The sequence below is a fragment of the Salmo salar genome, chromosome ssa06, assembly GCF_905237065.1.
Source record: "Salmo salar chromosome ssa06, Ssal_v3.1, whole genome shotgun sequence".
NCBI classification, from domain to species: domain Eukaryota; kingdom Metazoa; phylum Chordata; class Actinopteri; order Salmoniformes; family Salmonidae; genus Salmo; species Salmo salar.
Genome location: NC_059447.1, coordinates 78,224,683 through 78,368,861, shown reverse-complemented (window position 1 = coordinate 78,368,861; position 144,179 = coordinate 78,224,683). Strand labels below are relative to the sequence as shown.

General features: G+C 42.3%; 4 protein-coding genes and 1 pseudogene across 5 annotated transcripts; 2 read left to right on the top strand and 3 right to left on the bottom strand.

Moving 5' to 3' along the window:
- Window positions 1–52,732: 52,732 nt before the first annotated feature.
- LOC106608112 (alpha-1-antitrypsin homolog) lies at window positions 52,733–55,410 on the bottom strand. Its single transcript, XM_014205830.2, has 5 exons — window positions 55,304–55,410; window positions 54,546–55,224; window positions 54,005–54,275; window positions 53,475–53,622; window positions 52,733–53,285 (listed from the first exon to the last, which is right to left on the bottom strand). Exons 2-5 carry the CDS (start codon window positions 55,213–55,215, stop codon window positions 53,094–53,096), a joined length of 1,281 nt encoding a protein of 426 aa, XP_014061305.1. The 5' UTR covers window positions 55,216–55,224; window positions 55,304–55,410; the 3' UTR covers window positions 52,733–53,093.
- A 28,289-nt stretch (window positions 55,411–83,699) lies between these two features.
- Window positions 83,700–85,573, top strand: glrx5 (glutaredoxin 5 homolog (S. cerevisiae)). The gene is given in 2 exon segments (NM_001141232.1): window positions 83,700–84,077; window positions 84,626–85,573. Coding segments are annotated over 2 exon segments (474 nt in total). The 5' UTR covers window positions 83,700–83,776; the 3' UTR covers window positions 84,799–85,573.
- Window positions 85,574–89,496: 3,923 nt separating this feature from the next.
- Window positions 89,497–97,787, bottom strand: LOC106608100 (integrator complex subunit 9-like; annotated as a pseudogene).
- A 2,300-nt stretch (window positions 97,788–100,087) lies between these two features.
- On the top strand, window positions 100,088–117,080 carry LOC106608114 (platelet-activating factor acetylhydrolase). Of its 2 annotated transcripts, none has more exons than XM_014205833.2 (11): window positions 100,088–100,383; window positions 100,994–101,121; window positions 101,227–101,377; window positions 101,540–101,633; window positions 101,744–101,812; window positions 107,232–107,406; window positions 107,797–107,910; window positions 112,323–112,414; window positions 114,072–114,248; window positions 115,918–116,066; window positions 116,238–117,080. In XM_014205833.2, exons 2-11 carry the CDS (start codon window positions 101,026–101,028, stop codon window positions 116,327–116,329), a joined length of 1,209 nt encoding a protein of 402 aa, XP_014061308.1. In that variant the 5' UTR covers window positions 100,088–100,383; window positions 100,994–101,025; the 3' UTR covers window positions 116,330–117,080. The 2 variants fall into 2 exon arrangements, with proteins under 2 accessions (XP_014061308.1, XP_014061307.1); XM_014205832.2 differs by having other exon boundaries at window positions 100,095–100,493.
- Window positions 117,081–117,232: 152 nt separating this feature from the next.
- tdrd6a (tudor domain containing 6a) lies at window positions 117,233–143,930 on the bottom strand. The gene is made up of 17 exons (XM_014205831.2): window positions 143,537–143,930; window positions 138,076–138,123; window positions 131,864–137,841; window positions 131,529–131,656; window positions 131,322–131,402; window positions 131,140–131,185; window positions 130,938–131,005; window positions 130,622–130,676; window positions 130,284–130,366; window positions 130,128–130,197; window positions 129,940–130,019; window positions 129,756–129,804; window positions 129,601–129,677; window positions 121,613–121,646; window positions 121,411–121,487; window positions 120,699–120,750; window positions 117,233–118,119 (listed from the first exon to the last, which is right to left on the bottom strand). Exons 3-17 carry the CDS (start codon window positions 137,757–137,759, stop codon window positions 118,001–118,003), a joined length of 6,915 nt encoding a protein of 2,304 aa, XP_014061306.2. The 5' UTR covers window positions 137,760–137,841; window positions 138,076–138,123; window positions 143,537–143,930; the 3' UTR covers window positions 117,233–118,000.
- Window positions 143,931–144,179: the final 249 nt, after the last annotated feature.

Below are 144,179 nucleotides of genomic sequence, written 5' to 3'. Positions count from 1 at the left end.
CAGATTGGAAAAGAAAGTAGTGAAGTATGATTCATTTGGGAGGGAAGGGTACATAGTTTACTGTTATTGTTCCTAACAACATAAATAGATGACAAATGTTCAGTTTGCTTCAGTCTCATTGCCAAGTGCCTTCTTCGTCTATTCACATTCTCAGTCATTCAGTCTAGCTTTTAGAGCCTTAGAACTAGTCACCATCTTATACTCAGTTATATAAATGTGGGGAGTTCTCTCCGCCCATTTCCAGTATAGTTAGACTTTTGTTTCAACTCTAGACTGGATATTTCTCTCTCTAATAAAGGAAGGTTAGGTTTTTAACTCTGACGTGACGAGAAGGAAGTATATTCCTCTAATGCAACACTTTGTTACTTCCCACAATGTATGTGGTTCTACCCTGGTTGTGCATTAAGCTGTAAGAGATTCTTAACTACAGGATTGGTGGGTCCCTATCGGGACGGTTGAGCTAACGTAGGCTAATGCGATTAGCATGAGGTTGTAAGTAACAAGAACATTTCCCAGGACATAGACATATTTGAAATTGGCATGGACAAAATGGCACCGGAAGAAATGGCAGCAGTTTTACGGGCGCCCAACCAATTGTGCTATTATGTATTTTTTTCGCGTTATTTGTAACTTATTTTGTACATATTGTTTCTGCAACTGTATCTTAAGACAAAAAAGAGCTTCTGGATATCAGGACAGTGATCACTCACCTCGGATTAGACTAAAAAAAAATCTTCCACAAGCAAGACAAACAAGACATCCCCATTATTTGCAAGAGGAAGCAACGCAGGTACAGAGGACAAAGAGCCGGATGCCTGGTCAGGACCCGGAAAAGGCGAGTGGGAAAGCTGCCGTTCGGTCAATACTACTCGCTGACGTGCAATCATTGGACAATAAACTAGACGAGGTACGGAAACAAATATCCTACCAATGGGACATCAAAAACTGTAATATCCTGTGTTTCACGGAATCGTGGCTGAATGACGACATGGATATTCAGCTAGCAGAATATACGCTGCACCGGCAAGATAGAACAGCACACTCCGTTAAGACGAGGGGGGGGGCGGTCTGTGCATATTTGTAAACAACAGCTGGTGCACGAAATCTAAGGAAGTCTCTAGATTTTGCTCACCTGAAGTAGAGTGTATTGTGAAAAATTGCAGGCCACACTACTTGCCTAGAGCTGTCAGCTATACTTTTCGTGGCTGTTTATTTACCGCCACAGAAAGATGCTGGCACTAAGACCGCACTCAGTCAGCTGTATAAGGAAATAAGCAAACAGGAAACCACTCACCCAGAGGTGGCGCTCCTAGTGGCCGGAGACTTTAATGCAGGGAAACTTAAATCAGTTCTACCAAATTTCCATCAACATGTTAAATGTGCAACCAGAGGGAAAACATTTTTAGATCACCTGTACTCCACATAAAGAGAAGCGTACAAAGCTCTCCCTCGCCCTCCATTTGGTAAATCCAACCACAACTCTATCCTCTTGATTCCTGCTAACAAGCAAAAATTAAAGCAGGAAGCACCAGTGACTCGGTCTATAAAAAGTGACACGAGCCTACCAGACGAGCTAAACCACTTCTATGCTCGCTTCGAGGCAAGCAACACTGAGGCATGCATGAGAGCATCAGCTGTTCTGGACGACTGTGTGATCACACTCTCTGTAGCCGACGTGAGTAAGACCTTTAAACAGGTCAACATACTCAAGGCTGCGGGGCCAGACGGATTACCAGGATGTGTGCTCCGGGCATGTGCTGACCAACTGGCAGGTGTCTTCACTGACATTTTCAACATGTCCCTGAATGAGTCTGTAATACCAACATCTTACAAGCAGACCACCATAGTCCCTGTGCCCAAGAACAAAAAGGCAACCTGCCTAACCTGCCTCAGCGTTCAACACCATAGTACCCTCAAAGCTCATCACTAAGCTAAGGATCCTGGGACTAAACACCTCCCTCTGCAACTGGATCCTGGACTTCCTGACGGGCCGCCCCCAGGTGATGAGGGTAGGTAGCAACACATCTGCCATGCTGATCCTCAACACTGGAGCTCCCCGGGGGTGCGTGCTCAGTCCCCTCCTGTACTCCCTGTTCACTCACGACTGCATGGCCAGGCACGACTCCAACACCATCCCTAAGTTTGCAGAGCCGTGGTGACGTGCAGTAGGTCGCCTATCTGGGCTCGGGGGGATGCATTGAGTACGAACCTCCAGTCGTGGAACCGTTGAGCCCGATGGACCAGGCTGTACCCGTAGCGGCTGAGTATCTCCCGTTTGAGTCCGTCGTAGTTAGCCGCCTGTTTGTCGTTCAGGTCCCAATACGCCTTTTGGGCTTTCCCAGAGAGGAACGGGGCCAGCAGAATTTCCCACTTCGGCCTTGGCCATCCTTCCCGTAGCGCTGTCCGTTCAAACGTACATAGGTATGTTTCGATGTCATCGACTTCCGTTAACTTCATTAAAAACTGGTTGGGATGTGATTCAGGAGACGCTCCTCCTTGCAGCTTCCTGATTTCCTCAACGAGGCGGACGTTTTGTAGTTGCTGTTCCTCCAGCATTCGTTCCTGAACTGCCTGTTGTGCTTGTTGGGCTGAGCTATCAACTCGTCCATGCTGAGTAAACGTCAACCCTGATCTGACCATGTTATCAGAGTGCCTGCATTCTCCACCACTTGTGGCAGACCAGGGGGTTTGGTCAAAACTTTTACACAGATCAGACACGGACAGAGTAGGATTAGCTCGGTTTCAAGGGTGTTTATTTAAATAATACATAAAAAAAGAAAAGGATAGGTTTCCCCCATGAGACCCTCTCCGGGATACTGGTCTTGCTGAATTCTGTCGGGATCAAAACTGCACTCACTCCTGTTACCTCTACACCTGCATTGCTTGCTGTTTGGGGTTTTAGGCTGGGTTTCTGTACAGCACTTTGAGATATCAGCTGATGTAAGAAGTGCTATATAAATACATTTGATTTGATTTATACGGGAGTTCTTTCTTCCACCACTCTCCCTGTGTGCTTCCCTTCTGGCAACTTTATGGGCCTTGCACATCTGGTGAGCAATCAGCCCTTGATTACTCCCCAACTCCCAATCAGCCTCAATTAGTCCTGGCCGGAGAACCCGTCGAGACATGGCACATCCAGCAGATGGAGTCATCGCCTCGTGATGTATACACTGTCTGTCACAGGCCTCGACGAGTCTCCCCCTGCTGGCTGACCTGCTGTACGCCACAGCCCACACACACATAACACGTGCAAACTGACGCAACACACAAACTCGCACACACTTTCACACTCACCACATAGGCTGCTTCTGCTGACTACTATCTATCCTTTTGGCTAGCCCCTTTACTCCTACCTCAATGACCTCATACCTCTGCACATTGACTCGGTACTGGTACTCCCTGTTTATGCTCAGTTATTTCCACTCGTTATTCACTGTGTATTTAATCCTTGTGTCACTATTTCTATTTTATTTCTATCTTCATCTTTAACTCTGCATTGTTGAAAAAAACTGCAAGTAAGCATTTCACTGTTAAACCTGTTGTTTATGAAGCATGTGACAAATACAATTTGATTTGATATGATATGATTAACATCTCCAGCAACACACACCAAGTCACTGGCAGACTAAACGGTAAAATTAAATATAAATAGCCTACATTTGGAATCATTCGAGCAACTTCAATCAAATGTATTTATAAAGACCTTTGTACATCAGTCACAAAGTGCTATACAGAAACCCAGCCTAAAACCCCAAACAGCAGGCAATGCAGACGTAGAATCTACGTAGTGGCTAGGAAAATCTCCCTAGAAAATCTCCCTAGAAAGGCATAGTTGTCTTTGTATCAAAGATAAAGGTCAACGCAGCCACTGCTAGCTAGCCAACTCTACCAGCTAGCAGTACTGTATCATTTTTAGTCAATAAGATTTTTGCAACGTAAGCTTAACTTTCTGAACTTTCGAGTTGTGTACTCCACTTGTGTAGCTAGCAGGACTGACTTTGTGTTAGCTAGCCAACGTTTAATTACTTCTGCATTATGAAAGGAACTAGACACGGACACGAATGATCCATTGGTAGTTTGTTGTAACCAAGTATTGGTGCTAACCGTGTGTTATTGGATGCTAGTTAGCTACAGCGTCATAGGATACAATGCACTGGGTGGGTTTCACGGAAGAATACTGTACCAAGTTATCTAGCTGAATAAACTAAGTTTGAGCCTATTCCTGGAAACATTGAACCACTGTAGTTTACATCAATTATAATTTCTAAAGTTGAAGTTGGAAAAGTTATATTTGAGTGTTTATTAATCTCCCAGAGGCCCACTTTCAGGTCACACAGACATAATAAAGTTATACGAACCCTCTATTCTGTTGCATAAAACAACCATTTGATGCAATTACACCATTATAACATAATCTTGCAATTTTGATTTCACAACATACCCAAATCTAACTGCTTGTAGCTCAGGACCTGAAGCAAGGATATGCATATTCTTGATACCATTTGAAAGGAAACACTTTGAAGTTTGTGGAAATGTTAAATTAATGTAGGACAATATAACACAATAGATCTAGTAAAAGATAATACAAAGATAAAAAAAAAACTGTTTAAAAAATATATATATTTTCTTTGAAATGCAAGAGAAAGATCACAATACATTATTCCAGTTAAGGCACAATTTAGACTTTGGCCACTAGATGGAAGCCGTGTATGTGCAAAGTTTTAGACTGATCCAATGACCTGTTGCATTTCTGTTCAAAATGTTGTATCAAGTCTGCCCAAATGTGCCTAATTGGTTTACTGATACATTTTCAAGTTCATAACTGTACACTCTCCTCAAATAATAGCATGGTATTCGTTCACTGTAATATCTATTGTAAATTGGACAGTGCAGTTAGATTAACAAGAATTGACCATATATGCATATTCTAGTTTCTGGGCAGGAGTAGTAACCAGATTAAATCGGGTACGTTTTTTATCCGGCCGTGTCAATACTGCCCCCTAGCCCTAACAGGTTAAACACTGACAGGAGATTTACGATATCTTTGGGTGATACCGCATTCTAGAGCACGAGTTAATGTTTCTGTACTGGGGTACCTGGGGAGAGATGGCTCCAGTATGGAGTTGGGGGGTCAGACCCTGGTCTCTACACAATGAGGATAGTTTTCACAGCAGATACTGTCTGCTGTGAATTATACGTATCTTTCATACAAATCTTAATCTTGTAACCCATTCCATACATCTGTTGTGTGTCGTAGACTGAAGGAGGACGGACTTTGCTATAAAATGCTGTGGCTCAAACCAGCTTGTTGAGTTCTCAGTGATCACCTCCAGGGGTGATTACCGACCAGCTCCATTACTGCAGTAATTAAATAATAAAGTTTTATTGTTTTGAAGAAATCTAAAAGTCTCTCCTTGTGATTACAATAATTCCACCACAATGTCATTTCAGGCAAAAATTGAACAAAAAGTCCGATCCTTAGGGATAGGCGTCCCGTCAACGGGACAGCTGTAAATCATGCAGCGCCTTGTGTCACGATTGTAGATTTTAGAGAAACAACAAATGTCGATACATATAAGTGTCTTATATTGGCTGAAAGCTTAAAATCTTGTTAAAATAACTGCACTAGCCAATTTAGAGTAGCTATTTCTGTGAAAAAAAATGCCATGCTATTGTTTGAGGAGAGCTTCTAACAACAAAACACTTTTCACCGCAACAGGTTTGATAAATTCACCTCTGAAGGTGAAATGTGTACTTACATTCTGAAATATTGCTCTGATTTATCATCCAAAGGGTCCCAGAGATAACATGAAGTGGCGTTTTGTTAGATAAAATCCTTTTTCATATCCTAAAATGGTCCATATAGCTGCACGATCGATTTTGCATTTCCACTCGTTCAATTTGCAAAGAAAGGAATCATCTGTGAAAATCTAACCCTAAACGTTGTTTCAACCAGTCAAATCACATTCATATTTATTCCTCAGAGATCCTAGAACGTAACCAGACCCAATTTAACACCCAATTTGGTCAGAGAGCGACGCCTTTATTTGTCACAAAATGTAGCTGCTAACCTTGTGTGACAGCATGTAACGGCCGTCGTTGAAGAGAGAAGGGGACCAAGGCGCAGCGGGTTGCGTGCTCATCATTATTTTATTTATATTAAAGTGAACACGAAAACAATAAACAAAGAACGACAGACCGACAGTTTCACAGGCTAATAATAACAGCAGTGCAAAATACAACTACCCACAAAGAGGTATGACTCCCAATCAGGAACAACGATGTACAGCTGTTCCTGATTGAGAGCCACACCAGGCCAACAAAGAAATACAAAACCTAGAAAACCTAGAAACCCAAAACAAGAACATACACCAAAAACCCCGGAACACATAAATACAATACCCCTCTACATACACCTAACCCCCGAACCATATAAAACAAATACCCTCTGCCACGTCCTGACCAAACTACTATAACCAATAACCCCTATACTGGTCAGGACGTGACAGTACCCCCCCAAAGGTGCAGACCCCGGATGCACCTCACAACAAAAACCCCCAAAATAAACCCCTAACTAAAGGGAGAGAAGGGAGGGTGGCTGCCGTCACCGACGGCTCCTGTGCTACACCCCCCCCCCTCCCCAAACCTCCTACAATGGAGGTGGCTCCGGCTCAGGCCTCAGTCCCCTACCTGACCCATCCACCCCCACTGAAATCCTCTGCCTGAGGCCATTCACTGATGACCCTGGGCTGTAGGACAACTCTGGGAGCTCCGGGCTGTAGGACGACTCACTCGGTGCCGGACTGTAGGCAGACTCACTCGGTGCCGGACTGTAGGCAGACTCACTCGGTGCCGGACTGTAGGCGGACTGGACACTGTTGCCGGACACTCTGGACTGGACACTGTTGCCGGACACTCTGGACTGGACACTGTTGCCGGACACTCTGGACTGGACACTGTTGCCGGACACTCTGGACTGGACACTGTTGCCGGACACTCTGGACTGGACACTGTTGCCGGATACTCTGGACTGGACACTGTCGTCGGAAGCTCGAGACTGAGCTGACGTACTGGAAGCCTAATGTGTGGGGCTGGTAGTGGAGCTACCAGACTGGAGACACGCACTTTAAGGCTAGTATGAGGAGCGGCTGAATAGGACTGGGCTGACGTACTGGAGGCCTGGTGCGTGGTGCTGGTACTGGATATACCGGGCCGTGGAGATGCACTGGCGGTCTCGATCGCACCTCCTGCACAACCCGTCCTGGCTGGATGGAACTAGTAGCCCTGTACGAGCGGAGTGCTGGTACAGGGCGAACTGGGCTGTGCAGGGGCCTGATGGTTGCCATGCGTAGAGCGGGCATAGGGTAGCCTGGACCTAGGAGGCACACCGGTGACCAGATGCGCTGCGCAGGCATCCTCCTACCAGGCTGGATACCCACTCTAGCACGGCACTTGCGAGGGGCTGGGATCACTCGCACCGGACTGTGCGTGCGTATGGGCGAGATCGTGCGTACTTCAGCATACCTCGGCGCTCTCCACTCCATATGTTCCCCATAATAACCACGGGGAGCTGGCTTAGGGCTCACCCTTGGCCCAGCCAAACTGCCCGTGTGCCCCCCCCCAAAAAAACCATATAAAACAAATACCCTCTGCCACGTCCTGACCAAACTACCATAACCAATAACCCCTATACTGGTCAGGACGTGACACAGCAAGCCTTTTCCTTTTGGAAAAAAATTATAAGAATATGGAGAGTTATGAAATCTGGGTGTTTTGCAAATGTTGAACTTATAATATGGCTACTAATACTGGAAAAGCTAAATCAAAGTCCAAGTATACATATTTGACGATATTCTTGCAGAAAAATGCAATGTGAATGTAAATGTCTCCTTCACGATTTGCCCAAATGTACCTGGGTGACTTCACACTAAATGTCATGTAGTTTGCTCATACTTCAAGTTATCCGTCTGAAACTTTGCACATACACTGCTGCCATCTTGTGGAGATGACTTTTCTGTTGCATTTCAAAGATGGTGGTAGAAAACAAATAAAAACGATTGTTTTTTTCTTGGTATTTGCTTCTTCCAGATCTAATGTGTTATATTCTCCTACATTCAATTCACATTTCTACAAACTTCAAAGTGTTTCCTTTCAAATGGTACCAGGAAAATGCATATCCTTGCTTCAGGGCCTGAGCTACAGGCAGTTAGATTTGGGCATGTCATTTTAGGGGAAAATTTTAAAAACGGGGGCTATCCCTAAGAAGATTTAAGAGGTTTTAAGGCCAGGTAGTCACTATCATTGCTGTCACACTACATTTCAGAATAAACCATAGTCCCCACAGTCATTGTCTATCTCAGAGTCATATCTTGACTACAAAAGCTGTCGATTAGCCCGTCCCATATGCCCACAGTCAGTAATATGGGAAACCTATATTAGCCAGCCTATCCTAGGGACTACAGGGACGCTAACCTGTATTAGCCAGCCTATCCTAGGGACTACAGGGATGGTAACCTGTATTAACAGCCTGATCATGTCTTATAACTCTCCTGGTCACATCATTACACATGATAATCCAGTCTGCTGATTCTTAATGAGATAGCGTTGATCCTGCAGCTTCTAGCCTTTAAACCTCTTCCACCCCAGGCTCAGTAGACAACCAGTTCAGTGATGCATACAAACACACACACACACACACACACACACACACACACACACACACACACACACACACACACACACACACACACACACACACACACACACACACCTGCTGCTCAGTGTGACACGCACACAACGCACCCACACACAGGCACACAGACAGACCGACCTCTGCTCAGTGTGAGAGAGAGAGAGTCAGTGTGTCGTGTCAGATAGAAGTGGACTTCGTTCTTCTCTTCTTCAGAGTCATCAGGGCTGCTGTGACTCCTCTCTCCTCCTCTAGATGAAAGTAATGCTCCTCGACCGTGCTGCAATCAATGGGAGCTCTCTATGCTGCTCTGCTCTGCTCTACGCTGCTCTGATCTACGCTGCTATACTTTCGTGCACTGCCTCAGAGGGGATTTAAAGGTGGGAGGGTTGGAGGGTTGTCTTCAGGGGAGCATTTGACACACCACAGGATGCACACTCTTAGAAAGAAAGGAGCTAAATATAAACATCAATGTAAAAGGGTTCTTCGGCTATCCCCATAGGACAGTGGTTGCCACAATTGAAGTAATCCTGTACCCCTTCAAACATTTAACCTCCAGCTGCGTACCCCCTCTAGCACCAGGGTCAGCACGCTCTCAAATGTTGTTTTTTGGCATCATTGTAAGCCTGCCACACACACACTATACGATACATTTACCCAGCTTGTGGGAAGTGACAAAGAGCACTTATAGTACCAGGACACAAATAATAATATAATAATAATAAATAATTTTGTTCTTTATTTAGCCATCTTACATATTAAACATGTGTTCATCAAAAATTGTGAATAACTCACCACAGGTTAATGAGAAGGGTGTGCTTGAAAAGATGCACATAACTCTGCAATGTTGGGTTGTATTGGAGAGAGTCTCAGTCTTAAATCATTTCCCACACGCAGTCTGTGCCTGTAATTAGTTTTCATGCTAGTGAGGGCCGAGAATCCACTCTCACATAGGTACGTGGTTGCAAAGGGCATTAGTGTCTTAACAGCGCGATTTACCAAGGCAAGAAACTCTGAGCACAGCCCTATCCATAAATCTGGCAGAGGCTTCTGATTAAATTCAATTTTCACAGAACCGCTTGTTGCAATTTTGATGGTGCTCTCTTGTTCAGATATCAGTAAGTGGACTGGAGGCAGGGCATGAAAGGGATAACGAGTCCAGTTGTTTGTGTCGTCCATTTCAGGAAAGTACCTGAGTAATTGCACACCCAACTCACTCAGGTGCTTCGTTATATCACATTTGACATTGTCTGTAAGCTTGAGTTCATTTGCACACAAAAAATCATACAATGATGTAAAGACCTGTGTGTTGTCCTTGGTAATGTAGACAGAGAAGAGCTCCAATTTCCAATCATAGCCTCAATTTTGTCCCACAGCTTGAATATAGTTGCGGAGAGTCCCTGTAATCATAGATTCAGATCATCCAGGAGAGAAAAAACATCACCCAGATAGGCCAGTCCTGTGAGAAACTCGTCATCATGCAAGCGGTCAGACAAGTGAAAATTGTGGTCAGTAAAGAAAACTTTAAGCTAGTCTGTCAGCTCAAAAAAATGTGTCAATACTTTGCCCCTTGATAACTAGCGCACCTCTGTATGTTGTAAAAGCGTTACATGGTCGCTGCCCATATCATTGCATAATGCAGAAAATACACGACAGTTCAGGGGCCTTGCTTTAACAAAGTTAACCATTTTCACTGTATTGTCCAAAACGTCTTTCAAGCAGTCATGCATTCCCTTGGCAGTAAGAGCCTCTCGTTAATGCTGCAGTGTACCAAAGTGGTGTCGGGAGCAACTGCTTGCACGCGCGTTACCACTCCACTATGTCTCCCTGTCATGGCTTTTGCGCCATCAGTACAGATACCAACACATCTTGACCACCAAAGTCCATTAGATGTCACAAAGATGTCCAGTACTTAAAAAATATCCTCTGATGTTGTCATGGTTTAGAGTGGTTTGCAGAAGATGATGTAAAGGACATATACCAGGAGCTGTGCTGGCCCCTTCTTATTAATGGTATCTGTTGCCTTTATCCATGTCTTACTACTTATTTGACATTGTGTTGTTATTTCGCTGAACACTAGATGGTTTAATTTTATTTTTGGCAGTGAAACGAGGCTACTCATATAGCCCCGTTGGAAATGTATAGCCCCATTGGAAAATATAAATGTACTGTTCGAAAATGTGAAGATGTTTATCACATTTTTATTTGGCGTACCCCCGACGGCATTGCACGTACCACCGTTTGGGGACACCTGCCGTAGGAGAACCCTTTGAAGACCACTTTTTGGTTCCAGGTAGAACTGTTTTGGGTTTCAAGTAGAACCCTATCCACAGAGGGTTCTACATGGAATCTAAAAGGGTTCTACCTGGAACCAAAAAGGGTTCTATTATGGGGACAGCTGAAGAACCCTTTTGGAACCCTGTTTTCTAAGAGTGTCAAAAATTATACATGCATAACATAAAATACATTATGTTAAAAGTGCCTGCAGGGGCTGGACAATACAGAGCCCAGAGAGAGATTGTTCGTCTTCTAAAGGTTGGAGAGGCTCAAGACTCACTTCGATGTTCACTTACCACACTTTTTAATTGTTTTTGTATCCTCTCTTCATGGTATCCGATGTATGTGACATCCAAAACTATGAAGACATATCTCAGCCATGTCATTCAAGATTGATGTCGAAATTGGACGTTTGTCAATGTCCTGAGCATGTCGGGAAATGCCTTCAAAACTGGCCACTAGGGGTAACAGTGAGCGCTTTCACCATCAAGTAGGCTTGGATTTTGCTTGGGTGTTTTAGATAGGGGGTGATGGATACGAGTAATCCCATGACTCTGGATTAGAAAGTTGCGTGTTTGAAACCCGCAGTCGTGGGCACAGTTTTTTTTGTTTAACCCTTAAACTTTCGGAATGAGTGCCTAAACATAATCCCTTGTTGGATATCCTACAACCATTACAGGAGGAAAACTACTGTTACTGTTTTCTACCCCCTTTCTCCATTTCCACCACAAAATCTCTCCCTCTCTCTCTATCATATGAAACATGGCCTCGCTCTCTCTCTCTTTCTCTCTCCCTCCTTTTCTCACTTCTGTGGTGGGATCTACATAATCACAGACAGATTCGTTTTGGGAAAGGGCTGAGGGGCAATTGACAGTAGCTGCTAACTCAATACAACTCAGCTGCTACTGCAGCACATACACATATTTGGATTCATTAAAGTAGAACATAACACATTTCCTAATTTAAACTGAGAAAGAGAGTAAATGGAGAGGAAACAGTGCAGGATCATACTAATGAAAATAGTTTAGTAGACTGTGCTTACTGTTGTCAAACAACCTAGTCTGTGACATCACTGTCGGCAATCAAATGATCAGCAATGGTAACAAAACACTACACTGATTGCATGTGTTTGATGTCCGTCTATTTATCACTCCCAAGATAAATAGCGTGCGTGAGTGGGTGCATGGATGCGTGTGTGTCCTCCTTAATAACCAGCGTGTCTGAGGGCAGACGCGCTGTGTGTTACCAACACACACACCGTGCACAGCCCTGTGTGTGACAAACACACACACCGTGCACAGCCCTGTGTATGACCAACCAGGTCACCCGTGATACAAGTCAGTATTAGACTTTTATCCATGTCTGGGGATATCGGGAGATTACGTGGTAACCAGCCACTAGGGGCAACAGTGAGCACAGTAACCTTCAAGTTGGTTTCGGTTTTGCTAGGGTGTTGTGGATGGCAGATAGGCATAAGCATTTGCCTCTGATAGCAAAGGTTGTAAGCTTGAATCCAGTGATAAAGATTTTTTTGAGATTTTTGTTTTAAACCTATCCCAAACAACCCTTACCATAACAATTTAGACTTAATGCCTAACCTTAAGAATTTGGAGTTAATTCCTGAACTTAACCCGAACCTTAAAAATGTGGAGTCAATGCCTAAACTTAGATTTGACGTTTGGAACAACTTCGAAATTTGATGTTTGAGAAACATGTATGAAGGTCTAATTCTGAGTAGGTGGGTGGGTGGTGTGTGTGTCTTGGCCTTCTACATCATCCGATATAACACATGCTGGCACCAAGCTATGTCACCACTCCCCATGTCCCTCCAGCCACAAGCCACCATCCCAAACATAGAAAATTACCAGACATGGAAAGAAATTTGTCATGTGCAGCGAGACCGCGATATCCAAGACATCCAAGACATCCAAGACATGGAAATGTAGTTGACAAAAGGTTTGAACTTGCCGCGGCGTAATCAGTAACTCTGACGCTTCGCTGTCTCCATTCTACAATCATGAGAAATGTTTAGCCAGGCAGGCATGTTCCAGAATGCTTAACTCATGGGGTAAGAGCCATGTCATGGAGAGATCAGTAGACAACGACTGGTTTGAGCAATAAGCTGTGCTGGGCAGATCATGAAAACTGCATTTCAATCAGCGCATTAATCGATTTCTTGGGGGGTTTCAGAGGAGGGTGGAGAGGGGAAAAGGGAGACGGGAGACGTAATTTAACATTGGACCCTGTGAGACAGCTCGGAAGGGAACAAGTGTGTGTGTGTGTGTGTGTGTGTGTGTGTGTGTGTGTGTGTGTGTGTGTGTGTGTGTGTGTGTGTGTGTGTGTGGCGAAAGAGTTGGGAGGACAAATTAAACAAGCTTTCAATCACAGCCATGCTGCCTACACCCCGAAAGGAGGGTGGAGAAGGAGATGTATGTGTGTGTGTGTAAGTGAAGGTTCAGTCACAACTCATTAGTCACAGAAGTCAGGTATTTAGACAGCAGGTGGGCTACATGTGGCTCAGTTCAAATCTAAGACTGTCAGGTACCAATCAGGTTGGAGGCTTTGGTGTCAGTTAGCTACATCACATATGGGTATCATCTAAATATTCTTGTAAATGGGATCGGGATATCGGTTATCCCCATCCCATTTACAAGAATTCCATTGCGACTTAGGCTATCGTCTTGTCAGCCTACATTCATTTCAAATGATGGTTATGTTTGGGTATCAAATACATCCACTGTAATGTGCTATAACTTAATGTTTTTCCCTTCTAGGTTTTCCTTTTCTAATAGAATGATTAACGACACCTAGTTAAAGATTTTCAGCAAAACTACAGTGCATTTGGAAAGTATTTCGACCCCCTGACTTTTTCCACATTTTGTTACGTTACATCCTTATTCTAAAATTGATTAAATAGTTTCAGGTCTCTCCAGAGATGTTTGATCGGGATCAAGTCCAGGCTCTGGCTGGTCCACTCAAGGATATTCAGAGACTTGTCCCAAAGCCACTCCTGCGTTGTCTTGGCTATGTGCTTAGGGTCGTTGTCCTGTTGGAAGGTGAACCTTCGCCCCAGTCTGAGGTCCTGAGTGCTCTGAAGCAGGTTCTCATCAAGGATCGCTCTGTACATCTGTCTCTCAATCCTGACTAGTCTTCCAGTCCCTGCCACTGAAAAACATCCCCACAGCATGATGCTGCCACCAACATGCTCCACCGAAGGGATGGTGCCAGGTTTCGTCCAGACGTGACGCTTGGCATTCAGGCCAAAGAGTTCAATCTTGGTTTCATCAGACCAGAGAATCTTGATTCTCTTGGTCTGAGAGTGATTTAGGTGCCTTTTGGCAAACTCCAAGCAGGCTGTCATGTGCCTTTTACGGAGGAGTGGCTTCCGTCTGGCCACTACCATAAGGCCTGATTGGTGGAGTGCTGCAGAGATGGTTGTCCTTCTGGAAGGTTCTCCCATCTCCACAGAGGAACTCTGGAGGTCTGTCAGCATGACCATTGGGTTCTTGGTCACCTCCCTGACCAAGGCCCTTCTCCCCCAATTTCTAAGTTTGGCTGGGTGGCCAACTCTAGGTAGAGTCTTGGTGCTTCCAAACTTCTTCCGTTTAAGAATGATGAAGGCCACTGTGTTCTTGGGGACCTTCAATGCTTTCTAAATCTTTTGCTTCACATCCCCAGATCTGTGCCTTGACAAAACCCTGTCTCGGCGCTCTTACGGACAATTCCTTCAACCTCATGGCTTGATTTTTGCTCTGACATGCATTGTCAACTGTGGTACCTTGTATAGACAGGTGTGTGCCTTCCCAAATCATGTCCAATCGATTAAATTTACCACAGGTGGACTCCAATCAAGTTGATCAATGGAAACAGGATGCACCTGAGCTCAGTTCCAAGTCTCATAGCAAAGGAAAGGAAAGGGAAAGGGGGATGCCTAGTCAGTTTTGAAAGATATTTCATTATTATTTATTTTTTTACATTTGCAATAGATTGTAAAAACCTGTTTCCGCTTCTTCATTATGCGGTATTGTGTGTAGATTGCTGAGGAACTTTTTTTTATTTAATCCATTGTAGAACAAGGCTGTAACTTAACAAAATGTGGAAAAAGTCAAGGGGTTTGAATACTTTCCAAATGCACTGTACATGGGCAACACATACTGTACTAAGACAGAAAGACGCTTTTTTGCACGCTTGGATGCTTTCTCAGGTGAGTTTGATTAGTCTTTGCTGTCAGTGCATGTATTGGTCGAAATTATCATTTTATTTAGAGATGACCTATCAGATCTCAGAATTCTTGCCAATCAGATTTCGGGGAGGGGGGGGGGGCACTGGTCCTTAAGCATGTTTGTATCAATAGGCACAAACCTGTGTTAAGTTTGACTGAATGTGGTTGGCTATCTGGGAAAGGTTGTTGATTTGGGTGCTATAATCGGGCACCATCTTTTTTTCAAATGTTAAAACGTAATTTTTTTAACATTTTATCATCTAGTAATCATGTCTTTAGTTCCTCTGCATTTAGCCAAACATGGACTTAATAATTGTTTTTATTTTAGCTGACACAAGCTTACATTCCTACTGTAAAACAGGCCTAAAATGATTTCCTCCTAAATGGCTAGTCAATTGAATCACTTAAAAATGCAGCCTAAACTCCAGGCATTCAATAATGCATTAAACAATGTTTCTGCTCATTTACTAAATTGATTACATCTCATTAGCTATGTAAACAAAAGCTGTTTTCAGTGCTAAAATAAGTTGCAATATGCCCAATAAATCAAAATAGGATTTATTTCCTCAGGAATAATTTATTTAATTCTAGACTGAAAACGTATTGTTTCTCCAGAGTTTTACAAGCAGTTTTGTTAAGTGTAGGTAGTTTAAATAGCAACCTCTGTTTAAGCTGTCACAGCTGGAGACCGTGACTGCTTAAATTGGAATGACCTCTGACCCTGGTAAAGGGACATAACAAATAGCATAGTGTGTGTGTGTGTGTGTGTGTGTATGTGGGTGAGAGACAGAGACAGAGAGAGAGTGAGTGAGTGAGTGAGTGTGTGTGTACAATAACCAGCCTTTTCCCTCCATCTTCTAAACACAGCTTCCTCTAGCCGCAGATTTACTTCCCTTTGAAATCCATAATGGTCTAAAAGTGGCCTTTTATCATAATTGCTTTTTTAAGTGTTTTTTTTACATGACCTCTGGTCTACCCAGCACATAGAGTTCCTTTGAAAAACTCCCTTTAATTACATTATGACTGCATAATTTACTGGCAGGACCAAGTTGACATTTTTAAAACATGAAAATATCTGCTAAATTGGGATAATTTCTGCCTGTCGTCTTCTGGATAAGTGGCAGAGAGTCCCTGCGGTCAGGTAGGGGCAAGCGACCTTTAGGGACTAGTCTGAAACTGTATCGTCTACATCCACATCCACCAGACGAGAACACTGTTGTAGCTTATCAGTGTGGCTGTGTGGTTCTTTATGCTACTCTGGACCTTACTTACAGAGCTGGACCTGCTGGGAGATGGAGGATTTGATTAAGAATAATTAATTTAGACATGTCTCTCTGAGTATGTGTACACACCTGCCGAACCCTGCTGAGGGAGGCACTATCCAGAGGAGGCTGCAGCCCCGGCTCTCCATGACCGAGTGGGGGCTCTCTCAGTAAGAAGAGATAGAGGCAGCAGAGGCCTAATCCGCCCAGTGTGCCATTAGCAACTCATTACTGTGCTAAATGATAGATCATTTCCAAATGATCTCTGCCGTATACCTTAACAATTAACTCACAGGCAATTAAAGACCTTAGGGCCCTCCGATAGATCAGAGTTATTAAACTGCAGCATATTGGACCAATAAAAATCAAGGTTTCCAGCAGAGTGCTCAGAGAGACTCCCTCCTGGAGAATACATGTTGTAAGAGGGTTTTCTTTGAATAATTAGATTCAATTCAGTATTCATATGTAGTATATATAGACCTTCTGAGTGTGGTTTAATTGTACAAAGATGTGGCAAAATTGTATAGTTTTTTGTACAAAGACGTGGCAAAATGTTTATAGTTTGAGAAAACATAAAAATATTCCCTGAGGTGCATAGTGCGCCAACGGGCCGCCTGCCTCTTTCTGTGGTGTTACCTTCCCCAGCAACAAAACCCAAAATGTCGCTCAAACAGAAGAGGGAACTAACAAAGAGTCACTGACCAACAACCAAACAAAATAGGTGGGGTTTTAGGAGTGGTTCTGAAAGACACTCAAGGGGTGGACACTGAAAGTTGCCAAGCAATAACAACTGGAACCTAAAAGACACATCATGAGCACCCACTAAGAGCGAAACAAAATAAAAACCCACACCAAACTTAAAGACAGGAAGCAAACCAAAAAGGTGGACCAAAACAAAATCAGACAAAGGAATGTTTCTCCATAAATAAACTAGGGCGTGCTAACTAAAAGTGTTGACCCTCCACATCTGTCAAGACAACTGGAATACTGGGCCAGCCACTCTTAAATAGCACCTGGGCCAGCACCTTCCCACTAACGAGATGGCAACGAGCACAGGTGTAACACATACTGACTAACGAGGTGACACCAATCAGTGCGCCCTATGTGTTAACGTGCTTTACATGCTGAAGTCCAACCTAAAAAACATAAATAGAAATACTAAAGCCTATAACGGCGGTTATAATTATTTGACACCATAAACCGATGGTAAAAACCCGACTTCTCAACACAGAGGTTGGGCATTACATCAGCATACTAATTATTTAGCAATCTCGGGAGAAAATAGAAAGTCTAAGTGGCACAGTAATATCGCTATCACTTATATTCATTAATTTCAACACGGGCTACGAGGATTGAGAATCCACTTCCGGAACCTGTCGTCTGAGCCCTATAGGCGGTGGATTCTGCCCCGGTCACTCCGCAGCCACTCCCATAATAGGAACTTCCTAGTTTGCATCTTGATTGTTGTGGTCAGATTTGTATTTTTTTTACTAGTAAACTGTTTATAGTTTAAAAGCCTGGTTTTCTCATCTCCATACAAGCGAGAACATTTTCAAAGACTTGTCCAATAAATAATTTTGTATTGATTGTCAAGAGAAGTTCCCTCTGTGGACTATTCTAAGGACCAAAGTTTGGAAGGCTTTTTCTGAGGCCTATTTTTGGGGTCTACTTTATAAGGCCTACTTTCTTTTGTGGACTTCTTAGTAAAGTAAAATTCAGTGTATGTGTAAATGTATGTGGTAAATAAAAGTGATTCTGTCATTGGAGGACAGAGACATTGTTGCTCAACTAAAACGTAACCTTGCATTTTAATTTGTGATTAAGAGACTGAGTTAGATCAAATTTAATTGATTTTGGGGAATTTTGATTTGATTTGCAATGCCAGCGGATTCCTTTCTGAATACACATCAGTCAATCTTTACCTGACATTCGTGCCCTCCCTTGTTTTTCTATTAGCAGTGTTGGGTTTAGCCTAGTGCTAACTGACCGTTACAAGATAGATCATCTCTAAAAACCCAAAACTAAAATCTTGTGTAGTTGCGTCAGATGCTCGATTAAGTTCTGGGTGAAGACGTGTTCGAAAAGATACGCCACGTTATAAAGTGGAGCAGATGCAGGGCGGTAGCTCCACCCCCTTCTCTTTGCAAGTTTTAAAACCAGCAAGTCTATGAACCAAACGTACCATCCCCTTCCAAAATTTGAAAGAGGTGAAAACTTCCTAATTTGTCCTAATGGTCATTAACAAAAATTCTGTGCACCGGGATACATTTCCTCATTAGTGGTTGCATCCAAAAACAGTCTGTTGACAGATGTTACTATACCAGTCATCTTACATGTATTTCTTCACAGAGATTTTAAAATATTCCTAGTCATTCAGCATTAGGCATGTAGACATTAAATATACAGTGCATTCGGAAAGTATGCAGACCCAAGCACCTTTTCCACATTTTGTGACGTTAAAGCCTTATTACATTTTTTTTATTAAATACATTTTTTCACTCATCAATCTACACACAATACCCCATAATGACAAAGCGAAAACATTTTTTCTTTGAAAATTTTACAAATATATAAAAACTAAACATAAATAACTTATTTACATACAGTTGAAGTCGGAAGTTTACATACACCTTAGCCAAATACGTTTAAACTCAGTTCTTCACAATTCCTGACATTTAATCCTAGTAAAAATTCCCTGTCTTAGGTCAGTTAGGATCACCACTTTATTTTAAGAATGTGAAATGTCAGAGTAATAGTAGAGTGAATTTATTTAAATTTTTATTTCTTTCATCACATTCCCAGTGTGACAGAAGATTACATACACTCAATTAGTATTTGGTAGTATTGCCTTTAAATTGTTTAACTTGGGTCAAATGTTTTGGGTAGCCTACAACAAGCTTCCCACAATAAGTTGGGTGAATTTTGGCCCATTCCTCCTGACAGAGCTGGTGTAACTGAGTCAGGTTTCTAGGCCTCCTAGCTCGCACACGCTTTTTCAGTTCTGCCCACAAATGTTCTATAGGTTTGAGGTCAGGGCTTTGTGATGGCCACTCCAACACCTTGACTTTGTTGTCCTTAAGCCATTTTGCCACAACTTTGGAAGTATGCTTGGGGTCGATGTCCATTTGGAAGACCCATTTGGGACCAAGCTTTAACTTCCTGACTGATGTCTTGAGATGTTGCTTCAATATATCCACATCATTTTCCTGCCTCATGATGCCATCTATTTTGTGAAGTGCACCAGTCCCTCATGCAGCAAAGCACCCCCACAACATGATGCTGCCACCCCAGTGCTTCACGGTTGGGATGGTTTTCTTCGGCTTGCAAGCCTCCCTATTTATCCTCCAAACATAATGATGGTCATTATGGCCAAACAGTTCTATTTTGTTTCATCAGACCAGAGGACATTTCTTCAAAATGTATGATCTTTGTCTCTATGTGCAGTTGCAAACTGTAGTCTTGCTTTTTTATTGCAATTTTGGAGCAGTGGCTTCTTCCTTGCTGAGCGTCCTTTCAGGTTATGTCGATGTAGGACTCATTTTACTGTGGATATAGATACTTTTGTACCTGTTTCCTCCAGCATCTTCACAAGGTCCTTTGCTGTTGTTCTGGGATTGATTTGCACTTTTCGCAACAAAGTACGTTCATCTCTAGGAGACAGAACGCGTCTCCTTCCTGAGCGGTAGGGCGGCTGAGTGGTCCCATGATGTTTATACTTGCGTACTATTGTTTGTACAGATGAACGTGGTACCTTCAGGTGTTTGGAAATTGCTCCCAAGGATGAACCAGACTTGTGGAGGTCCACATTTTTTTTCTGAGGTCTTGACTGATTTCTTTTGATTTTCCCATGATGTTAAGCAAAGAGGCACTGAGTTTGAAGGTAAGTGTTGAAATACATCCAGAGGTACACCTCCAATTGAATCAAGTGATGTCAATTAGCCTATCAGAAGCTTCTAAAGCCATGACATAATTTTCTGGAATTTTCCAAGCTGTTTAAAGGCACAGTCAACTTAATGTATGTAAGCTTCTGACCCACTGGAATTGTGATACAGTGAATTATAAGTGAAATAATCTGTCTGTAAGCAATTGTTGGAAAAATGACTTGTGTCATGCACAAAGTAGATGTCCTAACCGACTTGCCAAAACTATAGTTTTTTAACAAGAAATGTATGGAGTTGTTGAAAAACAAGTTTTAATGACTCCAACCTAAGTGTATGTAAACTTCCAACTTCAACTGTAAGTATTCAGACCCTTTGCTATGACACTCGAAATGGAGCTCAGTTGCATCCTGTTTCCATTGATTATCCTTGAGATGTTTCTACAACTTGATTGGAGTGCACCTGTGGTAAATTAAATTGATTGGACATGATTTGGAAAGGCACACACCTGTCTATATAAGATCCCACAGTTGACAGTGCATGTCAGAACAAAACCAAGTCATGAGGTTGAAGGAATTGCCTATAGAGCTCTGAGACAGGATTGTGTTGAGGCACAGATCTGGGGAAGGGTACCAAAGAACACATTGGCCTCCATTCTAAATGGAAGAAGTTTGGAACCACCAAGACTCTCCCTAGAGCTGGCCGCCCGGCCAAACTGAGCAATGGGGGAGAAGGGCCTTGGTCAGGTGACCAAGAACCTGATGGTCACTCTGACAGAGCTCCAGAGTTCCTCTGTGGAGATGGGAGAACCTTCCAGAAGGACAACCATCTCTTCAGCACTCTACCAATCAGGCCTTTATGGTAGAGTGGCCAGACGGAAGCAACTCCTCAGTAAAAGGCACATGACAGCCCGCTTGGAGTTTGCCAAAAGGCACCTAACGACTCTCAGACCATGAGAAACAAGATTCTCTGATCTGATGAAACCAAGTTGATCTCTTTGGCCTGAATGCCAAGCGTTACATCTGGAGCAAACCTGGCACCATCCCTACACAGAAGCATGTTGGTGGCAGCTTCATGATGTGGCGGATGTTTTATGCAGCAGGGACTGGGAGACTATTCAGGGTTGAGGCAAAGATGATCGGAGTAAAGTACAGAGAGATCCTTGATGAAAACCTGCTCCAGAGAGCTCAGGACCTCAGACTGGGGCAAAGTTTCAGCTTTAACAAGATAACGACCCTAAGCACACAGCCAAGACAACACAGTAGTGGCTTCGGGACAAGTCTCTGAATATCCATGAGTGGCCCAGCCAGAGCCTGGACTTGAACCCAATCGACCATCTCTGGAGAGACGTGAAAATAGTTGTGCAGCGACGTTCCCCAACCAACCTGACAGAGCTTGAGAGGATCTGCAAAGAAGAATGGGAGCAACTCCCCAAATACAGGTATGCCAAGCTTGTAGCGTCATACCCAAGAAGACTCGGTGCAGTATTCACTGCCAAAGGTGATTCAACAAAGTACTGAGTAAAGGGTCTGAATACTTATGTAAATGAGATTTCAGTTTTTTATTCTTAATAAATTATCAAAACATTCTAAAAACCTGTTTTTGCTTTGTTATTATGGGGTATTGTGTGTAGATTGATGAGGGGGGAAACAATTTAATACCTTTTAGAATAAGGCCGTAACTTAACAAAATGATGAAGAATTCAAGGGGTCTGAATACTTTTCAAATGCACTGTATGCTTTTAATCATTAAGGACTGGAGCTAAGCACATGCAAAGTCCTAGAGGAAATCCTGGTTCCGTCTCCTTTCCACCAGACACTGGGAGATTAATTCACCTTTCAGCAGAACAATAATTTAAAACACAAGGCCAATTCTAAGCTGGATTTGCTTACCAAGAACACAGTGAATGTTCCTGAGTGGCTGAGTTACAGTTTTGACTTAAATCTATTTAAAAATCTATGACAAGACCTTAAACTGATAGTATTGCAATGATCAACAACCAATTTGACTGAGCTTGAAGAATTTTGAAGATAATAATGGCCAATGTTGCACACTCCAGGTGTGGAAAACTCTTAGAGACTTACCCAGAATGACTCACAGCTATAATCACTGCCAAAGGTGCTTCTACAAAATATTGAGTCAGGGGTGTGAATACTTATGTAAATTAAGATTTTCTGTATTTCATTTTCAAAAAATGTGCTAATATTTCAAAAAACATGTTTTTTCATTATAGGGTATTTTGTGCTGTAACACAACAAAATGAGGAATAAGTTAAGGTGTATGAATACTTTCTGGAGGCAGTGTATATTGAAAACCTCACCTTGCATCGATCAAGGTTCAAAATGGCCACCAGATTGAAAATGTTCTCAACATGCCACTGTTAAGGACACCCCCAAGTGTTACTAAATTTATTTCAAAGTGTCACACACCGCTCCTAAAAAAACTTTCAGGCAGCTATCAAATTAGTGATTCATATCTTCAGTGTCTGTGTTCCTGTTCCGTTGTGACAGGCTGAAATTGCTTTATTATTCTCTTCGAGCCCTGACGGATCCCCAGCAGCCTCCAAACTCATCTGGGATTGCTGACTTCTGTCTGAGAGGAAATAAAGTGTTGGGGATTCAACAACGATGGCGGCGATGGTTGGTGACACGTTCTGACAGAGGACAGGGAAGGAGAGGGAGAGAGGGAAGGAGAGAGCGAGAAGGAGAGCGAGAAGGAGAGCGAGAAGGAGAGCAGGAAGGAAAGAGAAGGAGAGAGAGCGAGAAGGAGAGAGAGAAGGAGAGCGGGAAGGAGCGAGAAGGAGAGAAAGTGGAGAGAGAGCGAAGGGGAGAGAGAGAGGGAAGGAGAGACAGAGGCCCAGTGGTGAAAGAAAGGAAAGACATCTGTGTCAGTAGAAGCAGCTTTCTCTTCAATAAAAAGGCTGCAAATGTAGGTTTTTGAACCGGGAACCTACCTCGCAGCTGGTGGTTTTTAAGACCCTCCTTTTGAGTTTTGAAGCATGGCACCACTCAGACACTCACTCTCCACCTCGATGTGTTCCAGTGGGAGCCTGCAGGGAGCCACACAGGACAACCAACAGGACGGTAATACCCCACTGGGCACTGACTTCAGTTCAACTTGTAGTTTTGATTTGCATTTGGTTGAGTTGTCAACTGATATGAGTTCAATGTGAATTTTAAAACAAAAAGTCATCATGTCATTGGATTTTGATTAAATATTGAGTGAAAAAAAGTATGAAATTCCCTTACGTTGATGACTTTTTGCAAAGCCAATCAGTTTTCCAAGCTGATTCAACGTCATTACATTGAAATTAAGAGGAAACAGCGTCTGTTCAACCAGTTATTGCCCAGTGTGCCAATTCTCAGTGTCTCATACCACGTTCAGTGGTGCGTGCTCAGTCCCCTCCTGTACTCTCTGTTCACTCATGACTGCATGGCCAAGCACGAATCCACACCATCATTAAGTTTGCCGATGACACAACAGCGGTAGGCCTGATCACCAACAATGACGAGACAGCCTATAGGGAGGAGGTCAGAGACCTGGCAGTGTGGTGCCAGGACAACAACCTCTCCTTCAACGTGATCAAGACAAAGGAGATGATTGTAGACTACAGGAAAAGGAGGACCGAGCACGCCCCCATTCTCATCAACGGGGCTGTAGTGGAGCTGGTTGAGAGCGTCAAGTTCCTTGGTGTCCACATCACCAAGAAACTAACATGGTCCAAGCACACCAAGACATTCGTGAAGAGGGCACGACAAAACCTATTCCCCCTTAGGAGACTCAAAACGTTCTACGGATGCACCATCAAGAGCTTCCTGACTGCCTGGTACGGCAACTGCTCGGCCTCTGACCGCAAGGCACTACAGAGGGTAGTGCGTATGGCCCAGTACATCACTGGGGCTAAGCTTCCTGCCATCCAGGACCTCTATACCAGGCGGTGTCAGAGGAAGGCCCTAAAAATTGTCAAAGATTCCAGACACCCTAGTCAATGTTCTCTCTGCTACCGCACGGAAAGCGGTACCGGAGCGCCAAGTCTAGGTCCAAGAGGCCTCTAAACAGCTTCTACCCCCAAGCCCTAAGACTCCTGAACATCTAATCAAATGGCTACCCAGACTATTTGCATTGACCCCCTCTTCTATGCCGCTGCTTCTCTCTGTTATTATCTATGCATAGTCACTTTAATAACTCTACCTACATGTACATATTACCTCAATTACCTCAACTAACCGGTGCCCCCGCACATTGACTCTGTACTGGTACCCCCTGTATATAGTCTCGCTATTGTTATTTTACCGCTGCACTTTAACAACTTGTTGCTTTTATTTCTTATTCTTATTCATATTTTTTAAACTGCATTGTTGGTTAGGTGCTTGTAAGAAAGCATTTCACTGTAAGGTCTACACCTGTTGTATTCTGCGAATGTGACTAATAAAATTTGATTTGATTTGTAGTTTGAAGAAGATATCAAGGCAGTATACTACAATACACAGAGAGAAACCATGTTAATGTTTCACAAGCTGTAGTAGGTCTACTGTTTAAGACTTCTGGTCATTCTCATACCCCGGCCTGAGACAGGGAGCCTAATAACTGTGCAGTCACAATGGGTTGAGTCCTGACTTGAGATAAGCACACAATACTGACGTCAATGCATGACTGTGACGCCGGAGTTTACATAGCGTATGGTGATGCACCTATCTCAAGTTACGACCGGCACAATACAAGACACGGTTTGGAGTCTGTACTTGTCTCTTTTTCTTCTCAAGTTCAAACAGGGAGCCCAGTTCCACTAACAGCTGCTAATTACATTGATGTGGGATCCCAGGGTGAGCTTGTTAATCAAACCCACCATTGTTTCTTCTCTATTCTGGCAGAGCTTCACATCCTCCCTGGATGACACAGCAGCTAACAGTTAACATCACACCGACACAATTATCGCTAGAATATTCTCCTCCACTCACTCACACACACACCATCGTCTGATGACGCATAGAAACTGAGACGCACCGTGTAGAACATCTCCAAGCACTGACCATTTTATGGCCCTCTCTTCTTTAGTATTATTGGCATTGTCTTTTCATTCTCCGGTTCTGTTAAGAGTTTATCTGGATTTGGTGGGTACAGTATTGTACCATGTTCTTGGAGAAAAATAACTCTGTGGGCTAGGAGGATTGTATGTTGTCCCCAGGTCCTGGTAACCATGGGAACAGTGCCAATGTTAAGACAGACAGTAGGCCTATTCACCTCTCTTAATTATTATTTTCTACAGATAATGATTTAGTCTGGGTAAGTTTCAGTATCTGGTCAAGGTTAGAACAAAGAGTAAAAAATGTATGTATATGTTTTTAAAATGAGTAAAGACGCAATACAATCACTGCCATCATCAATGATTTCAAAAAGTACATCACTAATCTTTGATATCACCCGGAACCGTAACATTCAAATATTCCTGCTATAAAATAATGTCACCCTCAAACTTTTGGTAGATAATACTATGGAGCAGAAGCTTTCCTTTTTGAATCAGATGTTCCTTCCTTCTCTGAACAATAAGAAAGAAATAACAATAAAAAATACTCAAAGCTGTCAGCCGACAAAGTTTGGCATCAAACAGAACCCATAATGCCGGTGGCAATCACGCAGTGGGAGCGCCTCTAGAGAGGGTGTATCAGTCTGATCTGACACAGGGACTTAATACGCCATTCATCCTCTCTGATCCTCTTCTCTCTGCTCTGTAGTCCCAAGGCTCCCATAGACAACACACATCAGGGACATTTTGTCACAGTAGAACAAAGACAGACAAAAGCATACTTTTTTTAAATTCTGTGTGTCTTTTAGATTAATGCTGTAACATACTTTGATTGTGGTTTTATTGACTTTCCTGTATTGTGGAGGATATTGGAAAGTAGGAACTGTTCAGTGTGTGTGGGGAAACGACAGGCGAGGAAGGTACTCAGGGACAATGAATGGCTTTATGTTTGCACCAGTAATGAATAGAACATCATTTTTTTATTTAACCAGGCAAGTCAGTTATGACGGCCTACCCCGGCCAAACCCTCCCCTAACCTGGACAACACTGGGCCAATTGTGTGCAGCCCTATGTGACTCCCAATCATGGCTGGTTGTGATACAGCCCGGGATCGAACCAGGGTCTGTAGTGACTCATCTTGCACTGAGATGCAGTGCCTTAGACCACTGCGAAACTTGGGAGCCTATCATAAGATGGAATAGTACTTTATTATATACAGTGAGGGAAAAAAGTATTTGATCCCCTGCTGATTTTGTATGTTTGCCCACTGACAAAGAAATGATCAGTCTATAATTTTAATGGTAGGTTTATTTGAACAGTGAGAGACAGAATAACAACAACAAAAATCCAGAAAAACGCATGTCAAAAATGTTATAAATTGATTTGCATTTTAATGAGGGAAATAAGTATTTGACCCCTCTGCAAAACATGACTTAGTACTTGGTGGTGTCATGACTGTCCTGATCAGGTCAGGTTACAGGAGACCACAACCCTACAGAGTATCTCTCAACCCCCAACAGAGGAGGAGAGATCTAGGGGTCTGAAGATGTGGGGGTTTTATGACCCCTCACGCCCATGATAGTCTTAGGCCACAGAGAAATTCCTTTGTCCTCACTATGGAGAACTGGCCTCAGAACATTAAACATGCAATAAAGGGACTTTGGAACAATGGTTTCCGTCAGCCACAATGGTGTCCATGACGATAGATGGAATATGAAAATGTATGTAATGTTTGTATTGTTATTAAAGAGATGACGTTATTACGAAAACACTGTACCTTTAAGAGTTTTCCATGTATATGCCTGATGTTTATACATTGTACGTTGTGTGGAAAATATCCAAATCAAAGAGAATGTTTTGGTAAAGATGAGATGTGAAGTTAGTTGTCTAAAATTGGATTTGAGTCAAATCTAGGCCTTGTCCCTTAACTTGGTACGCCCAGAGAATTGCCCTAAAGGCGGTTACGCCCACTTCTGACTAAAGTGACCCCAGGCTGCAGCCAAGGTCTGAATGGTCAATGAACCCCAAAACGCAACACAAGGTTGAAGACAAAGAAATCTTTTTCTACCCAAGCTACGGATGAGTAGCTGTGTCTAAGCGGGTGAATTCAAGCCGAACCACCTAGCCTCCACTGTTCATCGAATCGTGGTATTTACGTTGTTTCATTCCTACGCTGTGAGCTCTGAGCTACAGAGCTGTCTGTCCTCAGACGACACTATCAGAGAAAGGGGGAGAAATCAGACCTCTAAGCCAAGAAGGACACTGACATCGTGAGGACAACCAGAGAGTTGCGCCGGAGAAGTGCGTCGTTGAGAAGCCTAAACGACCCACGCGGAGCTTCCCATCTGAGACCTCCAACACGTAATTACATCATTATATTCTGACCCATAAGAGCGGAAGTTCGGGGCAAGGCTAGGTTTTAAATAAGCATAGCTGACAAATGAACCCAAATGTATATTTCTCTCTTGTACTTTCTTTGTTTCTCTCTCTTTTAAATCCCCATTTTGGGTACCACGCGCCATAGTGTGTTGGCCCGTTATACTAAGTCATTGGTGTAGCCCGGGTTCGTGCAGATTCCCGGACTAAGCGACGTTCAGAAATGAGACTAGAGGAAATTGATTAATTAGCAACTGTTGTAAAATTGATATTCTAATATTCTTTGAGTTAATTTGGGAAATAGAAACTCATAAAAACAAATTTCCCATGGTGCCCCAGGGTTAATAATTGCTTGATTAATTGCTTGACTCATTTAATCACGCAATTATAAACCGTTAATCATTCGATGAGCAACAGTCGTCACATTAACTAATACAACGTCACGACAGTGGCAAAACCATTGTTGGCAATCACAGAGGTCAGACGTTTCTTGTAGTTGGCCACCAGGTTTGCACTCATCTCAGGAGGGATTTTGTCCCACTCCTCTTTGCAGATCTTCTCCAAATCATTAAGGTTTCGAGGCTGACGTTTGGCAACTCGAACCTTCAGCTCCCTCCACAGATTTTCTATGGGATTAAGGTCTGGAGACTGGCTAGGCCACTCCAGGACCTTAATGTGCTTCTTCTTGAGCCACTCCTTTGTTGCCTTGGCTGTGTGTTTTGGGTCATTGTCATGCTGGAATACCCATCCACGACCCATTTTCAATGCCCTGGCTGAGGGAAGGAGGTTCTCACCCAAGATTTGACGGTACATGGCCCCGTCCATTGTCCCTTTGATGCGGTGAAGTTGTCATGTTCATTTAGCAGAAAAACACCCCCAAAGCATAATGTTTCCACCTCCATGTTTGACGGTGGGGATGGTGTTCTTGGGGTCATAGGCAGCATTCCTCCTCCTCCGAACACGGCAAGTTGTGTTGATGCCAAAGAGCTCCATTTTGGTCTCATCTGACCACAACACTTTCACCCAGTTGTCCTCTGAATCATTCAGATGTTCATTGGCAAACTTCAGACGGGCTTGTATATGTGCTTTCTTGAGCAGGGGGACCTTGCGGGCGCTGCAGGATTTCAGTCCTTCACAGCGTAGTGTGTTACCAATTGTTTTCTTGGTGACTATGGTCCCAGCTGCCTTGAGATCATTGACAAGATCCTCCCGTGTAGTTCTGGGCTGATTCCTCACCGTTCTCATGATCATTGCAACTCCACGAGGTGAGATCTTGCATGGAGCCCCAGGCCGAGCGAGATTGACAGTTCTTTTGTGTTTCTTACATTTGCGAATAATCGCACCAACTGTTGTCACCTTCTCACCAAGCTGCTTGGCGATGGTATTGTAGCCCATTCCAGACTTGTGTAGGTCTACAATCTTGTCCCTGACATCCTTGGAGAGCTCTTTGGTCTTGGCCATGGTGGAGAGTTTGGAATCTGATTGATTAATTGCTTCTGTGGACAGGTGTCTTTTATACAGGTAACAAACTGAGATTAGGAGCACTCCTTTTAAGAGTGTGCTCCTAATCTCAGCTCGTTACCTGTATAAAAGACACCTGGGAGCCAGAAATCTTTCTGATTGAGAGGGGGTCAAATACTTATTTCCCTCATTAAAATGTAAATCAATTTATACAATTTTTGACATGCATTTTTCTGGATTTTTTTGTTGTTATTCTGTCTCTCACTGTTCAAATAAACCTACCATTAAAATTATAGACTGATCATTTCTTTGTCAGTGGGCAAATGTACAAAATCAGCAGGGGATCAAATACTTTTTTCCCTCACTAAATATCTACATTGTATATATATATATATATATATATATATATATATATATATATATATATATATATATATGTATATTTTATATTTGAGATAGACAACACACAACAGGGACATTTTGTCACAGTAGAACATATATATATATATATATATATATATATATATATATATATATATATATATATATATATATATAAAGAGAGAAAGAGACATATCTCCATGTTTTTGTCTGTCTGTTCTACTGTGACAAAATGTCCCTGTTGTGTGTTGTCTATCTCAAATATAAAATATATTTTGATTTGTGTAACACTTTGTTGTTATTTCATAGTTTTGATGTCTTCACTATTATTCTACAATGTAGAAAATAGTAAAAATAAAGAAAAACCCCATGAATGAGTAGGTGTGTCCAAACTTTTGAAAGGTACTATATATAAATATATATTCACTGCTCAAAAAAAATAAATGGAACACTTAAACAACACAATGTAACTCCAAGTCAATCTCACTTCTGTGAAATCAAACTGAACACTTAGGAAGCAACACTGATTGACAATAAATTTCACATGCTGTTGTGCAAATGGAATAGACAACAGGTGGAAATTATAGGCAATTAGCAAGACACCCCCAATAAGGGAGTGGTTCTGCAGGTGGGGACCACAGACCACTTCTCAGTTCCTATGCTTCCTGGCTGATGTTTTGGTCACTTTTGAATGCTGGCGGTGCTTTCACTCTAGTGGTAGCATGAGACGGAGTCTACAACCCACACAAGTGGCTCAGGTAGTGCAGCTCATCCAGGATGGCACATCAATGCGAGCTGTGGCAAGAAGGTTTGCTGTGTCTGTCAGCGTAGTGTCCAGAGCATGGAGGCGCTACCAGGAGACAGGCCAGTACATCAGGAGACGTGGAGGAGGCCGTAGGAGGGCAACAACCCAGCAGCAGGACCGCTACCTCCGCCTTTGTGCAAGGAGGAGCAGGAGAAGCACTGCCAGAGCCCTGCAAAATGACCTCCAGCTGGCCACAAATGTGCATGTGTCTGCTCAAACGGTCAGAAACAGACTCCATGAGGGTGGTATGAGGGCCCGACGTCCACAGGTGGGGGTTGTGCTTACAGCCCAACACCGTGCAGGACGTTTGGCATTTGCCAGAGAACTCCAAGATTGGCAAATTCGCCACTGGCGCCCTGTGTTCACACTGAGCACATGTGACAGACATGACAGAGTCTGGAGACGCCGTGGAGAACGTTCTGCTGCCTGCAACATCCTCCAGCGTGACCATTTTGGCGGTGGGTCAGTCATGGTGTGGGGTGGCATTTCTTTGGGTTGATAAATTGGATTTCCATTGATTATTTTTGTGAGATTTTGTTGTCAGCACATTCAACTATGTAAAGAAAAAAGTATTTAATAAGATTATTTCTTTCATTCAGATCTAGGATGTGTTGTTTAAGTGTTCCCTTTATTTTCTTGAGCAGTATATATATACATGCATATAGTGTATTGGAAAGTATTCAGATCCCTTGACTTTTTCCACAGTTTGTTACGTTACAGCCTTATTCTAAAATGAATAAAATTGTTTTTCCCCCTCATCAATCTACACACAATACCCCTCAAAGACAAAGCAAAAACTCTTTCTTCGAAATTTTAGCAAATTTACAAAAAATAAATACAATAAAAATACAAAACTGAAATCTCATTTACATAAGTATTCAGACCCTTTACTCTGTACTTTGTTGAAGAACCTTTGGCAGCGATTACAGCCTTGAGTCTTCATGGATATGACACTACAAGCTTGACATACCTGTATTTGGGGAGTTTCTCCCATTGTTCTTGGCAGATCCTCTCCAGCTCTGTCAGGTTGGATGGGGAACATCGCTCCACAGCTATTTTCAGGTCTCTTCAGAGATGTTCGATGGGGTTCAAGTCTGGGCTTTGGCTGGGCCACTCAAAGACATTCAGAGACTTGTCCCAAAGCCACTCCATGCGTTGTCTTGGCTGTGTGCTTAGGGTTCATCCCAGTCTGAGGTCCTGAGCACTCTGGAGCAGGTTTTCATCAAGGAACTCTCTGTACTTTGCTCCATTCATCTTTCCCTTGATCCTGACTAGTCTCCCAGTCCCTGCCACTGAAAAACTTTCCAAATCGTGTCCAATCAATTGAATTTACCACAGGCGGACTCCAATCAAGTTGTAGAAACATCTCAAGGATGATCAATGGAAACAGGATGAACTTGAGCTCAATTACGAGTCTCATAGCAAAGGGTCTGAATACTTATGCAAATAAGGTATTTCAGTTTTTCATTTTAATACATTTACATTTTTTTTTATAAAAAGCTGTTTTTGCTTTGTCATTATTGGGTTTTGTGTGTAGACTGATGAGGAAAACAATAGTGAGTTTAATTCATTCTAGAATAAGGCTGTAACTTAACAAAATGTGGAAAAAGTCAAGGAGTCTGAATTATTTCTAGATGCACTGTATGTATATACATACTTGAGAAAAACAAAAGGTCAGCATCAGTGCAATGCCCAGGAGCAATTTGGGGATTAAATGCCAACACCAAAATGTTCCAGTCTTTCCTTTTCTGATTGTCAAATCAAGTCAAATCAAATGTTATTTGTCACATGCGCCAAATACAACAGGTGTAGACCTTACAGTGAAATGCTTACTTACAAGCCCTTAACCAACAATGCAGTTTTAAGAAAATCCCCCCCCCAAAAAAAAGTAAGAATAAGAACAACAAGTAATTAAAGAGCAACAGTAAATATCAATAGCGGGGCTATATACAGGGAGTACTGGTACAGAGTCAATGTGATGGGGCACCGGTGTCGAGGTAATTGAGGTAATATGTACATGTAGGTAGAGATATTAAAGTGACTATGCATAGATAATAACAGAGTAGTAGCAGCAGCGTAGAAGGGGGGGGGGGGTCAATGCAAATAGTCTGGGTAGACATTTGATTAGCTGTTAAGGAGTCTTATGGCTTGGGGGTAGAAGCTGTTAAGAAGCCTCTTGGACCTAGACTTGGCTCTCCGGTACCGCGTGCCGTGCAGTAGCAGAGAGAACAGTCTATGACTAGGATGGCTGAAATCTTTGACAATGTTTAGGGCCTTCCTCTGACACCGCCTGGTATAGAGGTCCTGGATGGCAGGAAGCTTGGCCCCAGTGATGTACTGGGCTGTACGCGCTACCCTCTGTAGTGCCTTGCGGTCGGAGGCCGAGCAGTTGCCATACCAGGCAGTGATGCAACCGGTCAGGATGCACACTTTGATGGCTCAAAAGTGTGTAATTGTCATAGATACTGTATATGGTATGACCAACCAGGCACTGCCTGTACTAGCTTCCACTGTAGAACAACATGCCATTATATCAGATTATCACAGTCAATTTGATTCAAGTCTGACCTGAAAACTATCATAGTGCTTTGCATGTAGAACAATCATCCAATCTACGATGTGTTTACAGTAGCTGTGAATTCTAATTTAAAGTTAAAGCAATTGCATTGATATCTATGCCTACACTGATGAAATTATACCAAACACTTACAGTAGGGAGCACTGACGAGGAGCTCAAACCAAACATTCACCTGTAGTAGTAGAGGAGAAGACGAAGAGAGCGGTACTTTGTTTGCTTTGATGATCACATTTCTCCAGGATATGAATTATGAATCAAATCTCCCAAAGTGTAATTGAAAGTGAGTGGAAGCGTTTGAACTGCTCCACCGCTCCCCACTCCCTCACACAGTCCTGATACAGCTTTTCATCTAGAAGTGTGTCACCTCCTTCAGGAAAGGAGGGAAGGATGACATTTCTTCCACTTCTTCTTCCAACACAGATCATCTGCGTATTCCAGAAAAATATCTATCTCTAACCTCGACTCATGAGATCCTGCCTGTGTCATATATTTAATTAATGACCCAAACCAGGGTTCACACACTGGCATGGAAGGTGGGTGACAGTTTTGAAAGAGGAGATTTTCATAATTTATTGATGGCAGATTTGCAGTGTAACAACTTGAGGCTTTTATTTTAAAAAACGAGTGAAGATAAAGGAGCAGTGTGATTGAAGAACAATCAGAGAGAGAGAAATATACCGGTATGTAAAATGAATATTTCATCCTGTTAGCTGAGAAACAAAATATCTTCTTCTAAGCCTTGACAGTTGGCAGATGTCACAGACATCTTTCTTTTCCCTTTCCCCATGTCCCCTTCCCTGACTAGCCATTCGACATGCTCCCTCTCAGTTGCATTACAATCAGTTTGTGCTGTAGACAAGAATAGCCAACTCCTATGAACATTTACAGGATTCACAGATCTGGGACCAGGCAAGTAGCATATATTCATTTCAACATAATATATCATAGTAAAAATCATCTCCCTTTTCCTTCATAAGCATTATGCAGATCTTCATAATAGCCTGATAATGAGGTGCTATGAAGCCCCACAGTCAGAAGTATCTTTTTAACAAGCAGATGATGCATAGATGGCTGGCCTATATCAGATTGCTCTCCTTTCAGAACAAATGTGGCTGCAACTAAATTACTGATTTATGGAATAATGGTAAATATGCTAAATATATTTATTTACAGATGCAAGGCGATCATTAGCATGTGAAAATAATTTAGTGGACCCTAGTTACGATGTATTAAATTACAGTGGGACAGAGAGAGAGATACACCCCTTACAGCAGTAGTAGCAGTAAATTGCACAATAATATTGTATAAGAATTACATAAATCAATCGTGTACAGTTGATTGAAGATAGAGGCACAGGCCCAGCATCCATTAATTCCTCAGTAGCTAAGTGATCAATGCTTTGTCACAGTAGCATACCTGGAAACACACTTGATGTCCATTTGGCAACATGATGATCTGTAGAGGATTAATGTCATTAGGAGGAGACATAATAAATGATGCATTGATCCACTCTCTGAAGACACAGCCCAGTCTTCCTCCCTAGTCTTAGTGTGATTGGACAAAGCGTTCATCTTGATTATTGTCCACCCTAACCCACAGGAACAAGCTAAGTAACGTCCATTTATCATGTCATAGCCATTGTAAATCAGACCTGCTTTAGTTGGTCTCAAGTATAAATTTCTTCTTCTTCTAATATTAAGATGAGTTATGCACTCATGTCGAACAATCAGATTTTCAGCAATGTGTTACCATTCAATTCAATGCACATTTTATTAGTCACATGCGCCGAATACAACTGGTGTAGACCTTACAGTGAAATGCTTACTTACAAGCCCCTAACCAACAATGCAGTTTAAAAAATAAGAATATGAATAAGAAATAAAAGGAACAAGTACTTGAAGAGCAGCAGCAAAATAACAATAGCGAGACTATATACAGGGGGGTACCGGTACAGTGTCAATGTGCGGGGGCTCTGGTTAGTCGAGGTAATTGAGGTAATATGTACATGTATTAAAGTGACAATGCATAGATAATACCTGTTGGTATGTTTAAATTTTTTTATGTTCTCATAAATGTGTGGTAACTGTTTTTTCTGACATGTTACTGGAGATATGTCCAGGGTGTAATACCAGCATACAGCCCAGTGTTTTCCTCAACAATGACAGCTGATGGGTTATCAAACTGTCACAATCTGTGGACCGAGGTGGGAGGAATCAACTGTATGTTGGAAACTGGGGTTAGCAGTTTGACTCCTCTGGGAATATGAAGTGATGGGAGAAATATAATGACGCATGCAATCACTGTTATATAGGAGGAGGAACCAGGAACAAGGCCATCTCTGTCTCATAGGAAGAGTAATCAGGAACCAGGCCATAACTGTCTTATAGGAAGAGGAACCAGGAACCAGGCCATCACTGACAGGGACAAATCGGTTTTATGTTTCCGAGGGAGGGAGGGAAGGAGTGTATTCTGTAACACAATGGTGTGTCTGTCCAAACAGATTATGTCTAATCCCTTTTGTCAACAGCAGCATCGACAGCAAACACAGATTTATTTTGGGTCATGTCATCGTCTCAACCTTGTTCACAATATTTCTACACAGAGATGCTTCTCAGAATAGCACCACCAGATTTAAAATTCCTCTTGTTATAGACTACAACTCTGATCTACTGTTACTCCTGTTAGCTATAGACTACAACTATGACCTACTATTCCTCTTGTTAGTTATAGACTACAACTATGACCTACTATTCCTCTTGTTATAGACTACAACTATGATCTACTGATCCTCATGTTATAGACTATAACTATGATCTACTGTTCCGCATTTTGTAGACTACAACTATGATCTACTGTTAGTCCTGTTATAGACTACAACTATGATCTATTGTTACTCCTGTTAGTTATAGACTATAACTATGATCTACTGTTCCTCATTTTGTAGACTACAACTATGATCTACTGTTCCTCCTGTTAATTATAGACTGCAACTATGATCTACTGTTCCTCCTGTTAGTTATAGACTACAACTATGACCTACTATTCCTCTTGTTATAGACTACAACTATGATCTACTGTTCCTCCTGTTAGTTATAGACTACAACTATGACCTACTATTCCTCTTGTTATAGACTACAACTATGATCTACTGTTCCTCCTGTTAGTTATAGACTACAACTATGATCTACTGATCCTCTTGTTATAGACTATAACTATGATCTACTGTTCCTCATTTTGTAGACTACAACTATGATCTACTGTTCCTCCTCTTAGTTATAGACTGCAACTATGATCTACTGTTACTCTTGTTATAGACTACAACTATGATCTACTGTTACTCTTGTTATAGACTACAACTATGATCTACTGTACCTCTTGTTATAGACTACAACTATGATCTACTGTACCTCTTGTTATAGACTACAACTATGATCTACTGTTCCTCCTCTTAGTTATAGACTGCAACTATGATCTACTGTTACTCTTGTTATAGACTACAACTATGATCTACTGTACCTCTTGTTATAGACTACAACTATGATCTACTGTTCCTCCTCTTAGTTATAGACTGCAACTATGATCTACTGTTACTCTTGTTATAGACTACAACTTTGATCTACTGTTCCTCCTGTTAGTTATAGACTACAACTATGACCTACTATTCCTCTTGTTATAGACTACAACTTTGACCTACTATTCCTCTTGTTATAGACTACAACTATGATCTACTATTCCTCCTGTTAGTTATAGACTACAACTATGATCTACTGTTCTTCCTGTTAGTTATAGACTACAACTATGACCTACTATTCCTCTTGTTATAGACTACAACTATGATCTACTGATCCTCTTGTTATAGACTATAACTATGATCTACTGTTCCTCATTTTGTAGACTACAACTATGATCTACTGTTCCTCCTGTTAGTTATAGACTGCAACTATGATCTACTGTTACTCTTGTTATAGACTACAACTATGATCTACTGTTACTCTTGTTATAGACTACAACTATGATCTACTGTTCCTCCTGTTAGTTATAGACTACAACTTTGACCTACTATTCCTCTTGTTATAGACTACAACTATGATCTACTGTTCCTCCTGTTAGTTATAAACTACAACTATGATCTACTGTACCTCTTGTTATAGAGTACAACTATGATCTACTGTTCCTCCTGTTAGTTATAGACTGCAACTATGATCTACTGTTACTCTTGTTATAGACTACAACTATGACCTACTGTACCTCTTGTTATAGACTACAACTATGATCTACTGTACCTCTTGTTATAGACTACAACTATGATCTACTGTTCCTCCTCTTAGTTATAGACTGCAACTATGATCTACTGTTACTCTTGTTATAGACTACAACTATGATCTACTGTACCTCTTGTTATAGACTACAACTATGATCTACTGTTCCTCCTCTTAGTTATAGACTGCAACTATGATCTACTGTTACTCTTGTTATAGACTACAACTTTGATCTACTGTTCCTCCTGTTAGTTATAGACTACAACTATGATCTACTGTTCTTCCTGTTAGTTATAGACTGCAACTATGACCTACTATTCCTCTTGTTATAGACTACAACTCTGATCTACTGTTCCTCCTGTTAGTTATAGACTACAACTATGATCTACTGTTACTCCTGTTAGTTATAGACTACAACTATGCAAATACAATACAAATGCCAAAGTATTGTTTAACAACATGATAATACAATGTTGCTACTCGATTAATTTGACTTAATTAGACTGCATGTTACTGTTTAGGGTAACGAATTTGACGGCAGACCCGACTGGGACTCGAACCCTGAGTCTAGTGACTGTCAACACAACACCATTACGCCAAGAGATCCGAACTTCTTGAAGTGGTCGCAAGGTGTTGATTTAAGATGACTGTAGGTTATTGAAATCATGACTTGAGGTAACATAGCCTTCTATTTACAAATTCATGGCTTTTGAAGGCTTTATGGATTCAATCCGTATCTCAGAAGTATTGTGGAAGATCCACATTAAAATGTAAAGGTCATTTCCGATTGAGCCGACATATGCAGCATTTACGGTGACTGCAGTCTCCACGAACGTGGGAACATTGCCTTCAAATTCATATCAAGCAATAATACGGATCTTCCACAATACTTCTGCAATACGGATTAAATCCAGCCCTTTGAATTTAAATATTATATTATTAAAAAGAAGGAGGAGATGGACGTTTGGAATATGACAAACTCACGACAGCAAGTGTTATGGATGTATAATAGTGCCAGATGCCATGACAACAGTAATATGCCCATCAGTTAGTCATTCTGCCTCTGGTGTTGTATCAAATATCCTATTAATACTTTCCCATTCAGAGGATGCTTAGCTATTTACCTCTATATATAGCCAGAAGGAGAACGACCACCCTGGGGCGGTTTATCACAGTGCACACAGTGCCAAGAGGGATGTCAAGGATGTGACACACTGTTGTGGCTTGACATTTGCTGCCTGCTGAGCCATAGTTAACATATGTTTTGATACACTACATGGCCAAAAGTATGTGGACACTCGTCAAACATCTCATTCCAAAATCATGAGAATTATTATGGAGCTGGTCTCCCCTTTGATGCTATAGCAGACTCCACTCTTCTGGTAAGGCTTTCCACTAGATGTTGACTTTGATGCAGGGTGTTACGTCCTGACCATAGAAAGATGTGATTTTCTATGGTAGAGTAGGTCAGGGCGTGACGGGGGGGGGGGGTTCTAGTTTAGTTTTTCTATGTTGTCATGTTCTAGTTTTGTATTTCTATGTTGGGTTTTGTTTGGGATGATCTCCAATTAGAGGCAGCTGGTACTCGTTGTCTCTAATTGGAGATCATACTTAAGTAGGGGGTTTTTCTACCCGGGCTTGTGGGAGATTGTTTTTGAGTAGTGTATGTTTCACCTCTGCGTCACGGTTTGTTGTTTTGTTCTTTAGTTTATGTTTATGTATTGCATAGTTTCACAGTGTAAATAACATGTGGAACGACACACATGCTGCACTTTGGTCCGCTTCTTCAACCTATGACAACCGTGACACAGGGACTTGCTTTACTTCAGCCACAAGAGCATTAGTGAGGTCGGGCACTGATGTTGGGCGATTAGGCCTGGCTCGCAGTCGGCATTGCAATTCATCACAAAGGTGTTCGTTGAGGTCAGGGCTTTGTGCAGGCCAGTCAAGTTCTTCCACGTCGAACTTGACAAACTATTTCTGTATGGACCTTGCTTTGTACACAGGGGCATTGTCACGCTGAAACAGGCAAGGGCCTTCCCCAAACTGTTGCCACAAAAAAATTTAATGTATACTGTAGTGGTAAGATTTCCCTTCACTGGAACTAAGGGGCCTAGCTCGAACCATGTACACGTTTCCACTGCTCCAGAGTTCAATGGCGGCAAGCTTTACACCACTTTACATCACAAACTGACGCTTGGCATTGCGCATGGTGATCTTAGGCTTGTGTGCGGCTGCTCGACCATGGAAACCCATTTCATGAAGCTACTGACAAACAGTCCCTTTGCGGACTTTGCTTCCAGATGCAGTTTGGAACTCGGTAGTTAGTGTTGCAACCGAGGACAGACGGTTTTAATACACTACGCGCTTCAGCACTCGGCGGTCCCGTTCTGTGAGCTTGTGTGGCCTACCACTATGCGGCTAAGCCATTGTTGAGCCTAGACATTTCCACTTCACAATAACAGCACTTACAGTTGACCGGGGGCAGCTCTAGCAAGGCAGAAATTTCACAAACTGACTTGTTGGAAAGGTGGTATCCTATGACGGCGCCATGTTTAAAGTTGCTGAGCTCTTGAGTAAGGCCTTTCTACAACCAATTTTTGTCTACATTTGACCATGTACTGTATGTTCATGTGAGCTTAGAGCTTCATAGTTCTTCTTTCCATGAACAACCGTAAGGAAGTCTACACAATACAACAGTAGATAAAGTTTACTCTTGGTTTCTCCGTTTTTTTCTTTGATGGCATAGAAGTCATTCTCTTTCTGTCAATAATCTGCACTTCACTTATGTTCTGGATTTGTTGTTGTTGCTTTGATGCTGTTATAAGATAGCAACACAGTTCATCCATGCTGTAACTACATATAATATACACTGCATTCGGAAAGTATTGAGACCCCTTCCATTTTTCGACATTTTGTTACATTACAGCCTTATTCTAAAATTGATTATAACTTGGGTGGTTTGAGTCCTGAATGCTGATTGGCTGACAACCGTAATATATTAGACCGTATACCACGGGTATGACAAAACATGTATTTTTAATGCTCTAATTACGTTGGTAACCAGTTTATAATAGCAATAAGGCACCTCGGGGGTTCGTGGTATATGGCCAATATACCAAGGCTAAGGGCTGTATCCAGGCACTCTGCGTTGCGTCGTGCTGAAGAGCATACCTTAGCCGTGATAAATTGGCCATATACCACACCCTATCGTGCCTTGCTTAATGACATAAATGTTCTTCCTCATCAATCTACACACAATACCACATAATGACAAAGCAAAAACAGGTTTTTAGACATTTTTGCAAAAAAGAAACAACAGAAAAACCTTATTTACATAAGTATTCAGACCATTTTCTATGAGACTTAAAATTGAGTTCAGGGGCATTTTGAGATGAGTTCAGGTAACATCCTTGAGATGTTTCTACAACTTGATTGGAGTCCACCTGTGGTAAATTCAATTGATTGGACATGATTTGGAAAGGCACACACCTGTCTATATAATGTCCCACAGTTGACATTGCATGTCAAAGCAAAAACCAAGCCATGAGGTGGAAGGAATTGTCCATACAGCTCCGAGACAGGATTGTGTCAAGGCACAGATCTGAGGAAGGGTACCAAAACATTTCTGCAGCGTTGAAGTTCCCCAAGAACACAGTGGCCTCCTTTATGGAAGAAGTTTGGAACCACTAAGACTCTTCCTAAAGCTGGCCGCCCGCCCAAACTGAGCAATCGGGGGAGGTGACCAAGAACCTGATGGTCACTGACAGAGCTGCAGAGTTCCTCTGTGGAGATGGGAGAACCTTCCAGGAGAACAATCATCTCTACAGCACTTCACCAATCAGGCCTTTATGGTAGAGTGTCCAGACGGAAGCCACTCCTCAGTAAAAGGCATATGACAGCCCACTTGGAGTTTGCCAAAAGGCACCTAAAGGACTCTCAGACCATGGGAAACAAGATTCTCTGGTCTGATAAAACCAAGATTGAACTCTTTGGCCCAATGCCAAGCGTCATGTCTGGAGGAAACCTGGCACCATCGCTATGGGGAAGCATGGTGGAGGCAGCATCATGCTGTGGAGATGTTTTTCAGCGACAAGGACTGGGAGACTAGTCAGGGTCGAGGGAAAGATGAACGGAGCAAAGTCCAGATAGATCCTTGATGAAAACCTGCTCCTGCACTCTCAGGACCTCTGGTGTGTTGGTTCACCTTCCAACAGGACAACGACCCTAAGCACAAAGTAAAGACAACACAGGAGTGTCTTCGGGACAAGTCTTTGAATGTCCTTGAGTGGCCCAGCCAGAGCCCAGACTTGAACCTGATTGAACATCTCTGGAGAGACCTGAAGATAGCTGTGCAGCGACGCTCTCCATCCAACATGACAGAGCTTGAGAGGATCTGCAGAGAAGAATGGGAGAAACTCCCCAAATACCTGTGTGCCAAGCTTGTAGTGTCATATCCAAGAAGACTCGAGGCTGCAATCGCTGCCAAAGGTGCTTCAACAAAGTACTGAGTAAACGGTGTAAATAATTATGTAAATATGTGATATTTTTTGCAAAGAAATCTGAAAACTAGTTTTTGCATTGTCATTATGGGGTATTGTGTGTAGATTGATGAGGGGATAAAAACAATTAAATCCATTTTAGAATAATGCTATAATGTAACAAAATGTGGAAAATGTCACGTCTGCTCCCGGCTTCCACGCCTTAGCTGGCTCGAGAGGTCGTCTTGCCTCGGTGGGCTCAGCAGGCGCCCACCTCACGTCATGCTTCAGGCGGCCCATCAGGCTCCCACACCTCACCCGGTTTGTAGGGCTCCCACGCCTCAGCCGGATCGTCAGGCTCCCACGCCTGAGCCGGCTCGCCAGGCTCCCACGCCTCATCGGGCTTCTACGCCCCAGCCGGCTTGTCCAGCAACCATGCCTCGGCCGGCCTGTCAGGCTCACCCAGGTGGGATGTCGGGTTGCGCCCCTAGTGGGTGGGGTACTGTAATGCCTACTCCTGCTCTCCCTATCTGGCGCACGAGTGCGCCAGGCTGCCCTTCACTGCGCACACCTGTCACCATCATTATGCACAGCAGTGCTCATTGGACTCACCTGGACTCCTTCCCTTTGTTGACTGCCCCGTATATAGCTGTCTGCTCCCCCGTTTGTTCCCTGTGTCTGCATTCATGTTGTTATGTGTTCTTGTCCAGACACTGTCCTGTCCTGTTCCATTCCATGTCTGTTGATAATTAAATGTCCACTCCCTGTTCCTGCTTCTCGTCTCTACTAGCGTCAATCCTTACATAAAAAGTCATGGGGTCTGAATACTTTCTGAATGCACTGTATATCATATATATCATATAATGTCTATCATCACACACCAATATCCGATTTATCCTGACTTTGCACAGCACAAGTAATCAGAACCTATTCTGTTTCATCCCAGGGCAATGGCAATACCACTGTAGAGGAGGGTTTTTTACCAGGGGGTTTGAATTTAACTGCTGGAATTCTTCAGAGAAGACTTTCTAATGTGTTCTTCCTGGCTTTGTGGTGCAGTGACACACACTTAATAGTAGAGGATGAGAACAAAAAATTCCATGACCTTCCAAACATTCGATTAATTTAAGACTTGGATGTGTAAAGCAGTCCAATGAATTACGAGGCAGATGTGGCTTCATTTGGCTCTAAATTGCAAACTCAAATGGATAGAGAATTACAGTAGCTGAACACAGAGAGGAAGGAGTGGGGTGACGCTTTAGTCAACTGAAGAGACAACACTGCCACCTGGTGAAGAACAGGGATAGGTGTGTGTGTGTGTGTGTGTGTGTGTGTGTGTGTGTGTGTGTGTGTGTGTGTGTGTGTGTGTGTGTGTGTGTGTGTGTGTGTGTGTGTGTGTGTGTGTGTGTGTGTGTGTGTGTGTGTGTGTGTGTGTGTGTGTGTGTGTGTGTGGTTCTTCTATCCTTATGGGGACCTAAAATCCCCCACATTCCCCACAAGGATAGTAAAACAAGGAAAATTCTCCCTCGTGGGGACACTTCCCACATCCCCACGAGGACTAGGGTTAGAATTAGGGTAAGGGTTTAAGTTTTAAGGTTAGGATAAGGGTTAGGTTTAGGGTTAGGGGAAATAGGATTTTGAATGGAAATAAATGTTAGGTCCCGACAAGGATAGAAGAACATAACGTTTGTGTGTGTACGTGCACATGTGTGTGTGTGTGCGTGTGCGTGCATGTAGTGTGTGTGTTACATATCCTCCAAGGTGACATAAACCAAAACTGGTCTGTTCTTGGAAAATTAATAGATCTTATTTGAAATTCTCCCTCTTGGAAATCTAATGCCATTTATAAACTGGGTGGGTCGAGCCATGAATGCTGATTGGGCACAGACATCAATTCAACATCTATTCCACGTTGATTCAACATCATTTCATTGACATTATTTGGAAAACAACATTGATTCAACCTGTGTGTGTCCAGTGGGAAGTTATCTCTTCATTCAACTTTTATTGTTGCCTTTGTTCTTTCTCTCAGACAGAGACTTGCGTAATCTGTTTCTCCAGTCTCTCTGACCAGGCAGTGATTTAAGGTCTTATGCAACTACAAGCTTGATGGAACAATGGTGCGACAAACAAAAAACATCCAATCAGTGGAAGTCCTTTGGGCTCATTGATGAGAGAGGTCGAAGGAGAATGACAAGAATCATGCAAGCTAACAGGCGGCCACAAACTGACAAGTAACGGTGCAGTAGAACAGTGGTGTGCAGAACAGCATCTCGGAACACACAACTCGTCGGTCTTTGTCATGGATGGGCTATTGCTGCAGACGACAACACCGGGTTCCACTCCCATCAGCTAAAAATACGAATAAGCTGCACCAACACTGGACAATTTAGGAGTGGAAAAACATCACCTGGTCCGACGAATCCTGGTTCCTGTTGCGTCATTCTGATGGCAGAGTCAATATTTGGCATAAGCAGCATGAGTCCATGGACCCATCCTGTCTGGTACAGGCTGGTGGCTGTGGTGTACTGGTGTGGGGAATGTTTTCCTGGCACAAGTTATGTCCCTTGTAACCAATCGAGCAGCGAACGTTTCAGCCGTAAAGGGTTTTCTAATGATCAATTAGCCTTTTAAAATGATAAACTTGGATTGGCTAACACAAAGTACCAATGGAACACAGGAGTGATAGCTGCTGATAATGGACCTCTGTACGCCTATGTAGATATTCTATAAAAAATCTGCCGTTTCCAGCTACAATGGTCATTTACAACATTAACAATGTCTACACTGTATTTCTGATCAATTTGATGTTATTTGAATTGACCAAAAATGTGCTTTTCTTTAAAAAACAAGGACATTTCTAAGTGACCCCAAACTTTTGAACGGTAGTGTATATATATATATATATATATATATAGTGAGCTCCAAAAGTATTGGGACAGTGACATTTTTTGTTGTCGTTTTGGCTCTGTACTCCAGCACTTTAGATTTAAAATGATACAATTACAGATGCACAAATATGATACGCCCAAAAAATTCGACCCTCCCCTGTTATTGTACTAGGGAGAGGTTAGCATGTCTTGGGGGTATGATATTTGTGCATCTGTAGCTTTCTCACTCATCATTATTCATTCAGGACTATCCGTAATAGTGGTAGCATCCACATTCATATAGAAGTGTTTAAAAACATATTCTATTCTTATTTACAATAAAAGTGACTCCAAAATGACACAATACATTACTTACTATTCATTTCTTTTGGGCACAATATAATCTGAAAACAACCAAAACAAATGGCAAATGCATCCAACAAGTTTGTAGAGTTACAAGCTTGATGTGATCATTGCGTGCTAGGAATATGGGACAAAATACTAAACTTTTGACCACTTTGACAATACACCTTTAAGTGAATTTGTCCCGATACTTTTGGTCCCCTAAAATGGGTGGACTATGTACAAAAAGTGCTGTAATTTCTAAACGGTTAACCCGATATGGATGAAAATACCTTCAGTCTGCACTGTAACCTCATTGTCAATGTTTCATTTCAATTCCAAAGTGCTGGACTACAGAGTCAAAACAACAAAAACTGTATCACTGTCGCAATACTTTGGGAGCTCACTGTATCTGTATGTTTTTCAACATTTTGCAAAAGTATAAAAAGAAAACTGAAATCATATTTATATAAGTATTCAGACCCTTTACTCAGTACTTTGTTGAAGCACCTTTAGCAGCGATTACAGACACGAGTCTTCTTGTGTATGACATTCAGAAACTTGTCCCGAAGCCACTCCTCCATTGTTTTGGCTGTGTGCTTAGGGTCGTTGTCCTGTTGGAAGTTAATCCTTCGCCCCAGTCTAAAGTCCTGAGAGCTCTGGAGCAGGTTTTCATCAAGGAGCTCTCTGTACTTTGCTCTGTTCATCTGTCACTCGATCCTGACTAGTCTCCCAGTCCCTGCCGCTGAAAAACATCACCACAGCATGATGCTGCCACCACCATTCTTAACTGTAGGGATGATGCCAGGTTTCCTCCAGATGTGAAGCTTGGCATTCAGGCCAAAGAGTTCAATCTTGGTTTCATCAGACCAGAGAATCTTGTTTCTCATGGTCTGAGAGTCCTTTAGATGCCTTTTGGCAAACTCCGAGCAGGCTGTCATGTGTCTTTTACTGAGGAGTGGCTTCCGTCTGGCCACTCTACCATAAAGGCCTGATTAGTGGAGTGCTGTAGAGATGGTTGTCCTTCTGGAAGGTTCTCCCATCTCCACAGAGGAACTCTGAAACTCTGTGAGAGCGACCATCGGGTTCTTGGTCATTTCCCAGACCAAGGCCCTTCTCTCCCGATTGCTCAGTTTGGCCAGGTAGCCAGCTCTAGGAAGAGTCTTGGTGGTTCCAAACTTCTTCCATTTAAGAATGATGGAGGCCTCTGTGTCCTTGGGGACCTTCAATGCTGCAGAAATGTTTTGGTACCCTTCCCCAGACCTGTGCCTCCACACAATCCTATCTCGGAGGTCTACGGACAATTATTTCGACCTCATGGCTTGGATTTTGCTCAGACATGCACTGTCAGCTGTGGGACCCTATATAGACAGGTGTGTGCCTTTCCAAGCCATGTCCAATCAACTGAATTTACTACAGGTGGACTCCAAGTTGTAGAAACATTTCAAGGATAATCAATGGAAACAGAATGCAGATGAGCTCAATTTCAAGTCTCATAACAAGGGTCTGATAACTTACGTACTGTAAAAAATGTATTTCTGTAATTTATTTGTAAAGTATTTGCAAACAATTCTAAAGACCTGTTTTTGCTTTGTCATTATGGGGTATTGTATGTAGATTGAGGATGTTTATTTATTTAATCCATTTTGTAACATAAACATTTTTGGAAAAAGGGAATGGGTCTGAATACTTTCCCGAATTCACCGTAAAATGTGCTATTTTACAGGTTCAGCCATAGTAGTATGGCGCCCCTGGAGCACATTAGGTGTTAAGTGCCTGTTAGGTGCCTTGCTCAACTACACATTGACAGATTTTTCACCTTGTCTGCTATAGATGATCACTTCACACAATCCAACTCCTAGCCTGACTGAGTGGGTAACATGCCATTTGAGCTCTTTAATATTAGATAATAGGCAGAGCAGAAAAGAGATGACTGGTTTTGGGAGTGAGAATAATAGGTGTTTGGGGTTGAGAGAAAGGGGGGGTTGACCTTGAGAAGAAGCAGGAGTTTAGGTTGAAAAACAGTTGGGACTTTGTGGCTAATTGAGGGAAAACAGTAATTCTGCTCATGGATTGTGCATGTATGAACTACACATTGACACATTCAGCCCAAAGAGAGAGGTGTAAAAAATACTTTGTGGTCGCCAAAATTCCAAAGCATGTTTTTAATGAGGCCACATTGTTGACAAAAAATACCTCCTAAAAGTAAATGAATCCATACAGCCGAATAATAATTCATAATAGAACAATCATTTTGGGGTTGGGAAGAAGAGGGGTTGGGGTTTGAAGAAGAGGGGGTTGGGGTTTGAAGAAGAGGGGTTGGGGTTTTGGAAGAAGAGGGGGTTGGGGATTTGGAAGCAGAGGGGTTGGGGTTGGGAAGAAGAGGGGGTTGGGGTTGGGAAGAAGAGGGGCTTGGGGTTGGGAAGAAGAGGGGGTTGGGGTTGGGAAGAAGAGGGGGTTGGGGTTGGGAAGAAGAGGGGGTTGGGGTTGGGAAGAATAGGGGGTTGGGGTTGGGATGAAGAGGGGCTTGGGGTTGGGAAGAAGAGAGGGTCGGGTTTGGAAGAAGAGAGGGTTGGGGTTGGGAAGAAGAGGGGGTTGGGGTTGGGAAGAAGAGGGGTTTGGGGTTGGGAAGAAGAGAGGGTTGGGGTTTGTAAGAAGAGAGGGTCGGGGTTTGTAAGAAGAGAGGGTTGGGGTTGGGAAGAAGAGGGGCTTGGGGTTGGGAAGAAGAGAGGTTTGGGGTTTGTAAGAAGAGAGGGTTGGGGTTTGTAAGAAGAGAGGGTTGGGGTTTGGGAAGAAGAGAGGGTTGGGGTTGGGAAGCAGAGGGGGTTTGAAGAAGAGGGGGTTTGGGTTGGGAAGAAGAGGGGGTTGGGGTTGGGAAGAAGAAGGGGTTGGGAAGAAGAGGGGGTTGGGATTTGAAGAAGAGGGGGTTGGGGTAGGGAAGAAGAGGGGTTGGGGTTGGGAAGAAGAGGGGTTGGGGTTGGGAAGAATAGGGGCTTGGGGTTGGGAAGAAGAGGGGGTTGGGGTTGGGAAGAAGAGGGGTTGGGAAGAAGAGGGGTTGGGGTTGGGAAGAATAAGGGGTTGGGGTTGGGATGAAGAGGGGCTTGGGGTTGGGAAGAAGAGAGGGTCGGGTTTGGAAGAAGAGAGGGTTGGGGTTGGGAAGAAGAGGGGGTTGGGGTTGGGAAGAAGAGGGGTTTGGGGTTGGGAAGAAGAGAGGGTTGGGGTTTGTAAGAAGAGAGGGTTGGGGTTGGGAAGAAGAGGGGCTTGGGGTTGGGAAGAAGAGAGGTTTGGGGTTTGTAAGAAGAGAGGGTTGGGGTTTGTAAGAAGAGAGGGTTGGGGTTTGGGAAGAAGAGAGGGTTGGGGTTGGGAAGCAGAGGGGTTGGGGTTGGGAAGAAGAGAGGGTTGGGGTTGGGAAGAAGAGGGGGTTGGGGTTTGGAAGAAGAGGGGGTTGGGGTTTGAAGAAGAGAGGGTTGGGGTTTGAAGAAGGGGGGCTTGGGGTTGAGAAGAAGAGGGGGTTGGGGTTGGGAAGAAGATGGGGTTGTGGTTTGGAAGAAGAGGGGGTTGGGGTTTGAAGAAGAGGGGGTTGGGGTTTGAAGAAGAGGGGCTTGGGGTTGGGAAGAAGAGGGGGTTGGGGTTGGGAAGAAGAGGGGGTTGGGGTTTGGAAGAAGAGCGGGTTGGGGTTTGAAGAAGAGGAGGTTGGGGTTTGAAGAAGAGGGGGTTAGGGTTTGAAGAAGAGGGGGTTTGGGTTGGGAAGAAGAGGGGGTTGGGGTTGGGAAGAAGAAGGGGTTGGGAAGAAGAGGGGGTTGGGATTTGAAGAAGAGGGGGTTGGGGTAGGGAAGAAGAGGGGGTTGGGGTTGGGAAGAAGAGGGGGTTGGGGTTGGGAAGAATAGGGGCTTGGGGTTGGGATGAAGAGGGGCTTGGGGTTGGGAAGAAGAGGGGGTTGGTGTTGGGAAGAAGAGAGGGTCGGGTTTGGAAGAAGAGAGGGTTGGGGTTGGGAAGAAGAGGGGTTGGGGTTGGGAAGAAGAGAGGGTTGGGGTTTGTAAGAAGAGAGGGTCGGGGTTTGTAAGAAGAGAGGGTTGGGGTTGGGAAGAAGAGGGGCTTGGGGTTGGGAAGAAGAGAGGGTTGGGGTTTGTAAGAAGAGAGGGTTGGGGTTTGTAAGAAGAGAGGGTTGGGGTTGGGAAGAAGAGAGGGTTGGGGTTGGGAAGCAGAGGGTGTTGGGGTTGGGAAGAAGAGAGGGTTGGGGTTGGGAAGAAGAGGGGGTTGGGGTTTGGAAGAAGAGGGGTTGGGATTTGAAGAAGAGGGGGTTGGGGTTTGAAGAAGAGGGGGTTGGGGTTTTGGAAGAAGAGGGGTTGGGGATTTGGAAGCAGAGGGGGTTGGGGTTGGGAAGAAGAGGGGTTGGGGTTGGGAAGAAGAGGGGCTTGGGGTTGGGAAGAAGAGGGGGTTGGGGTTGGGAAGAAGAGGGGTTGGGGTTGGGAAGAAGAGGGGGTTGGGGTTGGGAAGAATAGGGGGTTGGGGTTGGGATGAAGAGGGGCTTGGGGTTGGGAAGAAGAGAGGGTCGGGTTTGGAAGAAGAGAGGGTTGGGGTTGGGAAGAAGAGGGGTTGGGGTTGGGAAGAAGAGGGGTTTGGGGTTGGGAAGAAGAGAGGGTTGGGGTTTGTAAGAAGAGAGGGTCGGGGTTTGTAAGAAGAGAGGGTTGGGGTTGGGAAGAAGAGGGGCTTGGGGTTGGGAAGAAGAGAGGTTTGGGGTTTGTAAGAAGAGAGGGTTGGGGTTTGTAAGAAGAGAGGGTTGGGGTTTGGGAAGAAGAGAGGGTTGGGGTTGGGAAGCAGAGGGGTTTGAAGAAGAGGGGGTTTGGGTTGGGAAGAAGAGGGGGTTGGGGTTGGGAAGAAGAAGGGGTTGGGAAGAAGAGGGGGTTGGGATTTGAAGAAGAGGGGGTTGGGGTAGGGAAGAAGAGGGGGTTGGGGTTGGGAAGAAGAGGGGGTTGGGGTTGGGAAGAATAGGGGCTTGGGGTTGGGAAGAAGAGGGGTTGGGGTTGGGAAGAAGAGGGGGTTGGGGTTGGGAAGAAGAGGGGTTGGGGTTGGGAAGAATAAGGGGTTGGGGTTGGGATGAAGAGGGGTTTGGGGTTGGGAAGAAGAGAGGGTCGGGTTTGGAAGAAGAGAGGGTTGGGGTTGGGAAGAAGAGGAAGTTGGGGTTGGGAAGAAGAGGGGTTTGGGGTTGGGAAGAAGAGAGGGTTGGGGTTTGTAAGAAGAGAGGGTTGGGTTTGTAAGAAGAGAGGGTTGGGGTTGGGAAGAAGAGGGGCTTGGGGTTGGGAAGAAGAGAGGTTTGGGGTTTGTAAGAAGAGAGGGTTGGGGTTTGTAAGAAGAGAGGGTTGGGGTTTGGGAAGAAGAGAGGGTTGGGGTTGGGAAGCAGAGGGGGTTGGGGTTGGGAAGAAGAGAGGGTTGGGGTTGGGAAGAAGAGGGGGTTGGGGTTTGGAAGAAGAGGGGGTTGGGGTTTGAAGAAGAGAGGGTTGGGGTTTGAAGAAGGGGGGCTTGGGGTTGAGAAGAAGAGGGGGTTGGGGTTGGGAAGAAGATGGGGTTGTGGTTTGGAAGAAGAGGGGGTTGGGGTTTGAAGAAGAGGGGGTTGGGGTTTGAAGAAGAGGGGCTTGGGGTTGGGAAGAAGAGGGGGTTGGGGTTTGGAAGAAGAGCGGGTTGGGGTTTGAAGAAGAGGAGGTTGGGGTTTGAAGAAGAGGGGGTTAGGGTTTGAAGAAGAGGGGGTTTGGGTTGGGAAGAAGAGGGGGTTGGGGTTGGGAAGAAGAAGGGGTTGGGAAGAAGAGGGGTTGGGATTTGAAGAAGAGGGGGTTGGGGTAGGGAAGAAGAGGGGGTTGGGGTTGGGAAGAAGAGGGGGTTGGGGTTGGGAAGAATAGGGGCTTGGGGTTGGGATGAAGAGGGGCTTGGGGTTGGGAAGAAGAGGGGGTTGGTGTTGGGAAGAAGAGAGGGTCGGGTTTGGAAGAAGAGAGGGTTGGGGTTGGGAAGAAGAGGGGGTTGGGGTTGGGAAGAAGAGAGGGTTGGGGTTTGTAAGAAGAGAGGGTCGGGGTTTGTAAGAAGAGAGGGTTGGGGTTGGGAAGAAGAGGGGCTTGGGGTTGGGAAGAAGAGAGGGTTGGGGTTTGTAAGAAGAGAGGGTTGGGGTTTGTAAGAAGAGAGGGTTGGGGTTGGGAAGAAGAGAGGGTTGGGGTTGGGAAGCAGAGGGTGTTGGGGTTGGGAAGAAGAGAGGGTTGGGGTTGGGAAGAAGAGGGGGTTGGGGTTTGGAAGAAGAGGGGTTGGGGTTTGAAGAAGAGGGGGTTGGGGTTTGAAGAAGGGGGCTTGGGGTTGGGAAGAAGAGGGGGTTGGGGTTGGGAAGAAGAGGGGGTTGTGGTTTGGAAGAAGAGGGGGTTGGGGTTTGAAGAAGAGGGGCTTGGGGTTGGGAAGAAGAGGGGGTTGGGGTTGGGAAGAAGAGGGGGTTGGGGTTTGGAAGAAGAGGGGTTGGGGTTTGAAGAAGAGGGGGTTGGGGTTTGAAGAAGAGGGGGTTGGGGTTTGAAGAAGAGGGGGTTAGGGTTTGAAGAAGAGGGGGTTGGGGTTGGGAAGAAGAGGGGTTGGGGTTGGGAAGAAGAAGGGGTTGGGAAGAAGAGGGGGTTTGGGTTTGAAGAAGAGGGGGTTGGGGTTGGGAAGAAGAGGGGGTTGGGGTTGAGAAGAAGAGGGGGTTGGGAAGAAGAGGGGGTTGGGGTTTAAAAAAGAGGTGGTTGGTGTTTGAAGAAGAGGGGGTTGGGGTTTAAAGAAGAGGGGGTTTGGGTTGGGGTTGAGAAGAAGAGAGGGTTTGATCAAGCTAATGATGAACAAAGCTGGGGGGTGGGGTTAAGGTTAAAAATGGTGCTTGGGTTATCAACTGGTCTGGAAAGAATGGGTAGATTAGACACACCATTGACATGACCCCCCTCTGAGAGATCTTCTCCATAACTTGTTCTGTCACTTTTTCCCTTCAATGCAATGAATCTACAATTACTGTATGTTGGTCTTAAAATATATCCCAGGGATTCACTGTGTATAATGTTTTTCTTCACACATTGATTTCTAGGAGCACCCACGGATCAATGAAAGTGAATTCTCTGAAGTCCTGCATTGTTCTGTTTCGGTTTGTCAGCAATCTGTGTTGAAGTTGTTTAGTGTTCCTTTTGTGGTCGAAGCAATATGCATTATGTGTCTTAACAATTGGTATTAGATATTTGTATCTGTATCTTTACAATTGGATTATTGTTTTGTCCTGAAACAGGAAAAATGAAATAAACAATAGCTATATCTGAAAATATTTTTTATCTGAAGACACAGTCCACACACCATACCATATGGGGTCAGGTGTGTCTGTTTCCGTCATGTCTTTCTGACGAGTCAGCATGTGAGAGCACCAGGTGGATAGAATGAGGACAGGGGGTATTGATTGATTACATAAACTCCCCAGCAGCAACTGTCTATTTACAGGTCAAAAGTCACCAACTCAGCTAGGGCCAATGAACCTCAGGTTACCTAGGTCCCTATCCTCTACTGGGAAAATATTCTAACTCAGGATTCATCCAGATCTCTGTTCTTGATAGACAGCAGTTGTCTAGTCTACCTGGCAATACTAGTGTGCTAGTGCTATGCTAGTGTGTTGGAAAAATGTGAAAATTCTATATCAAAGAAGAACTGCAATGCTGACATGGGGCTATCTAACCCAATCAATGATTTGAGATGATCGCAATCAAGATGAGATATCAGTCGAAATGCATGCAGATAAATCAATGCTTGAGACATCAGCCTAGTATTAACTGTTCAAAATGATGATAGAACATTTTCTTTTTAATGCTGTTGGGAGACGTGTTTATTTTTTGAAAATGCGTTAGAAACACAACTTCCAGAGACATAACCAGCACTATCAACTATCACTATCAACAAACCAGCATGGACATCAGTACAATTTGAAGCTAACTACAAACACACACAGACACACACACACCTCTGCTTTTAGGTATACAGTTGATATAAAAACACATGTAGACAAAATGGTCGACACTTGAATGCCACAACTGCGAACCGCAAAGTCAGATACAGATATGTTTTGCCACTTGTTAAAGCATGAGAGACAAAAATCTTTCTTAAATCTCCTCAGATGTTATTCACACTCTCCCTCCCTTTCCCTCCCTTTCTGTAGTTCATTTGGGGCTGGGATTGGTGACTTTGCCCATGAAGACAATGCTCTTGGTAGAGTCCTCCAGGATGAAGAGCAGGAAGGGCCTGTTGAGCATGATGGTGTCTGGGAGAGACATAGGCATGATCTCTATCGTAGTTACAGCGGCCGCCTCAGTCCCCTTCTCATCTACGCTCAGCACAGCCTTGTGGGTAACCTGGGGAGGCAACAGGAATGGGTTCATTTGTTGACCTTGACAACACTGTCCCCTATGTGGCCTATGAACATAATAGAATGGAATAGACCCTTAGTAGTCCATCAGAGACAGACATTCTTCTTCTATTTTCTTCCCTCAGACATATAAGAGAAGAGGCACACATGAGATGGATGGGACACATCATCATACCTTGGACACCTTCAGTTTGGTATCCTCAGAGATGGCAGAGAAGTCAGCTGTGTCACCGAAGGCACTGACCACACCCATGCCCTTCAGATGTTCTCCCAGGGAGTACGAGGTAGAGGTGGAGAACTTGGGCATGAAGATATCCACATTGCTGAAAGAGAGATTATCATATACTGAGTTTACAGTATCATCACAAAGAAACGTGCATGATCCTGCAGCTCGCAAATAAATGCCAGCCACATTCAAATGTTAATCTGCAATAAGAATCTCTATATATGATACAATCTGATGCTTATTGCAAACTTTGTCTTGTCCGCTGATAAACAAACTACCCTGACCTTATGTTAAGAATAGATACAAATAAATAATATAAAAAGAATAGACAACATTATACTGAAAAGGTGCCCAATAAAAGAGGTTACAAAAAATCTACTCTCCTTAACTCCTGAAGAGGATGTAGTACTACACTGACCATACCATGAATGAATAGAGAACGTTACATTAGAAAAGTATATGAAATAATGTGTTCTCACGTCCTGAACAGGTGCTCGTGCACGTGCTTCAGGTAGTCCTTGTTGATGAAGGCCTCCACATGCTCCATCTTTCCATCGTTGGGCAGGACCACCATCATTGAGGAGTTGCCTTTGTAAGGCAGCATGACCACAGTGGTGAAGTTATCCTGGTCCTGATACAACTCATAACGACCCGTCCTCTTCATCATGTCCACCTGCACCTTGGTGTTCTCGTCCACCTTGAAGTCAGCCTTGTGCGTCAGCGTGGCATCGAAGGGCTTATCCCACTTCCCTGGGGAGGGAGGTAGAGGACATTGTTACTAAGGGGTAGTAAACATGCAAGCAGAAACAGACAATGTTATAAGCCTATATTGGTTTTAGTTTGTCCTGCACATTCATTTTCTTTTAATTCTTTATTGACACATCTTTAGTTTACAGTGTGGAAATTAGTTAGTCATTCAGTCAGTCAATCAATTGATCAATGATCTGTATTATTTTGTTGTTCTTAAATTAAACATTAAGTGCATGACCATTTTCTCCTACTACAGTGTCCTCCTCCTACCTCTGAAGAAGATGTAGTTGATGAGCACCATGGCCGTATCAGGGTCCAGATCCTTCACTATGTCCGTGATCTTGTCCTGGGTCTTCTTGGCGATGAACTTGTTGATCTCGGCGGCAGCCTCAGCTGGGTTCTTGAAGTCGACAGTGAAGCCTTCGCTGGCGTAGAAGTGCTTGGCGTCCTCGAGGAACTTGGCTAGGGGCTTGAAGCCGTCCCTCAGAGCCAAGGCATTGCCCATGTCCAGCTGCATGGCCTCCCCAGAGTGGCCGAACATGTGGTTCAGGTGCTCGTAAGCATCGTTCACCTGCTCCGGTGTGAAGGCGCCATAGCCCAGAGCAGAGTACAGCTGGCTGTGGGTGTCTCCCTTAGCCCCAAGGGACAGCATAGCCAGGCTAGTGGCAATGCCCAGAGGAGAGAAGAAAATGTTCATGTTCTCGGTGTTGGCTTTGCTCAGGCTCCTGTACAGGGTGAAGGCGAAGTCTGCGTTGTGGGGCGACAGCTTGTGGCAGGCCTCATTGTCCCCATGGCTGTGCTGAGGGTGGGCCTCGCCAGCGACGTGGTGGAGGTGGTGGTGGTGGTCTTCTGTGTGACCGGCGTGGTCCCCGTCATGGGGCGCCGCCAAGGCCACGCAGAGCAGCACAGCCACTATCGTACAATAAGATATACCCCGCATTTTATCTACCTGGAGAGAGAGAATGGACAATGGCATTACTACTCCGCACAGATTTGAAAAATGCAGTGACAAAAAGATCAGTTCTTACCTCCAATGTCCTCTTTGCCGGAGACAGTGTTGCAGGAACTCCGTCAATTTATAGGCCTGAGAGGATCAGCTGATCACATTTAATAAATTATTAACCAGACCCCACCTCCTTATACTGACCTGGCTGAACCAGAGATTAATCTGGCCAAGCTGACTAGACTACATGTAATGATGCAACATGTCTCAACACCCAGTACTCCACACGAAACCACTAAAGGATTTTCCTTCCTCGCAGTAAGTTGTTGGTAAATGTAGGTGATCTTACTCATGCCTTGCAACACTTTTGATCAGTGACACATGATTCCTCAGAACACTTATATTTTAACACCATCACAAATAGATGTAATAAAGACATCAATCAGTTTAATTGGATTTAACATGAGAAGCACATTGCGTTTTTTTATCTGACAGCAGAATGACATGTATTATTATTTTTACAGTATATTAGAATGACTTTGTGACACCAAATCTTGTGTTGTCTCTCAAATCTCCTGGCCGCTCTTTGTTGGTAATAAGCCTGACATTTCAGAAAGCAGAACCACTATAAATACTTTACAAACGTCACATGTTTCTCCTGACAGTTGTATGACATTCCAGAACCCCATGTAGACCAGTAGCTGTACAACTAAACTCCATATTGGAACCACCAATTGGCTTATGATTCTGATCTGTCACTGTTGAAAGCTGGTAACAGATTATTGAGCTGGTTCTCTCATGACTGATCTGCTGTCTGATTCATCTTGTTCTATTCTAGTCATCATTTTATCTCTCCAAGTTTGAAATATCACAGTGTCATCTGCAGGACGCCAGCATCAAAGAATAGAATGATATTCACACTCAAAGCTTTGCTCTCTGTGTGTGTCATTGTGAAATGTTTGATTCAAAAACTCCAGCTTGTAGTGTAGCTTAAGGATAAAATGAGTTTAAAACCTTCGCTGTCTCTGTTATTAAAATGATTGTCAATTAACTAAATGATTGATTCTGATATTGACTGATGATTGAGTTCGTATAGCGTTTTCTTTCATCCTAATTGTAAAACAATTTAATTGTGAAATTGTTATGTAATGTAAAAGTCAGCCCTAACCTATATATAATAAAAATACTTACATTACTAGAAGAAAGTATTTTATCTAAAATATTAAAATAAAACAGAAACTAGAGTAGAACAACTACATTCTTATCATTTTTCTTCAACAAATGGCCTTTCATAGCCTTGTACAAACCATCCTGATCTTGTGAGCTTAAATTCTGTTACATTCTGTTACATTCTCCTATTACATTCTGTTACATTCTGTTACATTCTTCTGTTACATTCTGTTACATTCTCCTATTACATTCTGTTACATTCTCCTATTACATTCTGTTACATTCTTCTGTTACATTCTGTTTATCAGTGTATCGAAACAGTGAAACAGAATGTAAGCTCGCGAGATTGGAATGGTTCGTACGAGGCAAGCCCTTTCATGCCGTCATTATGGAAATCCACAAAACGCAAACAAGCAGGTGGTTTCTGAATCCGATTTTAATGGTCAAAACATATACTTCACAGTATCCATTTCAAAGGCACAGACAGTCTACAAATCCACTTTCTGGATGCAACGTTTTATATCATAGGGTACATATATGAATAAGCTCGAATATGATTTTCTGTGATCTGACAATGACAATTCTTATTATTATTCATCTGATCATCACCAAAGGGAGGGAAATACAACAGCGATATGAGTGATAGAGCGTCACAACAGTGAAATAAGAGACTAAGGCTCCTCTGACTTGGTCTCGACCACCTCTAGAGTAACCTCATGGAGAGCATTCAGAGGGGGGGGGAGTTGACAAGATTTGGTGCAAGAATTCAACTAAAGGAATGCCTAATACACTACTTATGATACACTACCACTACACTACCATGACCCAAAAATGTGTTGTGTATCCTGAGCAGAATAACGATATACAAAGATTTTTCCTTCTACAACATCATCTTCATCTATTGTTACTTTAAACAGCTTCCAAGTGGTACTCCTTCCTGAATGAGTTTCAGGGTATTCTTCAGTGAAACCGCAGAGAAGTCGGCTGTGTTTGTAAAAATGGATGAGACCCCAGCCGCTTTTTAGTAGACTTTCTAAACTAACTTTTCTTCATGAGGAACTTCGTGAGGTATTTCTGCCCGCCTGTGTGAAAATACCAATCAAGGTGTTAATGGATTGTGTTCAGGAAGCTGTTTTGTTATTGCATGAGTAAATGTTTTTTTAAATGTATTTATTGTATTTAACTAGGTAAGTCAATTAAGAACAAATTCGTATTTACAATGACAGCCTACCAAGAGGCAAAAGGCCTCCTGCGGGGACTGGGGGAAAAAAAGTAGGACAAAACACACATCATGACAAGAGAGGCACCACAATACTACATAAAGAGAGACATAAGACAACAATGCAACATGGCAGCAACACATGACAACACAGCATGGTACCAACACAACATGACAACAACGCAGTAGCAGCACAACATAGTAGCAGCACAAACATGGTACAAACATTGTTAGGCACAGAAAACAGCATGAAGGTCAAAAATGCTGTAACGGCCGTCGTTAGAGAAAGACCAAGGTGCAGCGGAGGATGTGTTCATCTTGAATGAATTTTAATACAAAAGAGAACACTACAAAAATGAACAAAAGACGACAGCAAAACAGTCCTGTTAGGAAATACTCTAAACAGAAACAATCACCCACAAAACCCAAAGGAAAAACATGCTCCTTATGTGTGACTCCCAATCAGCAACAATGAACTACAGCTGTGCCTGATTGGGAGCCACACACGGCCCAAAACAAAGAAATACAAAAACATAGAAAAAAGAACATAGAACGCCCACCCAATGTAACACCCTGGCCTAACCAAAATAAAGAACAAAAACCCCTCTCTATGGCCAGGGCGTTACAAATGCAGAGACAACAATACATCAAGCTAAGCAGCAGCAAGTGTCAGAGTGCCCATGATTGAGTCTTTGAATGTAGAAATGCAGATAAAACTGTCGAGTTTTAGTGGGGGTTTTTCAGTTCGTTCCAGTTGCTAGCAAACTGGAAAAAGAGGAGCGACTCAGAGATGTGTGTGCTTTGGGGACCTTTAACAGAATGTGACTGGCAGAAAGGGTGTTGTATGTGGAGGATGAGGGTTTCAGTAGGTATCTCAGATAGGGGGGAGTGAGACCTAGGAGGGTTTAATAATTAAGCATCAACCAGTGGGTCTTGCATCGGGTATTCAGAGATGGCGAGTTTACAGAGTATAGATTGCTGTGATGTGCCCTATAAGGAGCATTGGTGGCAAATCTGATGGCCGAATGGTAAAGAACATCTAGCCGCTCAAAAGCACCCTTACCTGCCGATCTATAAATAACATCTCTGTAATCTAGCATGGGTAGGATGGTCATCTGAATCCGGGTTAGTTTGGCAGCTGGGGTGAAAGAGGAGCGATTACGCTCCTCTTTCAAGTCTAGTTTTAACCTTAGCCTGCAGCTTGGATATGTGCTGACAGTGTACCATCTAGCCATTCTCCCAAGTACTTGTATGAGATGACTACCTCAAGCTCTAAACCCTCAGAGGTAGTATCACACCTGTGGGCAGAGGGGCATTCTTCTTACCAAACCACATGACCTTTGTTTTGGAGGTGTTCAGAACAAGGTTAAGGGCAGAGAAAGCTTGTTGGACACCAAGAAAGCATTGTTGTAGATTGTTTAACACAAAATCTGAGGAGGGGCCAGCTGAGTATAACACTGTATCATCTGCATATAAATGGAGGAGAGAGCTTCCTACTGCCTGAGCTATGTTGTTGATGTAAATTGGGAAGAAAGTGGGGCCTAGGATCGAGCCTTGAGGTACTCCCGGAAATCCAAGATGGCGTAGCAGTCGGACGTGTGTTTGTCTTGTCCCATGTAAATAGTCAGTCTCATTGGTCTAATTTTTTTCATATATTTTTTAATCTCACTTTCCACCTACGATCTAAATATACTTTCCTGCAACCCGCCCCACCCAATGTGGTACGGATCTGCTATTTTTACACATTATAACTGGAACCATCAGAAGCTACCCAGCTAACTAGCTACTAGCTGGTAGTCATTGTTAGCCACGGCTAACGGTCTTCACCTTTAGCTCGGTCAATACCTGCTAGTCTGCACAGCGCGATATCGGACTGCTTTTCTCCACCACATCACCGGATTCCTGCCGCAAGCTCTGGGCCATTACACCGGATCATCGCAGCTAGCTAGCTGAATTGAGTGGCTACCGCTGGCTAACGCCTCTGTCCCGAAGCAAGCACCAGTTAGCCTTGAGCTAGCCTCAAGCTAGGCCCATCTCACCGGCTAGCCGGAGAGGTATAACTGCTAATTCATGAGCTACAATACCTATTTTACCAATTGGCCTGGACCCTTTATTGCCGGCACGGAGCCCCGCCGATCCATCACACCTGCTCTGCCGACATAATCGTCCAATGTGGTTTCAACAGGCTTTTCCATTGCCTTGTCACCGAAGACCCATCTGCTAGCCCTGGCCCGCTAGCTTTCTGAACGCCGTGCCTCCCGCTCGCCTAGCATAGTAGTGACTACCGAACAGCTGCTGGACTCACCTATTGCTGCTCATTGGACCCTATGATCACTCGGCTACACATGCCTCTCTCTAATGTCAATATGCCTTGTCTTCTGCTGTTTCGGTCAGTTATTGCCTTAGATAGCTCTTTTATCACAGACATGGGGAGACCTCACCTGGCTTAGCTGGTGTCTCCAGAGATGCAAGCTCTCTCATTGTCACTCAATGCCTAGGTTTACCCCCACTGTACTCACATCTTACTATACCCTTGTCTGTACATTATGCCCTGAATCTATTCTACCACGCCCAGAAATCTGCCCCTTTTATTCTCTGTTCCCAATTCACTAGACGACCAGTTCTTATAGCCTTCAGCCGTACCCTTATCCTACTCCTCCTCTGTTCCTCTGGTGATGTAGAGATTAACCCCAGGCCCTGTAGCCCCCAGCATCACACCTATTCCCCAGGCGCTCTCATTTGTTGACTTCTGTAGCCATAAAAGCCTTGGTTTCATGCATGTTAACATCAGAAGCCTCCTCCCTAAATTTGTTTTATTCTCTGCTTTAGCACACTCTGTCAAACCTGATGTCCTAGCCATGTCTGAATCCTGGCTTAGGAAGGCCACCAAAAATTCTGAAATTTCTTTCCCCAACTACAACGTTTTCCGTCAAGATAGAACTGCCAAAGGGGGCGGAGTTGCAATCTACTACAGAGATAGCCTACAGAGTTCTACTTTTAAAAATTCACCTTTCCAGAAATTAGTCTCTCACTGTTGTCGCTTGTTATAGACTCCCCTCAGCCCCCAGCTGTGCCCTGGACACCATATGTGAATTGATTGCCCCCCATCTATCTTTAGAGTTCGTACTGTTAGGTGACCTAAACTGGGATATGTTTAGCACCCCGGCCGTCCTACAATCTAAGCTAGATGCCCTCAATCTCACACAAATTATCAAGGAACCTACCAGGTGCAATCCTAAATCCATAAACATGGGCACCCTGATAGATATCATCCTGACCAACTTGCCCTCTAAATACATCTCTGCTGTCTTGAACCAGGATCTCGGCAATCACTGCCTCATTGCCTGCATCCGTAAGGGGCCCGTGGTCAAACGACCACCCCTCATCACTGTCAAACGCTCCCTAACACACTTCAGTGAGCAGGCCTTTCTAATCGACCTGGCCAGGGTATCCTGGAAGGATATTGACCTCATCCCATCAGTAGAGGATGCCTGGTTGTTCTTTAAAAGTGCTATCCTCACCATCTTAAATAAGCATGCCCCATTCAAAAAATGTTTTAACTAAGAACAGATATATCCCTTCATTCACTCCAGACTTGACTGCCCTTGACCAGCACAAAAATATCCTGTGGCGTACTGCATTAACATCGAATAGCCCCTGCGATATGCAACTTTTCAGGGAAGTCAGGAACCAATATACACAGTCAGTTAGGAAAGCTAAGGCTAGCTTTTCAAACAGAAATGTGCATCCTATAGCACCGATTACAAAAGGTTTTGGGGCACCGTAAAGTCTATTGATAATAAGAGCACCTCCTCCTAGCTGCCCACTGCACTGAGGCTAAGAAATACTGTCACCACCGATAAATCTACGATAATCGAGAATTTCAATAAGCAATTTTCTACGGCTGGCCATGCTTTCCACCTGGCTACCCCTACCCTTGCCAATAGCTTTGCTCCCCCGGCTAGCCCAAGCCCCCGGTTTCTCCACCCAAATCCAGATAGCTGATGTTCTAAAAAAGCTGCAAAATCTGGATCCTTACAAGTCAGCTTGGCTAGAGAATCTGGACCCTCTCTTTCTAAAATGATCAGCCGAAATTGTTACAACCCCTATTACCAGCCTGTTCAACCTCTCTTTCGTATCGTCTGAGAGGGTCCAGATTGTCTAGCCCAGTTAGAACAACAAGAAAATAGCTTCAAATGTTTTGTCCAAATACTGGTGGAGTCAACAAATAAAATAATGGATGACCTGACCAGAGAGGTCCAGAACCTGAAGAAGAGTTTGCAGTTCTTCCAAGGGCAGCTCAATGAGTTTAAATAGGAGAACAGCAAGATAAGAGCAATCTGTATGTCATTGAGAGAGAACATCAGTTCTGTATGTGAATCCATAATTACAATGACGGAGAAATCAGATTATCTCGGGGGACAATCAAGGCGGAACAACATGGTTGTGGATGGAATTGCAGAATCTCCGCATGAGACCTGGACGGAGTCTGAGGACAAAGTGAGGGAAATAATCTCAGAGAAACTGAATATGAACCACAGGAAGATTGAGGTGGAGCCAAGAACTATATCTTCCTCAACGAGGACTATCCTGAAGCTATGCGCCAAAAGAGGAAAGATCTTGTCCCAGACATGAAAGCTGCCAGAGCATGTGGGGGCATTGCTTACATCTGCTATGACAGGCTCATTGTCCACCCTCCCTACCTCCCAAAAGCCTGAAAGGGATGAGAGAGCCAAGCCTATGGGTCCCTAGCTTCAACCCCGCAGCACACACTCACACTAACTGACTAATACACTGCTGAATGTATTTTTTTCTCTTGCTTTGTTTGCTCCTTTCCATCAAATCAATAACTTGCTAACATCAGATAATATGAATATATTAGCCATTTCTGAGATTCACAGATAATTCATTCGGTGATACAGCAGTAGCAATACAAGGATATAACATCTATAGAAGAGACAGGAATGCTTATGGGGGAGGTGTTGCTATATATATTCTGAGCCATATCTTTGTAATGCTTAGAGAAGATCTTATGTCAAGTGTTTTGACGTGTGGTTGCAGGTTCACTTGGCACATCTAAAGCCTTTTCTTTTGGGGTGTTGCTATAGGCCACCAAGTGCTAACAGTCAGTATTTAAATAATATGTGTGAAATGCTTGATAGTGTATGTGATGTTAACAGATAGGTCTACTTTCTTGGGGACCTGAATATTGACTGGTTTTCATCAAGCTGTCCGCTCAAGAGAAAGCTTCTCACTGTAACCAGTGCCTGTAATCTTGTTCTGGTTATTAATCAACCTACCAGGGTGTTTACAAACACTACAGGAACAAGATCATCCACATGTATTGATCACATTTTTACTAATACTGTAGAACTTTGTTCTAAAGCTGTATCCGTACCCATTAGATGAAGTGATCACAAAATAGTGGCTATATCCAGGAAAGCAGAAGTTCCAAAAGCTGGGCCGAAAATAGTATAAAAGAGATCATACACATTTTTTTGCTGTGACTCTTATGTGGGTGCTGTTAAAATATTTGCTTGTCTGATGTGGTTAATAAGGAGCATCCAGACGCTGCACTTGATGAATTTATGAAATTGCTTCTACCAATTATTCATAAACATGCACCTGTTAGAACTGTTAAGGCTCCATAGATTGATGAGGAATTGAAAAACTGTATGGTTGAAAGAGATGAGGCAAAAGGAGTGGCTAATAAGTCTGGCTGCACATCTGACTGGCTGACTTACTGCAAATTGAGAAATGATGTAACTTAACTCAACAAAAAGAAGAAGAACCTGTATTATGAAGCCAAGATTAATGATATAAAGAATGATTAAAAAAAAACTTTAAATGAAATTATGGGCAGAAAGACATTCAAATCCATCTTTCATTGAATCAGATGGCTTATTCATCACAAAACCATTTGATGTTGCCAATTATTTTATTGATTACTTCATTGGCAACTAGCAACAGTATGGCAACTGCTCTGCATCTGACCGTAAGGCGCTACAGAGTGTAGTGCCTACGGCCCAGAACATCACTGGGGCCAAGCTTCCTGCCATCCAGGACCTAAATAATAGGTGGTGTCAGAGGAAAGCCCATAAAATCGCCAGAGACTCCAGTCACCCAAGTCATAAACTGTTTTCTCTGCCACAGCACGGCAAGCGGTACCGGAGCACCAAGTTCAGGACCAAAAGGCTCCTTAACAGCTTCTACCCCCAAGCCATAAGACTGTTGAACAATTAAGTAAATGGCCACCAGACTATTTACATTGACAACCCCCCCTCCATTTGTTTTGTACACTGCTGCTACTCGCTGTTTATTATTTATGCATAGTCACTTCACCCCTACCTACATGTACAAATTACCTCAACTAACCTGTACCCCCACACACTGACTCGGTACCTGTACCCCCTGTATATAGCCTTGTTATTGTTATTTTATTGTGTTACTTTTTATACTTTTTTACTTTAGTTGATTTGGTTAATATGTTCTTAACTCTTCTTGAACTGCATTGTTGGTTAAGGGCTTGCAAGTAAGCATTTCACAGTAAGGTTTACACTCGTTGTATTCGGCGCATGTGACAAATATCCTATTTGTAAGTCGCTCTGGATGAGAGCGTCTGCTAAATGACGTAAATGTTGATGTAAATAAATAATTGATTTTATTTGATTGGCAAAGTGGGCAAACTTAGACATGAAATGCCAGCAACGAACAGTGAGCCACCATACTCATGTATACAAAAACAAATAATGAAATAAAAGCATTGCAAGTTTGAATTTTATAAAGTTAGTGTGGGAGAGCTCTCTAGGCCTTCTACTCTTTTCTATTTTTTACCAATGGCCTGCCACTGGCATTAAACAAAGCATGTGTTCATGTACAGTATGTTGATCGTTCAACCATATACTCATCAGCAACCACAGCTAATGAAGTCATTGAAACCCTTAACAAAGAGTTGCAATCTGTTTTTGAATGGGTGGCCAGTAATAAACTGGTCCTGAACATCTCTAAAACTGAGAACATTCTATTTGGTATAAATCATTCCCTAAGTTCTAGACCTCAGCTGAATCTGGTAATGAATGGTGTAGCTGTTGAACAAGTTGAGGAGACTAAATTACTTAGTGTTACCTTAGATTGTAAACTGTCTGGTCAAGCATATAGATTCAATGGTTGTAAAAATGGGGAGAGGTCTGTCCGTAATAAAGAGAGGCTCTAGTTCAATCTTATCTTGATTATTGTCCAGTCATATGGTCAAGTACTGTTAAGAAAGACCTAGTTAAGCTGCAGCTGGCCCAGAACAGAGCGGCACATCATGCTCTTCATAGTAACCAGAGAGCTAATATCAATACTATGCATACCAGTCTCTCATGGCTAAGAGTTGAGAAAGACTGACTGTGTCACTTCTTGTTTTAATGAGAAACATTGTGTTGGAAATTCCAAATTCTTTGCATTGTCAACTTAAACACAGCACTGATACACACACCTACCCCACCAGACATGCCACCAAGGGTCTTTTCACAATCCCCAGGTCCAGAAGAAATTCAAGGAAACATAAAGTATTATACAGAGCCATGAGTGCATGGAACTCCCTTCCATTTTATATAGCACAAGTGAACAGCAAATCTGTTTTTTTTAAAAACAAATAAAGCAATGCCTCTCCCCCATGTGACCTACTTGTATGTATGTACTGACATGTATGTGGAACTGATAGATGCACACAAACACTACATGTTAATGTTTTAAAATCGGTGTAAATTGTAGTCTTTGGACTGTAATGTATTTTTTGTTATGTCGGATCCCAGTAAGACTAGCTGTCGCCACAACACGTGTGGCCCTGTAGAAATGTCCCTCAGCACATTGCACCATCAATATACACACACATCCACGCACACACATAATGCAAACCTAGACATGCACATATGCATGTACGTACTCACGCACACACACACACAAATGCAAATCCACCCACCTGCCCACACACACACCCATCCACCCACCCACCCACCCACACACTCAAACAAACACCCACCCCCTCCCTCCCTCCCTTGAGGTGAGTCGAGGCCAGTGTACCCACGTTTGAGGTTTGAGAGCCAGAAGACCATCCTGGCTGTGGAGAGAGGCTCCTCCAGGGGCTGAACCTCTCCCTTGGGCAGCAGAAGGAGGGAAGCCAGTCTGGGGGAAGCCCGGTGAAGTGGGAGGAAAGCCAGCCTGGGGAGGCATGGTGGAGGGGGCCGTGCCTCCACCAGGCCTCCCCCAGACAGGTAGTATCGTACTTCATCCTCAGCTCTACAGAGTCGTCACGGAACATCATGGTGACCTCCACGGTTGACGACATGTGCACGTGGAAACACCTGTTGATGGTGTGACGCCTGTAGAATGGATGATCTGACTTACCTGTAGGCGGATGCAAATGCACTGTAGACAGGGTAGCCTCCACCCACTCCTCGGTTGCATTCCCCAGTCCCATGACAGTGAGCAGCTCAGTCGGGGTGAGAGTGCCAGAGACCGTCAAGAGGAGACCAAAGGCCGAGACCAGGCCCAGGGGGGACAAGAGGAGGCTGTGGCCGGGCCGGCTGCTGGCCAGGTCATGGTAAGGGCTGAAGGGCAGGGTTGAGGGCCAAGGTGTCCAGCTGCTGCCATTGTCGCTGCATGGGGCCCTGGTCCTCCTCTCTCTTCTCCACCTCTGGGAGGGTTCTGTGGCAGTGCTGCCACGGCACCGGATAGTAAGCCTTGAGAGTCCAGCTAGTGCTGTTAGCCATGTTATGCTGTTCATTACTAACACCTCCTACACTATATATACAAAATTATGAGGACACCCCTTTAACTTCTGCCACACATGTTGCTGACAGATATATAAAATTTAGCACACAGCCATGCAAATCGCTCACGGTTCGAGCTAGGCCCCTTAGTTCCAGTGAAGGGAAATCTTAATGCTACAGTTTACAATGACATTCTAACGATTCTGTGCTTCTAACTTGTGGCAACAGTTTGAGGAAGGTCCTTTCCTGTTTCAACATGAAAATGCCCCCGTGCACAAATTAGGTCCATAAAGAAATGGTTTGTAGGAGTTCTTGTAGAAGAACTTGACTGGCCTGCACAGAGCCCTGACCTCAACCCCATCGAACACCTTTGGGATGAATTGAAAGGACGACTGCGAGCCAGGCCTAATCGCCCAACATCAGTGCACAACCTCGCTAATGCTCTTTTGGCTGAATGAATGCAAGTCCCCGCAGCAATGTTCCAACATCTAGTGGAAAGCCTTCCCAGAATAGTGGAGGCTGTTATAGCATCAAAGGGGGAACCAACTCCATATTAATGCCCATGATTTTGGAATGAGATATTCGATGAGCAGGTGTCCACATACTTTTGGTCATGTAGTGCATACCAATCTATTCATCAATGTATCGCCTGGCCAATCCACAGAGGTCTGCGTGAGCTCTCATTCATATACGTAACTCTGTTCAAACTCCAGTCTCTGGCTGTTGTTTTCAAGCGTTGGCTGACTGGGTGGGTGTTGAAATGTATTGATCTCTCTGACCAGTCATTGACCCACAGGCCGACGTTAAACAAACTGCACGTAGCTTGGTTCTAGGAGCAAAAGACCCAGGGACACATGGGGGTGGGTGAGTAGCAGAGAGAGGTGGCCCCTTCACTCCAGACGTGGCCCCTTCTCATGATCCCTGCCTGCTGTGCTGCTCACACACAGAGTTCACACACAACATTTATTTGTGTACATTGTTTTAAAGTAACAGTCACATCAGTGGTTTATGTGTGTAACTGATGTTACACAAACTCTCAGCCAAAGAAATCTGTGTTTATCCAAAGTAAAAACGACATCTGTCACATACCATTTACTGTATTTTAAGTGTGGACAATAGAATATTTACCCAGTTATTTAATTTTCACAATCAAAGGGGTGCTTAAAGTTTTAATGTTCACAGAATATATAAAGTTAATGTAATAATCAAAATAACACCTGATTTCACAGATAATTAATCCCTAAAGTTCAGCTCATTATGTGAATATGTGTGCAGCTTGTGACAGAGCTTGCTAATGCTAGTATGTCTGTTGAAATGTCAATGTGCTCATTAATCACTGCTTGCATGAACTCACAATGATACCCATGCTAATTACCTGTCCGGCAGTCTGTTTGTAATCAGGTTTACAGCATTGGAACTAATCTGAGAAACACTAGCAAACTACCTGCCTGGCCTTGTGTTGCCATCTTGTGGCAAATAATATACTGGTGTAATAGACTTGATTCCGTTGGACTGTGGTTGCTTTGTTGAAACTCATTTTATTAAGAGGTCTAGACTAAGAAAGACAAGCCAGACATCCTGCAGCCCTAAATGAGGACTTAAAATGACAGCTCTCTCAGTTTTTAAGTTGATTTACACATGTACTTTAAACTGACAGCTCTGTTGGTTTTTGAGTTCATATACAGGTACCTGAAACAGTTTCAGTTTCTGAGTTCATAGTACAGGTGTAACAGTAAGTTACTTGAGTCTGAGGTGTCTGTAGAAGAAACTGCAGAAGTTCAGATGGGAAGGATAATGAGACAGCATCAGCAGCAGTTCCATCGCTGATGTCGTTACACCACAAGGTGGCGCCACAGTCCCAGAAATAACACCATCACTGAAAGACCAGGCAGGTGGAGCGAAATGTTCCTAGCTCTAACAGTGCAGTAGTATCTAACAATTCACAACAATACACACATCTAAAAGTAAAATAATGGAATTAAGGAATATACAAATATTAGGAAAAGCAATGACGTAGTGGCATTGACTATAATACAGTAGAATACAGTGTAAAGCAGTATGCAAACATTATTAAAGTGACTAGCGTTCCATTATTAAAGTGACCAGTGATTCCATGTCTATGTACATAGGGAAGCAGCCTCTAAGTTGCAGGGTTGAGTAACTGGGTGGTAGCTGGCTAATGATGGACCCAGCTTTGACGCACCTGTACTGACCTTGCCTTCTGGATGATAGCGGGGTGAACAGGCTGTGGATGATGTCCTTGATGATATTTTTGGCCTTCCTGTGACATTGAGTGCTGTAGGTGTCCTGGAGGAAAGGCAGTGTGCCCGCGGTGATGGATTGGGCTGACCGCACCAACATCTGGAAAGCCCTGCGGTTGCAGGCGGTGCAGTTGCTGTACCAGGCGGTGATATAGCTTGACTGGATGCTCTCAATTGTGCATCTGCAGACGTTTGTGAGGGTCTTAGGGGTCAAGTCGAATTTCTTCAGCCTCTCGGCCTTTGGATGAGCCTGCTGGAGGATCTGAGGGCCTCAGAAACTGTAGACATTTTTAAGAAAGATTTTAAGACACCTTATTGCCCAAGCTTTTAGAGTTATTTTTATTCATACTATTTATTTTAAGCATTAGTCTCTCAGGTCCACTGTTTATTGTTTTACTATTTTAATTTGTCTCTTTTTAGAAAACATTTCATTTTTATCTTTCTCACCTGGTATTTTTTTATTTGTTGAGCACTTTGTAATGCATCTTCTGTAAGAAATGTGCTCTATAAATAAAGTTTGATTGAATTAACCTAGAATTGACTGAAGGCAACTCCCTGAGACAATTGCAGTGTTTATGTAATGTTCAGAGTAAAGAATATTCACTGTAGATTAACATAACATGATGCCAGTGAATTGCCACTGTTTGCAGAAATCTATTTTTCTGGAAGAGTGAAGTCACTTTGTTGATGAGAAGGATGTGTGTCCAAATCCTCCATACTGTCTCCATGTGTGCCCTCCCTGAGACTGACTCCCTCTGTAGCCTCCTTCTCCTTTACAACTTCCCCCTCTTCTGTCTCAGTCTCTTTCATTTCCTCCAGCATAACCTCATCCTCCTTTTTCTCATCCTTCTCCTCCTTCATAACTTTACCTTCTTTCTCCGCCTCTTTCTCCTCCTCATTCACAACTTCATCCTGCTTTCTCCCTCTTTCACAACCTCATCCTCCTCTTTCTTCTCTTCTAAGTCTTCACCTGCATGGACTTCTTCCTACATAGCTGTTTGTTCCTCCACAACCATCCTCTCTGTAATCTCTACCATAGCTGTTTGTTCCTCCACAACCATCCTCTCTGTAATCTCTACCATAGCTGTTTGTTCCTCCACAACCATCCTCTCTGTAATCTCTACCATAGCTGTTTGTTCCTCCACAACCATCCTCTCTGTAATCTCTACCATATCCGTTTGTTCTTCCAAAACCATGCTCTCTGTAATCTCTACCATAGCTGTTTGTTCCTCCACAACCATCCTCCCTAAAATCTCTACCATTTCTCTGGCACCATCTAACTCTACTTCATCTTCCTCCTCTGTCGTGAACTCTGCCCTCTCCTGATCAGGGACTGAGACCATTTCCTGTTGCTTCCCCTTGTCTGTGTCCAATATCTTCCTTCACTACCCCATACTTTTATTTTTCCTCTTCCTCCTCCTCTTCCTCCTCCTCTTCAAAATTCTCTCCTGCTATCACTTCTTTATCTCTTCCCGCTCCTTGTCACTGTCCTGTACAATCTCTTCCAGTGATCTCCCTGAGATAATCTCCCTCTATACGCTCGTCCTCCCTCTCAACTTCATCTTCTTTCCCCTCCTTATTCTCCTCCTCTCCAAAGTCCTCTGTACTCACCTCTTCCGTCACAACCAACGTCTTTCTAACCTCTGTTATTATCTCCTCTGTCACACTCTCCTCCATCCTGAACTCCAGCCTTCCCTGTCCAGGGACTGTGAGTGTTTCCTGACCTCCTCCTTCACAACCTCCTGTTCTTTCTTCTCCTCCTCCTTTACTTCCTCCTGTTCGAAGTTAACTTCTCCCTTAAAATATCCCTGTTCTTTGCCACTGTGCTGTTCATGCTCTCCTGAATACAGCCCAGTGTTCTTATCTTTAGACTGGGCTCCCTCCTCTTCTTCCAGCTCAACAGCACCATTCCTCAGGGTGACTGACGACTCTATAAACTGGGGCTAACATTCAGATTCACTGTCTTCTATCACCTCTGATTCAGATCTAATACCAAGTGTGGGTTTGTCTACAAGCTGCTCGCTGTCAGCTCTAACCCTGATACTACTCCTTAGTGCTGATTAATGATGGGGGGAAAAAATATTATTTTTGATGATGTATCATTTTGACAGTATTGCAATATTATTTTTGCACTAGTTGGCTGTACCTGCACCAAAACTCCTGTATTTTTCCTTCATAGCTTGTTCTCCATCGTCTTTTTAATTAGGGAGACAATTTGTTTTCAGCAATAATTTACATGCCTGATCAAAACTTGTTTTCTTATTGCTCCCTTTGTCCCTCTGCAGCAGAAATATGCTGAGCAATATGTTTGGAACATCGAATCGCAATAAAATCACAGTATTGAATCGCAATACATATAGAATCATGATAATCACAATACATATCATACTGGCACTGTGAGGTCCCTGGCAATTCCCAGCCCTAGTGCTGATCAGAACATACTGACTGATGGCTGGCATCTTCCTTGTTCAGGTCCAGGATGTAACTGTACACATCCTCCTCATTTGAGTCCAGTATTGATAATGTGTTGACCCCTTGCTGTATCCAGTATTGATAATGTGTTGACCCCTTGCTCTATAGTCTGCTCCTCAGCAGACTTTCCATCCAGGTCCACATGTCCAGGTCAGACATTATACATTTACATTTTAGTCATTTAGCAGACGCTCTTATTCAGAGCGACTTACAGGAGCAATTAGGGTTATGTACCTTGCTCAAGGGCACATTGAACCAGCGGCCTTTCGTTCACTGGCCCAATGCTCCTAACCGCTAGGCTACCTGCCACCCTGACCCTCAGCAGACAGCAGAGTCTAGATCCAGATTTAACCAGCCATTTGGCTCAGGGGCACTCAAAGAGCTCCAAGTATCTTTACTCAGACCCAATGGGCTATCTGGCATACTGGGCATCATTGTATTCATGATATTTTAATTCATGGTGATGTGGCACTGATTCCAATCTCCCCTATGGAGCTCTGAGGGGTGGTCTGGTTAGGGTTGGGAACAGTGGTTTCTGCTGGGGTGAGGGTCTCTGGTGTTGGTTGGTAGTACGGTCTCTGAAAAGGATTGAGCTCATTTCAGTCAGATGCACTGTCCTAATGAAAAATAAAGACAAGAATTGAAAGAACAAAAATTAAGACATGACACTCACCTCATCTATTTGGAAGTGTGGTTCAAAAGTTTGGGGTCACTTAGAAATGTCCTTGTTATTGAAAAAGCAAATGTTTTGTCCATTAAAATAACATCAAATTGATCAGAAATACAGTGTAGATGGGCCTCCCGAGTGGCGCAGTGGTCTAAGGCACTGCAACGCAGTGCTAGCTGTGCCACTAGAGATTCTGGGTTTGAGTCCAGGCTCTGTCGCAGCCGGCTGCGCCCAGGAGGCACAAGGGGAAGCGTAGAATTGGCCCAGCGTCGTCTGGGTAAGGGAGGGTTTGGCCGGCAGGGATATCCTTGTCTCATCGTGCACTAGTGACTCCTATGGTGGGCCAAGTGCAGTGCACGCTGACACGGTTGCCAGGTGAACAGTGTTTCCTCTGACACATTGGTGCGGCTGGCTTCCGGGTTGGGCATTGTGTCAAAAAGCAGTGCGGTTGGGTTGTGTTTCGGAGGACGCATGGCTCTCGACCTTCACCTCTCTCAAGTCCGTACGTGAGTTGCAGCGATGAAACAAGACTGTAACTACTACCAATTTTGGATACAACAAAATTGGGGAGAAAGATTTGTAAAAAAAAAATTAAATACAGTGTAGACATTGTTAATGTTGTAAATTACTATTATAGCTGGAAACAGCAGATTTCTAATGGAATATCTACAGTTGAAGTTGGAAGTTTACATACAACTTAGCCAAATATATTTAAAAACTTAGTTTTTCACAATTCCTGACATTTAATCCTAGTAAAATTGTAAAAATGCCCTGTCTTAGGTCAGTTAGGATTATCACTTTAATTTAAGAATTTGAAATGTCAGAATAATATGAGAGAATTATTTATTTCAGCTTTTATTTCTTTCATCACATTCCCAGTGGGTTAGAAGTTTACATACACTCAATTAGTATTTGGTAGCATTGCCTTTAAATTGTTTAACTTGGGTCAAACGTTTCAGTTAGCCTTCCACAAGCTTCCCACATTAAGTTGGGGGATTTTTGACCCATTCCTCCAGAGCTGCGGTAACTGAGTCAGGTTTGTAGGCCTCCTTGCTCGCATACGCTTTTTCAGTTCTGCCCACAAAACTTCTATAGGATTGAGGTCAGGGCTTTGTGATGGCCACTCCAATGCCTTGACTTTGTTGTCCTTAAGCCATTTTCCCACAACTTTGGAAGTATGCTTGGGGACATTGTCCATTTGGAAGACCCATTTGCAACCAAGCTTCAACTTCCTGACTGATGTCTTAAGATGTTGCTTCAATATATCCACATCATTTTCCTGCTTCATGATGCCATCTATTTTGTGAAGTGCACCAGTCCCTCCTGCAGCAAAGCACCCCCACAACATGATGCTGCCACCCCCGTGCTTCATTGTTGGGATATTGTTCTTTGGCTTGCAAGCCTCCCCTTTTCCCTCCAAACATAACGATGGTCATTTTGGCCAAACAGTTCTATTTTGTTTCCTCAGACCAGAGGACATATCACCAAAAAGTACGTATCTCTGTCCCCATGTGCAGTTGCAAACCGTAATCTGGCTTTTTTATGGTGGTTTTGGAGCAGTGGCTTCTTCCTTGCTGAGCAGTCTTTCAGGTTATGTCGATGTAGGACTCATTTTACTGTGGATATAGATACTTTTGTACCTGTTTCCTCCAGCATCTTCACAAGGTCCTTTGTTGTTGTTCTGGGATTGATTTTCACTTTTCGTACCAAAGTACCTTCATCTATAGGAGACAGAACGCGTCTCCTTCCTGAGCGGTATGACGGCTGCGTGGTCCCATGGTGTTTATACTTGCGTACTATTGTTTGTACAGATGAACATGGTACCTTCAGGGGTTTGGAAATTGTTCCCAAGGATGGACCAGACTTGTAGAGTTCTACCATTTTTTTCTGAGGTCTTGGCTTATTTCTTTTGATTTTCCCATGATGTCAAGCAAAGAGCCACTGAGTTTGAAGGTAGGCCTTGAAATATTTTTTTTTATATATATTTTTTAAATACATCCACAGGTACACCTCCAATTGACTCAAATTATGTCAATTAGCATATCAGCAGCTTCTAAAGCCATGACCACATTTTCTGGAATTTTCCAAGCTGTTTAAAGGCACAGTCAACTTAGTCTATGTAAACTTCTGACCCACTGGAATTGTGATATAGTGAATTTTAAGTGAAATAATCTGTCTGTAAACAATTGTTGGAAAAATGACTTGTGTCATGTACTAAGTTGATGTCCTAACTGACCAAATCTACAGTTTGTTAACAAGAAATTTGTGGAGTAGTTGAAAAACGAGTTTTAATGACTCCAACCTAAGTGTATGTAAACTTCCGACTTCAACTGTACATAGGCGTACAGAGGCCCATTATCAGCAACCATCACTCCTGTGTTCCAATGGCACGTTGTGTTAGCTAATCCAAGTTTATCATTTTAAAACGCTAATTGATCATTAGAAAATCCTTTTGCCATTATGTTACCACAGCTGAAAAGTGTTGTCCTGATTAAAGCAATAAAACTGGCCTTCTTTAGACTAGTTGAGTATCTGGAGCATCAGCATGTGGGTTCGATTACAAGCTCAAAATGGCTACAAAGAACTTTCTTCTGAAACTCGTCAGTCTATTCTTGTTCTGAGAAATGAAGGCTATTCCATGCGAGAAATTGCCAAGAAACTGAGAAAAAAGTGATTCAGTCACCAATCACTTATTTCTCAGATAAATGCTTCCGTTCCAAACAAATTGGCTTTTGTGTGCCTTGTCATCGGAACACTTGTCCAATGGGAGGAATATCCACCTTTCACCTAGCCATTGCATTTGTTTGTTATTAGTAGGACTGACAAAATTCGAACTAAGTAGTGAAATAACTTGTGTGTTAGTTCCACATCATTAAAAAAACAAGGTGGTGTTGTGTCAACCAGAGAATCTTGTCTGAACACACTAGAACTCCTAGTGCGCAATCTGAAATAACCTGGCTAGTAAATTTCAGGGTTGGGGAGTAACGGATTACATGTAATCCGTTACATGACCCTGTCTAGTAACTGATTACAAAAAATAACTAATCTTACATTGTAATAAGATTACAGATATTTTTGAACAACTAAATGATTACTTCTAAGATTTTAAATTCAGATAGGATGTTTTGCAGGGAAGAAATACATTGACACTTCAGTCCTTAACCTCTATGGGCTAGGCGGGACGAATTCGTCCCACCTACGTAACAGCCACTTGAAGCCTGTGGCGCGATTTTCAAAACCTTAAAAATCCTATTACTTCAATTTCTCAAACATATGACTATTTTACAGCTATTTAAAGACAAGACTCTCGTTAATCTAACCACACTGTCCGATTTCAAAAAGGCTTTACAATGAAAGCAAAACATTAGATTATGTCAGCAGAGTACCAAGCCAGAAATAATCAGACACCCATTTTTCAAGCCAGCATATAATGTCACCAAAACCCAGAAGACAGCTAAATGCAGCACTCACCTTTGATGATCTTCATCAGATGACAACCCTAGGACATTATGTTATACAATACATGCATGTTTTGTTCAATCAAGTTCATATTTATATCAAAAAACTGCTTTTTACATTAGCATGTGACGTTCAGAACTAGCATACCCCCCGCAAACTTCCGGGGAATTCGCTAACATTTTACTAAATTACTCACGATAAACGTTTACAAAAAGCATAACAATTATTTTAAGAATTATAGATACAGACCTCCTCTATGCACTCGATATGTCCGATTTTAAAATAGCTTTTTGGTGAAAGCACATTTTGCAATATTCTAAGTACATAGCCCAGGCATCACGGGCTAGCTATTTAGACACCCGGCAAGTTTAGCACTCACCATAATCATATTTACTATTATAAAAGTTTGATTACCTTTTGTTGTCTTCGTCAGAATGCACTCCCAGGACTGCTACTTCAATAACAAATGTTGGTTTGGTCCAAAATAATCCATCGTTATATCCGAATAGCGGCGTTTTGTTTGTGCGTTCCAGACACTATCCGAAATGGTAAAGAAGGGTTGCGCGCATGGCGCAATTCGTGACAAAAAAAATTCTAAATATTCCATTACCGTACTTCGAAGCATGTCAACCGCTGTTTAAAATCAATTTTTACGCCATTTTTCTCGTAGAAAAGCGATAATATTCCGACAGGGAATCTCCTTTTCGGCAAACAGAGGAAAAAATCACAAAGGCGGAGGCGGTCGGGTCACGCGCCTAAGCCCAGTGTCCCTTGATCGGCCACTTGAGAAAGGCGATAATGTGTTTCAGCCTGGGGCTGGGATGACGACATTCTGTTTTTTCCCGGGCTCTGAGCGCCTATGGATGACGTAGGAAGTGTCACGTTAGAGCAGAGATCCTTAGTAAAAGATAGAGATGGAAAAGAAGTTCAAGAAATGGTCAGACAGGCCACTTCCTGTAAAGGAATCTCTCAGGTTTTGACCTGCCATTTGAGTTCTGTTATACTCACAGACACCATTCAAACAGTTTTAGAAACTTTAGGGTGTTTTCTATCCATATGTAATAAGTATATGCATATTCTAGTTACTGGGTAGGAGTGGTAACCAGATTAAATCGGTATGTTTTTTATCCAGCCGTGTCAATACTGCCCCCTAGCCCTAACAGGTTTTAATGACATTCAACTCAGCATTGAAAAAGGAGCAAGTTTAATGTAATTTTTCCGCCTGAGCAATTCTGACCACACTCTGAGAAGACCATTACAATTATTAAAAATCCTCTTGACTGGAAATCTGACAAGACTTAGGTTTATTATCCTAATCGTATTATCTGTATTGAAGTAGAAAGCAATGGGTTAGAAGCCTACATAACCACAAGCAAAATGCAACATCCATTTATGCCCAGCTATGTAAACACCAACATTGATTTATCCTGCAATAGATGTTGTTCGCTTTGAGAACAATACAGTGCCACTGACACCAAAGCCTGTGGGCTCTCCTTCACTGTGGCCAACGTGAGTAAAACATTTAAACATGTTAACCCTCGCAAGGCTGCCGGCCCAGACGGCATCCCTAGCCGCATCCTCAGAGCATGCGCAGACCAGCTGGCTGGTGTGTTTACAGACATATTCAATCAATCCCTATTCCAGTCTGCTGTGCCCACATGCTTCAAGATGGCCACCATTGTTCCTGTTCGCAAGAAAGCAAAGGTAACTGAACTAAATTACTATCGCCCTAGACCCACTCCAATTTGCTTACCACCCCAATAGGTCCACAGACGACGCAATCGCCATCACACTGCACACTGCCCTTTCCCATCTGGACAAGAGGAATACCTATGTAAGAATGCTGTTCATTGACTACAGCACAGCATTTAACGCCATAGTACCCTCCAAACTCCTTATTAAGCTCGAGACCCTGGGTCTCGACCCCGCCCTGTGCAACTGGGTCCTGGACTTCCTGACGGGCCGCCACCAAGTGGCGAGGGTAGGAAACAACATCTCCACCCCGCTGATCCTCAACACTGGGGCTCCACAAGGGTGCGTTCGCAGCCCTCTCCTGTACTCCCTGTTCACCCTTGACTGCGTGGCCATGCACGTCTCCAACTCAATCATCAAGTTTGCAAACAACACTACAGTGGTAGGCTTGATTACCAACAACGACGAGACGGCCTACAGGGAGGAGGTGAAGGCCCTCGGAGTGTGGTGTCAGGAAAATAACCTCTTCTCATCGTCAACAAAACAAAGGAGATGATTGTGGACTTCGGGAAACAGAGGGAGCATCCCCACATCCACGAGACAGTAGTGGAGAAGGTGGAAAGTTTTAAGTTCCTCGGCGTACACATCACAGACAAATTGAAATGGTCCACCCACACAGACAGCGTGGTGAAGAAGGCGCAACCTCAGGAGGCTGAAGAAATTTGGCTTGCCACCAAAAACACTCACAAAATTTTACAGATGCACAATCAAGAGCATCCTGTCGGGCTGTATCACCGCCTGGTACTTCAACTGCTCCGCCCACAACCGCAAGACTCTCCAGAGGGTGGTGCGGTCTGCACAACGCATCACCGGGCAAACTACCTGCCCTCCAGGACACCTACACCACCCGATGTCACAGGAAGGCCAAAAAGATCATCAATGACAACAACCACCCGAGCCACTGCCTGTTCACCCCGTTATCATCCAGAAGGCGAGGTCAGTACAGGTGCATCAAAGCTGGGACCGAGTGTCTGAAGTTTTTCAGCTTCTATCTCAAGGCCATCAGACTGTTAAACAGCCATCACTAACATTGAGTGGCTGCTGCCAACATACAGACTCAAATCTCTAGCCACTTTAATAAATGTTAAAAATGGATTTAATAAAGGTATCACTAGTCACTTTAAATAACGCCACTTTAATAATGTCTACATATCCTACATTACTCATCTCATATGTATATACTGTATTCTATACCATCTACTGCATCTGGCATATGCTGCACGGCCATCGCTCATCCATATATTTATATGTACATATTCATCCCTTTACATTTGTGTTTATAAGGTAGTCGTTGTGAATTTGTTAGATTACTTGTTAGATATTACTGCACTGTCGGAACTAGAAGCACAAGCATTTTGCTACACTTGCATTAACATCTGCTAACCATGTGTATGTGACCAATAAAATGTGATTTGATTCTATTGGTAAATTTCCTTTTTGTATTATTCTAATCCATTTTAAGAGGAAATTAATCAGATTACATTACTGAGTTTGGGTAATCCAAAAGCTATGTTACGGATTACAATTTTGGACAGTTAACTAGTAACTGATTACATTTGAAAAGTAACCTACCCAACTCGTTACTCCCCAACCGTGATTACGATCCAGGTAAATTTAGATTGCGCACTAGGAGTTCTAGTGTGTTCAGGCAAGATTCTCTGGTTGACACAACACCACCTTGTTTTTTACTGATGTGGAACCAAGTAACAAAAGTTATTTCTGTACAGTATGCATCCCACTTTGTCCTGTAATGTGCCTGCTAGGAAGTAGGGAAGACGGTAGCCAACCTAGAACCACACAACGCATCACTGCACTGGCCTTCCTATCAGTCAAAACGAACAAAAGAGTGTAAACCGCAGTGCTTCAGCATGGACATTTAGTTAAGGGAATTAATGGATTTATTGACTATGGAAAGAGCGACGTCGGCCCTCCAGGACTATGACAATGGTCTAGGGTCTATGGGACATTATAACATATGTATATCAAAGAGCATAGCCTAATATATTAACGGTCTGTATTGGTGTGTGAACTGCACCACCCCAGGCTTGATTCCTGCCAGGTCACACACGATGCCTGGCTGGCTGTGGCAGGACTCGCTGGGTGTCCTGTATTTTCTGGTATCATGCTTCACTATGAGGGAAATGGGTTTCTGTGATGGACAACATGCTTCAAAACCACTGTCATACTCAACACCCCATATTTGCTTAAACAACTCAGAATTTTCCTTGCTGCACGCCTCAGTGATCACTCCCACATCCCAGTCCCCAACCTCAACATCCCAGCAATGTGTCCCGAGTCAAAACCCACAGAGCCTAGCACCATCCTATTGTCATCCATCCTCTCCGGGTTGGCAGGAATTTTGTCATCATCTTCACCCTGGTTGTACCTCAAGCTGACCAGACAGGTGAGAGTGCACAGGGAGGCTGTGTTGGGGTCCAGAATCACAGGGCTGTGTTGAGTTATTCCCTACATCTTCTCCCATACACTGAAGGACAGGTTGGAAAGCAGGGCTCTCTGAAGACAATCTGTCCAAGGAACATCGCACGTAGAACTCCTCAACCTCCAGAAGTCACGCCTTAGCTTCCTTGTTTTGCTTTATGTAACCGTGTTTCGCCACAAGCAATTGTCCTTGCAAGAGGCTGTATCACTTGGTTACAAATTATGAGCTATGACAGAGGACGACTGTGTATCGTTTGGATGTTGCAGGACTTGACCAGCATGCCACAGCTAACTAGCTAACGTTAGCTAGATACTCACACACAAACAATCTCAACTTCTTTCTAACCCCAAACCTTCTCATCAACTGTGTTGTTAAATATATAAAGCACGGTTTTTGTTGTAATACAATTAGTAGCACTACTCATAATATGTTACAAACCTGTGTTGTATGAATGATTGCACGTTTTGATCGTCGGATGAAAAACTTTTTTGTTTGTTTTTTACGCTAAAAGTGGGAAGCCACTAATGACGTCGCAAAACCGAAAGCTAATGTTCACATGTTATGTTAAAACATTTAAGAAAGACAAATTGTCCGATGTTTCTGTTTTATAATATATATATTTTTATCTAGGACTATTTATTATTATCAAAGTAAATATTTTGGTATGCTATTTCATCACCCACACTTGTGTAACTTACGTAATTGGTGTTTACGGAATTTATGCTGTCCAATCAACATTCAGATCTAGTTGCTTCCATCTTGTCACATGACATCAAGGTTGATATTTGTCTCAACTATAAATGTGTTGCCCTGCTCCCGAGCAGTGATGCCAACTTAGCAATTTTGTTGCTAGATTTAGCAACTTTTCAGAGTACCCTGGCAACTTTTTTTTCAAACAGCACCTAGCAACAAATGTAGCAACTTTAAAAAATGTATTTGTAACTTTTAGCAACTTTTGAAAAGTGACTCAAACGCTAAAATGCATTTTCCCTCTAAATGACACAAAAACGATTTTCTCTGTCACACACTCAGTCACAACACACGTGCCTGGCTGCAAAAGTGTATTGTGAGTGACGTCAGCAGCAGGCGCTCAGCTCGTGCACAGGCAGCAGCAGGCCAGCAGCAATTTCAGCAAATTAAAAATCATTGTTGGCTGACTGCAGCAGCAGTAGTATGCGTTCGACGAGACAAACCCAATAAATGTAGTTGGTCACAAATGTTTGATCTTGAACAGAACTTACAACATCAATCAACATGTCTCAAACAAAATTGTACAGACAGAAGTGCAGAAAATAGTGGGAGTCTGTAACGCCCTGGCCATAGAGAGGGGTTTTTGTTCTTTATTTTGGTTAGGCCAGGGTGTTACATTGGGTGGGCGTTCTATGTTCCTTTTTCTATGTTTTTGTATTTCTTTGTTTTGGGCCGTGTGTGTGGCTCTCAATCAGGCACAGCTGAAGTTCGTTGTTGCTGATTGGGAGTCACACATAAGGAGCATGTTTTTCCTTTGGGTTTTGTGGGTAATTGTTTCTGTTAGTGTTTTGCACCTGACAGGACTGTTTGGCTGTCGGTTTTCTTGTGTTGTTTCATATAGTGTTCTTTCTGTTATTAAATGCAATGATGAACACTAACTCCGCTGCACCTTGGTCTACTCTCTCTCACGACAGCCGTTACAGTACCTGAATTTAAAGGGTAGCTGAAGCCAGTATTTGGGGATGATTGACGGCCATACTGTGCGTACTGCAAATCAGATATGCTGCAAAAATGTATGACATCAAAAAACATTGTGCTACAGCAATGTATATAAATAAATCAAAACCGTACAACCCCACAACGCTGTCTACATTACCACAGTTGGTTAAAAAAAAGTGGATAACTGCAAAAGCGCAGAAGCTACTATGGCAATGGCCACTGCAGAGCATTGCTCGCTGCTAGCATGTGACCATTTAGGTATGGCTTGCAAAGCTGCCTTTTCAGATTCTGTGGCAGCAAACTTCCAAATGCACAGCACCAAGTGCACAGAAATGATTAGGGGAGTACTGGCTCTTTATCTTCTCAAAAGGGTAACATCAGATGTGGGGCATGTGAAGTTCAGTCTCCTTTTTGATGAGTACACTAATGTCAGTGTCTCGAAATACCTGGGTGTGGTGATTCGATATTTCAGTGCTAAAAAAAGAACCGTTGTGTCCACATTTCTTGGGCTGGTTGAATTGGAGGAGGGCGATGCCAGATCAATAGCAAAGGCGGTAGTTGAGTTTCTTGAGAAGTGTAACCTTAAAAAAGAGAATCTTCAGGGTATTGGCACTGATAATGTGTCTGTTATGACTGGGTTGCACAACGGGGTGCACAAGATTTTAAAGGAAGAATGTGCATTTCCCAATTTGGTACTCATCCGCTGTGTGTACCAGTCTTTACAATTGGCTGTCTGTGCAGCATCCAAAGAAACCATCCCTAGGAGTGTTGAGTACTTAATCAGGGAAACCTAGAACTGGTTTTTGATTTCTCCAAAACGGCACGAGGCATACAAAGCAGTGTATGCCACCATGAATTGTGCCAGAAACCCCTGCAGATCACCAAAGTGTGTGCCACACGTTGGCTATCAATTGAGCCTGCGGTAACTCGTATATTGAGCCAGTGGGAAGAACTGAAACTCCACTTTGAGTTGACCAAGGCCAGTGAGCGTTGCTACATGACGGATGTGCTCCACGCCATGTACATGGACAAGACCAACTATGTCTACCTGACATTCTTGAAATCATTCCTGTCCGACATACAAGTTGCACTGAAATCATTTGAGGGAGAGCAAACAGATCCTGTCAAGCTTTTGGACAATCTGGTACACCTCTTAACATCAATTTGCAGCAGAGTAGTCAAACCTATGGCAAAAATTGATGTCCTGAAGGATGCCATTGATGGACATCTCAGTCCATCACCATACCTTCGGTACCTTTTCGAGAGCACGGTGTACCAACTCAGTCATGCGCCAGAGGACAAAAAGGTCATTCGGAGACTGTGCATCAACTACATTATTGCTTTAAGCAAGGAGCTGCAAGCAAGGCTCCCAGACAACCTTGAAGCCTTGTGAAACATGGCCTTGTTCAGTGTTAAGGAAACGCTAAAGCACAATAAAGGCACCACTGAAATTATTAAAGTAGCTGAGCTACTGGGATACCAGCCCCAAACAATTGATACAATTGTTTCCCAATGGAGAAACATCCATCTGTTTAGGTGGGACTCAACTGAAAATACAGTCAAGTTTTGGAGTGAAGTCAATAACTACACGGACTCTTCCGGGTCAAATCCATTTGAAGAACTGTGCAAAGCTGCACTCTCCCTGCCACACTCAAATGCGGAGGTTGAACGGCTGTTCAGCCAAATGAGTGTGGTCAAGTCAAGGTTAAGAAATAGAATGTCACTGCACACTCTCAACTCCATACTCCTGGTGCGGTACGGACTGAAGCTGGCTGGTGATACCTGTTACCAGCATAAACTACCAAGTGAAGTTCTGCAGCAGTTTGGCACCACAGCAGCATACAGCTTTAAGGCCACTCCATCCTCTTCTGCTGGTTCCAGCTCCGTGATAATGCAGTTGGACAGTGAAGATGAAGAGGATTTCCTTGCCAATCTATGATTCATCATATTTACAGTACGTATGCAAGGAGTGGATTTTCTGGAACTGGTGGAAACACACAGCTGATGGTGGCAGTGTGTACTGCAGTGTGTGCGAGAACAGTGGCAATATCTGGAGGAAACCATTGAGCAGCTAGCCAGCCAGGCAGCACAACAACCTGGAGAGAGATGCCTAGCGCATACATCATTATTTGAGTTAATTTGCTTGTTCAATAAGATAGCATATATATCTTGTTATTAGCCTGTACCTATAATTGTTGATCAGTTAGGTAGCATATTAACTACCAATACACTGCTTAAAACTATAATTGTTCAGAATGTGTAGGCTTACTAGTTAAAATGAAAATAAATAAAATGTAATTGTTCAATAATGTGTAATTGTTCAATAATTCAATGTGTTGTGTTTAAAAATAAAAATGTGATCATATAAAATGTGTTGTGTTTATATTGCTTTTACAAATAAAAATATATAATAATAAACAAACAAATCTAAACTAACAAATGTCAAATCATATTTTTCGCCGAGATGGCCAGTCAATTTGAGTGACGTTTTTGTGTATTCCACGTAATGACGCAGATTTCCGTTATTACGTAATGACGTCATCACGTCATTTAGCAACTTTTAGCAACAAATCGACCTGCCTCTAGCAACTTCCCCTGAAAATTAGTTGGTAACACTGCTCCCAAGTGTGTAAAGTGTCTCTGTCTGTTTATACCTTCCTTCAAACGAAGACAATGAACAACCTAATTCGGTCTACAGTTCGCTGTCTTCGGTTGAGTTTGTCGGTCTATCCACCGAAGCAAGTTGATGGACAACATGTATCGTTAGTGTCCTCGGCCCGGCTCATGTGTTCTGCGGCCTTACAGAAAGACCTTGGTGATATGGTGAAGAAGGACAAGGTGGTGGTGTTTATAAAGGGGACGCCTGCCCAACCAATGTGTGGTTTCAGTAATGCCGTGGTTCAGATATTGAGGATGCATGGTGTGAATGAATATGCTGCATATAACGTGTTGGATGACCAGGATCTCAGACAAGGTCAGTACAGCTCGCTACTTTTTACTTCAAAATACTAGTCTAGATTTTATCCCGATCGTTTTTAACCTTGTAGTTAGTAACAATAGTTTAATTAAGATGACAGAAATTAACTATATGTATGTATGGTACATCAACCTGTCCAAAAGTAGTTGTGCTCCTTTTCAAATCTAGCTAACTAGGTTCACAGTATTTTTTTTTTTTATCAGTGTTTTGCAGCAAGGACAAAGAGGGTGTGGTTAATGTCAAACATTGTACTACTTATGTACTGACATTTATTAGGCTTGTTATAGCAATATGTTACTAGGTAGTCCCCTTCATTTTTACTGTGGCTGTTGCTATACAGTGGGACTAGTAGAGACGACATTGTGTAACAGTCTATGAACATAAGGAAATGCTAACTTGCAACACAACAAGTGCGTCAGAGGAAAGTCAGTTGGGGAATTGTTATCTGACAACACCAGCATACTGCTGAAATTGGGCCATAATGGAAATATTGTATGGATATTGTTAATATTTACACATGTTAACTCTTTCTGTCTCTCTCACAGGAGTGAAAGACTTCTCCAACTGGCCCACGATCCCACAGATATTCTTAAATGGAGAGTTTGTGGGCGGCTGTGACATCTTCCTACAGATGCACCAGAATGGAGACTTGGTAGAAGAGCTCCAGAAGGTTGGGATCCGCTCTGCGCTGCTGGACGCTGAGAAAGAATCCAAGTAGACAAACCAGTCGGTCGGTTTCCAGTTTAGAGAAAGCTGGTGGTTGACTTAGCCCCATAACCCCCTAGGCACTTGTGTAGATCTTAGATTTGTTATATGTACATGAAAGCGCACCTTTTTAAGCCACATAGTGAATGTTTTCAGAAGACACTGGCAAGGTGGAGCTACAAGCATGGTGTGAAGGCAGCTTAGTGGTTAAGAGCGTGTAACCCAAAAGGCTGCTTGTTTAAATTCCTGAGCCAACTAGGTGAAAAATCTGTCGATGTGCCCTTGAGCAAGGCACTTAACCCTAATTGCTCCTGAAAGTCACTCTCTGGATAAGAGCGTCTGCTAAATGACTAAACTGTTCTGTACATAACCATTTATTTCAGATCTACAAAAGAGCCTGGGGGCTAAGGGTTGATTTGGGATTGGGTGTATGAAATGTCCCTTCCACAAGTCCTATAAGAATGTGTGAAATACAACAGAACCTGCAGAAGATCAAACTGCCCTCAGGTGACTAGGATATGAGATATCAAACCAGCCAGGGGATCCCTTCAAAACGTACTGCCTGTATACGTTTACTGTTTGACTGCATTATTCCACTAACATGTTCTCGCTAAAGCATTTAGAGCCGCTCAAATGCAACAATCCACATCTTTCCTTTCTTCCTCAATATGATCACTGATCCAGTTTAATTATATAGTGAGAAGTAATATGATGAAGCTTGCTTTTGTCAAGTCAATAGTCTCATGTGGAGGAAGGGAGAGTACACATTAAAACAATATTCAAACAGGACTACTAGACTTCCTGACAATCAGTACATCAACATTTCCATCTGCTGCATACATTTATCTAATGCTTATGTAGTATACTATATATTTAAGATATTGTACATTGAAATATTATTACATGTATTTTAGGTGCACGTAAACTCTCAATTAAATATTTTCCCACACAAATGGTCAGTGTTATGGAAATTCTAGATTGTATGTTGCACTCTGGAATGCCTTTCAGTGTGAGGAAAGTATTTTGTAGTTGACTTGTGTGCATGTGCAGCAGTCTAGTGCCCTTGTAACTATTGATGCTAATTTTGTTGGAGCTGGTTGTTGCTTTAGGGGTCACTGTGCCCTGCCTGGAAAATGATCTAGCCTTACTTGGCCTATTTTCTGCACGTGCTCTCTCAGGAGGGTTTTCTCATTTGCGCAAAAGTCCATCTTTTTGCCGTGAACTGAAAACAGATGTGGTTGAGGAGTGTGTCAATTCGTTGGTAGGAAAACAGTGTCTTCCTCGATAGCCACCTTTCATTGAGAATACTTGTATCCTACCATGGAAGAGTTTTGAAACCTGACACTTCCTCTTTGAATCAGCTTTTGTTTTGTCAGAGGAGTCCTTTTTATTTCACCTTTACTTAACCAGATAAGCTAGTTGAGAAGTTCTCGTTTACAACTGCGACCTGTCCAAGATAAAGCAAAGCAGTGCGACACAAACACAGTTACACATGGAATAAACAAAACATACAGTCAATAACACAATAGGGGGGGGAAAGTCTATATACAGTGTGTGCAAATGAGGTAAGATAAGGGAGGTAAGGCAATAAATAGGCAATTTAGCAATTAAACACTGGAGTGATAATGTGCAGAAGCGGAATGTGCAAGTAGAGATACTGGGGTGCAAAGGAGCAAAAATAAATAATAACATTATGGGGATGAGGTAGTTGGATGGGCTATTTACAGATGGGCTATGTACAGGTGCTGTGAGCTGCTCTGACAGCTGGTGCTTAAAGTTAGTGAGGGAGATATGAGTCTCCAGCTTCAGTGATTTTTACAATTCGTTCTGGAAGGAAAGGCGGCCAAAGGAAGGGTTGGCTTTGGGGGTGACCAGTGAAATATACCTGCTAGAGCGCGTGCTATGGGTGGGTGTTATGGTGACCGGTGAGCTGAGATAAGGCGGGGCTTTACCTAGCAAATACTTATATATGATCTGGAGCCAGTGGGTTTGGCGACGAATATGAAGCGAGGGCCAGCCAACGAGAGCATACAGGTCGCAGTGGTGGGTAGTATATGGGGCTTTGGTGACAACGGATGGCACTGTGGTAGAGTGTTGGAGGCTATTTTGTAAATGACATCGCTGAAGTCAAGGATCGGTTGGGTAGTCAGTTTTACGGGGGTATGTTTGGCAGCATGAGTGAAGGATGCTTTGTTGTGAAATAGGAAGCCGATTCTAGATTTAATTTTGGATTGGAGAGGCTTAATGTGAGTCTGGAAGGAGAGTTTAAGGTCTAACCAGACACCTAGGTATTTGTAAATGTCCACATATTCTAAGTCAGAACCGTCCAGAGTAGTGATGCTGGACGGGCGGGCAGGTGCTGGTAGCGATTGGTTGAAGAGCATGCATTTAAGAGCAGTTGGAGGCCACGGAAGGAGAGTTGTATGGCATTGAAGCTCATCTGGAGGTTAGTTAATACAGTGTCCAATGAAGGGCCAGAAGTATACAGAATGGTATCGTCTGCGTAGAGGTGGATCAGAGAATCACCAGCAGCAAGAGCGACATCATTGATGTATACAGAGAAAAGAGTCAGCCCAAGAATTTAACCCTCCCCATAGAGACTGCCAGAGGTCCGGACAACAGGCCCTCCGATTTGACACACTGAACTCTGTCTGAGAAGTAGTTGGTGAACCAGGCGAGGCAGTCATTTAAGAAACTAAGGCTGTTGAGTCTGCCAATAAGAATGTGGTGATTGACAGAGTCGAAAGCCTTGGCCAGGTCTATGAATACAGCTGCACAGTATTGTCTCTTATCGATGGAGGTTATGATATCGTTTAGGACCTTGAGCGTGGCTGAGGTGCACCCATGACCTGCTTGAAAACCAGATTGCATAGCGGAGAAGGTACGGTGGGATTCGAAATGGTTGGTGATCTGTTTGTTAACTTGGCTTTCGAAGACCTTAGAAAGGCAGGGTAGGATAGATATAGGTCTGTAGCAGTTTGGGTCTAGAGTGTCTCCCCCTTTGAAGAGGGGGATGACCGTGGCAGCTTTCCAATCTTTGGGGATCTCAGATGATACGAAAGAGAGGTTGAACAGGCTAGTAATAGGGGTTGCAACAATTTCGGCTGATAATTTTAGAAAGAGAGGGTCCAGATTGTCTAGTCCTGCTGATTTGTAGGGCTCCCGATTTTGCAGGTCTTTCAGAACATCAGCTATCTGGATTTGGGTGAAGTTGAAATGGGGAGGCTTGAGCAAGTTGCTGTGGGGGGGTGCAGGGCTGTTGACCAGGGTAGGGGTGGCCAGGTGGAAAGCATGGCCATCTGTAGAAAAATGCTTATTGAAATTCTCAATTATCGTGGATTTATCGGTGGTGACAGTGTGTCCTAGCCTCAGAGCACTGGGCAGCTGGGAGGAGGTGCTCTTATTCTCCATGGACTTTAGTGTCCCAGAACTTTTTGGAGTTTGTGCTGCAGGATGCAAATTTGTTTGAAAAAGCTAGCCTTTGCTTTCCTAACTGCCTGTGTATATTGGTTCCTAACTTTCCTGAAAAGTTGCATATCGCGGGGGCTATTCGATTCTAATGCAGTATGCCATAGGATGTTTTTGTGCTGGTCAAGGGCAGTCATGTCTGGCGTGAACCACGGGCTATATCTGTTCCTGGTTCTACATTTTACTGAAGGAATGTGGCATTTGTCAGCTTCAAGTTCCTTGGCCTGCACATCACTGACAATCTGAAATGGTCCATTCACACAGACAGTGGTGAAGCAACAACTCCCCTTCAACCTCAGGATGAAGAAATTAAAATTGGTCCTTAAGACCCTCACAGATTACAGATGCACCATAGAGAGCTTCCTGTCAGGCTGTATCACCGCTTGGTACAGCAATTGCACCGTCTGCAACCGCAGGGCACTCCAGAGGGTGGTACGGTCAGCTCAACGCATCATCGGGGGCACACTGCCTGCCCTCCAGGACCCGGGGTCACAGGAAGGCCAAGAAGATCAAGGATTTGTCACCCAAGCCACAGCCTGTTCACCCTACTACCATCTAGAACATGGAGACGGTGCAGGTGCATCCAAGCTGGTGTGCATGACCAATAAAATGTGATTATAGAGCGTTTAAGCTATAACAATTGTTGTGAAATTAAGATTGAATTGTTCCTGTAAATTGTGGAAGTAATGCATAATGTAGAAGATTAGGCTGAAGTATTTGTAACACCTTGGCATTGAAGTGATGTGTTTTGACTAAATGGAGCCTAGTCTCTAGCAGTGCACTATGGGAGCATGACCAAGCTGGTTTTCATGGCCTCCAAGTGGCAGTATTCAGGAACTGCATGATCAATTATAATATAATCTCCCCAAATGACTTCTGTAAAGCATCTTCACTTACTCCTTGGTGGAATAAACAATCGCCTTCTCACCTTTTGTTGCTTTTCCCTGAGAGGCTAGAACAGGCTGGTGGGAGGAGCTATAGGACAGGGTCATTATAATGGCTGGAATGTAATCATTGGACTTGTACCAAATGCATGGAAACATTTGACTCTGTTGCATTAGATTCCAGTCAAGACAATGAGCCTGTCCTACAATTCCTCCCACCAGCCTTCTCTGGACTAGAATGAACAGTGTACATTTTCTACTGAATACAGGACTCTTCAGAAAGGATTTGAATATTGGGAATGGACATTTTCTTCTATCAAATTGATAAGTGACTCACTTTTTTCCTAAATGTAGTTTATTACAAAATACTATTTTACACATTGATATTACAAAAAGCACTATCTACATACAAGACAAAACAAAAATGACATCACTAGCTGTACAAATGAGAGGAGACAAGTAGAGAAAGCCACTTCCAACAATTGGGAAAGTGCGTGTTTGAGATTGGTAAATCAGCTAACTGAACTGTGGTCAATCATAATAAGAAGTCATTCAGGATGCGAGCCAGATTTGTCGAACAGTCATTCTGTCGTCGGGGGGGGGGCTGGGTGTACTGCTCTGGACACACCACATGGAGAGGCTGTGAGGGGAGGTTATGGGCAAAAAAGTCAAATAAAAAAGAGTCCAAGATGAAAAAAGGAAGAACGAGGGGAGAAGTGCCTTCAGAAAGTATTCACACCTATTGACTTTATCCACATTGTGTTGTGTTACAAAGTGAGATTAAAATGGATAATGTCATTCTTTTGTCAATGATCTACACAAAATACTCTGTCAAAGTGAAATAAAAATTCTAACCTTTTTCTATTAATGGAAAACAAAACACCAATATATCTTGATTAGATAAGTATTCAACCCCCTGAATCACCTTTGGTAGCGATAACAGCTGTGAGTCTTTCTGGGTAAATCTTAGAGCTTTGCCCATTATTCTTTTGAAAATTCTGTCAAGTTGGTTGTTGATGTACTTTTTTTCCTATTGCTAGACAGCCATTTCCAAGTCTTGCCATAGATTTTCAAGCCGATTTATGTCAAAACTGTAACTAGGCAACTCGGGATCATTCAATGTCATCTTGGTAAGCAACTCCAGTTTATATTTGGCCTTGCTTTTTAGGTTATTTCTTTATGTAGTGTTGCGGTGTCTCGCTTGTCGGGATGTGTGTTTTGTCCTATATTTTTAATCCCAGCCCCTGTCCTCGCAGGAGGCCTTTTGGTAGGCTGTCATTGTAAATAAGAATTGGTTCTTAACTGACTTGCCTAATTAAATAATGGTTAAATACAATTTAATAAAATATAGTCCTGCTGAATGGTGGATTTATCTCCCAGTGTCTGTTGGAAAGCAAACTGAACCATGTTTTCCTCTAGGATTTTGTTTTCCTCTATTCCTTTTTTTTTTTTTTACTCCCTAGTTCTTGCAGACAACAAGCATACCCATAACATGATGCAGCCACCACCCTGCTTGAAAATATGGAGAGTGGTACTCAGTGATGAGTTGTATTTGCGCCAAACATAATGCTTTGTATTCAGGACAAAAAGTAAATTTCTTTACCACATTTTTTGCAGTATTACTTTAGTGCCTTATTGCAAAAAGGATGCATGTTTTGGAATATTTTTTATTCTGTACAGGTTTCCTTCTTTTCACTCCGTTTAGGTTAGTTTTGTGGAGTAACTACAAGGTTGTTGATCCATCCTCAGTTCTCCTATCAAAGCCATTAACCTGTTTTAAATCGCCATTAGTCTCATGGTGAAATTCCTGAGCGTTTTGCTTCCTCTCTGTCAACTGGGTTAGGAAGGACGCCTGTATCTTTGAAGTGACCAAAGAGTATGTGATAACTTCACCATGCTCAAAGGGATATTCAATGTCTGCTTTTTTTTTATTTTTACCAATTTACTAAAAGGTGCCCTTCTTTACGAGGCATTGGAAAACCTCCCTGGTCTTTGTTGTTGAATATATGCTTGAAATTCACTGCTGGACTGAGGGACCTTACAGATAATTGTATGTGTGGGGTACAGAGATGGGTTAGTCATTTTAAACACCATTATTGCACACAGAGTTAGTCCATGCAACTTATTATCTGACTTGTTCAGCAAATGTTTACTCCTGAAGTTATTTATGCTTGCCAAAACAAATGGGTTGAATACTTATTAGCTCAAGACATTTCAGCTTTTCAATTTTTATAAATTTGTTATGGCAAGCCTAAAACATAATTCTACTTTGACATTATGGGGTATTATGTGTAGATCAGTGACACAATCTAAATGTAATCTATTTTAAATTCAGGCTGTAACACAACAAAATGTGGGGGAAAAGTCAGGGGGTGTGAACTTTCTGAAGGAACTATACATGTATAATCGCAGTGCCTTCCTTATATAAGTTCCAGATGTGTATTGAGTACCTGGACCTCCTTGAGCAGCTTGGAGACCTGGTGGAAGTTGAGGCGAGTATCGATGGGACAGTACACACACTTCATGGCCAGTGGCTGGTACGGGGCTAACGCATCCAGGTAGAAGTCTGGTTCTGTGGGAGTAAGATATAACCATTTTAAAAAAACATTCATAGTTCAGTAGTTCATTCAGTAGACCACATATTTGGAACCTTGGGATCTAACCTTCTGTTTTATATAGTCTAATGGTATTCGAACAATGGAACAAAGTTTTAATGACAGGTCAAGTCTCTTGTGACAGACTAGCTAGCGCAGGATTTGGTTTTGGGTTCTGAGATTAGGGACAGGCTACCATGGTTGGTAAACTTGCCATGTTCTGGTACAGTTGTGCTCACCAGTGAAGATAATAGTGTTGAGGCTGGATTTGCCTCACAGTCCCATAAAGTGCACCACGTCGCCGAAGAGACGGGGGCCCGGTGAACACCACACACGTCTGACGGAACTCATTACTGAAGTCGCCATGGATACTAGGGTAGTGCTTCAACTTGTTGGTCTGGATCAACTGAGAGATACATAGACAGAAAGACAGACAAGTGTCTGAGATAGGCCAACATACAACTATAGCTAAATTATCAAAATAATAGTGTTCAAAATTCTGATAGATTGAGTAAATTAAAGATCAAACTGTAAAATATGGTGCAATGTAATTTCAATTGGCAGAAACTCTCTTTAAAACGAATCAATTTAAAGACCAGCAGCCTTACCTCAGCGTGAGGGAAAGGAGGTTCTGGAAGGTAGACCTTAGACTGCTTATTGTGACAAAGCCTTCCGGAAGATAAGGAAAAGGGGAAAAGACTGGGTGTCACTGCTCCACAGGCCAGTGGCAGGTCTGCTACCAACAGTAAGTTTTAATTTAACCCATTTATGCACAGAGCCCACTAATTATTGGGACAGCGAAGTCTTCTTTTAGCTCTATACTCCAAAAGTTTGAATTTGAAACGATGACTATGAGGTTAAAATGCAGCCTGTGAGCTTTCATTTGAGGCTATGTTTATACATATCAAGTGAACCATATAGACATTACAGCACTTTCTGTACATCGTCCACCCATTTCAGGGGACCAAAAGTTTTGGGACAAATTAACATGTCTATTGAAGTAGTAAAACGTATTTGTTCCCTGTTTCTAATGGTAAATAAATGTTGTGTCATTTTGGAGTCTCTTATTGTAAATAACAATAGAATATGGAGCATATGCTGCAGATGTGCGTGTAGGTTGTGTGTGTGAGAGTATGCAGTGATAAATAAGTCAATTGTCCATAAAGGAAACGTCAGACACACAACTATCAAATCAAATTTTATTTGTCACATACACATGGCTAGCAGATGTTAATGCAAGTGTAGCGAAATGCTTGTGCTTCTAGTTCCGGCCATGCAGTAATATCTAACAAATAATCTAACAATTTCACAACAACTACCTTATACACACAAGTGTAAAGGAATGAATAAGAATATGTACATAAAAATATATGGATGAGCGATGGCCGAACGGCATAGGCAAGATGCAGTAGATGGTATAGAGTACAGTATATACATATGAGATGAGTAATGTAGGGTATGTAAACATTATATAAAGAGGCATTGTTTAAAGTGGCTAGTGATACATTTATTACATCCAATTTTAAATTATTAAAGTGGCTAGAGATTTGAGTCAGTATGTTGGCAGCAGCCACTCAATGTTAGTGATGGCTGTTTAACAGTCTGATGGCCTTAAGATAGAAGCTGTTTTCAGTCTCTCGGTTCCAGCTTTGATGCACCTGTACTGACCTCGCCTTCTGGATGATAGCGGGGTGAACAGGCAGTGGCTCGGGTGGTTGTTGTCCTTGATGATCTTTTTGGCCTTCCTGTGACATTGGATGGTGTAGGTGTCCTGGAGGGCAGGTAGTTTGCACCTGGTGATGCGTTGTGCAGACCGCACCACCCTCTGGAGAGCCTTACGGTTGTGGGCGGAGCAGTTGCCGTACCAGGCGGTGATACAGCCTGACAGGAGCCTCTCGATTGTGCATCTGTAAAAGTTTGTGAGTGTTTCTGGTGACAAGCCAAATTTCTTCAGCCTCCTGAGGTTGAAGAGGCGCTGCTGCACCTTCTTCACCACGCTGTCTGTGTGGGTGGACCATTTCAGTTTGTCCGGGATGTGTACGCTGAGGAACTTAAAACTTTCCACCTTCACTACTGTCCCGTCGATGTGGATAGAGGGCTGCTCCCTGAAGTCCACGATCATCTCCTTTGTTTTGTTGACATTGAGTGTGAGGTTATTTTCCTGACACCACACTCCGAGGGCCCTCACCTCCTCCCTGTAGGCCGTCTCGTCATTGTTGGTAATCAAGCCTACCAATGTAGTGTCGTCTGCAAACTTGATGATTGATTTGGAGGCGTGCATGGCCACATAGTCATGGGTGAACAGGGAGTACAGGAAAGGGCTGAGAACGCACCCTTGTGGGGCCCCGGGGTGGAGATGTTGTTTCCTACCCTCACCACCTGGGGGCGGCCCATCAGGAAGTCCAGGACCCAGTTGCACAGGGCAGGGTCGAGACCCAGGGTCTCGAGCTTAATGATGAGTTTGGAGGGTACTATGGTGTTAAATGCTGTGCTGTAGTCGATTAACAACATTCTTACATAGATATTCCTCTTGTCCAGATGGGTTAGGGCAGTGTGATTGCGATTGCGTCGTCTGTGGACCTATTGGGGCGGTAAGCAAATTGGATGGGTCTAGGGTGTTAGGTAGGGTGGAGGTGATATGGTCCTTGACTAGTCTCTCAAAGCACTTCATGATGACGGAAGTGAGTGCTACGGGGCGATAGTATTTAGCTCAGTTACCTTACCTTTCTTGGGAACAGGAACAATGAAGCATGTGGGAACAGCAGACTGGGATAAGGATTGATTGAATATGTCCGTAAACACACCAGCCAGCTGGTCTGCGCATGCTCTGAGGATGCGGCTAGGGATGCCGTCTGGGCCGGCAGTCTTGCGATGGTTAACATGTTTAAATGTTTTACTCACGTTGGCTGCAGTGAAGGAGAGCCCGCAGGTTTTGGTAGCGGGCGCTGTCGGTGGCACTGTATTGTCCTCAAAGTGAGCAAAGAAGTTTCGTTTGTCTGGGAGCAAGACATCGTGGTCCACTGTAGGTTAGTCACCCTGTTTTCACCCAGTTTTAATGAGTAAAGTCATTGCATATAAATTTTAAAAAATCACGACACAGCTGTGATGGAAACAGGAAGTTTCGGTACAATTTTATAAATGCCGACAGATAATTTGTTCATTTGAAATGGTGGGATCTTTTTGTGTCAGTATAATGTATATGAGAAATGGCGGTGGAAATTATTATATCATATATTGATTTATTGAACTATCATATCGACGTAAACTTGGAGTCAGGCGATGATGTGGTGTGTGGTCCTCCCACTAGGACTCGGGAAACCATGCAGTTTATTAAGCTTCAGATGAAATAAGTTATGATGAACTTCACAGGGTGGTGAAGTGTACGGTGATCTTGAGGCTCCTTTCCAATAAATATTGAGGGTCTGATTCTTGTGACATGATGATCGATGCTTGACTGCTGTTTCACAAATAAAAAATATTCTGTCTCTTATCCATAATAATGTCATCATGTAGACTAGCCTACCTGCACTGTATCTGCCAGCTGTTGGCTACAGTGCACATACCAAGACCAGAGTAAGGCACATTTGCTATTTAATTTAACAGTTTGTGACAAAAACTATTGGTAGAGTTTACTTTTATTCAGTACACGAAAACTTCAGCTAAAAAGTACATTGTTTGTGCACTATGTCATCACGCACTGATTTTTATCCGGCAACAAGTCTGTTTGGTGGAAACGCCACTGGTGGGGAAATTAGCATTTTTTCTTTATGTGGATTTCACCAATTGGATCGAAACCAAGCTAGTGAGATTAAAACATCTATTTTACAAGAGACCTGTTTGAGATAGCAGTAGTCAAATCCACAGATGACAGCACAAACAGACTTGGGACCAGGACACCACATACCTAGGTTACTGCAGAAGTCCCCTAGCATGCCATCTGGGTTGGCATCTGTGTGAGGCCAGTCAGAATAAGAACATCACTGTTCTTCAGGGCACTCTGATCCATGGGCTGTGGATGTGTAGTGAGGAGGGAGGAGCCAGATACATAGGAAACCTTCTCATAATGTGATTGGATGATCCAGTTAGAGCTACCCAATGAGTAGCCAGAGCTCAGTGGTGTGACCTGCACGGCACCAAACAGCTCCTGGAGAGAGACATGATAGAAGACACACGTTAGCTTCAGTTATTAGGTGAATTAATGCGTATGTGTGTTTGAATTATAGTGCACAAGACAGACTTCTTACCACTTTCTGCGAGTAGCCCACGAGTTGCACCTTGCTGAGAGCAGAGTTGACATCCTGAATACTGTAGCATCTCTTCCAATCGACACTTCTACAGCATCCTTCAGCGGGCTGGGAAGCAGCCTAAAAATAAATTAATGTCTCTGTATGTCTTTTTCTCATGAAAATAGTGTGCTCTCAGTTTGTGAATTACAAGTATAACATAAGCTGACAAATCCTAAAATAATACATATCCTAAACTAATTTGTGCAGGGCATTGGTCTGGCAGGTCACCTTTGGATTTCCTTATTCTTCCAGCAGGTGGCAGACTGGGCCTTGGGAACTCTCTCCATGAAGTTCAACAGCTTCTCCATCAGAAGTCTAAGGGCAGATAGGTAGAATCAGCCGGATGCTATCCAGAACAGTTTTTAGGCTTATTCAATCCCTTCTAAGATCCCCTTGTCATTTTTCTGGAATGTTGACATTCTAATAGTTTTAGAATGTGAATTGCTAGAATCCCATTCTTGAATCATTACATTTTCCTGCAATGATGCTAATCGAAGTGATTCTAGAATGTGTTTTTAAAATGTCAATTGCATTTTTCTGGAATGTTGCCAATTCTGGTGATTCTAGAATGTCGCAGATGATTCTAGTCACATCAAGTCACCCTCTCTACCTGCCGATCTGCAGCGTTGGCTCTGTGGCATACACTGTCCCAGTGAAGCCTGTGTGCTCCGTGATGTAAGGCATGGCCATCATACAGTGGTAGTTGGAGATCAGGATGACGTCTATGGTGGACAAGTCCAGCAGCTCTTTCTGAGTGAGGAGGATGGACAAGGATGCGAAAAGCATGACTAATATATCACCACATTATCAGGCGATGTTACCCACAGTGGCTTCTAGTGCCCAGGTTAATTTAATGTACAGGTTGATGGTTGGAATTATATCCAGGTATACATTACCTCAGGGAGACAGAACTCTGGCTGTGAGTCCACAAAAACACGCCCTGCACACTCCTTCAGCTTCTGAAGGTAGACGTGTGCAGGAATGTTGGTAAACTCAATTCATGAATAAATCCAAACTAGACAAAAAAAATGTGACCTCATACTTTCTCAAGGTTAATCGTGCTGTCTTTAAACACCCATCCTGGGAGCTTGGAAAGCCTTGGGTTGGAAAATATACAGGGTACTCTCATCATCATGGCATGGCACTTGTTGGGGCAAATATGTCTATTCACAGTAAATGTCTTTGCAACGTCAACCTAAGGAAGAAATACAGTATAAAAGAGGAATAACCCCGATGCATACTGCTGTGTGGCGGATGTACAGCTGCCTTCTTGATAACATCACTTCTGTCTCGCCTGTGTACCAGAGGCAGAAACTGTAGCACAGATGTGGTATCCAGTCCACAGTCCAACATGATTGTGGTGGATTTGAATTTAGGACATTGCAAGGCAGTGTGGGGTGACCTGCCAGACAGTACTGAAAGGAAGAGATGCTACACATGTCATCTCTCAACAGGCATGATAACAAGTTAGCTAAAACAACAATAGCAACTTGCATAGCAAATGCAACAGAATAAAACGCTGCGATACTGTCTTGTCAATTATTGGTTGCTGGCTTGTCGGTGTTCAAAAACTTGCAAATGTATGATAGGTAGCTAGCGGGGCAGCCATGACTAACAACATTTTTTTTTAAACTACTGTAACGTTAGTTAGCTAGCCTAGCCAAGTAACGTTTGCCATATGAACTACATTACTTAGCATACCAAAAAATAGCGTATCAGTTATGGGGTAAATTCTCCCCTCCCCGTGTTAAATCAACCCACCAATTTCATATTTATCGAGTATAATGACAAATCAAGTTAATCTTCAGCATGTCAGTATTGTGGACACAAACGTCGAGTTTACCACTGGAGTTTCTAAACTCAGAGGCACAACATCGCGAGACTTCTGGGACAACTTGCAAAACATGCCTAGCAGACCAGACCAGGGTTTGGGGTTTTAGAAGTCAACGAGAGAAGTGAATAATTCTTACTTGGTTGATAATTTTCTCGAAATCTATAGGCACAACCTAGATTCTAACCAAGGTATTAAGTAGATAAACATGTTATTACTCCAATCTCGTGAAAAATACAAACTGACATGTTTTCATTTTAGTAAAAAACAACTTTATATCGAAGGAGTGCCTTTGATTTGAAGGTCAGTACATGCGCAGTTTGGCGCGAGACGACTGTTAGACTCGAATGTTTCTGCATATCTTCTTACTGTACTGTCTTTGGTCTTACTTCTGGACTACCCACATATAGTGATAGAGGCCTCTAGTGGCAAAAAGCTGTTATAAACTGGGTGGTTCGAGCCCTGAATGCTGATTGGCTGACAGCCGTGGTATATCAGACCATATACCATGGGTATGACTCAAAAACAATGCTTTTTACTCCTCTAATTACTTGGTAACCAGTTTATAATAGCAATAAGGCACCTCTGGGATTTGTGATATATTGCCAATATACCACGTCTAAGGGCTGTATCCAGGCACTCCGCATTGTGTTGAACATAAGAACAGCCCTTAGCCGTGGTATATTGGCTATAGACCACACCCCCTCGTGCCTTATTGCTACATTTTACCATGGTCAGCACAATTGAGGGCTTCCACCATGCATTTAAAGTAGTCAACTGGGTGGGGATTCCTATGGGTTGTAGTCTCACTGACGCTGCCCATGCTGTCACAGACGTTATAATGGCACAGATATAAAGATGAGATAACTCAGCGTTTCCCAACCTCGGTCCTCCAGTACCCCCAATAGTAGGCAGTTTGTTGTAGCCCTGGACAAACACACCTCATTCAGCTCATTGAGGGCTTGATGATTAGTTGACAAGTTGAATCAGGTGTGCTTGTCCAGGGTTACAATAAAAATGTGTACTGTTGGGGGTACTGGAGGAGCAGTGTTGGGAAACGTTGCAGCTGGATCTATGGGATTAGCACTTTGTTGAAAACTTCATGACATCAGTTGTTGCATTTACAGTCCCCTACAAGTGTTCTTGCATGAAAGAGTTCATGGCATGTCAAAGGTATACGCCATACAATGAATTATTAGCCAGAAAAACGTTGTGTTGTGTAAGGAATATGACATTTTAATGAAAGCTATTCCCAATGTAATCCTTACTTTACTGAAGGATTGGTCAAGCTTTTCATTACATGCACTAATATATTGCCAATATATATACAGTGATAGTGTAGAAATATTTTAGATAGATGTGAAAATATGTATCAGTGATAAGGTGGGTAAACCTGTAAGCATTGCCAAATTTGATATACAATTTTGATTTTACATACACACACAGTGACAGCCAATAATTTGTGAATTTGTTAATTTATTGTGAAATATTTTCTAATTGATTTAGAATTTTAGGTAACATCCTTGAAAGGTATACATAGCAAATGATCAAAAAAGTATCTACAGTATTTGTCAAAATCGAACTTGTCTAATTGTGTAATATATACTTTTTCAGTGTCTCTCTGGTTTTATTTGTTTACTTTTCTGTGATATTTTGTTATTTGTGATATTTGCATTTTGATCTGTACAATGTTTGTGTCATGCAATAAATATGCAAATAATCACAAGCGATTGCCAACCATACTATTATCACCGACAGAACAATGAGGCAGATATTTCACCACATGTATAAATGTGAAGCATCTGCTTGGCGTTTCCCTCACTACCAAATATGATAGTTAGAGGAAATCCAGTGGCCTGCAGTGGGAGAAGATGGAACGAGATGGATTTTCGCCGACATTCTGCAAAATTTCTCATCGACTAAACATTTCATCTCAATACAGTTTTCTGTTCCCAAAACTAGAATATGTTACGAACAGAGTGGACTGGTTTTGTAGACTTTAGCTTTTGCCAAAGGTTTAAAAAAATTACGTTGTTTAAAACGAGTGCAAAGGCGAATTGAGTTTTGGACATGCGCACTTTACAGAGTAGACGTTCCCCAACAGAAATATGCAAATATAAATTGTACGCGCCAATAGGATCTTGCTAGCTCGCGCTTGGCTCCGCCCACCTCCTTGTTTGTTCTGCCCACTATGACTAATTTGTTCCCGTTTAAAACGACAGGTTGTGGTGTATCTTGGTTTAGTGGTTTAGCTATACAAACATCTTTGCTACTACAGCAGACAGAAGCAATGAAGACACACGAGACCATGCTTTTTGAAGGCAGTCTGTAGCTAGCAAGTGCTAATGCTAAGCTAACCAGCTAGTAGCTACGTCAGTTGGTGCATCACTAGTCCCGATTTGTCTAACCCAACTCCTACTAAATGTGTGTCCACAGACAGTGAATGCACTAAGGAAGCCACTCCCGAATGACATACTTTAAACAGGTTTCACCTGATAATGTTGACCTAGCTAGCTAGCAACCCACGAGCAACTGGTACGTCTTTCTAAATAACTTTATCAGGCAACCTAGAGGTCGATGTTCGCTAATGGTGGACTCATAGTTATTAGCTAAAAATATTTATCAGTGGTCAAGGACAGGATCAGGTATGGATACGTTACTGAATTTAATCGAACTAATTTGTCATTTGTAGTTGTTAGCTTTAAAAGGTAAACCATATTATAAAACTAAAGAGTTATAACTAGCATCACAAAGCTAACAAATAAAAGTTTTAAACGTTTGGCATCTATCCATTCCTAGTTACTCATGATAGCTAACGTTAGTCAATTACGTTCATATTTGCTAACGTTCATTTATTCATGCCATGATCTAGCTGGTTGTAACTAAATCAGTCTTAACGTCGTGGCTAGTTAGTTAATGATTTATGTAATGTTTTAACTATCAGCTATATATACACATTGAGGATCCAAAGACAGCTTGCTAGGTGCTGTCTTTCATCACATAATTTGACTTCATGCTCCTTTATTGGGTAACTGTAGTCTCATGTAATATACGAAGACTGTTGAAATACACTTCCTACGCCGTATCTACCATCTAGATATGTGCTTATTCACGCTGACTCACTGACATTCTAATGCGTTTACAGATCACAGGTGCACATTGAGTCTCTTCGCAGCTATGGGAAACTCCTGTAGCAACAACCTGGGAATCCCACCAGCAAAAGGGCCTAATGCAGTGGGATGTTCAGATTTCATGATGGATCACACTGTAGAGGTAAACCGTGTTGTTATTTTTGTCATTTTCCTACTAGCTAGGAAAAAGTATCTTTCCCAAATACCAAACCAACTGGTAACAATCATTTAAACTGTCTGTCACCAGGGAACATTCTTTAGGTTATACTATCCATGTGTAGCGTCCGACAATGCTGAAAACCCAGACTGGATCCCTTGTAAAGGATATTTCTATGGGCTTGCAGACTTCATGAAAATCAACAGAGGCCTGAGTGAAAAGATTTTCAATTACCTCTTTGGTAAATACTTTTACCATTTAGTTATTTTAGCTATAGTGATCCTGGAACATCAAAATCAGGTGGGCTAGATTTACAATGTTTTATGTAGTATACAGTAGAGGTTATTAAATCACCAACTGTGCTTGAGTTGTTATAACATGTTGTTTCTGGTGTTTTATAAAGGATCTTTTAAGATACCTGCTGCCCTGAATGGCTCATATAAACAAAATGGGAAGTATCCAGTAGTCATCTTCTCTCATGGACTTGGAGCTTTCAGGTACAAACAGAAGTTTATTGTTCACCTTAAATGTACATCCTCCATTATATGGACATTATATTATGTCATTATATGGACATGATCTTATGCCTCACCTCTTTTCCTCCCAGAACTTTATATTCAGCCATATGCACAGAACTGGCCTCACAAGGCTTCATAGTAGCATCAGTGGAACACAGGTACTCCACACTCTCTACACACACACTGTAAACACAGTCTCTGTCCACTTCATTCATGAAAATAGACTTTGAAAAGCGCTCCCTAATCTAATGGACAGAGGAAGGGATGAGATTCCAGTCGACAGTTAATGTTCTTAAGCTAACAATGACATAGAACTCTCCATAAATACACAGACAGTCGCCCTCGTATAGGCAGCAGGCGTGAGCGGCCTGCCTGTTTATCTCAGGGGAGGAGTGGTACAATGGTACAAACTAGGTCATCACATTTTTATCAGTATGGACTGCTGGTACTATATGGATAGCATAATGGCTGGTCTGTGGCCTAACCCTGTCTGTCATGGGGTTATGGCCTAAAGCCCACCACAGCCTATACAGGTTAAGCTTGCTGCTGTGAACTTCTGTGAATTTCAGCGGCACTGAACTGGCTATTGTGTTGTGTTAAAGATGCAGTTAAATATATTGTCACTCTTGCACCTAACAATGGAATGCAATGGAGCAGAATTGTCTGTTTTCTCTTTCCAAAAGAGTTCAATTGCTATTTTTTACCCTGTAGGCACCTGCAACTTACCACAGATCAGATATATTACACATAAACGAGAATCACTTGCCTCCAACCAAATTCATTTGAATTTGGAATAATTTAGTCTTGAAAGTTTTTGACTTTCAAGTGAAAAACCTCTATTTCAGTTAAGATTGTTTTTTTTTTTGTTCCTGTGCAGTTGTAAATCCAACAAATACACATGTTAACACCAAACGTTTTATCAATCTGTATGAATCTGGTTAGTTTGTCAGCCGTTTTATCAATCTGTAGGAATCAGATTGGTTTGTCAGCTGTTTTATCAATCTGTATGAATCAGATTGGTTTGTTAGCTGTTTTATCAATCTGTATGAATCAGATTGGTTTGTTAGCTGTTTTATCAATCTGTATGAATCAGATTGGTTTGTTAGCTGTTTTATCAATCTGTATGAATCAGATTGGTTCGTCAGCTGTTTTATCAATCTGTATGAATCAGATTGGTTCGTCAGCCAAACGAGTGAGTGTGATAACGGAGGTGTTAATGCTATATGTGTTAGGCCTAGATAGACAATCTCTGACTAATGTACAACATTACTGTTTATCCACACTTAATATGTCATATTATATGTATGTATTAATGACATTTCTGTTTATTTACACTTAATATGTCATATTATATGTATGTACAGTACCAGTCAAAAGTTTGGGCACACCTACTCTTTCAAGGGTTTTTCCTTATTTTTCCTATTTTCTACATTGTAGAATAATAGTGAAGACATCAAAACTATGAAATAACACATGGAATCATGTAGTAGTGTTCAACAAATCAAAATATATTTGAGATTCTTCAATGTAGCCACCCTTTGCCTTGATGACAGCTTTGCACATGCTTGGGATTCTCCCAACCAGCTTCATGAGGTAGTCATCTGGAATGCATTTCAATTAACAGGTGTGCTTTGTTAAAAATTAAATAGTGGAATTTCTTTCCTTCTTAATGCGTTTGAGCCAATCAGTTGTGTTGTGACAAGATAGGGTTGGTATACAGAAGATAGCCCTATTTGGTAAAATACCAAGTCCATATTATGGCAAGAACAGCTCAAATAAGCAAAGCGAAACGACAGTCCATAATTACTTTAAGACATGAAGGTCAGTCAATACGGAAAATTTCAAGAACTTTTAAAGTTTCTTCAAGTGCAGTCGCAAGAACCATCAAACGCTATGATGAAACTGGATCTCATGAGGACTGCAAAGTAAAGGAAGACTCAGTTACCTCTGTTGCAGAGGATAAGTTCATTTTAGTTACCAGCCTCAGAAATTGCTGCCCAAATAAATGCTTCACAGAGTTCAAGTAACAGACACATCTCAACATCAACTGTTCAGAGGAGACTGTGTGAATCAGGCCTTCATGGTCGAATTGCTGCAAAGAAACCACTACTAAAGGACACCAGTAAGAAGAGACCTGCATGGGACAAGAACCATAAGCAATGGACATTAGACCGGTGTAAATCTGTCCTTTGGTCTGATGAGTCCAAATGTGAGATTTTTGGTTCCAACCACCGTGTCTTTGTGAGACGCAGAGTAGGTGAACAGATGATCTCTACATGTTTTGTTCCCACCATGAAGCATGGAGGAGGTGTGACGTTTGGGGGTGCGTTGCTGGTGACACTGTCTGTGATTTATTTAGAATTCAAGGCACACTTAACCAGCATGGCTACCACAGCATTCTGCTGCGATATCCCATCTGATTTGCGCTTAGTGCGACTATCATTTGTTTTTCAACAGGACAATGACCCAACACCTCCAGGCTGTGTAAGGGCTATTTGACCAAGAAGGACAATGATGGAGTGCTGCAGCAGATGACCTGGCCTCCTCAATAACCTGACCTCAACCCAATTGAGATGGTTTGGGATGAGTTGGACCGCAAAGTGAAGGAAAAGCAGCCAAGTGCATAGCATATGTGGGAACTCCTTCAAGACTGTTGGAAAAGTGTTCCTCATCAAATTGTATTAGTCACATGCGCCGAATACAACAGGTTTAGACCATACAATGAAATGCTTACTTACGAGCCCCTAACCAACAATGCAGTAAAACATTTTTTTTTTTTTAAGAATAAGAAATTAAAGTAACAAGTAATTAAAGAGCAGCAGTAAAATAACAATAGCGAGACTATACACAGGGGGTACCAGTACAGAGTCAATGTGCGGGGGCACCAGTTAGTTGAGGTAATATGTACATGTAGGTAGAGTTATTAAAGTGACTATGCATAGATAACAACCGAGAGTAGCAGCGGTGTAAAGGGGGAGGGGCATTGCAAATAGTCTGGGTGGCCATTTGATTATCTGTTCAGGAGTCTTATGGCTTGGGTGTAGAAGCTGTTTAGAAGCCTCTTGGACCTAGAGTTGGCACTCCAGTACAGCTTGCCTTGCGGTAGCAGAGAGAACACTCTATGACTAGGGTGGCTTGTGTCTTTGACAATTTTTAGGGCCTTCCTCTGACACCGCCTGGTATAGAGGTCCTAGATGGCAGGAAGCTTGGCCCCAGTGGTGTACTGGGCCGTACGCACTACCCTCTGTCTGCCTTGCGGTTGGAGGCCGAGCAGTTGCCATACCAGGCAGTGATGCAACCAGTCAGGATGCTGTCGATTGTGCAGCTGTAGAACCTTTTGAGAATCTAAGGACCCATGCCAAATCTTTTCAGTCTCCTGAGGGGGAATAGGTTTTGTCGTGCCCTCTTCACGACTTCACCACCACTATTGTGTCATCGACAAACATTAATATTGGTGTTGGAGTCGTGCCTGGCCGTGCAGCCGTGAGTGTACAGGAGGGGAATGAGCACACACCCCTGAGGGGCCCCTATGTTGAGGATCAGCGTGGCGGATGTGTTGCTACCTACCCTTACCACCTGGGGGTGGCCCATCAGGGAGTCCAGGATCCAATTGCAGAGGGAGGTGTTTAGTCTCAGGGTCCTTAGCTTATTGATGAGCTTTGAGGGCACTATGGTGTTGAACACTGAGCTGTAGTCAATGAATAGCATTCTCACATAGGTGTTCCTTTTGTCCAGGTGGGAAAGGGCAGTGTGGAGTGCAATAGAGATTGCATCATCTGTGGATTTGTTAGGGTGGTATGCAAATTGGAGTTAGTATATGGTTTCTGGGATGATGGTGTTGATGTGAGTCATGACCAGCCTTTCAAAGCACTTCATGGCTACAGATGTGAGTGCTATGGGTCGGTAGTCATTTAGGCAGGTTACCTTAGTGTTCTTGGGCACAGGGACTATGATGGTCTACTTAAAACATGTAGGTATTACAGACTCGGAGAGGGTGAGGTTGAAAATGTCAGTGAAGACACTTGCCAGTTGGTCAGCGCATGCTCTCAGTACACGTCCTGGTAATCCGCCTGGCCCTGCGACCTTGTGAATGTTGACCTGTTTAAAGGTCTAACTCACATCGGCTGCGGAGAGCGTGATCACACACTCTTCCGGAACAGCTGGTGCTCTCATGCATGTTTTAGTGTTATTTGCCTCGAAGCGAGCATAGAAATAGTTTATCTCGTCTGGTAGGCTCGTGTCAATGGGCAGCTCTTGGCTGTGCTTCGTTTTGTAGTCTGTAATGGTTTGCAAGCCCTGCCACATCCAACAAGTGTCAGAGCCGGTGTAGTACGATTTGATCTTAGTCCTGTATTGACACTTTGCCTGTTTGATGGTTCGTCGGAGGGCATAGCAGGATTTCTTATAAGCTTCCAGGTCAAGAGTCCCGCTCCTTGAAAGCGGCAGCTCTACCCTTTATCACAATCCGGATGTTGCCTGTATTCCATGACTGCTGGTTGGGGTATGTACGTACTGTCACTGTGAGGATGATGTCATCGATGCACTTATTGATGAAGCCAATGACTGATGTGGTGTACTCCTCGATGCCATCGGAGGAATTCCGGAACATATTCCAGTCTGTGCTAAAAAAACAGTCCTATAGCTTAGCATCTGCTTCATCTGACCACTATTTTATAGACCGAGTCACTGGTGCTTCCTGCTTTAATTTTAGCTTGTAAGCAGGAATCAGGTGCATAGAATTATGGTCAGATTTGCCAAATGGAGGGCAAGGGAGAGCTTTGTATGCGTCTCTGTGTGTGGAGTAAAGGTGGTCCATAGTTTTTTTCCCTCTGGTTGCATATTTAACATGTTGATAGAAATTTGGTAAGAAGGATTTAAGTTTCCCTGCATTAAAGTCCCAGGCTACTAGGTGCGCCGCCTCTGAATGAGCGTTTTCCTGTTTGCTTATGATGGAATACAGCTCATTCAGTGTGGTCTTAGTGCCAGCATCAGTCTGTGGTGGTATGTTGACAGCTACGAAAAATACAGATGATAACTCTAGGTAGATAGTGTGGTCTACAGCTTATCATGAGATACTCTACCTCAGGCAGCAAAACCTCAAGACTTCCTTAGCTATCGTGCATGAAGCTTTTTTGAGAGAATGCCAAGAGCGTGCAAAGAAGGTATCAAGGCAAAGGGTGGCTACTTTGAAGAATCTCAAATATAAAATATATTTTGATTTGTTCCACTTTTTTGGTTACTACATGATTCCATATGTGTTATTTCATAGTTTCTATCTCTTCACTATTATTCTACAATGTAGAAAGTAGTACAAATAAAGAAAAACCCTTGAATGAGTAGGTGTCTTAACTTTTGACTGGTACTGTATGTATGCCATTACTGTTTATTTATACTTAATATGTAATATTACACATGTACTCAAAAAGTTTTCCTATATCCTATTCATTAAAGCACACTTGTGTATTTTTTAAAAGAAAACACTTTTTTCAGATCTCTGTCAGCATTGTACAACAACCGAAAGGATATAATGTCAGTATAGCTGCCGCTGAACGATAGCTATTTGGTGTTTTACTCTAGGGATGAATCTGCATCTGCGACATACTTCTACCATCAAAAGCCTCAAGAGCCTGAGAAAGATGAGGCGTCGTCGCCTAAACCCAACCCTGAGCCCCCAGAGAACCTGGTAGAGGAATGGATGTACTACCGATCTCTGAAACCAGGCGAGAGTGAATTCCCCCTTAGAAATAAACAGGTACACATTGAATATGTCACATACAGTGTAATCATGTGTAGACCCTTTTATCTGCTTGTCTGAGCCATTCCTCAGGACCATACATTTGAGTAATACATTTGTTTTATGAATGTGATATCACTACTGCCATAACATGGAATATTGCATTTGTATTATATTTTTACATTTTAGTCATTTAGAAGATGCTTTTATCCAGAGCGACTTACAGTAGTGAGTGCATACATTTTTGTACTGGTCCCCTGTGGGAATCAAACCCACAACACTGGTGTTGCAAGCGCCATGCTCTACCAACTGAGCCACACTGGACATAATACTCCGCATTGCATTCTGTTAGGAAGAGAATTTCATGTATTTGAGAACTAAGCATAATATTGAACTGTCTATTTCTAGGTGAAACAGCGAGCTGACGAGTGCATAAAGGCTTTGGATACACTCATCCAAATCAACTCAGGAAAAAAGATGGAGAACGTGCTTCAGACAGAGTTTGACTGGACGACTTTGGAGGTGAATATTTGATGTCTTAAATGAAACAATCAGTGACCAGCGGCTTTTGAACCCTTTTGTGTTCTCTGCCGCTGGGAATGGCTAAATTAACTTATTTTAGACAATACTCTGCCTACTCACAACACCACTTGACCCTTTATGTAGAGCAGGTGTTCCCAAACTGGGGTAAGCGAAATACCGTCGGGTGTACGCCAAATAAAAATATGATTCACATAAAAAAATTCAAACAGTCCATTTATATTTTCCAACGGGGCTATACATTTGGGTGAGTTTTCTTTCCGCCCGAGTAGCCTCGTTTCACTGCCAAAAATAAAATTAAACCATCTAGTGTTCAGCGAAATAACAACACAATGTCAAATACAGGTAGCCTAGTCAAATAATTAACATCCAATCATATTAACCGTTACTCTCTCGCGGGAATTCCACTAACGGTCCGTATGTAGCCAAATGTAGCTGCTGCTCATTCCGTTTTCTCAAAAATGGATAAATGGTTAAAAAAAGTAAGGCCCGCGTCCATAGAGACATACCAGCTCTACTGGTAGTACTGCTACTACCATCAGTACTACATCTGCACCTGTCGACGACACAAGTTTTTCTGCTTCCACGAGCCCATCCAATGCTAGCATCAGTAATTCTACATTTGTTGTTAGCCCTGCTAGCATGGACACTGACAGTTGTGAATCTGATGCAGCTGAAGAGCTACTGCCCCCTTACCCGGGAAAGCACCTAACAACAGACAGGGACGTTGGACCATCGAAGAGGTGCAAATATGATGAGAACTATATTGATTTGCGGTTCACTTATATTGGGAGTAGTGCCTTTCCTCAGTCACAGTATGTTATATGTGCAAAAGTACTATCTCACAACTCGATGAAACCTTCACTCTTGCGCAGACATTTAAAACAAAACATGCCAATTTGAAAAATAAGCCACAGGAGTTTTTTGAGCGAGAATTAAGACAACTTTCGAGTAGTGAGATATGTATAAAAGCAAAAGATACCATTAATAAGAAGGGGCTAGAAGCGTCTTATATGGTAAGCTACCAAGTGGCTAGGACAGGCAAGCCCCATACTATTGTGGAGGACTTAATTCTTCCTGCTGCCGTGTATATGGCTGGGACAATGCTGGGGGAAAAGGCCAAAAAAACTATACAGACAATTCTTCATCAAACAACTTTTTCACGACGCATCAGTGACATGGCAGGAGATGTTTTGAAATAATTATTGTTTCGCATACAAGCCAGTGAATTCTATGCGTTACAGCTGGATGAGTCAACAGATGTGGCGGGCCTGGCTTAGCTCCTGGTATATGTCCGTTACGTTTATGGGAGGTCAATTAAGGAAGACATCCTCTTCTTCAAACCACTGGAAACCAGGACTACAGGAGAGGGTATTTTTTTAAGTACTGGACAGCTTTGTGACATCAAGTGGACTTTGATGGTCAAGATGTGTTGGTATCTGTACTGATGGCGCAAAAGCCATGACAGGGAGACATAGTGGAGTGGTAACGTGCGTGCAAGCAGTTGCTTCCGACGCCACTTCGGTACACTGCAGCATCCACCGAGAGGCTCTTGCTGCCAAAGGAATGCATGACAGCTTGAAAGACATTTTGGACACTACAGTGAAAATGGTTAACTTTGTTAAAGCAAGGCCCCTGAACTCTCATGTATTTTCTGCAATATGCAATGATATGGGCAGCGACCATGTAACGCTTTTACAACATACAGAAGTGAGCTGGTTATCAAGGGACAAAGTATTGACACATTTTTTTAAATTGAGAGACGAGCTTAAAGTTTTCTTGACTGACCATAATTTTCACTTGTCTGACCGCTTGCATGATGACGAGTTTCTCACACGACTGGTCTATCTGGTTGATGTTTTTTCTCGCCTGAATGATCTGAATCGAAGATTACAGGGACTCACCGCAACTATATTCAATGTGCGGGACAAAATTGAGGCTATGATTAAGAAGTTGGAGCTCTTCTCTGTCTACATTAACAAGGACAACACACAGGTCTTTCCATTGTATGATTATTTGTGTGGAAATGAACTCAAGCTTACGGACAATGTCAAATGTGATATAGCGAAGCACCTGAGTGAGTTGGGTGTGCAATTACGCAGGTACTTTCCCGAAATGGACGACACAAACAACTGGATTCTTTATCTCTTTCATGCCCTGCCTCCAGTCCACCATACACTAGGTTGTAGTCATTAAAACTTGTTTTTCAACCACTCCACAAATTTCTTGTTAACAAACTATAGTTTTGGCAAGTCGGTTAGGACATCTACTTTGTGCATGACACAAGTAATTTTTCCAACAATTGTTTACAGACAGATTATTTCACTTATAATTCACTGTATCACAATTCCAGTGGTTCATAAGTTTACATACACTAAGTTGACTGTGCCTCTAAACAGCTTGGAAAATTCCAGAAAATGATGCTATAACTTTAGAAGCTTCTGATAAGCTAATGGACATAATTTGAGTCAATTGGAGGTGTATCTGTGGATGTATTTCAAGGCCTACCTTCAAACTAAGTGCCACTTTGCACTGGGAAAATTTTTAAAAAATCAGATAAGACCTCTGAAAAGCAATTGTAGACCTCCACAAGTCTGGTTCATCCTTGGGAGAAATTTACAAACGTCTGACGGTACCACGTTCATCTGTACAAACAATAGTACGCAAGTATAAACACCATGGGACCACGCAGCTGTACTACCGCTCAGGAAGGAGACGTGTTCTGTCTCCTAGAGATGAACGTACTTTGGTGCGAAAAGTGCAAATCAATCCCAGAACAACAGCAAAAGACCTTGTGAAGATGCTGGAGAAAACAGTTACAAAAGTATCTATGTCCATAGTGAAACGAGTCCTATATAGACATAACCTGAAAGGCCGCTCAGCAAGGAAGAAGCCACTGCTCCAAAACCGCCATTAAAAAAATCCAGACTACGGTTTGCAACTGTACATGGGGACAAAGATCGTACTTTTTGGAGAAATGTCCTCTGGTCTGATGAAACAAAAATAGAACTGTTTGGCTATAACGACCATCGTTATGTTTGGAGGAAAAATGGGGAGGCTTGCAAGCCAAAGAACACCGTCCAAACCGTGAAGCACGGGGGTGGCAGCATCATGTTGTGGGGTGCTTTGCTGCAGGACGGACTGGTGCACTTCACAAAATAGATGGCATCATGAGGCAGGAAAATGATGTGGATATATTGAAGCAACATCTCAAGACATCAGTCAGGAACTAAAGCTTGGTCGCAAATGGGTCTTCCAAATGGACAATGACCCCAAGCATACTTCCAAAGTTGTGACAAAATGGCTTAAGGACAACAAAGTCAAGGTATTGGAGTGGCCATCACAAAGCCCTGACCTCAATCCTATAGAAGATTTGTGGGCAGAACTGAAAAGGCGTGTGCGAGCAAGGAGGCATACAAACCTGACTCAGTTACACCACCTCTGTAAGGAGGAATGGTCCAGAATTCACCCAACTTATTGTGGGAAGCTTGTGGAAGGCTTCACAAAACATTTGACCCAAGTTAAACAATTTAAAGGCAATGCTATCAAATACTAATTGAGTGCATGTAAACTTCTGACCCACTGGGAATGTGATGAAAGAAATAAAAGCTGAAATAAATAATTCTCTCTACTATTATTCTGACTTTTTACATTCTTAAAATAAAGTGGTGATCCTAACTGACCTAAGACAGGGAATTTTTACTAGGATTGAATGTCAGGAATTGTGAAAAACTGAGTTTAAATGTATTTGGCTAAGGTATATGTAAACTTCTGACTTCAACTGTATGTGCAACCTTTCAAACACACCCTTCTCATTAACCTGTGGTGAGTTATTCACCATTTTTGATGAACAAATTAAGTTTTATATGTAAGATGGCTAAATAAAGAGCAAAATGATTGCTTATTATTATTTGTGCCCTGGTCCTATAAGAGCTCTTTGTCACTTCCTATGAGCCGGGTTGTGACAAAAACTCAGTCATTGTTATGTTTAATGAATGTATTGTATAGTGTGTGTGTGGCAGGCTTACAATGATGGCAAAAACAACATTTGAGAGTGCGCTGACCCTAGAGGGGGTACGCAGCTGGAGGTTGAATGTTTGAACGGGTACGGGACTATAAAAAGTTTGGGAACCTCTGATGTAGAGCAAACTAAAGAAACAGGGCCACCTGTTTTTTATTTTGTTGAATGACAGTTTTTAATAACTGTTTTGACATATTCCTCCACATTGGATAATTAACAGGACCTACAAGTTGTGCATGTTGGCTGAAAGTTCGATTGGTATTCAGTCAACTCGTGTTCAAACTTTTAGTACGATTACTTTTTCTGCTGTTTGAATCATATCCGGTGTTACTGGTAATGAATGACATCACCCTGTATCTTCCTTCTTTCCCAGAACTCTATGGACTTGTGCCGGATAGCGGTGATGGGCCATTCTTTTGGGGGAGCAACAGTGATAGAAGCCCTCTGCAAAGACGTCAACTTCAAGTAAGAGTTACCCCTCTCAATTTCATCACATTCCAAGTCGCTTCAGTTTTCACATTTTCATAACATTTTCCTCTCTCTACTAAAGTCTAATCAATTTCATCAAATGGCACATTAAGGTGAGATGGTTCAAAATGTTTCCTTGGAACATGGTGCTTGAATCAAACCAAATCAAATTGTATTTGTCACATGCATCAAGTGTAGACTTTACCGTGAATTACTTACGATCCTTTTCCCAACAATGCGGTTAAAAAGTAAGAAAATTAACAAATAGATAAAGGTAAATAGTAACACAATAAAACACCAGAGTTGTGAGTTTGATTCCCCCACAGCCCCATATTTTACACTGAAAATAATACACACTATACAGTGTCGCTTTGTATAAAAATATATTCTAAATTAGTGTTTCTTAAACCTCAATGTGATGTTGCAGACCAGTCCCCTGTCATGGAAATTCAACACCTTGTCGTGGAAATTACCACCAGGGACACCTGAAATCAATCTTGAATGAATCATTGTTTATTAACAGCAAGCTGGAGAGGTCACAGTCAAACTTAGATGCATAAAGTACCGGTCTGAAGTGAGCTCTGTCGGCGCAGTCCCGTTTGTTCTCTTATATACTGCTGACACAGACAAGTTATATTTGCATGGTTCATAGGGTTGGTTCCTGCATGTGTCTGGCACTGTCTCCTATCTTAAAGAACATATTCTGGCCATTCTGCCAGATGGTCCTAAGGAGGGGGTGATGTCACCTCGCATATCTTTACCAAGCACAGGCAGGAACCAAAGAGTATTTATGACACGAAAAACAAGATGAACATTTTCAAGGCTGTCTCTTCACACAATAACATTTTCCCATCACATCCCTCAGATGGTTGTTGGCGTACATCAATTAAGTCTGTTTTTCTAGTGCTGGAGAAGTACCTAGCTCTCTTGCTAAATTAACCCAGTGCCGTAAAGTACTTAAGTAGAAATACTTTACAGTACTACTTAAGTCGTTTTTTGGGGTATCTGTACTTTACTATTTATATTTTTGACTACTTTTACTTCACTACCTTCCTAAAGAAAATAATGTACTTTTTACTCGCTACATTTTCCTTGACACACAAAAGTACTCGTTACATTTTGAATGCTTAGCAGGGCAGGAAAATAGTCCAATTCATGCACTTGTCAAGAGAACATCCCTGTTCATCCCGACTGCCTCTGATCTGGCGGACTCACTAAACACAAATGCTTCATTTGTAAATTGTGTCTGAGTGTTGTAGTGCCCATTGCTATCCGTACATTTTTAAACCAAGAAAAGGGTGCCGTCTGCTTTGCTTAATATAAGAAATTTGAAATGATTTATACTTTTACTTTTGATACTTAAGTATATTTAGAACCAAATACTTTTAGACTTTTACTTGAGTAACTTTTTATTAACGTATCTATACTTTTACTCAAGTATGACAATAGGGTACTTTTTCAACCACTGAAATGACTATATTATAATATTGTACCGACCTTAACATAACACCTAGAAACCTCGTCAAGAGGTTCAGATCTCTTGGCATAACAGATAAGATGTTGGGTTGATTGTTGCTGGACCCAGGTTCGAGTCCTGGTTGGGGCACCCCCCGAACTCACAATATTATTTGTATATTTATGTTGATCTCCTCAGGTGTGGCATTGCCCTGGACGCATGGATGTTCCCCCTGGATGAAGAGATCTATGTCAGGGTAAAGCAGCCGATCTTCTTCATTAACTCTGAGAAGTTCCAGTGGGCCGGGAACATCAGTCGCATGAGGAAACTGGACTCCTCCTCCACATCCATGCAGAGGAAAATGATCACCATCAAGTATGGAAAGAAAATACATTCACTGTTACTGAGATGACAATGTGAAAGACGATAGATTAGTAGATTTTGTTTCCACACCTATAGACTGGTTGGTTGTTTAGCAACAAAACCGATCCGTGCGCAACTATGGGGCAAAACAGACACAGTTAGCTTAAATTGTTGTAAGCTATCTTTGGTCTCCAATGTTTATTGAAAACATAAATAAATTTGCAGTCTCAAATACATCGTACAATTGTTGGTTAGCTAGCTAGCGATTTTTTTTGCCATTTAGCGCTGTGGTTCCCTTTTGATTAGCCATATTAGCATTGACATGAAATCAGTCAAAACAAGAGAAGGTATCAAGAACAAGATGAAATTAGCCACTTTCTTGTCATTCTTGCGAGTAATCTGGCTGTCCAGAATCACAACAACCTCTCCCTCAACGTGATCAAGACACGGGAGATGATTGTGGACTACAGGAAAAAGAGGACCGAGCACGCCCCCATTCTCATTGACGGGGCTGTAGTGGAGCATGTTGAAAGCCAAGACAGTCGTGAAGAGGGCACTATTTCCCCTCAGGAGACTGAAAGGTTTGTCATGGGTCCTCAGATCTTCAAAAGGTTCTATAGCTGCACCATCGAGATTATCTTGACTGGTTGCATCACTGCCTGGTATGGAAACCGCTCGGCCTTCCGACCGCAAGGTACTACAGAGGGTAGTACGTACGGCCCAGTACATCACTGGGGCCAAGCTTCCTGCCATCCAGGACCTCTATACCAAGCGGTGTCAGAGGAAGGCCCTAACAATTGCCAAAGACTCCAGCCACGCTAGTCACAGACTGTTCTCTCTGCTACCGCACAGCAACGGTACCGGAACGCCAAGTCTAGGTCCAAAAGACTTCTTAACAGCTTCTACCCCCAAGCCATGAGACTCCTGAACCAATTATCAAAGGCCCCTCTTTTACGCTGCTGCTACTCTGTTTATCATCTATGCAGTCACTTTAACTCTACCTGCATGTACATGTTACCGAAATTACCCGGTGCCCCGCACATTGACTCTGTACCGGTACCCCCTGTATATAGCCTCGCTATTGTTATTTTACTGCTGCTCTTTATTTTTTACTTAACACTTTTTTTCGTAACTTCTTAAAGCATTGTTGGTTAATGGCTTGTAAGAAAGCATTTCACTGTAAGGTCTACACCTCTTGTATTCGGCGCATGTGACAAATCAAATTTGATTTGACTCCTGTCCAATGGAAGCATGCACATCGTTTTCGTGATGTTGTCGGCTCAGCCCTCTCTTTGGTCCAGTTGAGTTGTGCAAGAGAACAAACAAGCACCCTTGCTAAATCTGCTTTCCTGCTGGCCTTTATAACTCGTGTCTGGCACTTACAATGCCACTTCCTGATTTTGAAACCAGTATGGGTACAATAAATACCTCAGTCGTTTATTGCCTTCCAAGGAGGATCTTCTTTTCACTCTTTAAATGGTTTCAGTTCACCATTCAAAGAACACAGTTGCCTCAATTGTTATGTGAGGGGCACATCATGACATTAAAAAATATATATTCTGTAGCTGACCCTGGCATCCAACTTCTTTGTGTTTCTCAGGGGGTTGGGTTAAGAATTGTTTTATTTATTTGATATGAAAATGACAATGGAGTAATCTTATATTCTCTTCTTCCCGCACAGGGGAACCGTTCACCAGAGCTTCCCAGACTTCACCTTTCTGACTGGCAACTGGATAGGGAAGATCCTGAAGCTGAAAGGAGAGCTCGACCCTCAGGTCGGCATTGATCTCTGTAATAGAGCATCACTAGCATTCCTGCAGAGACATCTAGGTAAGGATCTGTACAGAGTTAATTTGATTTGTAAACAAGGGTTGGTTGGTTCAACAGGTGCATCAGACATGTCCAAATGTCATTGTGTGTGTGGAAGCTTTTTTCCTTAGAATATATTTTAATTTGATAAAACAGAGGAATGTGTCAAACGGGTTTGCCTTTGTTTTGCAGGTTTAGATAAAGACTTCAATCAATGGGACCATCTAATAGAGGGCAAGGACCACAACCTCATTCCAGGCACCAATGTTACCGAAATATCTTAGTTCAGTTCCATCTGCGCTATGGACCTCACACAGAGGAATGCATGGTTTCCAGCCAATTCCAAGTGCCAATATTTATTGCACTGAGCCTTGAATGTAGTTTTAATCATGGATATGTCAAACAGAGCACAGTGATTTCTACTACAGTCAGTCTTCACCAGTACATAAATTATGATTGCTTGGAGAGGTATACTGTATCTCCAAGTAATGTCAAGCTAATCAAGTTTTACGGTTTTGTAGGAACACTGCACTCAACAGTATCTTTGTACCTGAACTAATTATGGTTGTAGTGTATAACATTTTACACCTGTATGGGATATTAAGTCAATTTTGAAAAGGCAGGAGTCTTTGGAAATATAATTCCAAGACTTTGTTTATGACGCCTAGATGGTTAATTTATGTATCTAGCATGATTGCACAGATTGATAGAATGTAGCAAAATACTACTTGAAAAGACGCAACAAAAATAGCAAATTGATGATAATAGTCACAAGGATGAGATGTTTGATTCCTTTGAACCAGCTCCATGAATGTGCCTTAATCTACCTGTATTTCCATCCTTTTGGGTCATATTCATTAGGCACTAAAACAACCTGAACTTGTCCAATGAGGACAACTCATTTCAGTTCTGTTTGGCACAAATACAGCCCATGATCACTCAAACGTATCAACTTCATTTCCATGTGTTTCAATTCGTACACTACTGTAATCCAATGCATCTGATTTGTATACAACTATAAATGATGGATACTGAGTCCGTGATCAATTATTCTGTGGGGAGAAATGACCAATGTGAAGATTATGAACTCTTTGTAGTAATGTCATCAAATAATGCAAACAGCATTGACACTAGACTGCTGAGGACATTGTAGTAGTAGTGGTGGTGTGACAAGATTAAAAACAATCATAGCTGCTGGTAGGACAAAGAGAACGACATGTGGAAGGAAGTGCAAGATTATGTATTGTGTAAACAAAAAATTCTCAGAACACACTGCACATTTCTATACAGGAACAAACATCTTGTGAAAGCCTTTCATTGTCCATATTCAATGTTTAAACGTCAACAATAATTGAATATGGAAATATATAGAACTTTGGCAAAATGACTCAAACTAAACAGATCAATTGTGCAGTGTTCCATAAATACACTAGGCTGACAGACACTGGATGAAAGGAGTTTCCATTTAGAATACTGATGAAACATATTGCAACAACCATCCAAAGACAGTGTCATGTTATTTCAAAGATTGTCAATTTTTCTAAACTTGGTATGGACAGAGTAGTATACTACAAAGCACAATTAAGGAGTTTGCCAGCTAACTAATATATATTAAAAAGAATAATTGGCATAGTCTAATTGATTCAGCCAACTAAAACATCTAAATTTCACTTTTTTTATATTCCAGAAAATCAATAGCCATTTCTGGTTGCTTATCAAAGTTAGCTGGCTAACTCATTGAACCTGCTTTGTAGTAAACCCTCTGAGGTATTTCTGATCTAGAGACAAATGGCTAACTTGAGCGAAATGAGGTGACGATGGGTGCTTACAGCTAAATAAAGGAAAAAGCAAAAGCAAATTACCAAATAAACTAGACACAGAATGCAAACAAAATGCCACTGAACAGATTGATTTAACATGGAATAGAACCGAATGTGTGCCTGCACAGCAACACACTAGTCACTGGACTGGCTTTGTTCCTGGGTGGTCCGAGACTCTGACACAAAGATGATGTCATCATCGGAGTTCTCCTCCACTCTCAGGCTGAGATGGGTCACCTGTGACATCACAACTTCTGTATGGGAGAAAGGTGAGGGCAGAGAGATGTGATAAGAAAATCAGAAATACAAATATCCTATTTTTCCTGGTTAGGAATGGTTGATCATATCAATGAGCTCTAGGCCCTCTATTCTTTTCACCAATGACCTGCCACTGGCAATAAACAAAGCATGTGTGTGTCCATGTATGATGATGATGCCCTTCCTTTTTTCCACATTGTTACGTTACAGCCTTATTCTAAAATGTATGACATAAATGTTCTCAATCTACACACAGTACCCTATAAATGACAAAGCGAAAACAAGTTACCATATATAAATAAGTATTCAGACCCTTTGCTATGAAATTCAAAATTGAGCTCAGGTGCATCCTGTTTCCATTGATCATCCTTGAGATGTCTCTACAACTTGGGAGTCCACCTGTGGTAAGTTCAATTGATTGGAGGTGATTTGGAAAGGCACATATCTGTCTATATAAGGTCCCACAGTTGACAGTGCATGTCAGAGCAAAATCCAAGCCTTGAGGTCAAAGACAGGATTGTGTCAAGGTAAAGATCTGGGGAAGGGTACCAAAAAAATTCTGTAATACTGAAAGTCTCCAAGAACACAGTGGCCTCAATTTTTAAACCGGAAGACGTTTGAAACTCCCAAGACTCTTCTTAGAGCTGGCCGCCCGGCCAAACTGAGCAATCGGGGAGAAGGGCCTTGGTCAGGGAAGTGTTCAAAAAGCCGATGGTCACTTAGAGCTTCAGAGTTCCTCTGTGGAGATGGGAGAACCTTCCAGAAGGACAACCATCTCTGCAGCACTCCGCCAATCAGGCCTTTATGGTAGTGGCCAAACAAAGCCACTCCTCAGTAAAAGGCACGACAGCCCACTTGGGAGTTTGCCAAAAGGCACCTAAAGGACTCTCAACAACCACAGCTAATGAAGTCACTGAAACCCTTAAGAGTCGCAATCTATTTTGGAATGGGTGGCCAGTAATAAACTGGTCCTGAACATCTCTTAAAGAGCATTGTATTTGGTACAAATAATTCCCTAAATTCTAGACCTCAGCTGAATTTGGTAATGAATGGTTTCATTACTTAGCGTTACCTTAGATTGTAAACAGTCACGGTCAAAAGAAATTCAATGGCTGTAAAGATGGGGAGAGGTCTGTCCTCAAAGAGATGCTCTGCTTTATTGACACCACACTCCAAAAAGCAAGTCCTGCACGCTCTAGTTTTGTCTTATCTTGACTTTCATAGAGTCGTGTGGTCGAGTGCTGCAATGAAAGACCTAAAGCTGCAGCTGGCCCAGAACAGAGCAGCACGTCTTGCTCTTCATTGTAATCAGAAGGCTAATATAAATACTATGTATGCCAGTCTCTCTTGGCTAAGAGTTGAGGAAAGACTGACTATGTTTTGAAAATTCCAAATTGTTAGCATAGTCAACTTACACACAGCTCTGACACACACACACTTACCCCACCAGGAGTCTTTTCACAGTCCCCAAATCCAGAACAAATTCAATAAAAAGTGTACAGTATTATATAAAGCCATTATTGCATGGAACTCCCATCTCATATTGCGCAAATGAACAGCAAACCTGGTTTAAAAAAAACAGATAAAGCAACCCCTCACTGCACAACGCCTCTCCCTATTTGACCGAGACTAGTTTGTGTGTATGTATTGACATGTAGGCTGTGTGAGCCATTTTTAAATTGATGTAGTTCTGTCCTTGAGCTGTTCTTGTTTATTAATGTTCTGTATTACCGTAAATTCCGGACTATAAGCCGCAACTTTTTTCCCAGGCTTTGAACCTCGCTGCTTAAACAATGACGTGGCTAATATATGGATTTTTCCCGCTTTCAATTTTTTCTCTCCAAAAAAACACATTCTGTGACGTGCTCAGTTTTTTGGCGGCATGAAGCTTTCATTAGACCAATGAAATTGCCGAACGGGTTAAGGTCAAACAACTTTTTTGTTTACTGTTTAGATTAAATCGAGCGCTCTCAAAACTTCCCATCATTCTGATTACGGTAGTCATTTTGTCACCCTCATCGTGGCAAAGACACAGAGAAATGCATAGGATGCAGCTTTCAAGTTGAAGGCGATTGATCTGGCTGTTGGAAAAGGAAATAGAGCTGCTGCACGGGAGCTTGGTCTTAATGAGTCGATGATAAGACGTTGGAAACAGCAGTGTGAGGAATTGACTCAGTGCAAAAAGACAACTAAAGCCTACTGCTAATTTCTTATTTTTTGTTACAAGCCGTGTTTCGTTAAAGCCTGTGTAAAGTTCATTTGTTTCAATGTACCGGTAGGCACCTGCGGCTTATAGACATGTGCGGCTTATTTATGTTCAAAATAATATTTTTTTAATTCAGTGGGTGCGGCTTATATTCAGGTGCGCTTAATAGTCCGGTATGTCATGTTTTGTATGGACCCCAGGAAGAGTAGCTGCTGCTTTTGTAACAGTTAATGGGGATCCTAATGAAATACCAAATGAGTGTCAGAAATGAAAAAAAATTAAAAAGTAATATCCCTTCATTGGCCTGTTTTATCAGACAGTATTATTGACCAACTAGTAACTATGGATCCCGAAGATATGAACACATACCTGCAGAGTCTTCGCCAGGAAAAGACATCTCTTGCTCAAGCTGCACATCATTCTTAAATTAAATAGAAAATCATTAGTGTCATTCAAAGTTCAGACAATGAGTGCGGTTACATGCACACAATAATGTGATTATTGATAGTCAGATTATTATAGTTTAATTAAAATGTTTGCATGCTTTCAAGAAGAACGATTTCCCTAATAATCCGGTTTACACGGAATCAGGCTACCTGATGTCACTGATAAATGAAAAAAATATATATATAATAAATAAATAAATCACTCCTCAAAACAAATGTACCACAGTGAACATGTTATTTTTGGGAAGCATATTTGACTCAGAGTTTGGACATAAAGTTTGTATGTGAAAACTAAGACGCATACATTGTTGTTCCGAACACACTTCTACACGCGCTAAAGAGGGAGGCTCACTTGGCTGGTGCTAGCACATGCGCAGATCAAATACATCGCTGGAACACCGATCAAAGTCTTAACATTTCTTAACAATTCGAAAGATTGCTCAGAAAACCAGGTGTTTTAATCGACATATGCCAACTTCGATTTTGACCTTACAAGAAGTAGAGTAAGGCGTTTACATGACTATTTCATAATCTGACTACCGCCATAATCAGTTTAATATTGAAATATTAGTGTGCATGTTAACCTACTCACTGAAGAAGCACCCCTCCCTCCAGTGTTACTCAACACTTGTTACCTTGTCCTGTGTAGCAGCACTGGATACTACCTCCACATCGGTCGCCTCTTCAATCTCAGCAAACTGTTCTGCATAATCTACAAAGACATTTACACTGACAATTCACATCAACAAGTCACTAAACACATAAACAGTCATCCCACAATTGAGAAAATGTCTGAGTTTGTTTTGGAAGTCTGTTGTGTAAAGAGAAATCTTATACCTGAACAGACTTCTTCATGACAGAGCAGATCATCCTAAAATGGCATAGAATAATATTAGTTAAAGTTTGTTGCAGAAAATGTTAAGATACCCCTCTACTACAACTCAACTAACATATACACACATATACATACACACACACACACAGCAAAAAAAGAAACGTACTCTCACTGTTAACTGTGTTTATTTTCAGCAAACTTAACATCTGTAAATATTTGTATGAACATGACAAGATTCAACAACAGACATAAACTGAACAAGTTCCACAGACATGTGACTAACAGAAATTGAATAATGTGTCCCTGAACAATGGGGGGGTCAAAATCAAAAGTAACAAAATCGGTATCTGGTGTGGCCACCACCTGCATTAAGTACGGCAGTGCATCTCCTCATGGACTGCACCAGATTTACCAGTTCTTGCTGTGAGATGTTACCCCACTCTTCCACCAAGGCACCTGCAAGTTCCCAGACATTTCTGGGAGGGAATGGCCCTAGCCCTCACCCTCTGATCCAACAGGTCCCAGATGTGCTCAATGGGGTTGAGATCCGGGCTCTTCGCTGGCCATGGCAGAACACTGACATTCCTGTCTTGCAGGAAATCACACACAGAACAAACAGTATGGTTGGTGGCATTGTCATGTTGGAGGGTCATGTCAGGATGAGCCTGCAGGAAGGGTACCACGAGGGAGGAAGATGTCTTCCCAATAACGCACAGCGTTGAGATTGCCTGCAATGACAAGCTCAGTCCGATGATGCTGCGACACACTGCCCCAGATCATGGACCTTCCACCTCCAAATCGATCCCGCTCCAGAGTACAGGCCTCGGTGTAACGCTTATTCCTTTGACAATAAACGCAAATCCGACCATCACCCCTGGTGAGACAAAACCGCGGCTCGTCAGTGAAGAGCACTTTTTTGCCAGTCTTGTCTGGTCCAGCGACAGTGGGATTGTTCCCATAGGTGACATTGTTGCCAGTGATGTCTGGTGAGGACCTGCCTTACAACAGGCCTACAAGCACACAGTCCAGCCTCTCTCAGCCTATTGTGGACAGTCTGAGCACTGATGGAGGGATTGTGCGTCCCTGGTGTAACTCGGGCATGTTCAGATGTCCCGATCCTGTGCAGGTGTTTTTCATTTTTTTTAAATGTAATATCCGAAACATACAATATACTTGCAGTGAAGCCGCTCAACAACTACATCATACCAGTCATCCAACAGACTCCCATGCAGAGCGACACACAGAAGCATCCAGGGTCAATGCCCTGCTCAAGGGCACGTTGACAGATCTCCCACCAGGCCAAAAAATGTGAACCCGAACCCCCCCAAGATCCCCCCTCCCCCCACAGTTACCCAAAAGCTGCCCCTCAATCATTCGAGACCCCTCCCACAGCCCCCCCCAGAAGAAAAATAAACAATTCCACTCCCCACCAAGAACCCCCAAATGCACCAACAACCAAGAAAATGAGATATATATATATATTCTTTTTAAACAAAGGGCATCAAGGACAACTAAAATCATAACAGCAATGCCAAATGTATATGTTTGTGCGCATGTCTGGCACTATTACATGTATGTGTGTGTTCTTGTATGCGTTTATTGAATGAGTGTGTATATGCATATGTACAAACACCTGCATGTCGTCAACCTCAGGCAAACCAGCATTAGTTGTAAAAACACTGCCCCCCCAGTGTCATTCAAACGTACTTTTTATTATGTTTTATTTTGACTTTTATCTTTGACCATCATTCTAACTCCACTCCCACATCCCAGCCCATTCCATCTATCTCTGCTGGCCACCCACTTCGGGTTTCTACACAACACATATCTTGCAACTATGCTGTGATGTTTCATGTACAATTTCAATCTATCGAATAGAATCCACAGATTGCAAGTTGAAGACAAATACTTTTACTAAGAGTATTAGTACAGTTACATTTGTCATTTAGCAGACGCTCTTATCCAGAGCGACTTACAGTAGTGAATGCATACATTTCATGCATTTTCTTTTGTACTGGCCCCCCGTGGGAATCGAACCCACAACCCTGGCAAACACCATGCTCTACCAACTGAGCCACAGGGAGCCACAGGGAAGCCAGTAATTAACTGACCCGGTCTCTCCAGATCTCCTAACAGTACTATTTCTAGGGTCAATTTTAGATCCATGCTATGCATTTTCAGCCATTCCTGAACCTGAGACCAGAAATAGAGCCTACCTGAGGGCAATACCAAAATATATTGTCTATTGATTCTGTATCCTCACAAAATCTGTAGAACTTCGATGATTTTATGCCTCAAATATTCAACATTTTGTTGGTGGCAAGAATTCGATATAATAATTTCAGCTGAAAAGCCCGAAGTCTTGATATATATATATCTATCTATCTCTCAACTTATACACCCTGTACCATGGAATCAGTACAAAAATCTCTTCCCAACTATTTTGCAATCTGTATGGCACAGTTGTCAACATCCTGGTCCTCAAATGAAACTGGTATACTTTCCTATTTATGCTATTTTTATTCCTCCGCAAGTTTTGATCCTTTACATTGGGCAGACAGACCAGTTCCCTACCTCCTCCCGCTGCCACCTGCCTCCTCCATTTTTGGGGTAATGCTGTAATCAATTGGTTGTACTCTTGGATTGAGCAGACCTTCCTGTACAATTCTGATAACTCCATGAAGGACATAACTCTACCATTCCAATTTACAATATCATTTAAGGACAAAATACCATTTTCAAACATCTTTCCAATAAATACAGGTATTTTATCAACCAGCACATTTGAGTAGAGCCATAATATTTGTTCTCTTTTCAGGGGGATGAAATTGAAATTGTAGCCAGCTCTGCAATGCTTGTTAGAAAAAGAGAGATACTTTGAAAAAAGTATAATTTTCAATTAATTAAAAATGAGACATGGCAATCTGCAAAGGCAAAAAGGCAATTTTTTTAAAACAATGGATGAGCTTTACTTAGTAATCTACTTGAGAACAATTTAGGGTTCAAATAAAACGTTTTAATAAGTGAAGCTTTTAGAGAGAGGTTTAGTGCTTTTATATTTAAATCATCTCAACCCACCCAATCCATATTCATTATATAGATAGGCACGCTTTATTGTCTGATTTAGCATCCCAGAAAGCGAAATATTTTTTGCTCATATAATTTGAAAAAACGAATCATCAGGAGTAGGCAGCGCCATAAGTGGGTCAACTGAGATATGACTAAGGAGTTAATCAAGGCAATCTTTCCATAAATAGACAGGTATTTACCTCTCCATAGTTGCAGGATCTTGTCTATTTAAAAAAAAAAAAAATAAACAAAAAAAAAAAAAAGAAAATCTATTGAAATTCATTGTGGAGAGCTTATTTAAACATTTTGTGATATGAATACCAAGTATATCTACTTCACCATCAGCAAATTTTATAGGTAAACTGCAGGGTAATGTAAAAGTTGTATTTTCTAAAGATCCAATACGTGATATTGTACACTTATCATAATTAGGTTTTAGTCCAGAGAGTACAGAAAAGTTATCTAGATCGTCAATGAGATATTGCAGGAATCTAGCTTTCGGACTTAATATAAAACTTCGTCGTCGGCATACATGGACACCTTTGCTTTTAAGCCTTGGATTTCTAATCCTCTAATGTAGTTATTGGATCTGATTTTAATAGCTAGCATTTCGATAGCCAACGAATAGATATGGTGAGAGGACACCCTTGTTTAACTCCTTCTTGACAATTCAAAACTCTGAGAAGAAGCCGTAATTTACTACTTTACACCTGGGGTTGCTATACATAATTTTACCCATTTTATAAAATAATTACCGAAATTGAAAAATAGAGGCATTTATAAATAAAATCCAGTCTTACTTTATCAAATGCCTTTTCAAAATCCGCTTTAAATACCAGGCCTGGCTTTTTAGATTATTCATGATGTTCTATTATTTCTAGTTGTTGTCGTATATTATCTCCAATGTATCATCCACACAAAAAACCTGTCTGATCAGGATGAACAATACCTGGTAAAACCCTTTTAATTCTGAGTGCTATGCATTTCGCTAGAATTTTTGCATCACAATATTGAAGTGTAAGGGGCCTCCAGTTTTTTTTTTTTAGATAGACTGGGTCTTTATATTTGCCATCTGGGTCTTGTTTAAATAGAGAAATCAGACCTTCCTGCTGAGTACCTGACAGACTACCATTTCTATAAGAGTAGTTAAAACAATGGAGCTTTTAGTATATCAAAAAAGGCTTGATATACCTCTACCGGTATGCCATCAAGCCCTGGGGTTTTTTCAGACTGAAAGGATTTAATAGCCTCAAAAAGTTATTCCTTTAATTTGGCATTCGCACTGATCTTTCTGTACATTTGTTAATTTTCAATTTTTTATATTATTTGGAAAGAATTCCTTACCGTAATCTTCATTCAGCGGGAGAGGATGAGACAGAAAAGAGAACATCTGCCTAAAATAATTAGCTTCCTCTTTTAAAATATCATTCGGAGAATAATAGATGACTCAGTCTTCAGTAACGGGTTTCTGCAAATTATTTTTGTTAGCGTTCCTGTATTGGAGATTATTTTGTGCATTTTTCTCCATATTCCACCCAGTTTGCTTTATTTTTGTAATAGATTACATTAGATCGTTTTTAAGTTCCTCAAGTTATTTTTGTTTTTCCTGTAACTTATTTTGCATCTCTGTAGTATTGTTTTTATTGCTATCTACCTGTACTATTAGTTCATGGATTTCCCTTGTTAGTCTTGTCTCTTTAGCCAGAAACTGCTTTAATTATTGAATGACCTCTAAAAGGTACATTTAAAGGTATCCCCCAAACAATAAAGGGATTTGCCAAACCTATATTATACTGGAAAAATTCTGTTATAAATTATTTTGTCTTAGTTAAAAATAAGTTGTCCTCCAGTAAACTTTGATTACATTTCCAATATCCCCATCCACGTGGAAAATCTATAAGAGTTATGTGAATGCCAATTAGATGATGATCTGATCACATTCTGTCTCCTATTAAAACTTTTTTAACCTTTGATGCAAGAGAGAAAGAGACAAGAAAGTAGTCAAGACGACTAGCTTGATTAAGTCTCCTCCATGTATATCTCACTAGGTCTGGGTTTTTTAGTCTCCAAATATCCACTATTTCTAATGTATCCATAATATTTGTGATTTCCTTAAGGGCACGGTGATGATAGTTTGTAGAGTGATTACCTTTACGGTCCATTGAGGTACTTAACACTGTGTTATAGTCTCCTACCATAATGATTTGATCATTTGTTGCCTGTAAGTTCAATAAATTGGTATAAATGTTTTCGAAGTATGGATCATCCTGATTTGGGCCAAATCTCTTTTTCGAATGAGCCAAATCTCTTTTTCGACCACAGTCATATTAAAAAAGGATCCACCTTCCTTGAAAATCATTCCTGACCATTTACACAGGTTGACATTTTTGTTAATTAATAAATCACACCTTTTGAGTTCCTTTGTCCATGACAGAAAATGATTTCACCACCCCATTCCTTTTCCCACGCAACTTCATCTAAGAATGTAGAGTGAGTTTCCTGTAAACAGTATATGTTATATTCCTTTTCTTTTAGCCATGTAAAGACTGATCTTTTTTATAATCTGCTAAACCATTACAATTATAACTGGCTATACTTATTTCAGCCCTTACCATAAGTAGATACTATTCCCAGTCTAAATTGACAATAATTAGAACTTGTAAAAAGTTACTGCTATCAGAGGTATTATGACGGTCAAAATTAGAGCTTTCAAATGTCTGATATTTAGAATTCAAGTAAAAGGTTCTAGCAATATTTGTTTTATTCCCTTGTCTGTTTGCCTGTGAGCCAATGCCACAGATGTTGGAAAATTGAGACAAGATGTGTGTAGTAAATCTGAGTAGGTTGATGTGTATGATATTGGATGTGATTTAGTGAGTGTGTACGATGCCTGTATAAGAGTAAGACTATAATGTGTGATGTCCAAATAAATAATAACTTCGCCAATTTGCATGGATGAGTGTCTATGTGTGTAACATCTAGTGCGTATAGCCTTAATATTTCATGATGATAATTGTAATCCATATCGTATCACCGTCATAGTTGCATCATAATTACATTTATCATTGAAAAACACATCCCAGCATTTCCATAGCAATTGATGTTTCACATGATCATGAGACCTTGCATTACTCTAGAGACGGCTTCACTACAGTACAAATGTATTCCGTACAATGTTATTATTCCTCAATGCCCCTATTCTGATATCTTCCCCTTGCTTGTTGTAAACATATATAAACCTGTAGACAAATAGACAAACAAAACACATTCAATTATAAAACAGTTCGACAATAGAGAGAGGGAGAGTAGAGAAAAGCAAGTGAGAAGAGAGAGAGAGAGATCAGGTGTGTGTAAGCGAGCATGTAATTGAGTACGTGTGTTCATATCCACTTCATAGTGTTCAGATATTTTTACAGTTCCAATACTTTCTTTTTTTCGTAACCTGAAGTCCCTGTAGAATTTAGTACAGCCATGGTGTTATGGAGCCGTCTCGGAATAGCTGTCCATCTATAAAGAGTTGGTCCACAATGAGAAAGGCAGGCTTACCCTTCTCCCTTTGTTGCCTTTGTACCGGATACAGTCTCTTACGACATTTGTTTATCTCCCTTGGAAATTGGTCATTGAGACCAAATTTGGTCCCTTTAAGCTCCCTTCCCCTGCTTTTGATCAGCTCCTTTTGTTGGTTGTGTTCAAATTTTGCGATGATTGGTCAGGGACTCGGTGGAAAGCCACCTTGCTTGCAGTCTCGATAGGAAGTTTCAAGGCGGATTGCATGAATTCTCTGATCGCGCCCTTTGGATTAGTCCTCATGCCTCAGGAATCCCAGAAAAAAAATGGATTCACGCATGCTACGACTTTGTATGTCTAGTAGCAACTCCATCACCCCATTTTCCCTGAGTAGACAATCCATGTTGGAACCGTGGATTTTTACCTTGGCTGTCAGTGCCTTGTTCTCTCCTTGGAGCGTGAGAATTTCACTCTGGCTAAACTCCAAACTCCCCCTCAGCCCTGCTACATCCTGAGGTAGTTGAATCTTTCCATGATGGAGTATGTTGTTCCTCCATAGCGTAAAACTGTTGGTACTCATCAATTTCCCTCAGGCTCTCCTTGGAATCCAGATAGGCTCTACACTGCAAACAGTTGTTTTCCGAAAAGATAACAATGAGTCTTTCTCAAGACGATGACAGGCGTCTGTAGTACAGCGAGCTAGCACTCGCAGAATCCACGCAAGAAAATGGAACACAAACTTGCAGTCCCAGCCGTGAAGGCTAACCACGTCGTGGAATCCTTAGTGACAAAACTTTAGTTCTGATTAAAATTGATTTAGTGAAAAAAATTTAACAAACAACAAACTGAGCGTAGACAGTACAATGTTCTGTTGCGCGCTCTGATGACGTATCTTATCCTGTGCAGGTGTTGTTACACATGGTCTGCCACTGCGAGGACGATCAGCTGTCCATCCTGTAGCGATGTCTTAGGCGTCGCACAGTACAGACATTGCAATTTATTGCCCTGGCCACATCTGCAGTCCTCATGCCTCCTTGCAGCATGCCTAAGGCACGTTCACGCAGATGAGCAGGGACCCTGGGAATCTTTCTTTTAGTGTTTTTCAGAGTTAGTAGAACGGCCTCTTTAGTGTCCTAATTGTTCATAACTGTGACGTTAATTGCCTACTGTCTGTAAGCTGTTAGTGTCTTAATGACCGTTCCACAGGTGCATGTTCATTCATTATTTATGGTTCATTGAACAAGCATGGGAAACAGTGTTTAAACCCTTTACAATGAAGATCTGTTTAGTTATTTGGATTTTTACAAATGATCTTTGAAAGACAGGGTCCTGAAAAAGAAACTTCCCAATTTCACTGCACCTTTTATAGACTGTGTACGTCACGAATAGAATTCGATTTGAAGAGTTCTGTTACCTTGTCCTGTGTGGGAGCACTGGATGTAACCTCCACAACAGTTGCCTCTTGAGCATCAGTTCTCTGTTCTGTGGACACTACAAAAGGCATTTACATTGGCATCAATAACTACACAGAAATACTACAGCCTGAATCCACAAAATGTCATCACAAACCTAAACAGTCTTCATCAGGACTAGACTTTGATTCCCCTCGAAGGTCATCCTAAAAATGAACAGAAATCATAAGCGTCGCAATGCCTACCTGGTTAAATAAAGGTGAGAAGAAAAAAAAAAGGGGGGGATACAAAAAAAACAATGCAACAACTCCTCTCTACTGTACCACTACAAATATGTTTACCCTTTCCTGCGGGGTAGCACTTGATATACCATCTGCATAGGTTTCTTTCTTAATCTCAGCACCATCATCTGTGGATGTAACTGTAAAGGATATTTACGTTCATAATTTAAAATCAACAAAACAATAAGAGTGCCTTTGTCCATGTATGGATTTGTCTGACACCAATCAAATCAGATGTGATCACATACCTAAACAGTCTCCAATGAGACATGAAGTCACTTCTCTAAGACATGAGGGGTCTTCCTCAAGCACGTCATCCTAAAATGTAACCAAATATTAAGAGTATTCATAGTTCCGTTTTATGATGACAATGTGAATGTCACTTATTATAACCAACCTCTTACCTTATTATCCTGTGTGGGAACACTGGATACAACTTCTACATCAGTTGCTGGTTCAATATCAACTAGCTGTTCTGAAAGCACGTCTGCAAGGGCATTGATCATGTTCAGAAACAGTACTTTTTTGGTTGTTTGCATTTAGCTAAACCCGTCAAATGATCAAAGTTGTCAAAATGGGCTCTCGCAAGGTATAGATGAAGAGCGATGTCCAACTTCCATGTGTCTTCAGTACACCGGCATAAATTAAGACTGAGAATCAACATCACACACTCTTTGCTGATGTGTCATGTACTGCATTAGGTTTTAATCTACCATCTACAGAATTATGAAATACCACTCACCACTAGATTCATCTAATGGTGCACACACATCAGCTAGAGTAGAGTCATCCTGGACCTGCGATAGAGCATGCTGGAGTTAATTGTGAGTAACAGGAAATCATTCTCATGTGGAGGAAAAATGGGAAAACCAATGTATTAACATCTTGTTACAAAACACGCTCTAGTTTTGCACACTACAACAACGTTTTTGTACGGATCTACAATCTCAGTGTCGAGATCCACCAGAAAGCCCTATAAAATACATTTTACAATGGCTCCATTTTAAAAACAGAGAAGATGCATAGAATCGATACAAAAAGATTACAATTACACCTACCTCTGAGGCAGCCTTGCTCAGGTCATCTCCTGCAACAGTGCTGTCACTGTCATCTGTGTCTTCATGATCTATATGTTAGCAAACCTGGGATAAGACTCCAAAATAGTGCAAGACACTTTCATGTCACTGTGTTCTGTATGAAGATTAATCCTTTGAGTCATATCAAAACACTGCGTCTTTAAGAGATCTGAGACACGCTTACCACTTTCTGACCCAGCATTCGACGACGCTGTATCGAAGTCATCGCTCTGGTCAAGTTCAAAGTGTAAACATATGATGCTCAGATTAACAAACATCACAATGAAGTAAATTATAAAGGCCATTATCTCTATAGGAAATCTTTGTCATGTGAAGATGGAGGAAGAAACATTCCTTGTTACAAACCTCTTCTGGTTCTGAAGACAACGGCTCAAATATATTGTGTGGGTCTACTATCATTTCAGTGTCGTGATCCAGCAGCAGAACCTAGCGTTTAAAAAATGTATTTAGATAACAGCTCAGGGTTATATTTCAGATACAAATATATGCAGTGATACGTCTCACACATCAGTTGGTCGTTTTTAAACACAGGGTGTGGAGGAGCTTGCTTACCTTTATGGAGTCCTCAAAGATCTTCAAAATCTTTGCTTTACACCAACTCTTCTTAGCAGAGGACCAAACGACACAGGATGATGACCCAACTGGAACAGTCGGCTCAACTCTCTGAAGTTTACCAAACTCTAAAACAGACAACAAAAAAAAATGTTTATATTAAACAAACACTCCCAGTGTAATACGTACCAGAAAGTACAAAAAATGTATGTACTCTACTGCAAGTCGCTCTGGTTAAGAGTATCTGCTAAATGACAAATTTAAAATGTAACAAGTACTCAAATTTGATGGAAAAGAATCCAAAGTTCAAATAGTAAATAACGTGTAGAACTAACCAGATTCAGGTACAACAGCAGAGATGTTGACATCCTCATCTCTGATTCCAGATTCCTCTTTTTTGGTCTCCAACTCCAAAGCCAAGGTCTCCAGTTCCTCATCTTTGGTGTCTGACTCCTCTGTGACAGCATATTCTGACTTTGCACTCTCGACGACAGGCTCAGCACACAGTTTGAAAACTTCCTCATAGATGTCGTCTTGACCTTGGGAAATGTCTGAAAGAGAAGTCTGGTCAAAGTGTTCGTCGAAGTACAGACGTGACTCTGAGTCATCCAGACTGAAGGCTTTTTCCAGTACTGATACACTCCCACTTTCGTCTTTGTATACTTCCAATGTGTCCTTTTTAGCCCTTGAAACCAAGATGTCTTTGTTCCCTTGGGAGGTTGCCGCTTGAGCCTCACATGAATCTCCACTCTCTGAGAGACATTCGAGTCCTGCATCACTGGGTTCCTCACAGATGATGATGGGAATGGACTTAGTCACTTTCCCTTCGTTGGTTGTCTTTGCACTCAGACCCTGTATGGCGGTCATGGATTCTTGGATCTCAATTGTGTAAGACAGTTTTTCTTCCTCTTTGTCATGGTCAATTGACGCTGTGTTGCCAAGGTGATCAAAACACTCTGCATCTACTTGGAAACTTATCAGATCCACATCCTCTGCGTGACCTTCATCTGTTGCTTGGGTGAGTACTGAGTTGCCCTGTTGCTCATCAGAAATGTCTGCGCATTTGTCCTCATCCACTAACTCATGAGTTTCATTACGGGCCAAAGCATAGTCTTTGTCGTGCTCTCTGACGTTTTCATCTGGCTCTTCGGGTCTTGAGTTGAGCACTGCTGCCTCTTCCTCAACCAACTTAAATTCACCTACCAATGAAGGCGTGTCACCTGACATTGCAACTCCTGAAGGATCAGACTTGTCTTCGTCTTCAGACGTTTCTTTGTCAACAGAGCTCTTCCAGTACAGCTTCATAGTGTCATTTATAATTTCTTCCTCGCATTTCACCTTGAGGAAACATGTGATCCCACCCCGATTTTGACTGGATACTCTCAGAACTGTCAGGTGTAGAAGCTTGTCTTTTATGAGTTCTGATAACTGGTCAGCAGCAGTGTCATGCCAGGATCCTTGTGAATAATCAAACCCTTCAAGCTGACACTGGAACGCCTGTGGGGGAGTGTCAATGAGCACAGTTGGCATTGGCCTCACATCTTTCAGATTGACTGTAGACTCATTTCCATAGTCCACAAAGAGAATGGATAGGGCATCTACATCTTTCCTTAGGACTTCTGCACGGTACCACTGTTCATCATCCACAAATAGAGCAATGCAAGGGCTTCCAATGCACAGAGTTTCAGTGTCAATTAACGTAGATGCCACAGCATTCCCAGCGTCTGCAACGACTTCAGTGATCTTATCAAGCTTGTCCGATTCAGCAGATTGACACCAAAAGGACTGAGGTCCATTTATAGTAGAGGCATAGACTTCTACAGTCTGTCCCTCTGAAATGTCAGGCTTACTGTAACGAGCAGTCTTAACGTCGACCAAAGTGCTCATCTCTGGTGGCACACTTCTAGCAGAAGGGCTTTGTTGGGGCTCTTCGGCCTCTTGGTTGGAGCTTTCTGATGTCTCAGGTATCACATCAGACGAGGCTGTTGGGCTGCTGGGAGATATGTTGCATGTGATTGCTTTGCTGCCATGCACTAAGCCAACCTCCCAAAAAGATCCAGACTGTTTCATGAACATGCACCCTAACCGTTTGTTACCGTTTAAACCAACTTTCTCTTTGAAGTTAGACACAACTTCCGGATTCAGTTCTGCTTGGTTTCCGACAGCTGTCACTCCACTTAGGAAGCAGAGAATACTGAACCTGGGAATTTCAAGGAAGTGTTTGTCGAGTTGACATATCTTGGAGACTGAAACTGTTGCTGTATTTCCAAAGTCTATGAACTCAACAAGAGCTGTTTCGTTTCCCAGTATTTCACTTACAACTGCACGGTACCATGACGAATCATCTGGAAACTCTGCACTGACCAAGTCTCCTTGACTCAAGTCCTTAGTGTGAATGGTTGCAGCAGTTGACTGTTCATCATTGAGTTTTTCCACAATGGAATAAATGTCGTCTTCCTCCTTGATCAACTGTACAAAGAAACTCTGTGGACTATTGCAATGTGAGACAAAGACATCGGCTACCATGCCTGGATTTATGGATTTTGAGGGCAGGTCTGAGAGTTTTGGAAGATGTTTCACCTTTGCTTTGGGAACTACAATCTCCTTTTGTGGTTCACTGAGGGATGGCTTTGGCGCTTGTGGGCCTTTCGTTTCCGCCTGAGGAATTTTTTCTGGTTGTTTCCTAGCCTCTGAACAAACTCGCTCATTAGGTCTCCTCAAAGGTACCCGTTTTTGATATGTCCTGTAGGGTGCTTGAGGGAGTTTCTCAAACTTTTGGGTGTCCTCATCTGTTTTTTGTTGTACCTCTTTAGTTGTAGACTGAGGTTTGGCCTCAAGAGCTGATGTGTGGCTGCTGGTTCCATCATGTGGTCTCCTGCTCTGGTGTAACACTTGCTCTTCTCTGTGCATCTCAAGGTTGAACTTCTCCTTTATCTTTGCATTCACTTGCATTTTCCTGTCATAGAGCTCCACCAGCAACTTGCCCCCAGGTTCTTTTGCCACCACAAGAGCCCTGAAGTTCCGGTCAGTCATACTGGTCTCAAACCAGCCGTTCACCTCACTTGTAACCTCTCCGGGGATATCAGAAAGCCCACACTGGACAGCTTGTACAGGCACAGACATGATCTCACTGGCCTCAATGGGAATGGGAAGCAGATCAGATTTTTTTACTTCCAATGTGTCGCCATAATCCACAAAGTGAACCAGGATTGTTGGATTTCTAGACTTGATCTGCCCTCTGTACCACTCTCCGTCTGTGTATTTCGCAAAGCACACAGTTCCAAAAGTTTGGGGACAGTTGGTGATCTCCAACTGGCGGCAAAGCGTGTTGATGGTCTCTGCAAGTCCTTTAACTGTATCTGCATTCCTTTTCAGCTGGCAGTAGAAGTGATTGACATTTTTCACACTTGTCACAGTGACCTCTTCTTCACTCCCCGTTTTGATGTTGTGAGTGGAGTAGTAGTAGGTGTCCAACCGGAAAGGGGAGGAAGGGACTTTTTTGGCAGGTGCACGGTTTGCCAGTCCTTTCTGAACCATCAAGTTGCAGACACTCTGAAAGGGTGTTTCCAGATCCACCACATTGAATACCACTTTCTGGGCATTGTACATGACAGCATATATGGTGCACTTCAAGACCCTGTGGTCGGATGCTGCGGTGTCCACAAAGTCCTGGAACTGTCTAATGGCATCTTCAGGCCATTCAGTGGTGTGTGAAGTAGGGAGGATAAGGTTGTACAAGCTGCAACGAAAAGCTTGACCTTTTAGTTGCACGAAGTTGGGATCTATGCGGCGCAAGTCTTGCAGGGAGACTGTCTTTGTCTGACCATAGTCTATGAACAGCACATCAACGTGCAGTGTTGCATGCTTTTGAATGACCAGGGCTCTGTACCACATTCCGTTGTCTGGGTGGCGGGCAACACAGGCAGGTTCCACAGGTTGCCCAAACTCGGTGTCAGCATAGTGCTGCTGTATGTCTTGCATGAGCCATTTTAGATGATTAGAATTTTGTGCTAGTTGGCACCAAAAGTCATTTGGACTCTCAATGTAAGACACCGTGACTTCAACTGAACTTCCTATTGGAAACAGGTATTCCTTGAAGGCAGTTCTGGACTCTTTGACAGTGGAATCGCTGGTGGACAATCCTTGAGGGCCAACACTTGCCTTGAACACATCATAAGGAATAGCACGTGGGTTCTGTGTTGTGGGGGCGATGATAGGCCTTGAAGAGGCCTTGTGAGGTGTCTTACTTGTGTCACCCTTCTCTGCAAAGCCAGCACTGCAAAGCAGCTTACTGACATCTCGCTCTCCATGTGCAGATGAGTCCATCAGTTGAACAATGTAAGCACCATGAGACTTTGCAGTTACGTGTACATCCAGGATCTTGTCTGCTATTGATTTTGTGAAGAAGTCTGTAGCATTTCGGCTCCATTTCTCTTCTTTTGGTCTAATACCGGCCAGCCTACACTTCAGTGCAAGTGCTGGCAACTCTTTAAACTTGTCAGGAAGGACTCCGAGATTGAACCAGTCAATCATCTCTGTGTTTCCGTAGTCAAAAAAGAAGACCCTGGCCTTGTGCCCAGTGACTTCAGACACAGTCGCCCTGTAAAAAGAGTTGTCTTGTGATCTGGCAGCACAATAAAGGCCAACTTTTGGACATTCGACGACTCCCGCACTGACTGGGTTGCTGTACAAATCAGCAAGATCATTCATCATTTGATTAAATGCATCTGCATACATTTGTGTATGAATCCAGAATTCTGAAGGGTTCTCCACATGTTGTATAACTGCCACGTGTGAAGAATTCAGAGGGAGATCTTCGGCAGGATACTTAGCCTGAATTTCCTTGGGATCACCAGAGCTTGGTGGTGCAGTTTCCTCAAATTTGATTCCATCTGGATGTGGAGGACTTGCACAGTTGTTGCGAACAGCATAATCTCCATGTGACTTCTCAGAGTCCAGCAAACATCTCTCCTTTGTGCCAAACAGTTTGTTGATGTTTGTGTTTTCATTCCCGTAGAGTGTTACGTAGTGGACTCCCTCTGACAGACTCTGGTACTCGAACTTTGCAATCACAGTCCTGTTCAGAAGTAGGGATTTCAGATATTCAATCTGGGCAGCCGTCCATCCAACGCCTTTGTCGATGACACCGTGGAGAGAGCAGACATAAGTGACAACAGGCATTCTAAAGAACTCTGTGGCCAGTGGTCTGATGTTCTCCGCTTGGACAAACTGTTTCTTCCCATAGTCGACATGGAGCACTTCAACCACATTATTGGCTGTAAAGACCTGTTGTAACATAGACCGATACCACCTTCCGTCACTTGCTCTTGAGGCACATGGGGAACCCAACATTTCGGGTCTGGTGATGCCCGTTTCCACTCGGCCTTCATAGTGTTGTGTAATCTGCTCCGTTAGTTTCTTCAACTCCTGAGAAAACACCTTCAACTGACAGAAGACGCGCAATGGGTTGGTTACCTCCGTGACAACAACCGTCTCTACGGTTTCCGTTTGCAGCTCTGGATACATGTAGTGCTGCTGCTTCTCAATTTGCTCACGGGTCTCTATTGGGTCATTTCTCATGGAGGACTTCTGTGGATCTTCTGTAGAGTTTGAAGCCCCACTCTGCAATGACTTTGAAACGTAGAGCTTGAACTTATCGGTGCTCAGCTTCTTAGCAAACCCCATTTCGTGCATCTGTCTAGATACGCAGGGAACATCCAGGAGGAATGTTCTATGGGGCACCAAGATGTCCTGGACACATGCATCAACCGTCTTTCCGCAGAGGGATTTCAGAAATTCTAAGGCCACTGGTGACCACCTGTTCTCAGGTGACAGGGGCAACACATTGGAGAGAACACAGAATTCTACCTCAGGGGGTAGGTGGAAAAACTCTTTCTGACCCCAAGCCAACATGCTAGTGGTGACACCAAGCATTCTCCCTTCGTCAATAAGGAACACATTGTAACTTGAGCCATTTCTTGAGACTATGCGTACCCTATACCAAGTTTCATATATCTGAACCAAGCACACATCTCCAGGATTTCCCTCCAACTCACGAAAGATTTCTCTGGGAAACTGAATGTCTTTTCGCAGGCGTTGATAGGCAATTTCTCTCTCTTGATCAAAATTGCCCCATAGCTCCACAATATCACATTGGGGATTGCAGTTCACCCTTGTTATGAGAACTGAAACGTTTGAACCTGGTGTTGGGAGCCCAGGGATTGAACACATTTTGACGTTGTCAAAGTATTCCGTCTTCCATCAACTATCAATGTCCATCCAACCAAATCCTAAATGTCAAGGTCCAATGAGTCTAAGAAAAGAAGTCAGTAGATTAAATTCAGTATTTTGGACACAGTGCCATTGAGAAACTTAGATAACAATAAAATAAAATAAATACTCAGTAAATAAGTCATTGGGAACATTGAAGGAGAATGTAGCTTTTTTCCCCCCACCTTTTACCAAATCTAAACTTATGTAAATGGTATCTTAAAAGGAAGGATCCAGAGACTTTTTTTGCGATTTAACTTGTTTTTGAGAAACTTACCCCAACCCGGCGAGTCACTTCGTCATCCTCGTTGTGCTGTACAGGGCTCTGAAAAAAAACATGAACAAATGCAGATTGAGTCGCATAAAATCGAATATAACCTTGCGGATAAAGTTCGGAATGACAAATTCATATGTCTAAAGACCTGCATCACTATAATGAGAGCTTTTCAGTTTCTAAAAGGACGTATTTGTATGTTTTCAGAGCCCCTGTACTGCACAACCAGGATAAGAACATTATCATTATAATGATAAAAGGTGGGTGCTTCTATTTGTCATATTTCAGAAATGTACAAGTGTGCATTACACGCATCTGTGATTTGGAAATGTGTTTTTGCATATCCCAACTCCCCCATAGACACCCTTGGAGAGTGGGGTCGCAGCCAGGATCTGCCATTATCAATGGCAACCCTAAACCAATTAGGGCACCGACAGATGTTGCACCTTGTCGGCTCGGGGATTCAAACTGGCGACCATTCGAATTTCTGGCCCAACGCTCTAATCGCTAATCTATCAGCTGACTCGCTGGTTGGGGTAAGATTCTCAAAAACAAGTGAAATGACAAAGAAACCTGTCTGGACCCTTCAATAACATGCCATTTACACCAACGATAGAGATTTGGTTGTAAAAAGCCAACTGATTAATCTAACGATTTGTAATATATATATATGTAATAATGTCAATTACAACAAAACTGGATGAACAATATGCACTTATTTTAACTTAATTTTATACATAAATAAAATCAATATAGTCTCAGATAAATAATGAAACATGTTCAATTTGGTTTAAATAATGCAAAAACAGTGTTGGAGAAGAAAGTAAAAGTGCAATATGTGCCATGTAAAAAAGCTAAAGTTGAAGTTCCTTGCTCAGAAGATGAAAGCTGGTGGTTCCTTTTAACATGAGTCTTCAATATTCCCAAGTAAGAAGTTTTAGGTTCTATACCATTTGTATTTCATAGACCTTTGACTATTGGATGTTCTTATAGGCACTATAGTATTGCCAGCCTAATCTCAGGAGTTGATAGGCTTGAAGTCATAAACAGCGCTGTGCTTCAAGCATTGCGAAAAGCTGCTGAAAATGGAGGAAAATGCAGTTTGAATGAATGCTTAGGAGCCTGCTGTTGCCTACCACCGCTCAGACTAGAGGTCGACCGATTAATCGGAATGGCCGATTAATTAGGGCCGATTTCAAGTTTTCATAATCAGTCATCGGTATTTTTGGACACCGATTTGCCGATTAAAAAAAAATACACCTTTACTTATCCTGTTAGGGCTAGGGGGCAGTATTGACACGGCCGGATAAAAAACGTACCCGATTTAATCTGGTTACTACTCCTGCCCAGAAACTAGAATATGCATATAATTATTGGCTTTGGATAGAAAACACCCTAAAGTTTCTAAAACTGTTTGAATGGTGTCTGTGAGTATAACAGAACTCATATGGCAGGCAAAAACCTGAGAAGATTCCTTACAGGAAGTGCCCTCTCTGACAAGTTCTTGTTCTTCTTGGCTGTTTATTGAAAACTGAGGATCTTTGCTGTAACGTGACACTTCCTACGGCTCCCATAGGCTCTCAGAACCCGGGAAAAAGCTGAATGATATCGAGGCAGCCCCTGGCTGAAAAACATTAGCGCGTTTGGATAGTGGCCGGTCAGAGTACTATGAGACTCAGGCTCGTGCACGAGGTGATCCCATGCTTTTATTTTCTCTCTCTTTGAACGTAAACACGCTTTCCCTGTCTGAATATTATCGCTTTTTTACGAGAAAAATGGCATAAAAATGGATTTTAAACAGCGGTTGACATGCTTCGAAGTACGGTAATGGAATATTTAGAATTCTTTTGTCACGAAATGCGTCGTGAGCGTGACCCTTATTTACACTTCGGATAGTGTCTTGAACGCACGAACAAAACGCCGCTATTTGGATATAACTATGGATTATTTTGAACCAAACCAACATTTGTTATTGAAGTAGAAGTCCTGGGAGTGCATTCTGACAAAGAACATCAAAGGTAATAACATTTTTCTTATAGTAAATCTGATTTTGGTGAGTGCTAAACTTGCTGGGTGTCTAAATAGCTAGCCCTGTGATGCCGGGCTATCTACTCAGAATATTACAAAATGTGCTTTCACCGAAAAGCTATTTTAAAATCGGACATATCGAGTGCATAGAGGAGTTCTGTATCTATAATTCTTAAAATAATTATGTTTTTTGTGAACGTTTATCGTGAGTAATTTAGTAAATTCACCGGAAGTTTGCGGTGGGTATGCTAGTTCTGAACATCACATGCTAATGTAAAAAGCTGGTTTTTGATATAAATATTAACTTGATTGAACAAAACATGCATGTATTGTATAACATAATGTCCTAGGTGTGTCATCTGATGAAGATCATCAAAGGTTAGTGCTTCATTTAGCTGTGGTTTGGGTTTATGTGACATTATATGCTAGCTTGAAAAATGGGTGTCTGATTATTTCTGGCTGGGTACTCTGCTGACATAATCTAATGTTTTGCTTTCGTTGTAAAGCCTTTTTGAAATCGGACAGTGTGGTTAGATTAACGAGAGTCTTTTTTAAAATGGTGTAAAATAGTCATATGTTTGAGAAATTGAAGTAATAGCATTTCTAAGGTATTTGAATAACGCGCCACAGGATTCCACTGGCTGTTACGTAGGTGGGACGATTTCGTCCCACTGGCCCTAGAGAAGTTAACTAGGCAAGTCAGTTAAGAACACATTCTTACTTTCAATGACGGCCTAGGAACTTGTTCAGGAGCAGAACGACAGATTTTTACCTTGTCAGCTCGGGGATTCAATCTTGCAACCTTACGGTTAACTAGTTCAACGCTCTAACCACCTGCTTTACATTGCACTCCACGAGGAGCCTGCCTGTTACGCGAATGCAGTAAGAAGCCAAGGTAAGTTGATAGCTAGCATTAAACTTATCTTATAAAAAACAATCAATCAATCATAATCACCAGTTAAACTAGTAATATCATCAACCATGTGTAGTTATCTAGCCTGTCCTGCTTTGCATATAAATCGATGCGGTTTGCATTCGCGAAAAAGGACTGTCGTTGCTCCAACGTGTACCTAACCATAAACATCATAAACAACATCATTTGCGAAAAAAAGCACAATCGTTGCACGACTGTACCTAACCATCAATGCCTTTCTTAACATCAATACACAGAAGTATATATTTTTAAACCTGCATATTTAGCTAAAAGAAATCCAGGTTAGCAGGCAATATTAACCAGGTGAAATTGTGTCACTTCTCTGGTGTAACTGATGGTTACACACACACACATATATATATATATATATATATATATATAAATGCTGAGCATACAATATAGCTAGTAATTGTATTAGACTTTTTTGCTCATCTTTATCAAGAGTGCCAATAGATATGGACCTGACTGTATATAAACTGATTATGCACTCATGTAAAATAAGATTGCCACTTTGAATTCCCTTGATATGCCAACATCCAGTAAGATGTGTTAAGTAGGCCTAAGCTATTTTTTATTTTATTTTTAAACCGCAATTCCTACTTCAACCTCAATCACACGGGAGATATGAACATTCAATATTAATGTAAGGGGAAAAAAACAGTGAAATGACAAAGAAGCCATTAAACTTTTCCTATTGGGTGTACTTGATAGAGCAGGGTTCCCCAGCTCATTTTATTTGGCCTCCCATGTTCTGGGCTTTTATTGTATTTTTTATTATTGTTGTTGGACATAAGATGTAAAAACACCAGCAAATCAAATCCAAGTCATTTAAAAATGTAGGAAATCTGTCCAAAGTATTCCCTCACATACTAGAGAGATACACTGAGTGTACAAAACATTAAGGACACCTGCTCTTTACATGATAAACTGACCAGGTGAATGCCATGATCCCTTATTGAGGTCACTTGTTAAATACACTACAATCACTGTAGATGAAGGGGAGGAGACAGGTTAAAGAAGGATTTTTAAGTCTTGAGACAATTGAAAGAAGGATTGTGTATGTGTGCTGTTCAGAGGGTGAATGGGCAAGACAAAATAATGAAGTGCCCTTGAACGGGTATGGTACAGTAGTAGCTGCCAGGCGCACTGGGTTGAGTGTGTCAAGAACTGAAACGCTGCTGGGTTTTTCACCCGCAACAGTTTCCTGTGTGTATCAAGAATGGTCCACCAGCCAACTTGACTTGGGAAGCAATGGATTGAACATGGGCCAGCATCCCTGTGGAATGCTTTTGGGGAGTCCATGCCCCGATGAATTGAGGCTGTTCTGAGGGCAAAAGTGGGTGCAACTCAATATTAGGAAGGTGTTCCTAATGTTTTGTATACTCAGTGTATGTGATCTTATGTAAGCAAGGTTTGAAATTATTATAGTTTTAGTCAAATGTTTTACCTTTTTGAGCTTGTTGCAATCCATTTGCAGTCTACAAATTATGTGTAATTATGTTCCGACCCCTGACCATCTGCTCAAGAAAAATGTATCAGCTAGGGGCTTAATCTAGTTGATGATCCCTGTACTAGAGAAATATAGTGGAATTCACAATCTTGATACTGTAGCTTACCTTACCCTATAACCTAGGCAATCTTTTCAAATCATTCCCATTAGCCTACTCTCTAGGAACATCATACACAATCGATAATAACCCTTCCAATGAGCAAACCTCTCATTTAGGCCGATTTTACAGACATTTTGAGGTACCACACAGACATTTAAATAATGTAACTAAGCAGGCAAATGATACAAAAGGCATCTCTTCTAAACACCTTCTAAACAGTTGTAGCCAACCAATGAAATGTTACGATACCATCAATCTCAGTCTGTCTGGTTATTTATTTCCATAAAGTCACTATCAAGTTTGACGTTACTGCCACCATGTGGGTTAAAATGGTTATGGTTAGTATTCTTATTCGACTCCACCAAGTTGACATGTATTTGTGCCATTATGGGTTCACAATCACAACAATATGTGTCGGTCAAATGTGTTTATCGTGCAGTAACATGTGGTATACCGTTTTAAAACACCAACCCTGAAAGGCGACGCTCTAACTACTAACGTTAGCTAGCTAACTACAGAACATGGCCAATGCAACTGCCTGTCGAACCAGTTGGGATAGCTAACTTAGCTGGGTAGCCATCTCAATAGCGATCTATGAACATGAATAAACCAAATTCAGTAAAAACCCGTTAACTACACAATTTCACAGTTAAAATGCCATGTGTTAGCTGACAATCCACACAAACGACTAAGGTACAATAACTATAGTAGCTAGTTTGTTAACGTTTGTTTGGCTAAAATGCGACTAAGTTAGCCGGAGCAGCGTGCAAAAGACATTAGCTAAAGAAAAGCATGCTGAAGTCAAAATAAGTTGGCTAACTAACGTTAGCTAGATGAATTTAGCGTTCATCATCCACGTCAAAATAAATATCAGTAGTAGCTAGCTGCTCACCCTTGCTTTGCAAATAGTTGTCCTTCCAGCGCTGATCAACGACGTTTCTTCAAGAAGGTAAGAACAGGCGCTTTCGAAACTTCCCTCAATTAACTCGTTAGCTACGTTATCTAACTAGGCGTCGCGCCATGGCGGGAGACTTCTCGTTCTCAAAATGAATAATAACGTTACTCACGTAATCAACGTTCGGAAGCTAGTATTATTGTGCAAGTTAAATACAATATTTGATGCGATCCGCTTATCAATAGGCTATAGCTACATTTGAAACGGTTGGAAATTTGCAAGCAGGGAAAGTAATAATATGATTTGAAGATGCCGCTGTTGTATGCAACTAGCTAGCTTCTTCTGCAGAAAGTGGAGTGAGTGACCGGATGAAAAAAAATGCAACGGCAAAAAAGATGTTGCACTTGGCATCTGTTTTCGTATCCACCCCACTCAACAGGAGGAGACAGTGGTATCATCAAATCACAGATAAAGAGTTTTATTATCCTCCGTATATTTAGCTTTCCATGCATTGAGAAAGGGCATATGCCCTACACAAATCTACAAAAATAATGTTAAAAAAATATGTATGCTGTTGGATGGAAAACCTAGGTTACTTATAATGACATATTATAACGAAAGGTCAAAAGATCAAATACAT

Coding starts and splice junctions, on each gene's coding strand:
- LOC106608112 (XM_014205830.2), bottom strand. CDS start 55,215: ATGCGGGGTATATCTTATTGTACGATAGTGGCTGTGCTGCTCTGCGTG. Junction 54,276..54,545: donor CAACTACATCTTCTTCAGAG/GTAGGAGGAGGA, acceptor CTCCCTCCCCAG/GGAAGTGGGATAAGCCCTTC. Junction 53,286..53,474: donor CCAAACTGAAGGTGTCCAAG/GTATGATGATGT, acceptor TTGCCTCCCCAG/GTTACCCACAAGGCTGTGCT.
- LOC106608114 (XM_014205833.2), top strand. CDS start 101,026: ATGGGAAACTCCTGTAGCAACAACCTGGGAATCCCACCAGCAAAAGGG. Junction 101,634..101,743: donor CATGGACTTGGAGCTTTCAG/GTACAAACAGAA, acceptor TTTTCCTCCCAG/AACTTTATATTCAGCCATAT. Junction 116,067..116,237: donor ATTCCTGCAGAGACATCTAG/GTAAGGATCTGT, acceptor TTTGTTTTGCAG/GTTTAGATAAAGACTTCAAT.
- tdrd6a (XM_014205831.2), bottom strand. CDS start 137,759: ATGTGTTCAATCCCTGGGCTCCCAACACCAGGTTCAAACGTTTCAGTT. Junction 130,367..130,621: donor ACCATTAGATGAATCTAGTG/GTGAGTGGTATT, acceptor ATGCCCTTGCAG/ACGTGCTTTCAGAACAGCTA. Junction 121,647..129,600: donor GTGCTCCCACACAGGACAAG/GTAACAGAACTC, acceptor ATGCCATTTTAG/GATGATCTGCTCTGTCATGA.